At 38.9% G+C, this 126986-nt stretch overlaps 2 protein-coding genes and 1 long non-coding RNA gene across 4 annotated transcripts; 1 reads left to right on the forward strand and 2 right to left on the reverse strand.

Annotated features, from left to right (window-relative positions):
• Positions 1-477: 477 nt before the first annotated feature.
• On the reverse strand, positions 478-16857 carry ISOC1 (isochorismatase domain containing 1). Its single transcript, XM_054002626.1, has 5 exons — positions 16506-16857; positions 6205-6324; positions 5832-6035; positions 5333-5449; positions 478-1934 (listed from the first exon to the last, which is right to left on the reverse strand). The coding sequence occupies exons 1-5, from the start codon at positions 16779-16781 to the stop codon at positions 1788-1790; spliced, it is 864 nt and encodes a 287-aa protein (XP_053858601.1). The 5' UTR covers positions 16782-16857; the 3' UTR covers positions 478-1787.
• Positions 16858-16962: 105 nt separating this feature from the next.
• Positions 16963-97452, forward strand: LOC128821504 (uncharacterized). Of its 2 annotated transcripts, XR_008441139.1 has the most exons (6): positions 17233-17474; positions 46453-46552; positions 82373-82456; positions 84735-84837; positions 94460-96087; positions 96993-97452. It is a non-coding gene; the product is annotated as an uncharacterized LOC128821504 (long non-coding RNA). The 2 variants fall into 2 exon arrangements; XR_008441138.1 differs by having other exon boundaries at positions 16963-17474; positions 94460-97452.
• On the reverse strand, positions 37985-75378 carry SLC27A6 (solute carrier family 27 member 6). Its single transcript, XM_054002625.1, has 10 exons — positions 74465-75378; positions 66317-66523; positions 64055-64213; positions 62893-63017; positions 52488-52682; positions 45901-45991; positions 43983-44181; positions 43300-43397; positions 41124-41254; positions 37985-39060 (listed from the first exon to the last, which is right to left on the reverse strand). The coding sequence occupies exons 1-10, from the start codon at positions 74976-74978 to the stop codon at positions 38884-38886; spliced, it is 1896 nt and encodes a 631-aa protein (XP_053858600.1). The 5' UTR covers positions 74979-75378; the 3' UTR covers positions 37985-38883.
• Positions 97453-126986: the final 29534 nt, after the last annotated feature.

Genomic DNA, 126986 nt, shown 5'->3' on the forward strand with positions numbered 1-126986 from the left:
ATTGTTCGAAAAATAAATGTGGGGAAAAAATACTGCAGTTTTTCCTTCAATTACTGTCTCTTGGTACCATCAACACATAAAGGTAAGAAGGCAATAAACCCATTACTTCATAAGAAATTTATAGTATTTTTGTGCACAGCTGTTGATTTATATGAGTGAACTTTGTACTGCTAATAAACACAATATACCAGGAAAGAAGGTTAAAAGTAGGTCAGTGATATAGCAAGTGTTCTTAACACAACTTGCATCCCAGTCTCCAGCTTATGCATAATGTTAATTCCTCATATTCTAGAGTGTTAAATAACACTGTAACTGGATGCTGAAGGCAAGAATAATTCAACATTATCCACCCTTGATCTTTACAAAAAATTCCCATGGCATCCATATAACTTCCACAGCTGTACAAACTAGAATAAGGTCCATGGCAAACACAACCTTCAGGATTTGCTCTACAATAAATATCACAAGCAAAAGAGAGACAGCAAATGTTAACTCTTTATTTCTTTTGAACATATAAAGGTTATATGAAACAATTGAAACTATTTATTTATTAAACAATTCTTTTAGAGCCATCTTGTGGGGAAAATAAACAATTTAAAACAATACATGTGCTTTAATAGCTTTTCTACCAAATAGATCAGTGGTTACTATGACATCTTCTAGCACTCTTTTAAAAAAATAGATGTCTCAGGCACACTGTAAACTTTATACAACATTGTTTAATCCCCTAGAACATGAAGGAAGTGCCTTTATGAATAATCACATGTTAAAAGATTAGTTCTAGATAGGAAAAATATATGTTACAGATGCTATTTTTCTGAAGAATCTTTTTAGCCCAGATTCTATTCAAACTCCACCCAACTATAGACCGCAAAAAAAGCACAAAAACCCAGAGAAGGTAAACCTTCTTCCAGAGCTCTCTTGAACAAGTTGGATAGAATTATTCAATCTAACTAAACTGGAGGTAAAAAAAAGCAAAATAAATCTAAACATATTAGTAGACTTAGCACTCGAACCTGAAAAGTTTTATTATTAAACATCCTTAGCATTTCCAATTTAAAGCTTTGATAATATTCACAAGTTCTGAAGGAGTTTACATCAGTTGTTTATAAGGTGTCTTCTGTTTGTATACACTTAAGGAAAGTACAGCCTTGGGCATTCAATTTCAGTATAATCAAAAGTCATGATGCAGACTTCAGCTACCTAGAGCAATCAAACATCAGCTCTGCTTGATTTATGTGTCTTGTCTACGAAGCAAAGGGCTTAAATTTTATCCTAGAGAACAAAAGCGCACATACAGGTCATATATCTTACTCAGTTTTAATTTATGACCTAATAAAATGCTTCATTTATATAGAACATTAAAGCGTATCACATCACATTTATCCAATAAGTAATTATCTTCTACTAGTACAAAAGTAAAATAGGACATCACAGAACAATTGCAAAGCACACAATCAAGGGGTGTCACAGAAATATGCATTTTTTTGAGCTGTTACAATCAGTGTATAGTATGGACTAGCAGGCACCTCTGTTAATTTATTTTTTTAAATAAAGAAATTTGACAATAAAAGGGTCCTATGATAACCGAAACTTCTGACAGCTGTAACTAAACAGAACACACTGGCACCCAGACATATAACCAGACAATTTTGCTAAGCACAAGTATGTCAATTTTTATTTTTACACTCCTACGAAACTTTGAGTGAAAGAATGTGTAGATGTGCGCTTATCGCTTTCCTTCCTCTGTAAAGAAGATGGCGAGATCTGCTTCTTCCATGCCTGCTTTAAACTTTGGAAAGAAGCCCAGACTCAGGAGCACTTGCCTTAATGAGATTTTGAATTTCTTTGAATTTCGGATGTTCTTTATCAGCTACCAGCTGCAGCAATATCGCTTCACTAGTAGTAACTATAATTCCAGTACGTGCAAGACGCTGAAAAATAAAAGAACAGGGAGGAAATCATGTAAGATATTTGAAAATATGAATGAGTGAATTTTGCAAGAAAAGACAGATAGCATTTTAAAAAACATCTCCTATTAACAAAAATACTGCCAATTTAATTCCAGCATTTCTTAGTGGCATAATTTATAAAGCTAGGACAAAAAACTGACAGGGTTTAGACTTTCCTATGGCAAAAGGCTGCCCTGGATTACAAATAAGGCTTTCTACTTGAACTAGATTATTTCCCCAAGTCAGATTTAATAGGCAGCAGCCCCACACATCTTAATAACAATCCTTTTCCCTTGCATAACCCAGAGGTCAGCTTTCTTCACTCTCATGCAGATGAAAGGCCTGGGACAAAAAATAAAATAGCAAGGTCCAACCTAACAGCATTAAGCAAGAAATTATAACAATTTCTCTTTCAGTCCTTGTTATATATGACTACTTCAGCTTTTGGACGACAGAGTGGACTAGTAGCAGTAATCTCTGGAGAAAGAGGGAAAATCTCTTCTACAGACATTATAAATCATATTGGCACAACAGCAGCTCTTTTTAAATGATGTTTCATTACAGACAGTAACTCCAGTGTCAGTGCTTGCAGGCTACAGGATAAAATGTAGAGCTGCAGAGAAAGCAAAACCAAAAGAGGTCTGCTAGATTTTGCAAGTGTGGAACTCAACAGGGCTTGGGCTTCACATAGCCCAAGGCACAGGACTTATTATAAAGTTATTGGACTTTCAAAACTGTGGTTGTTGCTTACATAACAAAGTTACCTTTAGCAAAGGCTGACCAACCCACGTCCCCCATCATCTTCCCAGCCATCATACAGATGCTTTGGCAGTAAAACTCTTCATAGAGTCAGCTTTCCCTCCCTCATCCTCTACTCAGCTGCATGCTTCACCAATCTAATGGGATCCTGAATGAGCTAAGGGAGGGCAAGCAGCAGAGAACAGAGATACGTACATACAGGTTTCAGTTGTAATCATTAAAGCAAAGAGAAGCTCCGAACTTTCTAGCTCTTCAATTTCAAAGCAACTGGTGGGTGGAAGTTACTAGCTTTAAGGGACCAACCAGTAAAGTATATGCAACTACAGTCTACATAACAACAAACTAACAACACTGGATTTACTGAATACTTCCTGCTTGCCATTACAGCAACAAGCCTCACAATATTCTTACGCTGAAACAAAGGAACTACATTCCTCAGCTTTCCTACTCTGTACAACCATATTTGTTAAATTTCACACACATACAAAAAAGAAGAAAAATAGAAAAATTAATATTAAATATTATGGCAATGTTTTCAACATGAGCCTCTCCAAGAATACAAAGATTTTGGTTTTAACTAGTATGGATGAGAAAAAAATATCTATACACTTAAAAAATAATTTCTCTCTGTGAAATGTTGATTGAAAAGAGAGAACATCTTCTCTTTAAAAAGCAAAACATACCACAACATGTCAAAAGAGGCTGGCATTGCCTTATACCCTTTCTAGGACTAGATATAATTTTTATAGATTTCAGATTAGCAGAAAATAAGAGGTGCATTTGCTAAGTATATTGGATCATTTCCAAGGAAATCACAAGTTCTCTTAGAATGCTGTCTTTGAGGAGAAGGTAAGTATTGACAGTATGTTGCATCCACACTGCTGGAATAAGTAGAAAAGAGAAAGAACACAAAAGAAATCCAGCAGGAGCAGACTAAGCTGTCTCAATCTGAGACCAAGCACTGGCATAAGACTTGTTCATCAAACGGGGCAGAGATTCAGAATAGTCACAATCTTGAACTTTTGTGCTGAGTTATTTCATCAGTGAAAATTTCGAGATTTTTTTGTTTCTGAGAGTTTTTTTTAACTAGAAGTTGTTGCCTGCTGTCATTTTGAAGCACACAACAGAAGTGTATGCTGAAGAGACAACCTGTTATCCAAGCAGGCATGAAAGCTTTCATTATCAATTAAGACAAATTGTTCTTCCTAGTACACCCACTCAAATATTTGTATATTCATTACCAGCACAATCAAAACACATGCTACGTGATGGGAAATGTGAACTGAAGGGGCCGGTGGGGCCAGGTGGGAGTTATTTGGGGCTGCTAAGGAAGCTAGTTGTTATCACTGTAATGACTGACAACATAAGGGACCACAGAAAAACACTTTCTTTTGCTTATTGAGAAAGCATTGCAAAGGTGTACCAAAAAGTTATCTAAAACTGAAACATTTACAGCTTTTGCAAGCAATCACACTTCTAAGATCAATACCTTTTCGCCTAGAAAGTAAAGCAAAGCTAGCTAGTCACTGTTTTAACCTTTAATACATTGGCCCAACTTCTATGCTTACAGACACATTGTAAGTAATAAATGTACAAAACCATACACAATACGGCCAACAGATTTCAGGTTTTCTATATTTGTTTTGTCTCCTACTGCTGCTGCACCACAATTATTTGGGAAGTCCATTACTTCAGTCACTCCTGTACTCTATATGTGTATGTAGAGTATAGACTCTATGTGACAGCTGACATTAGGTTTCCACTTAATTGAAGTCACGAGTTTCATCAATCACTGTATGCTGGGGATTTCTCTTTAGCCTTTAAGAAATTAAGTCTTCTCAAAATACATAAAAAAGTATAACATGCTGTGGTTATCATCAGTTTCTACTTCAAATACTTGTTAGGACCCGAGGCAAAAAATTGCAATACTTAATGTATGTATCAGGTTTTGACTTTCAACAGTTATGCCTGTAGGCAAGTTAGGAGTACACCATCAAAAAATCATTTGCATGAATTTGCTACCACATAGTTGTATGTGCTTTTAAATCTTCTTGATACATTTATCTCCACTTTCTCAACATTTCATTTGACTAAGCTCCTAAAACAGGGGGGAGGGGAATCTTTACTATAATCAGGTTCTTGTGATTTAAGCTTTAATTTGCACTGATGAGGAAAAGCAGAAGGAGGGACAGAGGTACAAGGAGATTTGAACAGTATCACATACTGTACTTCATTGCAGTTCAAGAATTTCAACACCTGAATAAATACTCTTTGGAACAACAAAGCCAAAAGCTCTATAGCACTTTTACTGTGCTGTAGAGACAACACTGCATAAAGGGATATGCTAAAATACTACTGTTTATACAGAGTAATCTATATTGTATGGAGCAATCAGTTTTAAATTCCAAACATCCCAAACTGGGTTATGCACATTAAATCATAATTTAAGGAGATAAAAAAAACCCCAGTACTTCTTCTCCATTTTCAATGCTATTTTAAGAATCAGAGTTCTCAAATCTACTTTTATCCACTGCTTTGCCCATAGAAATTCCTTCTTAGCTTACAATAAGCAGAGAACTTAACATACCAACCCAAGGTGAAAAAAGCCTTAAGAAACTTACTTCAAGAGCAAACATTCTGTCCATCATACTTCTTGACGAGGTGGCATCAGCTACAATATGAACTTCCAGACCTCTGCCAATTAATTCCAGTGCTGTTTGCTGGATACAGACATGAGTCTACGGGGGAGAAATCAAAGGCAGAAAAGCCACCAACAAACCATTATTATGAAATGAAAGTAACACAACCACAAATTAGAGCTCATAATTAATTAGAGTTCAAATACGTATTTTTCTACACCAGGCACTACAAGGGAACTCAATATGCATTTTAAATGCCAGTTAAGATTGAGACAAGTGCCTGTAGTTTACAAGTATCTCATCTCAAATTCTTTTATGAGATTATATTAAAGACAACACAAAAATAATTTATTCTGTAGAGGATATCTAAGCTCTAAGTAATATAAATTGAGTTGGTTTTTTTTCATTACAGAAAGTGATGCCCCCTTTGAGGGTCAATAGACATTGCCATAAACCAGTATTAGAATGGCAAAGCACCTACTTCTACTCCAAAGAGGACAATACTCCGGACACCAGGGATCTCTGCTAATGCTGCTTCAACTTCTGGCAACACCATTGAAAATTTTGTCTTGGGAAGCACAAGTTTAGCTCCTGTTAAATCAATTTCTTGCACAGTGCTGCCAAGACCTTTGGGATACTGTTCAGTGACAATAACTGGAATACCCAAGAGCCGTGCACCTTGGAGCTGTAAGGGGAAAAAGGAAAACATTTTAAAATAAAAGAAAAAAAGAAAAAAAAAAAAAAACAAAGACATTGTTATTACCTAAAATGAAGTAATTGTTAGACTGTGTGTAAAATAATAGTTTACAATGAGCAATCAAAACTCACTACAGGAAAAAAAAAAGCAAACATACCAGTCGTTGGCCCACACTGATGATATCGCCAAAGTATTTGATGGCAGGCCGGAATCGTTCTTGCATGTCACAACAGAAAAAGACAGTGCTTGAGGGTGTCAGGTTGCCCAAAGCAGTAATCTAAAAAAATGAAATAAAGGCAATGTTTTCCATGGCAGTGGACATCCTTTCAGAAATGCAGCAAAATGAGGAAGAGTTTGCAATACCTCTGCTAGATTATGGATTTACGTTACTTTGAGTCAAAAGAGAAGAAAAGTTTTTCAAGCCTTATTTTGGTATGTTTCTGAATTCAAATGAATAGCTGATACTGAATGGTACAGTATAGTCATCACTATGTAATCAAGATTTTATTGGGTGGGAAGCACCAGTCAACATAAAAGTACATGGATATTTCTGAACTCTGAAGGGGGCAGAGGAACATACTGCCTAAACCATAAAAAAAAAAAAACAACCAAACAAACAAAAAAAAAACAAAAACAAAAAAAAAAAAAAAAAAAAAACAAAAAACCAAAAAACAAAAGCAAAATTACCTTCTTCAAATTCATTTTTAAATCCACAATTCTTGGAATTGATATAGACTCAGGATAAATTAAAGTTAAAAAAAATTCAGACTTCCACTTGCTTTCAAATACTGTAAGTACATATATTTTCAATACTTCCATTGTGTAGGCAATTTGATTTGTCTATGACATCTTTTAGCACAAGTCCAAAGGTTAGAATGAAAGTAGAGAAGACTGTAAATATTAGAAACCAAACTTAACACATTTTAATGACAAAAGTAATCTCCTAGAGTTTCCCTCATACAAGGTACCAAGTAGGGTAGAAGGACGGGGATAAGAAAAATAAACCAAATACCTAATTTTCTTACATTTAGAAAGGGTGCTTTGTATTTGCATAAACAAATTACTTGCACTGCCTGTCAAACCAATGTATAGAGCTTCAGATGGAAGCTACAGGGAAAGAAAAGAGTTACATACTATCATTTAGTTGAAAGGCAACTCAAGAGAAATTACATCCATTCAGGAGCTTTTCACCAGACAGATAAATCAAATGGAATAAAGAGCTTATGGGAAGTACCCATTAACTATATACACTTCATACACTGCAATCTGAGGCTGTAATGTTTTAAACTGAAACAAAATTACAAAATTTGTAAAAGAATGTATTTTGGAAGAGTGCAGATGTATTGAGTTAATGTGACAAGGTTTTGGTAATGAGGGGAGGCTGTAGGGGTGGCTTTTGTGAGATGCCAGAAACAGCCTCCTGTCAAGAGAGCGCTAATGCCTGCTGAATCCAAGACAGATCTGTTACATCAGTGATGCTGGTGACAACTCTATGCTAACATATTTAAGCAAGGGTAAAAAAACCACACTGTCCAACAGCAGCTGTGAAAAGAGGGTGAGAATATGTGGGAGAAATAGCCCTGCAGCCACCAAGGTCAGTGCAGAAGGAGGGGCAAGAGTTACCCCAAGTGCTGGAGCAGAGATTCCCCTGCAGCCACTGGTGCAGACCAGGGTGAGGCAGCTGTGCCCCTGCAGCCCATGGGCTTCCACAGCGGAACAGAAATCCACCTGCAGTCCATGGAGGACCCCACAGCAGAACCTTGAAGAAGGCCTGCAATATGCCTTAAAGAAGGCTGTGACTCTGAAGGGCCACACTGATGCAGGCTCCTAGGACCTGTGACGCTCTAGAGAGGAGCTCATGCTGGAGAATGTTTGGGAAGCAATGCAGCCTGTGGGAAGGATGCACATTTACTCATGACATACTATCTCCCAGAGGAGGGACCCCACTCTGGAGCAGGGGAAGAGTGTGAGAAGAATGAATGGGAGAGGTGAAGTTTTATGCACTGACCACAAACCCCACTCCCCATCCCTCTGTGCTGCTTGAAGGGAGGAGGCAGAGAAGTTGGAAGTAGAGCTAAACATGGGAAGAAGAGAGGGATAGGGAAGAGATGTTTCTACATTTGCTCTTATTTCCAATTATTCTAATTGGTTACTGATTAGCACTATATCAAACTGATTTCCCCAAGTCTGTTTTGTCCATGATGGTAACTGGCAAGTGATTCCTCTCTGTCCTTATCTTGATGCACAAGCTTCTTTGTCGTATTTTCTCCCCTCTGTCCTACTGAGGACAAGTGATGGAGTAGTTTGATGAACAGCTGGTGGCCAGCCAAGGTCAACTCAACACAAAGGAATTGGGAATCGATAAATATTAGTTTCAAAACTTTCATTGATTCACCACATGTCTCCAGAGTAAAATGCTGCTGATCTCAATTCCCAAGGCCATGCTTAATAATGGCCATGCTTAAACATATGCAATGGCCTGGTAAAATTGTTGGGAAAATTACTTGTGTGCTAGCAATTGTAAATGCTAAATTCCCTCAATTTTCAGATTCATTACACCACTACTGCCAAAGCAGCAACCATTCATAAACATGGTTCCTCCAGTCCTTGTGAGCCAAACAGCGACACTATTCGTACAAGCAGTTACAGAGGCAAATGCAGTAAAAACCACAGTGCAGATGATGTAATACTGAGCTCACTGATACCACAGGAAGACAAAAGAGCATCACAACAGGTTTTAGAGAAATCTTTTTCACCAGAATTTTTTTCAGCTGCACTGAAAAAATTTACCACAGATGTAAGATCTTCAATCCTAGGAGATTTTCAGTATTCAGCACTGCAGCAGCTGATTTATCAAGGGGTTAGGGAAGGCACCCTCTAGATATTTTTTCCAAGTAACACTTCTGCAACTCTACACCAGGTAATGAATGAGGCCTGAGACCAAGAAAGACTGGACACAAAATTAAATAATCACCTTATTTTTGAATACTATCCATCATACCATACCATTTGCTTGAACAATGAAAAAAGCAGTTGGCAGGCAGTATTAATGTACAATTCAACACCACAGGGAGCACCTACTCTGACACATTCCAAGTCTGGCACTTACTACCATCACAGAAGTCAATTATGACATTTAACTTTCCCACTGCTCAGCAATAAAAATAGAATAATTGGAATAAAAAATATTTATAAATGTGGTTCCTATTCATAAATGTGTCATTTTGTCTTAGCATTTTATATGACAAGCGAAGACTATTATTTTCTCATTTAAATCTTTCCATCACTTTAACAGCTGCACCAGAGGAGGTTTAGGTTGGACATTAGGAAGGATTTCTTCACAGAAAGGGTGATTAGATATTAGAATGGGCTGCCCAGGGAGGTGGTGGAGTCACTGTCGGCATTGAAGGAAAGACTGGAGGTAGCACTTGGTGCCATGATCTAACTGACATGGCAGGGTTCAGCCACAGGATTGACTCGATCTCAGAGGTCTTTTACAGTCTGATTCTGTAATTTTTTGAGATCTGTCTGAACCACAAACCATCATGGACTAGAGAATGACCAATGTGATGTTAATCTACTGCTTTGATATGCACCTTCTTCTGCCAGTGCAGCAGATGGTCTTACCACCCCTAGCAGAGGAATAAATGTGAATAGAGTTGGAAAGTTGTCAAGTAGCTGCATAGTCTGAAGGATGTTCAGGATGTTTCATCCTACATAAGGATGAAACAAACACAAATATTCTTCATAGAAAACCACATGGTCTGACCCATCAGAGACAGAACTCCTATAAAACCTATCCCACAGCTCTGTTACCTTTACCTTTCAGTGTTTTCTCATCCATAGTTCCTTTGGTCACGTTTATGAGTGTTACTTCCAGCTAGGTCCACAGTGAATTTGAAACACAAGAGTATTACCATCCTCCATCACGTGGATAACCATGCAATTACCAGACCTCAAGAATCAGACCTTTAGGTCTCCCTTCAGGCCTTCCTCTCCCCCTGCTTATTCTAAAATGTATCTAATGCTTTTAGTATTTCTTACTACAACTCAAACGGTTTTCATGGTCCTCCCTGGGGTGGTTTTCAAATTGCAGTCTGGAATGAGGCACTCAATACGACTGTCACAACAGTGTTTCTCTGCCCATACTACTTCACTGCTCTAGCAGGGCCTCAAATATCAGCCAATTCACAGCCCTTCCAGGCCCTGTTTATTTTGTGCTTTCCAGTACATAATTTGCTGTCTTCATAATGGATAATACTTAGACTCCTGAGGTGCATTTTAGGCTTATAAATCATCCCCTGAACTCTCCCTCATCTTCTGTTTGTGGAGCTGATTATTTCTACATTGCTACTTCCATTTTGAAGTGCATCTTATTGCACCCTGTTTCTCCAGCTTGTCTTGAAATACCCGAAATCTGCATTTTCAGATGCTTGTAGCTCCTTCCAGCCTGGTATCTTCTGCAAAAACAGTATTTGCCCTAAGTTTCGTCAAGGATAAGGACAATGGAATAATTAAAAACAGTGGATTTGGAAGCCATTTTATAGAACACAATTCAATTTAATTCTGATTTGATAGTGAAGTGCAGAAGAAAACTGTCTTTCCAGCCAGAGAGTATCCTTATTATAGACTTCCACTGAAACTCATATGTTTATGTCAAAAAGCACAGGGAGCTGGAGCAAAAGCACTATATCTGCTTTTCTTTATTGTCAAGTTGGTTTCATATGATTTAATTTATGCCTTCAGATTCATGCCAGCAGCTCTCTAAAATAAAGTGTCAACTGTATATTTGCTAAATAAAAGCTTTTACATAGTCTAACACAAATAATTCATATATTGATTTTCTAATTTATTTCTGATTAACTTGCAGTTTGAATTGTGGCAGAACAAGAGGAAACTGGAAGAAAGAGATGCTAAGATCAAAGAGTCAATACTTGCTGGTGGTATGTGGAAGACCAGATGTGGGAAGGGCAGAGTGTAGCAGAAAGCAGTTTTAAATTGAGTTTCATAAATAGTAGCTAACACAGTCCATAAATAAATTCATGTAAGTATTTGCTATGTATAAAGGAAAGGTTTAGTTTACTAGTTCTGTTTTGTGCCATGTAAATCCTACTACTCATTTGCGTCTGGCTCGCAAAACCATGGGATGGAGGCTTGCCGGCTAGCTGTCCCGCTGGTGGCCGGAGGGCAGACACGCGAGTGGCCACCCCCGAGTCTCTGCCGAGACTGTTGCAGGTGGCAGTGATTGCTGCGGCGTGAGTAGCACAGCAGAGGCACAGAGCACGAGGAAACCGAGGCAGAGGAATAAGGGAAGGACACTTGTCTGAGTCTCCAATATTTAATCTCCAAGGGGGGCAGAGCAAGTGACAAATCTGAACCTGAAGGGGCTACTTTTAAAGGGTAGGGGGAACATGGGGAGGACACAACCTTTGACCAATAGGAAGGCATTCGGGGAGGGGTGCAGGGTAAGGGCTCCCCAACAGAAGCCAACATGGGGAGGGAGCAAACCTTACAATCCAATTCTGCTTCGAGGAAGGGATGAAGACAGGGAACACTCCAGAACCAAAGGAGTGTGCTATCTTTGACAGACAGGGGTAAGACAAGGGAAAAAGGGAGGTATACAGGTGGATTGACATGTAGATTGACATATATTTTGGCGTGGAAAACTGTGGTAAACAGCTCAGTACTGAACCATTAGGGAAGCCAAATGGGGTACAGAGAATGAACCACTACAAACTTATAACAAGGAATATTAAAACATACTACAGAAGAACAAACTGTAAAATAACAGACTACCACAGCTCACTTGCTTTCAATGCCATCCTCCCCTTCTACAAGAATGCTGTGGCACCTCCACTTCACATCTCCTGGCAGTGAAAATCACCCAGACCTCCCCAGTGCAACATCCCAAAGAGCTGGGGGAGGGCAGAACTACACCTAAACATCAAACCTGGGCTGGCACATCAACACCTGTTTGATTTCACTGCAGAAAGAGGCAGGCTGGGCAAGGATTGTGAGCCACTGCAGCCACACAGTATCTAAATCCACCCTGCATATAACATCTACTCAGCCACAATAATGTTAAACACCTTGAACTCAAAATAAAAGAAAAAAAAAAAATACCCTTTCAAAACCCAAATGACCTGAAGTTCCTCTCAACAGTACATAAGCATTTCCATTTGTTGCACTTCATTTCTCTTAGTTAGGATTTTCTGTCCTCCAGCTGAAGGTTACCCACAGCACAACCAGAATAGGTACATCAAATGGTCAAGTAACCTCATGCAGCTCTTTTACCCAGCTAAAGAAGTCATCTCTAGGACCTCGTCCAGACCAGGACTTAAAGGTATGCTGCCACGAGTTACATACAGCTTTAAATCCTACTCTAGAAAAGACCTAGGTGAGAAAGGAGAGGTGATTTTTCACATCTATATCATCTCTGCTCCTTATTGTTATTAATCAGAGAAAATGTGATTACGATGAAGTCCTATAATTACAGGTTCAGCTTTACAAAAATATTCACATATACTGGCTTTTTATCTGTCCTTTACCTGTTCAAAGTCCAGGAAATCATAATACATACAAAATGAAATTTCCTTATAGTATTTGTAATGAACAAGAAACTGGAAGCAAAGGAATAACCCTATTTGACATCACTAGTGACTTCATAAATCTCACATCAAGGTTACGTACTAAAAAGGCAGACTGGGGGATGTTACAACCATGGTATTTCAAGAATGGCATAAAAGAGACAACAACAAAATGAAGCTACCACCTTTTTTCTGTATTTCTTAAAGGAAATTAGTAAGATTCAGTTGTACTTTGCTGCCTATCTTTCAAATGTAAAAAAATTGAATAAATTCAGTTTGATGTACTTCAAGAGAAAAATAGATTACAAGTGTTTCAATTTAGAAACATAAATATTTATCTTATGCTAAGCCAATGTTTAGCCTTTTACATGTAAGTCAGCATTTAAAAAGGACAGATTTAGTTAAAAAAACCATGATGTACATATAACTAATGTAGTACAAAAGTCTTCAGCAAAATTTAAAATTACTAAAATGCTTGTTGCAGAGTAAAGATAAACAAACAAGGAGTCTGGATTTGAGGAAAAAAATCCTTTTTCAGTGTTTTCAGCCCTTTTCCTCCCCTTCTTGAAGGCCCCACATGCTGCTTTCCAAAAAAAATTTATTTATTTAGAAATGTCCTAATTTATCAAAATTTATAATTTCACCCTAAAACCCCCAAATAACATCCCTGCAATTTATGCTTTGGCTTTTCCTGGCTTCAGAAAATGGACTTGGGTTCCTGAGTTAATTAGTTAGTTCTAGTTCCAGACTATCAGAGCAATATCAGGTATTTCCAATAAGAATGAAAATCTGTGTATTAATTGTTATATTTTATTTACCTTATCATTCAGCAGAAGTTGGATGTCATTTTGCAAGCAGTTTTATTTAAGACAGATACGCCCAAGAACACTAACCTGTCTCAAAAAACCATCCTGGAATAGACGTGCTTTATGCAATGGTTTCAGCAATAATTTTACCCTTTTAGCTTCAGTAACTTAAGGTTTACCAGTTTGTAAATACAGAGCGCAAGTCCTCCTGAGGAGAAGCCACCTTGAAGTTATGACAGTTACTGTGAAATATTCTCTCTTGGTTATGTATTTGAAAGCTCCTCTATTACACAGCTGTAATGTGCATATAGCTGTCTTTTCTTTGGATATCACCAAAGTCTTTTTCCTTACTTCTCTCCTCCAAAGGCAGCTACAACACTACAGGAAAATACAAAAACTTTTGTAGCACTATTTAACTGTATGTAGAGACGATTAAAGTGATCCTGCATTCCCTCATCCAAACTACAAATATTAGAAAATTTTATAAGGCTTAAAATTTATGAAAAGCAGATGCAGTCCCTCCATTTGAGAGAGGCCTGAGGAAACGTCCCTCTTCACTGCATGTCTGGAGTTGAAGAGATTCAAGTTGAGGAGTGGCAGCTGAGCAGAACATCATGGTGTAGTGCACCCCACCAGCCTGCCTAACACTGCATGGCCATCAAAAGCTTAAGTGACTGTTTTGTGTCAGGACACCCAGACCAAACATATATGAGGATAGTACAAAGGCATAAAACAATGAAAGAGCAAATGTCCCTGTACAGATCAAGCTTTGAACTGAGTTCAAGAAGTGGCTTTCCAAGGGCAGCATATGGTAATTTCTCCATGAGATTACTGCCCCCCTCAGTTGCAGGGACAAGAAATTGAAACAGCCCAGTCAAACATCATTTGATGCTGACATTTTGTGAGCTATTATACCAAAAGGCATCCTTCTATGACAGGCCTGCACAGGAATCAAAATGGAAGGATAACATACCAGAGATTACGGGCACTAGCTGCCTTAAAGGTTAAAATCCTACTTTCCAACTAAATGCATACATATTCCTCATAAAACATGCATATAAAAACACTGAAATTATTGTCTAGTGATACAGCTGCTAGCATCTCTGAATTTTAATTTTAAACCAGAAATATCTTTCTAAATATGAAAGTCTAATCACATCAGCGAGTAAAAGTTGTCCCTCTTGAAACATACATCCAAAACAGTGATTCAAGTGACTATGCCACACACAGAGTTGACAAATCAATGTTGTGTGTAACTGCAGATAAAGTATCAGGGAGGGAGGGAGGGAAGGAAAGCAGGAGGGAAGGAAAAAAGAGCATATAATAGTGGCAATGCCTGAATGAATATACAGAAAGTATAATATTCCTATCACTAAGTCCTAAAAGTCTTAAAAAGCTCAGCTTGTGTCTGTATCATACCAAATGTTTCTCAAACAAGTGATCTCTGAGCACCTGTCTCTGGCTTAAGGCAAGCTGACTGACATCATTGTGATGTCTCATTTGAGACATCTTCAGCTCATTCACAGCTGCTGAAACATATCAAGGAAAAACCCACAATTACCATTGTTTTTCGTATCAACAGGTGCAACAAAACTGCAACAGTATTGGTGTAAGCAGACAATCAAAGAGGCAATAATGCATACAACGTTTCATCCAGAATACCTGCAGCCAAAGCTGTCTAGCGCATTTGCACCCTGGGAACGATGTATCCTTGTCTCGATACTGACCTTTATTCCAAGAAGTATGTCCTGCTACAAATGCTTGAGCTGCATTTACAGTTTCAGTGCAGAAGGCATCTGCAAGGGAATCTTTGCAGAGTAGTGATCTGCATGCACAAATGAGAACCAAATTTTAACCTGAAACACTGTTATATGCCCAGAATACTCAAATTCTGTTTTTTAAATCCTTGCTTTAATTAACACATATACCAACTATTTTTGCAAGCTGGAAAGACTGTTTCTTTCCAGTTTTTCTATTGGGCCCCCATAAATTCTGTTTACAACACTGAAACAGAAAAGTTTTAAACGGAATATGATGAGTGTTAATAATTTATTCAACTAGTTTGCTCTTCTTAACCATTCTTTCCATACATAAAGTTAAAAATAAAACAAAATATGCCATAGGCATCCTTAATATACACTGTAAGCAAACAGACCACCTTTAGAGTTTATGCATACAAGACACTATGATTAAGCAGAGTTTACAAACAGGATTAATCAGCCATTCCTTAAGACATTAAGAGAAGACAAGCAATGTTTCAGCTCTTATGATAATGCTTTTCTAACTTCTGAGAAATGTCGGCTAGGCAAACTAAAATTTGCTAATTATAAATTAAAAAAAAAATGTTCTGAATGCAAACAGCAATGATGTGGGGTTTAATCCTGAGGTTTGTTTTGGTTTGTGTGGTTTTTTTTTTAATTTGAATGGAGAAAGGAAGAAGCAATGTTTTTTGAGTGGAAGTATTACTTGCACCAATCTCTAGTGGGCATAAAAGTATCTTCATAGGAAAGCACCCATAACTGCATCTGTCTGGCAGTCTGGCTTTCTAGTTTGTGGCTACAGAACTACCAAACTATAAACCTGCATATCAGAAAGAGCTTTTTGAGGCAAAGAGGGATACAGAGGTCCTGATGAACTAGAAGCCAAGATACCGAGCTCTGGCGGAGTCCACTTTATCTGCACTCTTTGAGTTTCCACCTCGCAGCATTACCTCCGGCTAAGGCCGGGTAGCACCAGCCGCCTGATTTAACGGAGAGCCATGATTACTTCAGCGACCTGTCTTCCCATTCATGACGCCAAGTAAGTCCTGGCTAGGCGAAGGCAAAGGCCGGCTTCCACACACGTGTGGCGCAAAGCGCACCTGCCTCCCCGGCTTAGAAAACTAAAAGTTTCCACGGAGAGACAAGTGAGCGCGGGCTGTGGGAGCTGCGCCCACGGTCCCAGCCGGCTCCAGGATTCCTCACTCCTCCCGGAAGGGGCCGGGGCTTGCCGCGGCAGGACAGGACGGGCTGCCCGCCCTCACATGCACCTGTGGCGGCCGGCACTGTCGCGCCACCGGCTCTTACCTGGATCTGCAGCGGGACCAGGCGCACCTTGCAGCGCTCGTTGACCAGGAAGCCCTTCGGCAGGTCGATGTACTGGCTCCACTCCTCGGCGAAGAGCTGCACCACGAACTTACGGTGCATGTCTATCTGATCCCCATACAGGCTGAGGAACTTCTGGATCAGCAGCTCATAGCCGGCGCCGTGGGGCACGCTGGAGGGCCGCGCGAAAACCGAGAAACAGAAAAGGACGGGCACGGAGCCGCCGCCCGGAGCAGCGAACGGCTCCGCCGCCGCCATCTTCAGGGACCGTCGCGCCGAGCCCCGCCAGCTCGCTGCGGTCCGCGCCGCCGCTCCTCCTCCCGCCGCCTCCTCCCTCCCGGCCGGCCGGGCGGTGCCGGCGGGCCCCAATCCCAGCTGCGGCTGCTCCTGCTCCTCCTCCCCGCCATGGGGCTCAGCCCTGCCCCGCAACCCCACGAGGCTGAGAGTGGCAGTGGGGAGCCTTCGTCGGGCGGACACGGGGTGTCTTGGGCGGGGGCATGGTGACTTCCCTGCCTAGGCGGACGGTGAGAAGAGCAGCCCCACACGGGCGCGCTCGCCCTCGTCCGGGTGGAGAGGGGCCGTGTCTCCTGGAGAGGGGCAAAGGGACACCGCCGCTGTAGCGGCCCCGGCGGTGCCCTCGCAGAGTCGGACCCCGGGGTAGAGCCCACCGCGGGGTGCGCAGTGCAAGGCGGGCTCGGAGCGCGGGCGGACACCGGGCCCAGCCGCGGCGGGGATGGGCGCGGCCGCGTCCCGTGGAACCTGAGAAGGAAACCTGTTGGTAGAGCCTGAAACATGGCCGATTGCTTTGGAGGGTGATCCAGCCCAGATCTGTATCGGGGACTGATAGCTGAGTTCTCTACGAGGCTTCATTCGGAATTGCCCGTTTCTGAGGAGCGGGCGGTGCCCGAGCCGCGGCTTCGAGCTTCCAGCTCCATCCATGGATGAGGGGAAGTGAGTAGGATAGAACGCGTATTTTTTTCTTCGCAGTTTCATGCTCTCTACCATATTCTATTTTTTCTCCAGGCATGACTGACAGCTGAAATTATTGCCCATATTTTTGCCATAATTACCAAAGTTTCTGTTATATTAAAGTGGGCTTGAGGGAAAGATCTGAATAGTGTGATACCTGCATAGAAAGAAAATATTCTCTGTTAAAAACAAGTGGATATTTTCATGCACTGTGCCAATGTAGTGGCAGCACCATTAAGGTTAATTCATGTTTGTGTGGCACAGAGTTGATTAGGAGGATGGAGCACCTCTCCTATGAGGAAAGGTGAAGAGATTTGGGATTGTTCAGCCTGGAGTAGAGAAGACTTTAGGGTGATCTAATTGCAGCCCTCCAGTACCTGAAGGAAGCCTATAAGAAAGGTGGAGAGGGACTTTTTTACAAGGGCGTGTTGTAACAGGGCAAAGGGGAGTGACTTCAAACTGAAAGACAGTAGGTTTAGATTAGGTATGAGGAAGCAATTCTTTACTGTGAGGGTGGTGAGGCACTGGAACAGGTTGCCCAGAGATACTGTGGATGCCCAGTCCCTGGAAGCATTCAAGGCCAGGCTGGATGGAGCTCTGAGCAACCTGGTCTGGTGAAAGGTGTCCCCCTGTTCAAAGCAGGGGGATTGGAGCTAGGTGATCTTTAAGGTCCCTTCCAACACAGGACATTCTATGATTCTATGCAAATTGTTCTCAGGCTTTACTGATATCAGAAATTTGGAACTGTCATGTTAAATAACAGTATTATGTTTTCACTAGTTTGTTGGTTTGTTGGGTTTTTTTCCACTGGAAAATACACTGTTGATATGATTTGATTTAAAAATTGCAAGGATAAGTAATCTTTTGCAGTTATTAATTTACTCACTCATGTACTCACTAGGCACTGAAGCAGCATGAAGTGATTATTTCCACTACCCAAGAAACAAATGTGCAATGGCACCTGCACATTACAGGAAAAACATTGAAGTTATACTGTGTTGAGGCAGAAATTACACATATTAAGGTTTAAAAAGGATTCAATCAGAAGGCTAAAATACTCTCTTTTTTTTTTTTTTTTTTTTTTTGCTGTCTCTAATTTCCAATGAATTCAGTAGTTTCATACATATTTTCCACCTCCTTTCCACAGTAGATAGTGTCAAACTTATGTATTCAGTCTAGCTGAACACATCTGTGTGGTTAAGATATACTTTCAGAAGAATGGAGAGCCTGTCCGTCTGGGTTCATTTTAAACACTGGATTGTGTCCTGCACAGAACAATATGTAGCTGGGGAAAAAAAGAAATTTTCACTTCTAAAAATGAGGTGAATACTTGGGAGTGTTTGCTGAATTATATACAACTCTATTCCACCTGCCAGCTATAAAAAAATATCCAGTAATCTGGGTTCAGGGCTTATTTTAATTATTTGTCCATGCTTGCTGTTATGCTGATTTGATTTATTGATACAGACAGTCATTAATGCTGTTACAGTAGAGGAATACAGGGTGAACAATTTTATTGCCTAGTCATTAGCTGACTTGAATTGGTTCCAGTTTTCCAAAAGAAAAGGTGACAAATTGAACACCCATTGAATTCTGTTTATTTTTTTGTGACTTAAACTGGTTCCTGTTTCTTAATTTGTACTTTATTTTAATTGAGTGCAGTTCTTAAATTAAATATACTTCTAAAACATAGCATGGGTAGTGATTTTGTGCATTAATGGTGCCTTTTAAATAGATTTCCTTTTTCCATTACAGAAAAACAGATACATCTGTATTAACAAAACAAGCCATAGCAGGTTATTACCTTGCTAAACTGCTGTCTATAATGAATACATTTGAATAAAAATCAGTCAACTATGCAGAACAACATAACGTATTTTAGTACATTCACCAGATTCAAGCTCACTTAAATAACAGAAAGAGTTTTGCTATCAGGATTTAATGTGTGCAATGACAAGGAATTGTGAAGGCATTATCCACATTCATCCAAAATCTGGATGATGAGGGGCTTTTCTACTGCAGCTGACCATTGCTCTCCCTGTTGCCTCTCAGGTCAAGGACCCAGAGCAGGGGCTGGTCCTCCCTGCACGGGAGGTCTTACAGGCAGAGGAGCACAGCTACCAGGCCCCCTGCACACACATAAAGACAACACCATAGCTGCTTTATTTACCACACAACCAATCTGTCTTTACCAAGTGACAGCTAATCTTGGCCTGTGTCTTATTTCTGCTGGTATCATATTGTGCAGCATTGGATCTTTCACGTTTCAAATTGTGTCTCTTACACTGCACCTTCACAGTCAGTCTTTTCACAGGTAGTTTAATCTTCTTTCTTTCTTTCTTTCTTTCTTTCTTTCTTTCTTTCTTTCTTTCTTTCTTTCTTTCTTTCTTTCTTTCTTTCTTTCTTTCTTTCTTTCTTTCTTTCTTTCTTTCTTTCTCTCTTTCTCTCTTTCTCTCTTTCTCTCTTTCTCTCTTTCTCTCTTTCTCTCTTTCTCTCTTTCTCTCTTTCTCTCTTTCTCTCTTTCTCTCTTTCTTTCTTTCTTTCTTTCTTTCTTTCTTTCTTTCTTTCTTTCTTCTTTCTTTGTAGCTGTCTGTGCTTGGAGAGTATTGTCCCATAGAAGAAATCACTTCTGGTGCAAGCATATCTCAGACTATGTATTTTGCCATGCCAGCTTTGGTCATCTTCAGTTGTCAAGGGATCACCCTGAGATCCAGACTTGAGAAGGGACACTTTACAAGCATCACCAACTGAATGTTGGATTAAATTACCTTTAGTGTGTCTCTTAATCATACAGCTCCTGTGGCAGTTGCAGAGGTATCACACTGTGGCAGCAGCTCTCTGGCCACAGAGAGAAACAGACAACTTTCCCAGGCATTGTTCTGGGAAAAGTCTGTGAGAAGATCAGAGAAAAGACGGAGAAACATTTCTTATCTTAACTTGCTGCACCTGGTATTGTGAACATGTGGAATGTGTTATGGAGATTTGTTTACCAAAGGGTGGTTTCTTAATTAGCCAATGGTGATGGTGTTTGGATTGAAGGACCAATTAGGTCTACCTGTAGTGAACTAGGGTAGAAAAAAGCAATGGGTTTCTTAATAAAGAACATGATCAGCCTTCTGTAAATGCATGGAGTCAATGTAACTTGTTGCCCAATCCTGGCCCGCTGCGCTGACATCACACCATTACAAATATGAGGCTTAGCTGACCTATAAATCCAGCAAACATTTTTTGCTTCACAGAAAGAGAAGAGTATGATGCACTATGCAGGAAAAGTACCCAATGATCCCCATTAAACTGGTTTTAAACAGACATGGTACTTGAAACTCAATAATTCAATAGTTTGAATAACACAAGTGTGTAACAGTGTTGTATGCTGGGTTGGTTCAGCTAGAGATTTTAATAAATGTTAGTTAGTTCATTTCTCTGTACCCCTATTTCCCCTCAAAATGGTTTGCTCCAAGTTACTTACCACAGGAGCTTTTACATGTCAATCTTGTAGCCACTCCCTGGTTCTTCTTGAAAGTTCTGTATCAGTCACCCCCACCTTTGCAATCCTATTTGTCCCAGAATGCTGTACCCACCTCTGTTATGTTCCCATAGGTTGCTGTGATCCACATCACTCCCCCTGTTGTCTGTCCCTATTGAGCGAGAGGGATTTCCGCCCCTGTCCACCCGCCCCCTATTTAACCCAATGCTTTCATTGTCCATTCGCCATTTTGCCTCGTGCCGACCTGGGGAGGGTCGCTCCAGCCATCACTGCGACCACGCGGGAAATAAAAAGTTCTCAGGCCCACAGAGCAAAGTGTGCCTTCTCTCGTCCCTTTGCTTCCTCTCAGTGTAAGGCTACGAAAGCTGTATACCCACGCCAGAGCGCTCAGCACTAGCAGGGAGGCGAATGCCTTAGCCCCGGAGCATCCGTGCACGCAGCAGCTGTGGTCTCACAAAGGGCAGTGCTAGCCGGGCTTCCCAGCCGCCTGAGGCCACAGTGAACAAAAGCCACATAACAGCATTTGTAACACATTTCTCTGGCATTTCACATTGCAAGTAGTATGTCATCACTTCTGGTACACAATTAAGAAAAATGTTGCTTTTGCTAGAAATTTAGTGTTAGCCACATCATGTCATGTAGGCTGTATTTTGATATCTTAAATTCCCTTCCTATATAACAGCACTCGGAACAGGATAGCAGAATGGGAAAATGGTAACCACAGAATCAAAGAGTCATAGAATTGTTTAGGTCTGAATAGACCTGTATGATCACTGGGTCCAACTGTAATACAGTGCCATGAGGCAGAGCCAAAACATAGACAAGACCCTACTTCTATATTACTAGTACAAAAAAAGTGAAAATTCAAGTTCTCATGGAAAAAAAGATAACGCTGTCAAAGCACTCTGCTGAGTTTTTTTCTTTCTTTTGCTAAAGCAAATTTTATAAAAATGATGATGCCACAATATAAGCTAAATTACAAAACTCAGCTGTTTTTTCCTGTAGGAATTTAAAGGATTGAAGTTGGGTGTTGCATTGTTCTGGGGAATGGTTCCCCCCCCACTCCGCACAAAGACACCTGTAGCTGTAACCATGTTAGTTTGACCCTTCATTCCTTTCTGGACCCAATTGGCTGTGAGCCAATTGTCCCTTCCTGAGCAGGAGGTTAGAAGAGGCCCTGCTCTTCCAATGTTCGCTCTCTTCCCCTCTTCCTCTCATGGAATAAATGTCTTGGACCACATCAGGGGTTAGAGCCTCTTTTGGAATCTTTTGCCTTAACCCTGAAATATTTCCCCAAAAGCTCTCTCAGATCTGGGCTAGCCTTGTAACTCCAGGGGGCTGCGGGAGTAAGTATGTCAGCTGGGAACAATTACACTATTATGAGGCAGCCACATATTAAGAGCTTACTCTTTGGCTAGTCATATAACTGTTTTCACAGTGATATGTTACAATAAAATTTCTTAGACCTATTTTCAGATATGGTAGCCCCATATTTCTATGAATATAAATAATTACATATCTTCATTACTTGCATTAAATATGATAATTCTATTAAAGCACAGTCTTAATGAGTATGTTTTGCCATTAAATCACAAAGCACAGCAGACAAAGTTGTCCAAATTTGGCAATTATTTCTTCATGATTAAGTATTCCAACTATATATTTTCAGGGCACAGAATAACTTGGAATTACACCAGATGTTGGTCAAAAAATTAAATTTATTTTTAAGAGTAAATTTACTTTTGAGATTTATTAAATTTACTTTTGAGATTTAAATTTACTTAATTTAAATTTACTTTTGAGATTTATTACAAAAAGATTTCCAACATTGTTGATGTAAATGTAAAAAAATGCTTTGTCAGGCAGGCAGAGACCAAATAGAAGAGGGCTTTTCTCATCTCCTTTTGTCAAGCTGGCTAATGACAGTGGCAGAGATCTTAGGTTGATAAGCCTGAAAACTTACAGCACTTCTGTCCTAGTTTAGGGCAAAATTTGGGAGAAGAGCTCTGGAAGAAGCCCCCAGAAAGCAAACCCCCCACGGCCCCTCCCCTACCTGGTTCGGGAAGGATTTCCTCAGAGAGAAATGGAAAAAAAACCTGTTTATTTAACAAGCAAAAACACTCCCCAATACAAAAAAACAATACCAGATGACAAAACCCTTTCACCGTTCTGAAGAGATGACAAATTCAGAAAGTCTCTCCTGGGAGTGGTTGCCCAGCTATCAGTCTCTGGCGCTGGGGATGGCTGCTGCAGGTCACAAAATGCAGACTCTTGGTGTTTCTTGATGTTTCCCAGGTCCAGGTCCAGAGCAGGTTCAGATGATATTCAGGAAAGGGAAAGGGAAGGGAAAAAGAAACAGTCCAGGGTAAAAATTGGACTGCCTAGCTAAAGTAACTAATAAGCAAAAGCAAAAGCAAAAGCAAAAGCAAGCAAGCAAGCAAGCCAAACCAGCCAAGCCTCTCCTAGACACAGACCATGGCGGGAGGTGAGCAACAAAACGAAACAAAACAATCCTTCACTTTCAGAGTCAGTCCTGAAGGCACAGAACATAATACCAGGCATAAACAGAACACACGTATTTGGGATACAAGCACCATACCGTCACCCTAGGACAACTTCTTTTATGATATAATTGATTTGCATCTCTTGCAGTCACTCTTCCACTCTTTATATACATTAGGTTTTGGAGGTTATTTAGTTTCTGCTTAATTTTAACTTTGAATCAATAATGTTTGGTCACGTGGGACACCAGTGTCCATAGTGAAGAGTGTTTTGAGTGTTGCCTGTACTGTGCCTGTTGCTTGATCCATCGTTTATTTTTATGTCTTTGATGACTTGTACATGTTTAGATTAAATAAGCTTTAGTCACAAGCCACTCTTGAAAGACTTTTCTATGCAATTCCTTCTTTGGGTTGTGTTCTTCGTCTCTAGTTCAACATAACTCTTCTAGACCTGTAATCCTGTTAAATACTCAGATGCCACTTTGTTTTATTGTTGTTGTTGTGATTCCTTTTTATTATTTTGTTTATAACCTGGAAATGTTCAATTTGGGGCATTTGTAGAGTTTCCACAATCTCAACAAATCTTTTGCATTGCTACTTGGAAGAATTTGTGTACTACCCATGAGGCAGTATCTTTTCATCTAGTCACATCTTAGCAGTTATGGACCTTTCCAGTTTTTCTAGTTGATTGGACAAAGATCTAGGAAGCTATAAGACAAGTTCCCCAAGGTCCAGTTTGTCAAACTTTGAAGATTTTCTCCTGCAAATTAGGTGTTTCTTCATGAATGAGTGGCTGCCAGGTCAGCTTCCTTTCCAGTTTTGTTGCCACCTCTGCTGTTATCTTCATGCTTTGGCATCTGGTTTCTGTACCCAGCTGTCATGGCTTTTGCTTTTTTGAACAATAGCTGTAATAAGTATATACATATGTGTTCATGTAATTAGTACCTAATAGTACAAACCTGATGTAGTTTTATATATGTGTAGCCTTTTCCACACTGGAAAGTATACACTGTGCTCAAGGACATTTGTATAATGGAACACTTCTTACACAAATGGGAATAGTTAAATTTATTGAATTGTACTGTCTTTGTAAGTGTTGTACATGGAATTCACAAATGCTATTAATTTTCTCAAACTATCACTATTTTATTAATTTAACACCTACTTTGCTTCTAATTGTAAACTGTGTGACCTTTTTGTAATAATTAAAACAGTTTACTGATTAGAGAAAGGAAGTAATTTGATACATTTTAATAATCAGAATATTTGAACTCTTCTTCAGCTATCAAAGATGAGTTGAAATCATTCCTGTTGCCACACTCTGAGGGCAGAACCAAGTTTGAAATAACTGGCCTTTTCCTTTCTGGTTTTACTTAGTTCTTAGTAAGCTCCTCGAAGACATTAAATTCAGCCAATGGCAGTATTTAAATTAAAAAAAGTCACTAGGAATAGTTACTAATGGCATTTTTCATAATTTACCTCTTCTTATGGGCTGCAAAACCTTCTGAACTGTCTGGTTTTGGATTCTAGAAATAGCTAATTTTATGTGAAGGGTTTGGTCTGTACACGTAGGCTGTTCCACCAGGAAAATATTGCTCGAGCACTGGGGATCAGAGCAATCCAGTTTGAGGCAATGCTTTGACCATCAAGGACACAGTCTGGCAGCAGACAGAATGAAAAAGCAAAACAATTTAAGAACAGCTCAGTCTCTAGCAATGAGGCAGATCCCAGATCAAGCCAAGAAAGTCAGAAGAGCAGGTCAGGGTTAGAATCACAGAATCACAGAATCATAGAATGGTTTGCGTTGGAATGGACCTTAAAGGCTTTCTAGCCCCATACTGTCGTAGCCTGAATTGCTGCTAGTGCACCCTAAGCAAACTGGCAGATGACACCAAGCTGAGTGATGCAGCTGAGACACTAGAAGGAAGGGTAAAGAAGCAGAAAGGGCCTTTGCATGGTATCCACAGATGTTTAATTCAGCCGCGCGGTGAGATATTCAGAGTCCCAGGCGTACACACCTGGAGGGTCCAGGTTTCTCTCTCTCAAAGGTCCTGGGGTGACCCCGGTCATAGGGCAGTACAAAGATAAGGGCCAATCAGGGAATAGGGAGGAAGTGGCTCAGGGACATAGGAACAGACATAGGAAGTAGGGAAGGAGCCAATGGGGTGTTAACAGCTTTTTGAGGGAAGCTTCTTGTGTCTCCCTAAACCAGGGAATGCCCCCCAGGGTCTCCACACCATACCCTCCACTTTGGTCAGGGATGCCTTTCACTAGACCACGTTGCCTCATCCAACCTGGCCTTGAACCCCTTGTGGGTGGGACACCTGCAACTTCTTGGGCAACCTGTTCCAGTGCCTCATGACCCTCACAGCAAGGAATTTCTTCCTAATATTGCTGCAATCTGGTCTGGGCCTGGATAGCTTTGGACTGGTGGCAGCTACGTCGGGAATCTGACTAGGAAACTTTGGGGAGAGAGACACACGTCCAGACTAGTGGCTCGGGAACTAAACACTTCAATAACTGGTAAATAACAAACTGGAAGGTGAACAAGCTACACCGGAGCACACTAGAAGAGATAGCTGAAGCTTGGGATCCAGGGTAAAGCAGGGGTAGATACAAATTAGGATTTAGGGTGGAATCAGGGCAACTGACTCCAGGAAAGGATAGGATATGAAAAACAATGCAGGGGTATATTGTCCAATCAAGGGTAATGAGGTAACCAGGAACAAATCAACTGGGTGAGAACAGAGAACTTTCTAGAACAAATCTGCATATAATAACTGGGGAAATTCTGGGACTGGACTTTTTGACTCGCTGTGAGTCTGAAGGGTTTTCCCACGGCCATATTCCCAGCTCATCCTTCACCATGCTGGGACCCCAGAGCTGGATGCAGGGTTCCAGGTGGCTCTCATCAGAGCAGAGCAGAGGGGCAGAATCCCCTCCCTCCCCCACTGCCCACGCTGCTTTAGATGCAGCCCAGGACACGTTTGGCTTTCTGGGCTGGGAGTGCCCATGGCTGGGTCATGTCCAGCCTCTCACAAGTCCTTCTCCCCAGGGCTGCTTTTGATTTGTTCATCCCCTAGCCTGTGTTAATACCAGGGATTGCCATATACCAGGTGCAACACTTTGCACTTGGTCGTCTTAAAAATCTTGAGATTCCCATAGGCAAAGGGAATTCTGTCTTGCCCAGGTCTCTCTGGATGACATTCCATCCTTCTAGTGTCTCAGCTGCATCACTCAGCTTGGTGTCATCTGCCAGTTTGCTTAGGGTGCACTTGATCCTTTTGTCTGTGTCATTAATGAAGATATTAAATAGCACTGGTCCCTGTACAGACCCCTGAGGGGCATGTCACCAGTGTCTGTCAGGACTCTCCGCTGTTGACCACCACCCTCTGGATGTGATTGTCCAAGCAATTATTTATCCACTGAACAGTCCACCAGTCAAATCCATCTCTGCAATTTAGAGATAGGGAAGTGGTGGGAGACCATGTCAAAAAGGCTTTACAGAAATTCAGGTAAATGACATCTCAACTCTTCCCTTGTCCACTAACATGGTCACTCCATCATTCAAGGCCACTGGGCTGGTCAGGCAGGACTTGCCCTTGGTGAAGCTGTGCTGGCTGTCTTGAATCACCTCCCTGTTCTCCATGTGCTGGAGCACAGCTTCTAGGAGGATCTGCTCCATTATTCCCAGGCACAGAAATGAGGCTGGGAGGTCCCTGGTTGCCAGGGTTTTCCTTTCTACCCCTTTAAAAGATGGGCACAATGTTTTCCCTTTTCCAGTCACTAGGGACTTCCCCTGACTGCCAGGACCTTAAAAATACCATGGAGAGTAGCTTGACAACTACATCAGCCAATACCCTCAGGACTCTGGGATGCACCTCTTTGGGTTCCACAGATTTATGTACATTCAGATTCCTCAGGGGGTCATGAACCAGATCTTTACTTACTGTGGGAGAAACTTTGCTTTGCTGTGGGGACTACTTTTGCAGTCCCCATCCTGCTGTCCATCTGCTCAAGATAGGTGAAAATAGAGGTTGCCATTGAAAACTGAGGCAAAAAAATGTTGAGTACCTCATTCTTCCATTGTTATCAGTTTGTTTATCAGGGGATGTGAAGGTTCTTTGACCTTCCTTTTCTGATTAATGCACTTACATAGGCCCCCCTCCTATGATTCTTTGTATTCCTTGCTAGGTTCAGTTCCAGCTTTGCCTTGGTCTTCCTCACCTTCCGTACCCAATCCTGCAGAACCAAACTTCATGCCTATACTTTTCCCAGGTTACCTGTCCTTGTTTCTACTATGTATGTGTTTCCTTCTTTGCCTTTATTTTGACCAGCTTCCCATGTTCAGGCAGGTGTTCAGCTGTTTCCAAGAGAGCACGGCCCCATTACACATGATGGTTACTTGGGAAAGCAAATGCCATAACTCCATACCTTCACTTCCTTCTTCTACCCTCCACTTTACATGCTGAGCATAATGCTGTATGATGTATACTCATGGGAAATTATATTAAATACTCCTTTGGGTCAGTTGTGGTCACCTGTCCTGGCTGTGTCTCCTTTTAGCCTCCCATGCACCCCCAAATTCCTTGCCATAGTGGTAGTACAGAAAGCAAAAAAAGCCTGTGTGTAAGCCCTGCCTAATAATAACAAAAACATCTCTATATTATCAACCCTGTGCTCAGCACAAATCAAAAACACAGCCCCATACTTACACTGTGAGGACAATAAATTATATCCCAGCCAAAATCAGCATAATTACTTACAGCTAAGCTCTGTGATGTGAATTTTTATCTAACAGAATTCTTGCCCTGTGCTCCTTTCTTGGAGTGAATAGCTACCCAAATCAACAAGGTGCTTCTATCACATTGTGCCTTTGTGTTTTCTTTTGGCATGCTTTTCTCTTCAGCAGGCTTTGACCTATGTTGGAAAGTCTAGTTCCACTCATCTAAGGTATATCAGCCAATTGTAAGACAGAGGAAGCTATCAGAGATTTTTAAGGAGAAAAGAAATTTTTTTTTGTCTGTTCTTTTAGTGTCGGCATTTATCTTCGTTTTATCTATTTTTAAATCCGTCACTCCAGTCCTTAGTTTCCCAGTTCTAAATATTTTATTTTGAGGATGTAATTTACTAACTCAAGAGCTCTTTGAAAAGCTTTCTATCTTAATTACTTTCATTGGGAACATCTGCCTAACAAACTTCTGTATTAGCAGAATGTGGTTTTCATTTCTCAGGAGATTCATAGGTTTAATTCCAGGACTCCTTAATCCATGAGTGATTTTGGATTAACAAAAAATTATCCTTTTCCTCCTGTTTCCTTAAAAGTTACATTCTTTAAAAACATGGAATAACAGAACATAGAAGAAAGAAGAGGTCCAGAGCACAGATATTTTTAGCTAGCATCTATTGTAAGTATCTCTGAGAGATCAGGATGAATGGCCTCATCGTCATTCCAGGTCTGCTGCCACCTGCACAATTAATAGATCATATTCATACGAGCGAAGCTGCCTGACAGTTGACCCATTTTGCAACACATACATAAATGTGCATGAGACCTTTATTTGTTGCAACACTGTTTCTGGAGTCAGGCCTTATTGCTGTAGCACCCAAATAAAAGCTGAAGCAATAATTTTTTAAAAAGTGCTTCATTGCAGTTCGTGTTTATTTTATTAAGTTTTATTAAGTTGATTGTTAAATGGTTTGTTCTATTATCCCCCATATTTCCCCCAAGTTGGTTTCTTCCTAAATTGTGCCCTCTCTTCCATCTGTCCCTCAAGGTATCCCCTCCTATATTCCAGACCCTTCCCTGCCTGTCAAGGCAACCCTACCCCTTCTTCCAGAACATTCCCCACCACTCATCATTTGGACCAATCCCCTACCAAGACTTTTCTCCTCCCCATATCCCTGTTGGTTTCTGCCCCTAAACTCCACCTCAAGTATTACCCCATTGGCTGTCATTTGGTGTCCACCCCCTGTTTTGCTGTGCCTTAAAACCCCAGGCATAGAGGTACACGAGGCTGTCCTGGTTCTGATCCCTGGTTCCAAAGTTTGTTGGAACTTCACAACTGGAGAGTCTCCTCTTCCTTCTCTGTTTGGTCCTTGGCCTGCTGCTTAGGAACACCGTCCCTCTTCAGAGGGTGTTGCTGGCTCTAAGGTTCTGCCTTTGGCTTCACCCCAGCCAAGGCAGTTCCCCACACTTGCCGCTCCACTGGAGTAAAGCAGAGTTAGCTTGGGTTCCAGTGCGCAGTGGCAGTGCCTTTTGTTTTTCTTAAAGCTCTTTGGCTTTGCAGAGATTTCTACTACTGGGAATAGGATTTCTGCATCTCTTTGTTCAATGATGGGCTCTAAAATGAGTATTTGTTGAAAGTTAAGACTAAAAGTCATTAATTTGGGCAGGGTCTTATTAACAAAGAATGAGGTAATGGAATATGCAGGGGAAATATTCCTATGTGTGTTTCAGTGGATTCCACTGAACGGCATCCTCAGTGTTACTTAGAATTTCAATAGCTGAAATCCTTTCAATTTTTCTTAATAGTCTTTTGGGGGTTTATGTCAAAATGGAACGATGGGTGGTTTGGGGTTCAGAAAAAGAAAAGAAAGCAGAACTCCAGTGCCAAATGCAATGCTATGGCTTTGAGCTGTCTGTGTTGCTTGGTGTAATGTGAGAATTTGCAGTGACAGCCTCTGCAATGACCACCACCTGCCAGATATGTGAATCACCAGTTATAACCCAAATTCTATCCTTTTCAAACAAGTTTTGTCTGAAAAACTTGTAGTAAGGTTTCTAAAACCTACAGTTTCAGAAATGACAGTATGTTTTCAAGTAAGTGCTTTTTAGTGACTCCAATCCTCATGTCACAGCAAATACCTAATTCTCTTGCAGGTTAAGAAACATGTATGTAGAACTGTTTTTACAATAGATTATCATCAAAATGAGTCATACATTTTTGTTTTAATATATTTTTGAATGCAACAGGCCTTTTATTAAACGCAACAATGCTATCTAATGTATTGGATTTCACTGTGCAGTTTTAATGTACTGCTGGCTCCTATACTTAGAATATTTATTTTTTAAACAGAGACCGAATGGTGGTGATAGGAAGCAAGATACTGTGATTTATGGGTTGCAGAAAGAATGATTTCCACTTAAATTGTGAATATGCCTGAATATACAGATTCTGACCGTGACTGTGGAAATTGCCAACAAAACATGTACAGTGCAGCTACCATGAGGGTAATTGTCATCCACTGGCTGTGTAAATAAAAAGCAATTGGTAATTCCCTGTCCTCAATCAGTCCTGGAAACTATTTTTTAGGATGTGTTTTTCTGACACTATTTTTTATGTACCAAAGCAAGGCAGAGATTATCTCAACTAGGTCAAAAATTGTCTAGGAGGAACTTGTACTGAACATCACAGAGAGAGGTTCAAGAAAAATACAGACTATAGGATCAAAATTTTAGTTAGGTAGTGTTTAATATTATGAACTAGATAAACAAAGTGAATTATCTCCAAAATATTTCGCAAAAATTTGCTTTCTGTATACGTCATTTCTCTAAAAAAATGTAGTTTTAATATAGCAAAAGAGGAGAGTCTTTAAAATAGTCTGTACCTCTGGAGAAAACTTACTACCTCAAGCTAGTTCCAAATATACCTGGAAAATGGTACTTGTTGTAGCAGAGATTCGCCAAAACCAGACTGAGACAATGATGAAACATACTTCTTATTGCTTTGATCTGTGAATTTCCCAACAAAACGACTTTGTTAATGGCAGATTACAGGCATTTGAGTAGATGTAAGTTTCTCTTCACGAAAATTGGATTTTTGTGACTAGCAAAATGAAAATGGAGTTATATTTTTTTATACTCCAAAAGAGGTTCTCCTTATCCTGTGACAGAATATGGCTTTGTTACTGCAGAGATATACTGATTGCAGTGTTTTCACATTACCAATAAATAATTTTCTCTCTTTAATGTATTATTCTAATTAAATACTTGGATAGAATCTGAGCTGAATGTATATAGCTGCATTTTTCATCATGATCTGTAGAATTTTTTAGTATTTGCAAAACAAATTGGTTTTGTGTAATTCTAGGTGAGAGCTCAATTATCTCTGTGCTCCCAGCAAATGAGAATTAGATACCTACGTGCTGACAGGAGATGGATTTAAGACATAATCTTCTCACTGTTCTCTGCTAATCACTTTAGGCATTTCTTTGAACTGACTTCTGTGGATCTTATTTGCAGGTGCATAACTCTTCCCTCACATTTTTTAAGGCTCTCTCATGGTGTCCTGTGAATTTCACTCAGCATTTGAGCTCTTGAGCTAGACACTGAAACAATGCCTGCAACAACTACATTTCCTGCAGCTGCTCAGCTGTGAAATGAGCAACTCTGCCCCTGAAGCATGATAGCTGCAAATAAAGCAGGAACTTAGATCTCTCTTGTTTAGTATCACAGAATCACTGAATGGTTTCTATTGGAAGGAACCTTAAACACCATCTTGTTCAAGCCCCTGCCCTGGGCAGGGACATCTTTCACTAGACCAGGCTGCTCAGAGCTTCATCCAATCTGGGCATAAACACTTCCAGGCATGGGGTAGCCACAGTTTCTCTGGGCAGCATGTTCCAGTGTCTCACCACCCTCACAGTAAAAAATTTCTTCCTAATAGCCAATTTAAATCTATGCTTCTGCAGTTTAAAGCCATTCTCCCCTGTCCTATCAGTCCATGCCCTTGTACAAAGTCCCTCTCCACACTTTCCTGTAGCCTCGTTCAGCTACTGGAAGGCTTCTATAACATCTTCCCAGAGGCTGTTCTTCTCCAATCTAATATAGATCGATCTATCTATCTATCTATCTATCTATCTATCTATCTATCGGAAGAGCTCTTAGTATTAGGACTTCAAAATGTCCCATATCTTTGGAATTTTATTCCAGACTTTTCCAAAATGATACTCTCTGAGTCTCTTTGTATGTAAGATTTTCATTTAGATTATTACAGAAATAAGGATCTACTCACAAATCTGGACTCCACATTTTCATAGCTAGTGTTTTGTTTCTTGCTTAAAAAAAAAAAATTCTCAGGATTTAATCCCACTTTGTTATGAAAATTTACATAGCCAAGGAAAATGACATGTCTCTACCAGAAGATCGTAAGGTGTTTGAAACCTGATCTTTTCTCCCTGTATCTCACTCTATCTGATTGGATTAATCAGCTCCAAATCCCTAAATTGCAGTGTCTCATTTGGGATATACAGTGTTTACTGCCAATTTAGAATTTCTTTAAAACCTTTATTTTTAAAAACTCAGGAAAAATTTTCCAGAGTTTGCACCATGAAATGCAGCTGATCGAGATATTTAAGAGATGTCTTTTTCAACCACACACATGCTATTCATTTAATTCCAGAATAGAATTGTACTCTAGAAGTATTGAATTTCATAGTAACGTTAGTGAAGTGAAAGGCAAACTACATGCTGGTTTTAAAAGCTGACAAATAAATAAATGCCTTTCATTTTGATAGGTGAATGACACCATTAGCTCTTTATGCACCCACTAAAGCTAATAGCTGGTAGTTTTCCTGGATAACAAAAGTTAAATATCAGAAGACAATTTTGATGTTCATGTCCATTTTTCTATGAATTTTCTTAAGTTCTTGAGAAGTCTTATCATTGAAATGTAACTAGAGCAAGATCTGAGGTAGCATTCTGTTCCCACATATCTTCAGGACAAGAAGCTATCAGAGTGAGGTAATGCTTAGGCATATCTCCCCAGAGATCCATCTTTGTGCTTTTCCATACCAAAAAGTTGAATCCGTATACATGGGGAGTACAGTCTGGTACACTCTGGCACAAATTAATCTGTCTTCACAGATTCTTATGACCTAGGACTGGTATAGCACAGGTGTTTCTGCCTAAACCGCAAAAGCTGTGGAAAAAGCATGTCTGGTAAAAAGGGAAAAAAAAAAAAAAAGTACTGTAAGCTGCCTACTAGAAATTACTTTGGAAAAAGAAGTTTGGAAATTATTGGATAGCTAGACAAGTGTTTAATGATCTCATAGTTAGCTAGATTTTAAAATTACTTTGATTATATCCCTTGTTTGGAGAGTGGTTTAAGTAATTTCCCAGATTTTCAAAGCTTGCTGCCTGGTAAAGCCTCCACATTTAATTTCTACGCTTTCAAAGACACCAAGAACATAACAAGTCCAATGTTGTTTTAAATCCCCCTGAGTAAAATTTCACATACACAGTGTAAAACTGTGCTGAGATTACTAAAGTACGTATGTGTTGTTGATTCAGCAGAATTTTAATGTGACATGACTAGTTTCAGCATCACTGATTTCCTCACTTACTATTACCAATTTTAAAAAATTAGGAATGCAAGTGTGTTTTGTTATTAGCAAAGAGAAAATAATCAAAAAAAGGCAGAATAAATAGAAAAATGTAACATGTTTTTTCTTGAATCACAGCTAACTCTTTTGTTGTCATTATTCTGAAAGCCATCAGTTAGTTTTTCTGTCATCTACCATCCCATAGGAGCACCTGTTACTACATATTTTGGCCACATATAGTTAACAATGATGCATGAAAGCCTGGCAAAAACAGATTAATAGCGAATTCTGTCAGGCAAATAACTATATACTGAAATAAGTTGTGTGGGTTTGGATCAAATCCACAAGTTTACGAAGTATTTTAAAACCAAATATATGCCCTTCCATAGCATAAGCACCATAAGAGACTGACAGTTCTGTTTATCTGCTCTTAGCCGTTTGCACTGAATGAGCAGGACTCTTTTCATATTAGAATTCCCATCACAGGATTGACTCCCTTCTTGCAAGATGTATTTCAAATAATTGAATACTCTACTATATTTGCTATAATGTGGATTTTGGGTTTTATTTGGTTTTATTTGGTTGGTTGGCTGCTTGATTTGTTGGTTTTTAAATGAACAGAGATACTTAGCTGAATTTTAAACACAGAACCACCACAAAAATCATCTTACCAGACTTGGACTGTCCTATATGGGTAACACTGTCCATACATACTTGTAAGAAACATTATTTTTGTCAGCATAGCAGAATCAGTTACACGAAGTAAAGGAGACACAATAACAAGTGGTTTTCTGCCAGTCTAAGTGGCCTTTTTATTTATAAATATGTGTGTGTGATCCAGCTGATGTAATGCAAAACCTCCCACTTGTCATGCAGGACTATGGAATAACAGGAAGTATGCAAACCTCATGGTGCCAGAACAGCTCCAAATGGGAATAGGTCAGTGTACCACCTACTGCAAGGCAGAAATAAGGAATGCTTTGTTGTATTGCAAAAGCAATTCCTCACCTTTTGATTTGGGCTGTGCTTATTGCAGGCTTTGGAGAAACTCAATGAAGTCTACTTTGGTAATAGAGTCTCAGAATTGTGGATTTGTTAGTGGCATAGGAATTGCATTTCACTCTGCTAATGACCCAGTTTGTTTAAAATTATCACGGCACAAATAATATAATCTATTTTTCTAAGGGTATAATGTGTAAAGTATTAATTCCTGAGTATCAGGACACAATCAGATGATTTTCTGATGTTACCTTTACGGCCAAATTAATTGCCACATTATGCTGTCAGTTATTAACAGTACTGCTAATAATACACATCACACTAAAATTATATCTAAAATTGCTGCTATTCACATGCAAGTTTTCTTTGGCTGTCTGCTGAATCTTTCCATCTAATTGTTGTGATAGCAGATATTAAATTGAAAGACATTATTTGCTTGAAATTAGTCTTGACTAAATAAGTTTCATGCATACTGGTATGTGTCATTATTTCTGCTGTGATAATGCACATCAAATTACTACTTGAATTGTTAGCTAGGGACAGGCTACTGAAAATGAGCTTTAATTTTTTTAAGAAGAGTGACTTTTCTGTCTTTTCTCCCATAGCCATCCAGTACTTTTAAATTTAAAAAATGCAGGAAAGAGTGCTCCTCCTGCCTTTACCTCTTTTTTTTCCTTAAAAAAAAAAATCAATAGTAGGAGTTTTCTGTATGTCATCTGCAGGAAATGTGTATGCCAATTGAAATATATTCTTTATGGTGGCTCTTATGGGTATGTGAATTCTCTTTAAAAGCTCTATTTATCTCACTTGGGTAAGGAGATTAAGATTCAGGCCATGATCTGCTTGTGGTTTTTTACTGTTTTCTGGGGATCCTGAGATTTATTTAAATTAATACACTGTAACTCTACTAACTGTGCCAGATTCATGAAGACAAGGGAGTGAATATGTGTTTACCCTTCCAGAATTTTACCATTTCTAAAGGGTAACTCGAACCTCTTTTTTCTTATTTTATTAATAAATATTTCTTGCATCATTGACCTTCCTTAAATGCAGAGGGAAACAATATATACATTAAATCTCAAAAAGAATTACCTTCATTTATTTTAATCTTTCTCTTCCTTCTATTTTTAATATATGAGGTTAGTAGTGCAACTCTCCATCCACACCCCAACCACCCCTCATCTGCTTATTTACCACCTACTACATGAAATTAAGTTTCCCAGACAAATACTGAGACATCATTTTGCAGCAACCCTCAAACTCTCATACCTCAGCCAGTCCAAATATTGATCTGTGTAAAGGCAGGAAATTAACAGGTTAGTCCCAGTATTTTCTCATTCTGAAAGAAAGACACTTTGTGGTGTCTGACATGAGCACCATCATTATTCAGCCTAACTGCAGTGCTCGTTCAAGAAGTCAGGTATTCATGAGGAATGAAAATTCATTTTGCTGGAACATGCTTCAGTGCATCTGCTGGCACCCAACTTATTGGCTAAAAGAAGGAAAACTACTGGACTGAGAGTAATAGACTGTTTGCCCCTTAGGAAATACAGAGCCTGTATGTTGATTTCTTGATGTCATGTACATCTTATTTCTTGGGGTAGTGCATGGAACAGTATGTTTTACTCACCTTTGAAAATAGGCAGATTGCCCAGGCTTTTAGTTACTTACTATGGAAAACACAGGAGAAGCTGGAACTCTGTATTTCACTAGTGCTCACAGCTGGGAAACAAACACTTCTTTAAGCTCCCAAGGTTGTTGTGTTAGAAGAGTCCCACTGCTGCTGAAAATGTACCCAAGAGTTTGGAAACACCAGGTGGCCGATCCTGTAGTGGACAGAGCATGAAAGGTAGCACACAGACATTGTTCTTCCTCTGGTGCTTTCTCTGACCCAACCACTGTTCACAGAAACAATCTGCTTCATCTTAGATACACTACAAAAGAAGTGACCAAATGCTGACACTCATGAACAAGCCTTTGGGTTTTGTTTCTCCTTTTTTTTTTTTTTTTAATGGAAAAGAGTTATCTTCTTTTTAAAATTCTTTTTTCTCCTCTAATTTCTTGCATTTGTTGCATTTAAGTGATTAAACCTTTTCACTAGTCATATATAGGATCAAGTATTATAAAGCTAAATGAATTTTAGAAGTGCTATGTTACCAAAGCTAAGCAATTGATATCACTAAATTCTTTAGTATTCTACTACAAGATTAAACATGATACTGTGGATGTCAGGGTGCCATATTTAAAAAAAAAAATCAGAAAATAATTATTTTCCATAGAAAGGATGTAATTTTTACTGTTGTAATAAAAGGACTCCTGAAGTATATTCAGCACATGCCTGTGTAAGAGTTAAAGTAGTTTTGATTTCAACAACCAATCCTTTGCTAAAAATTTCAGCCTAACATGCAAAGTTGGGTTTAACTTTATAATAAATACCTCATTCTTAAATTTGCAGTTCTTGACTAGGTAACGCCACTTCCATTTGTCTCAGTAAGTGGCAAACATCCCCTGCCCCAGCTTTCAGCTACAGACAGCCATTTGGGCACTGCTTAAAGAAACAGAAAAAAATGGGACTGCTCAGGAAATGCTAGATCATAGTGACCCCCTTCCATCCTTATGGAAGTTCTCTTCATTCCCCAATATGTACTTTACATTAACATCTACCATAAGGAATGATGTTGGTTACTGTAAGTATTTGTTAGCTCTCACTCGTTTGTAAATTGCAAAATTGTAAACTTCCTTATTTATACTGACAGTCCTATAAGGAATATTGTGTTCAAAAATACAAGTAAGTTATGATCCTTATATATTTTTCACTGCATCCTTGGTTTGGGTTTTTAAAGAAAATCAGTAAAAGTAATAATGAAGGTTCAAAAATTAACACAGGTTCTAATATCTTATTAGATGAAAAAGGTAGAAAGACACAAGAAGATTATTTTTAAAGTGTGTTACATCCTACTCTTTCATGAGAACCTAGTTTCATACCACTGTGACGATGGAAAAGAGACTTAAAATGCCCACTGTTGGAGAGGCACCCTTTCAGTATTCTGTGATTCTGCTCCTGGCTGATCAAAGTGGGTATCATGCTGCATTAGAAGAAGGCATTGTGCAAATAAAGTATCAAAAGAGGCTAGAAAACAGACTTTGTGCAATCAGACTTAAACTGAGATAGAATGGTATTTGGTTTAAATAATTTTATACTTTATTTTAAAACTTAGAAAAAGCAATTATTAGAACATAAAATCTAGTGTTTTAAAAATTCAGCTATATTCTAAATTCATAAAATAATAATCTCTAGCAGTCATTACTAGGAGTATGGAAGCTATTTGGTACTCAATATGCATGACATACAAGTGATGCAATAATTCTTTTTATGCTATATAAATGATTTTCACCATTAAGCATGCAGATTTTGTCTGGCTATTGTTGATTTGCTGCTACACATTTCGATAAGGTTTGCTTTGTTTTCAGAATTTGACACTCTGAACAGCCAGTTTAACAAATGAAAGAGCACAGACTATGACAGGAAAAAAATTTCAGCAGTGATGTTAGTAGTTGGGTTTGTTTGGAGGACTTTGTTCTGCTTCAGTTTCTTTTATCTTATATTCCATCCAAAAAGTCCCCTGCAGAAAATATTTTCTCCTTCAACCAGTGTCAAGCTTTTACTTCTTAAAATGCATATTCAGAAGTATGTAAACTACAGAAAAAAATATGTTGGTGGCATATATTCTTCCTTTAGACACAACATGTGACACAATATCTTTATATGCTGATTCTTTTTCTACCATGTATCATTTATGTTCATTTAGTACTAAAAAAAGTATCAGATACAGCATTTATATTCCAAAGTTAATATAAAATAGATTTCAGTTATGTTTTATAGGTTATTTACTTAGAAGTTTGTCTCAAGAGGTAAAAAATGATAAGTGATAATGATCAAGTAAGTAAAGACATACCTGAATGTAAATATCAAATATAAAAAACCATTATTCTGGATAATTATGTATAAATGGTAATTAATTGCATTGTTTTCTCATACAATAGCTTGTACAGAATAGCCTATTACATGGTCAATTAATTAAAGCTTAATTTTCCCAGATAAGATCATGTCATGTAATTCTTTGGTTAACAAGACATATGCTTTCTTTGAATTGTCTAAAAAATAAAGAGGATCAGTAATTGTAGATGGATTAAAACCTTCATCCACAAGTCGAAATTTTTGTTGTTTGAATGTTCCTGTCATTTCCATTTTTTCCTGCAGTAGAGAAAAGGTACATTATTCAAAAACAATACTTTTCTTTTTCTCACATTAACATTTGTTTTTCAAAGTCTTACTTGATGTAAGTCAGTTTATTCTCATTGTGCTGAAAAACTGGAGCTTGTGCTGCTGCAGACCCAGACCAGACACATGGCTGACAAAAGCTAGAGCCCATTTCTATGTGCATCCCTGTGCAGTGTCTCTTTAGTCTCACATGTGATGTATGGAGCCCCAGCATGCCAAAGACAATCAATGTTCTTCATTGGGCACATCATTAAAGGAAATTACACACCGTGAGGCTTCTGAAAGTAAGACCTGTTATTGCCAAGAACTCCTTAATGATAAAACTCAAGAAATTTACTGTATTTTTGACTATTGTCACCTCACAGAAGGGGTTGAAAGAATCACGTACTAAATCAGCTACAATCATATTCAGGTCCAAGGGAAGATGGATCTTGACCCTACATCTTGTTTTCAGACTGCTCCAGTGCTATGGTATCCCTTGGAAAAGTGGTGTGAGGCATCTGTAATAAGACTGTCTTCTCTATTCTAACTACCTCTACTCCATCATCTTTATGACCTCTCTCCATCATCTTCTCTTCTGTTTTTATATTTTTTAATATATGCAAACAATCTCGGAATTAAAAAAAAATAAAGTATTATGTTAAAAAAAATGTCAAAGAGCCCCTTTATCTACTCCAGGCATACCTACAGATTCTATCTACCTGCTCTGGTTGGTCTAGGAAATGGTCTGACATCTAAAATATATGTCAGATCAAGCTTAATATGTTTTTTTTTCCCTTGAAGTTCCACGCTCTACCTTCTTCCTTGGTTGATGACAGCTGTACCAACAACAATGCATCTGTAATTGGAGGGATTTAAATTTTAATTTAAATTCAAATTCCAGATATTTAATATCAATGTAATACCCAAGATTCAAATTCTTTCTGTCCAGTGTAAAGGCTTTTTTGTACAGCTGTACAGGAGTGAATCTAGACTAGGTTCTCATAATTCATAAACTGACTACTGCAACATTCTCAAGTCTAATCTTGCTTGCTCACATCAGAATGCTGCTGCAAGATATCTTCCTGGACTTATGAGATAGATTGATAGATAAATACACACATATTTCATTTTCAAGGTCTTTCACAGATGTTTTTGTTTCCCCTCTTTATTCTGAACCAATATTCAATCTCTGGGTGGTTTAAGATACCAACTTCCCTAACTTCTCTCTTTAAACAATAACTATTTTTTTCATCTGCTCCTTTAACTTAGGGGAGTCCTCCATAAACATCTTCAGAAACATTTTTCTGTTTGTCTTTATCATGATGTTTGCAAAACACTTACCGGAAATGCAAGTGCTCATCAGACTTCATTTATCATGATTATCAATATTGTGTGCTTTTGATACTCACACATTTCTTCCTAGCTCTATGTAGTCCACTCCATTATATTTACATTTTTACAATCTCTGAGAGGGACTATTTTTCCCCAAACTGGACAGTTACTAGAGCAAAGTAGTGCACAAATAAGGATGACTTTGGTGATTACCATGGTGGCAACAATAACACACATTTTTCATTCACCTTTTCAATTTACCTAGTATCTTTTGAAATGCTTTAATGTTTGTCATTGTTACACAGAAAATAACATTCCTTTTATTGTGCACAGCCCACTATCTCCTGCTTTAGCCCTACTTCTCTCTCATTTTCACTGAGTGAAATGGATTTTAGATTCCTTTCTCCAGATGCAATTGTTCATGTTTTTAAACCTGGATCTTTTTCTTTCACCATGATTATGCTTCTAATCTCCCCAAATCCTTTTGTATGATTTCCGTCGTTGCTCATTTGTACAGTTTCTCTCATTTAAACATTATCTGCAAATTCATTGACTTTTTGTGTAATCCCTTTTCCTGGACTCCATTAATGAAGAAAGCAAATAGGACCTGGTCTAAAACGAATCTAGTGATACATTAATAAGCACTTTTTGTTATTCACTTAGCTATCTCTGTGCTTAAATTATGTAGATGTTTGTATACGCAGGGCAATAACGCAGCTTACCTGGACTCTTAAGAAAAGGGGACAAGCATAACTTGGTAGATAGGTCACTACTTGCTTATACATTTGCTCCAAGTCTAATGATGCATTGTGCTTTAAAATAAGAGAAGCCATTCCTGCTTTTCCTTCATGATCTGCATGAAAGGAAGTGAGATGATAATTTTGTAACATGAATAAAGTTGACATTGTAATGATAAACTGTACAGAAAGTACCGCAGTGCATTAACAAACCAACAGTCATATATTCTGACTTTCAGTAAAGCTGCAAGATCTCATTCATATTTTATGTGGTATTACATGTACTTGGAGATCACTCAAGTGATCTCCATTTACAGCAATAATGCTGTAAATGAGTGTGGTGGGTAAAACTAAATGGAGTCCTATGGTTGATATAATCAATAAATGTGGATAAACATCAACAACATTCCTCTCTTGAAAACAAGAGTGAAGAGCATCTTTCCTGGAGTAGCCAATTATGTCTTCTTCTGTTTTGCCTGTATCTTTTCTCAAAACTGTGGATCTGAATTAATAGAGCAATTGGAAGTTCTTATTGTTTAGTCTGGAAAAGGAGAGCACTGTGGGTCTTTGGTAAAGAACAAAGTAGGTAAAAGCAATGAACTTCAGCTATCAAAATTAACTAAACACTTCAACTGTCTAAGTAACTAAACACTTTAAGCTAGTAGTAACAGCAGAGATGTTCTGCCAACCTTATAGTTGTTTCAATTTGTTTTTATGCTTTGCTAAAGCTACAAAATCTGTAAGGAATTTGATTTTTTTTATCCTTAAGTGCAATTATCAAGACAGTCAGATAAACTGAGTAGGTAAACAGGTAAGTGTTGTACAGGAAATTACTCTCATACTTTTGAATCTGATTTTCAGACAGTCTTCCATTATGTTTCATGTTCTATGGCTATAAAATACTGTTCAAGTGAGTGTTCATGCTTCACATGAGAGAAAGTGACACTTTCTCTCATTTTAAACTCCTTTATCATTTTGTGGTGAGTTTATTCTTGCCAGCAACCAAACATCCAGCCAGCTTTGTGCTCAATCCCTTCTGCCATGGGATGGGAAGTGAAGGAAAGCAAGGCTCAAGTGTTAAGGTAATTGCAGTTTCATAGGGAAAGCAAAAGATACATGTACAAGCAAAGCAAAACCAGGACATCGTTCAATATTCCTCATCATCAGATAGATGTCCCAGCTAATTCCTGCAGAGCAGGGCCTTACTTGGAGCATACAGTGTTTTTCTAGGGAGACAAGCATCACACCCACAAACCTCTCATCTGCTTCTTTTCCTCAAGCTTTAATAACTAAGCATAGCTATCATATGATACAGAATATTATTTTGGTCAGTTTCAGACCACTACATCTGCTCCCAAGCTTTGGGATGTACCAGCTACATCTGCTCCCAAGCTTTTGCTGTCCCCAGCATTCTCATGCATGGAGAAAGCCCTGTACTGTGCAAGCTCTGGTCAGTGGTAGCCAAGCACTATCAACTTATCAACACTGTTTTAGCCACTGTTTTAGTTTGGTCAAAGCAGAGCACCAAAGAGTCTCCTATATAGAAAATAATTTTTATCCCAGTGAGACCAAACATGTGTTTAAAAAAAAGATTTAGCATGAATGAGAAGCAAGCCCATACAATCTCATGAAAAATAACAAAAAACTCTGTTAAAAGAAATAAGTGTATTTTCTTCATTAAAAAAAAAATATTTTTCTCTTTATATTCTTTTTCATTTTCTTATTGGTTTTATAACTTAACTGTTTACAGTTATTTCATGAGGCAAAGTGAAATAAGACAGCAAAATGTCTTGACATATTTTCATTTAGAGTTACTTCAGAATTACCTTGTTTACATTTTATTTTGGCACATATGTCTGGATTTTACACAGATGTGAATTTAATAAATCTTTATATTTTAATTTAGCTTATGTAGCTATCACAAATGCTTGCACAGTAGACTTTCAGAAATACTCCTCATTGCATACAGATAAAAAATGCATAATTCACTGGCTCATTCACAATCAGGTCGTATTTTCATTACCCGCATCTACATTTTAGCTGGATATTAAAGAGATGACTCAATCAAATATGATTCATAGGTTTGAAACATGAAATAGAAAGAGTTATGAGGGTTAACAATGAACCTGGGAGAAGCAAAATGTATAACTCAAACTTTTACCTGGCACAGACACACCATACACATTTGCTTCTTGTATGAAGTCCAACATTACAATGACATCAGAAACTTCTGTAGTGGCAACGTTCTCCCCTTTCCACCTAAAATGTGTGAAAAAATAATTAAATCCCATGACATCTGTCCTTTTAAAAAAGCTTTAGTAGAAACTCCATTCATTTCAGACCCTACCTCACATTTTTTCACACTTGTCACATTACAATTTGATCACCAGAAGACAATGTTGCAACTCATTTCCCCTACTGGGCATTTTAACACCGTAAGGGCCACTGAAGATCAATACAATTTTTTCCAAGTTTTTTACATGTATATAAATGTATCAAAACTGACCAATCTCTGCTATTTGATAAATTTTTCTCCATATCAGTATCTGACTTCCTCATTTGCTCATAGCAAATCCATAACTAGTTATATCCTTATGAAAAGCATGATCAAAGAACTGGAATTCCTACGAAGTATTCTGAAAATGAATCATGCAATTCCACAGGAATATTACTCATAGAACACTTGTGACAAAATTAAACCTGCATCATCCACTTCAGAATCATTATAAACTACATCACAGTAGCAATAAATCGAACAGTTCCAGTTGAAAACAAATCCAACCACATTATTCCATTCTATATATCTTCTTAATTAAGAAATATGAAAAGAAACAATAACTGTACCTGAAGGTATCTCCAATCCTGTCCCAAAAATACAGAAAATTGTCATGGTCTTGAACCATGAGATCTCCAGTATTAAAATAAAGATCTCCCTTCTTAAATACCTCAGAGAGTAATTTCTTTTCTGTGTGTCTTTTATTGCCAGCATAACCAAAGAAGGGGTTCTTCGCATTGACTTTGGAAATCAGAAGACCAGCCTCACCTATACAGAGAAGTTGAAAGATTATAAACCTAAAATATCATTAGACATTTCTGTACCTGACATTAATATTACTTATAATATTGTCCATGCAAAATCACAGTCACTTATATTTCTTCCTGGTGACTCACCAGTTTTCTCACAGAATGGTCATCTATCAATTGTAAACTCACTAGTAGTTTATTATCCTCTGGAAGTGCACAATTCAAGTTAATATTGAATTGACTCCCCACATATTACTGAATTTCCATGACGAGTACAAGCTTTATCAGCTTCCTAATGAAAAACTAGTGTTGTAGGTGCTCAGCCCAGGCACTATGTTCCTATTTAGTCTCTTTTCAGAAGTTCTGAGAACGCTGAAATTACCTTGGTTGGAGCTTGGTGTTAATAACATCAAGCTTGTGGGTTTAAAACCTGTGGGGACCATTCACTTAAAGAGTTTGGCTTGGTCCTTGTGCGTCCCTTCCAACTCAGAATGTTTGGAGATTCTGTGGCTTCTTAAGAATATTCATTAAAGTGATATAGAATCATCAATTTACTTTTTGGTGCAAAATGTAGAAATTTAACATAATTTTTTTCCTCAAGGTAGGAAGAGTAAGGGAAAGGATTATCCGCTTATACATGTAACACCAGGGTGTTAGTTTGCAGGGCATGGAATAATTGTATGAAATAACCTTTTTGGGACCAGGTTCTCAACAATATTGCTTTGGAGTTCCATTACTTTGTAGTAGAGACAAGAATTATATATATCAAAATGCTTCCAAAAGTAGGCACAATTTTTAATTTAATACTGCCTCCTTAAAAAAAGAGCTGTGCCTTTTTTTCCCATAAACTGGTAATGTTTAAAATAGAAGTATTTAGTTCACTGGTACTATCACTGCAGCCATAATGCTCTGAAGAAATAAGACATGGGTAAGACAAAGATTATAGACAGAGATAATACTTTTCATTAAACTGAGTGGTGCAGTTGGAAAAAAATTAGACCAAGTGCCTAATTAGAGCATGTGCTCCCTTCACAGGTCAGTGTGACATCCCTAGAGATAAAAATTTCACCTTTTGGTGACATATCATCTTCAAAGTGCCCATTAGAGAATCTCATAACTCCTTTGAAAAATCTGTTTCAGCTCCCTATTAAAGCTGTCTGCCTGACCTTTAAAATGAGTTTTTCTTGCTTCAGTTTCAATTGTTACCTTCCTACAGTTCAATGTATGCTCCAGTATGTGGTAACACTTTGAAAAATATTTTAGGACAGCAATAATCAAGCAGTTTTGGTTTTTTGTTGTTTTGTTTTTTTTTTTTTTAATTATTAAGCTAAATCACATCACCTGGTTGGAAACACTTAATCTCTTATCAAAAAGCACTTGCTCTAATCCACCAGTCTTTCCTGTAGATATCTTAGGCAACCATTTCCTTATGTAAACCTCCTTTAAAAAACACAGATGTCACTGAGTGTAAATTCAAAGATAACGCCATAGCATCACTTTTGAACACTATTCTTCTGTGAATTCATCCAAAGATCCTGAGTGCTTCTGATATCAGCACTGGTATGTTTAATGCTGTTTTATCTGAGATCAAAAATAATATTGCTTTGTTTCAGAGCAAAGAGTAATAGTTAATTTGGTAAAATGCAATAACACAATAGCAAGACTCCTTAAAACAACTCTCTGAAGTATTTTTATTAAATTCAATAGTGTGTAATAGCCTATTAAAATACATACTTACCTTTCTTAACTTTTTCACACCAACCATGCTTATTTCTAATTGGTTCATCTTTTTGGAAATCATACTTGATTAAATCAAATGGGAAAAAAAGCTAAAAAGGGGAAGAAGTGATCAGTTACTCATCTACACAGTGACATCTGGTGGCAGCAAATACACATAAGGAAACCTGTACTTCAGTCTTCCTCATCTGAAAGGAGAATGCAGTTTCATTTAAAACTGAAAATACTCTGTATGTTAAATTTATGCCATTTCCTGGAGGTAAGCAACATCAAAACAGTTTTCTAAATGAAGACACAGAACTGTCCTTTTGTTAATTTTCTTACAAGCAAGTTATGGGATCTGCATCATCAGTGAAAGAGCAATGTGAGTGAGCATAATGGAAGCCTTAGCTCTAGTGTTTAAGTGACATTTAATGGTGGTGGCTGATATGATGTGTTCTTGGGGTCTTCTGGCACTGAAAACAGCTGGCAAGGGAAAGGCCTCACAAAGGGAAATTTGCTTCCTGTTGGGCTTAACTTAACTAGCCTCAGTTCTTCCCTCTTGCTTTCTCAGGCTGTTGATGGTGATTTTCTCAGGTATGGTGATGGGACATGAGCACCAGCAGAAGAGTACATCCTTCCATGGCTCCATGCAAATTGAAGGAGAGGACAAGGTACTCCTAGCAAAACTAGCAACTCTCTTCCTTCTTCTGTCATTTTTTTTTTTTCTTGAATATACAGCATGTGATTACTATTTTGCTTTATTTTCCTGCTGTGATATGAATCCAAACTGGACCTTTAAGAGACACTTCCTGACACTATTTGGACAACTGTGTTTGAAGTGGTCCAAATTGTTTCTTTATTGTTCAAAAGAGACAATTTGCCCTGCTTGGGATTCCATGTTGCCTTCTCAAAAAGAAATGTATCAGCAATTAGTAGTGAAACCAAGGTAATTATCTTCTCCTGAGAATTCTCAGCAACAGGGGAACAGTTTTATAAAACATTACTATACACCTGCACTCTTCACAATAAAGAAATGCAGTATAACTTGAGGCGGATTACATGGAAGTGACTGAAGTAAAGGGCAGGATGTTAAAACCTAAACCTTTCCTCTTCTGCCACTAACTTGGATGAAGAGTTGCATCATTATCCTAATTTGAAATGTTGTAAATAAATATTTTTTTCTCTAAGAAATCTAAATAAAGAGCAACATGAATCCCACCATTTCAGTCCCATATGGACAAAACTAGTTCATTGAGTCCTTTCAGTGTTCAGCACTGTTTTTCTTCTACCCTAAGTCTGAAACAAAAAGATATTTTTAACAGTTAACCAAAGGAAAAAGGTCATAGCCTGCAAAATAAAGTAATGATTCACAAATGGGATACTATTTTATTTAACTGAAGAGTAATTATTTTTATTAACCTCAGATTAAACCATTTACCAAAGTCAAGAATCTGAGGGCCAGAAAGTTTGCCTCAATTAGAAAACAACTCATTATTCTTGAGGAACAAAGTGGGAGTGGGTATTTTTTTTTTTAGCTGTGTACATTTAAATGCTACTCTTTCTCACTTCCTTTCTTTTTACATTGATATTTATTACTTTAATAGGTTTTATATGACCAAATGCAATGAGTAATATAAATAATAAGAATGAAATGGTCTAAAAAATTAAATGTTAATTCTGTTTTTGTGTCTGATTAGAATAGCTTAAAATAATGCATCATACGGAGTAGTATTTTGACAAGATGCAGTTTTTGAGTGCTGAAAGAATGAAGAATTATTTTGTTATAAACACTCAGCAACTGTAATTCAGTATATCTGAGATTATCTAAAAACTATTGAGACTATTATTATATGTAACTATACTATATTGTATACTTCTTTTGCCTACAACTTCAGAGTATTAATGAGGTATATTCCAATCAGGTTTCTGAAATAATAATAATGAAAATACATAATTAAAAGAAAGAACCACATCTTGTATTAAATATGCATAATGAAAATATACATAGTCTGCCCAAAAGTCTTTTCCAAGCTAAATCATTCTGTGATTCTAAGCAGCTCGCTTTTCGTATTAAATACTAGAAAATGAAAGCCCCACAGCAAAGTATTTAGTCTGGGCACAGACTAACATTTGGTTCACCTCATTATTTACATTCTAATGGGACAAGGACCTGAGTTGTTGAGACATTACCATATTATTTTCACAGAATACTGCATGCAACATTCATCATTTTAATGTACATCTTATTCTCTGAAGCACAACATAAATGTAGCAAACAAAAAGCACTATTTAGTGAGCTGAAAGTGTGTTAATGTGCAATATTGTCTACTACTATGCTGCCTAGATGTTATCTAATAACAGCTTCCCTCACATTGTTTATTTTTTAATTGATTGGAAATTATGTGAATTTAAATACTGTTTTGAAAGTAGTTTTGACATTCCTAATGTTTCAACTTACAGAGAATGCTCAGAGAACCTTTACCAGAAAATAGAGATCACAAGCTTTTTACTACTGGTTTTAGAGATGGAGTATTTTTGAATTCTCTTGAAGAATATCAGTTTCGAAAACAAAGCATTACATGTACTAGATTTAGTTTCAAGCATCTTTAAAAACTGAAATGTAAGAAAAAAAAATTTGGAGCATAGTGTCATCACATTTTAGAGACAGTTTTAAAAACATACTTGAAATGCCTTATTTATGCTGTAAAGGGCAGATGCATAGGTACTCCACACAACTTTGTGAGACAAAGTAAACAAAACCAAGAAACAAATCTTTTAAGCTATGTTTGATATTAACTGGATCATGACATATAAGAATACAATACCTTAGAAAACACTTGTAGTACTTTAGATTATTTTAGCTCAAAATTAGTCAAAGGAGAAGAAACAACATCAATTTTCATTAGCCAATGAACTTAGGAGCTTCCATTCATTTGATTTACACATCAGTATTCTTTCTTTCAACCCAGTTTTCCAGGATTTAAAAATTTGCTTTAAACTAACTTTGTTTATTTTTAAACTAAATAATTTGTCTTCTGCTACAAGTTCTATGACTGCATGAAGAAGTTCATAATACTAATTCTGAATGGCTGTGTGAAAGCAATTTTATATGCTGAAATTATTTTTGTTATAAGATTTAAATGTTTCCCAGCTCAAAGCCGATTTTTATCTATATAGTTTTGCGTAAGAGATATTGATTCCTGTGATAATTTGAGTATCTTTGCTTAAAATAATGGCAAATTACATTTATAAATAAAGTTTGCAATTTTTTTTTTTTTTAACATAATGCTTTTCAGGTGAACATGCTCTGGGTTATTTTTAGCCCTTATTATAAGCTTCCTTGGATCTAATTAATCCCAAGCTCCCTTGTTGTCTGTCATCACTCAGAATTTATTTCAGTATAAGAAAGAGATTTATATATTGAAAGACACAATTGAGGGTCTTCAAGATTTTTCCCATATGATATCCATATAAATACACACATAATGTATGTCCTATATAATTGATTATTAACATTACCTAGACACATATGTATGTCAGATGTGAAGATTAAACAGTAATTTATTATATTACTGTGACAAGACATTGTATTACATTATCAAGACATTGTATTTTTTGTAAAACATTTTAAGTTTCACCAGCTGAAAAGCTATTCAGAGGCTTCTACTTTTCTGTTCATTGACTCTGTGTAAACATCTTTATTGAAAGATTTATTCATATTCTACAGGGAGGTTTTCAAGCACATGAACCAATCCCTTTTATAAAAAGAACACAGTATGAAAAGAAAGAAGTGAAAACAAGAGCACTGCTTTTAGTTAACATCTTAAATACAGTGACTTCTGCCAACTTCTGTAACATTCATCTGTTTCTTCCTATTACCTTATGTTTTCCAATATTTTTATGAAAATAAATGTGTTCTGTATAACCTTAATATTTATCACAAGCATTTATCCCCAGCCCTTAGCAGTTACTGGTAGAAAAGTAACTTTGGTCACTCTGAGAGCTCAGGTTGCCTCTTAAAGCTGTAATTTTTATCTGTATTTCACCTTTACAAACTGTGCCATTGTCACTACCTACAATAGAATGCACTCATATTTTTTTCCCTTCCTCCCTTATACCCCCCACTAAAAATGTTATACTTTGAAACTTTCTGCTATTAGTCCCTCTATACTCCCAATACCTTGATCTACAGGGCTTTGTACTGCATTTACTTTGTTGCAAGCTCTGCCTTTATGCTGTAGGAAGAGAGCAAGTTTCTTCCTTAGTACATCACATGTATAACACACAAACCTTTTTCCCATTTTCTCAGTTCTGTTTCTTTCTATTCTAGAAATAGGTGTTTAGGAAATCCCTAGAAAGCATGTTAAAGGGTATCTCATGTTGTCCTGCCTGTCAAGAGAATGTTTCAAAAGATGATGTAGCGTGTTTTTGAAGAAACAACAAATGTTAGGAATTGGGTGGCTGGGCCTTGTCTGTGCCATTGTCTACTTTACAGCAGGAGACAGATTTTCTTTCCAGTCTCAGGTCATTCACAAGTCAACAAATCAGAAATAATGCTGCTCTCCTTTACCTATCACTAGTTGTCTAGTGGATGTCATTTAGACTGAAGTAAAACAAACAGCAGCTAGACTTCAGAAGGCATTGTTTAGTAATCTGCAAGCTCCAAAATGTATTTGAAAACCCCCCAGAACAAATGCCTGAAATAAGGAAAAATGAAGTTATCTATGGCATTAAAATATGTATTTAGTGTGGCACACAAAATCCCCATACTACTTGATTGAAAAGACAGATGATTAAATAAATATAAAGGTAGTTTCAAGTTTAATCTTTATCTGCTGTAGACTTCACATGGTATTTCCAACAGGTTAATGACTTACGACAAAAAACTGCTGACAAGTTCTGCAATACCGAAAACAAGTTTACACAAGTTTGGAACACATGCAAAATCTTGTAAGAATATAAGGCATCTGGCTGCGGGAAGTCTAAAACAAAAACTAACATCAACTGTAAGGTTCCTGGTTCACCTACTACTCCCTAAATTCTAAATCTCTGATTTCCTGTAGCAGTTCTGGACACTTCTGGAGATATCCAACAGCACTGGGCAGTCACTGCCTGCTACAGAGCATCAGACATGTAGGACAGAGAATCAGTGGAATGATCTGCTTAAATTCCTGAGCTCTCAGTGGTTTCTGATCAACACAATAGCTCTTGTGGTATTTTCTGAGTAGTTCCAGAATCCTCACTGAGTTCCTGTACAAGAAGTGAAGAATTCCTCTGACCCCCTAGTGATTGTACTGGGTGGGTGATAGGAATATTGAAGTTGAGGACTCTGGAACATATGCTGCCTAGAAACCTATTTACATCAGAAGATAGCTCTGTTGTATTTCCAAACAATGGTTTTACATTACTCCTTAAAAAAGTTTTGTCGGGACATTTTGCTATCAGTTCTCCTACAGAGCACAAATGTCATTTAAGTCAACAGGACTTGTATGTAGATAGCTATCATTCAATTTAAAATTCTAGGCAATGCATGAAGTACTATTTATTTCAAGAAGAGTAAAAACTGGCATAAACAGCAACATAATGATAAATATGCAGTCTCCTTGCAAAAAGGCTAGACATCTTTCATATTATTAGCTAAAGCTTGGGACATATATTACTTTGGTTGGGACTTTCAAATCACTTAAAATATTGTCCTTACAGGATCAAAAAGAAAAAATCCATCTGTGAATTTCAAGCAGAAATTAATTCTTCATTTACTCAGAAGGATGGAGGAAAGTCATAATGTGTGATATAAATAAACATGTGATATAAATAATATGTAATCCTCCTCCCCAAAATATGACTGCCATTTTCAAAGCTATGAAATACAGAACGGGTTTTTTTTTTTTCTAGTTTCAGTAACCTAGAACACAGCAAACACCTGCAGTAGACTGTAGACAAAGGGGTATAGAGTTTTAAAATTAATAATCTTGCCAAGTATTCTCTGTGACAATACCTCAAGAGTGATTATATATGTATTGTGTTATCTTTAACATTTCTGAATACTGATACAGACTAGATGTAGTTTGAGTTAATTATGTTTATTTGCACCTAGGTATAAAATATCTATTAAATTTGTATCTGTCCATATGCTACTGTATGTAATTATTAGAATATATTAATTATTATTAATTTCCATTTATACCAAATATTTACATAGCAGTATGCTAAACACATCTCTAACTATAATTTGTAGAATAGTAAATCAGAATAGGAAATTTGTATCCTTATTTCAGTTATGAGGAGTTCTTAGGTGTTAAAATAAATCCAACTTTTTATTTTGTCCTCTAATGTAGTAGAGACCTGAAACTATACTTGGCAACTGTCAGATTACTCAAAACTGTCAGAAGAGACCCAAAGCCTTTTCGACTCTTGTGAACTCTATAAAAAAATCTCAGTGTTACTGCTGAGTGTACAAGTGGGTTGGGTGCCAAGATTCTACAGAGGGTCAACTAACTTGCAATACCCGAGTTAGAAAATCTGTCTTGGACTTATGACTGTACTCGAACTAAGAAACACAATTTTTCAGCACTCCTACAAAGCAGAATGCAAATAAATAGTCACCTTATAGAAGAAATTGGTGCGCCCAACAGATCCAATTTTTCCTGTGTGGTTCATGAAACAAATGTTTCCTTCAGTAGCACCATAGAACTCACAGATCTTAACAGCACCAAATCTCTCCAAAAATTCCCTCCATACATCATTTCTTACTCCATTTCCAACTGCTAGTCGGACTTTGTGATTTTTTTCTCCTTCCTTCTGTTAAAAAAAGAAAAAAAATTAAAATACAGTATACTGATAACAGCATTTGATTGGTGCATATATTGTGGGAAAAACATCCCTTCTTTGGAATACACCCAGAAAAAAAAAACAAAAAAAAAGAAAAAATAATGCTCAGGAAGTTAAAGAAAGCTGGCATAGCTGGTGGACAGCTGCAAAGCAGTAAGCTGCAATCTAAAACCTATTATTTTGTTGAACAAACAAATTGCTTCCTGAAAAATTACTACAATGATTTATATAAACAATGCCATAATTTAAATGTTGTATTGTCTCAGTCTATTTCTCTCCAGATGAATTAAAAAATTGGGAAGAACAGAGAAAGACGGGAATGATTTATGTCATGGGATTAAAGTCAGAAGAGATGAATAGTTACTTTCTTCTGTCTTCAGACTGATTATAAGGAAACAGTTCCTTCCCACATATTGTGTATGAGTCATCTTCTGTACCTTTTTCAATATTAAGACTCGCAAGGTTTTGTTCAATGTTACCGGAATACATTATCTCTCAGTGATCTTGAATCTTTACATTTGTCAGGTCCCATGTTTACCATAACAAACACAATAGTATGCATCCAGTTCAGTAAGATGTTTTAATTTTACTTATACATTCCCAAACATTGGGATTGCATGGACCACCTTTAAATCACAATCATATTTAAGTTGAAGTACCAGAAAGCAAAATATCTATACTGTTTGGATTTATTTTATTTTAATTTCATCTACTCTAAAATACAACTCCCTTTTCAATTATTTCAAGCTGCAATATAGAATGCTCTAGAAGTGAGAGAGCTCAAAATAAATGTAGGTACAATTTGGTACCACATACTTTCAGAACTGCATAGCACTCTGCCACTGCAACTGTCTCTATACACCTCTATCTATCTACACTCCTATATGTATGTATGCAAACACCTCTCTATATACAAATGCACACATCTGCTCATGTTCACATTCTTTTCATACATTCAGATATGTACACATTCACATACATAGGCTATAGAAAACAGAGAGTTCCTATTTTCTACTTTTCTATTATGCCATTCCCCACCCCCAACCAAACAAGTATGAATTAGTTATGGCTTTATAGTAAAAACCCATCTGAACACCTCTAGTCTCACATAAAATCACAGCAAATTATTTTTGTGAAGAGATCTGGTCAGCTGAGAGAAACAGGAATTTTTTGAACAATTTGGATATCAAAAACAGAAAAGCATCAACTGAGTACACAACAGTGTTCCTCCAAGGCTTATGTCTTGGACAAATTAGATTTTTCATGAGAATGTGAATTCTTCCTACTGTAACAAAAAATTGCAAACATAACGGAATTTTAAGCTCCTCTAAATCACAAAGACCACTATGTTTTTTTCTTCCTTCTTCAAAAACAGTAACTCACAGAAAGATAAAAATGTATTCATTCATTTTTAGAGTCTTCTGCAAAGTAAGTCCGTTTGCTGAAATGATTCAGCAAGGAAAGTACCTATTTCACCAGATACATATAAGTGTTGGCAGATTACAATCTGAAGCGTTATCCCACAATTTTACTTCAAAACTACATCACTCACCAGCCTCCCCTGGGCACTAACAACTCTCTTTCTACAAGAACCCAACTCCTGCTTTTTCCCTTCTGTCTTCAGATGAAAGTAATTTCTAAACACATAGGTGCATACTCCACTGAATTCATGCTAAATCATTATTAACAAATGCTGCATTACACAATACTACAAATCTGACATGGACATAGCCTGGAACAACGTATCTAAAAATTGCCCACAGATGTCATTTTTACAGTGGTTTGTTTTTTCAACTTCAGACACAATATCACAATATCACAAGAGTGTAGGTTTTTACATACTTGAAATAATAACATCTGTTATATTATATATTCAAATTCATTATACTGTCAATGAACAACAATAATATTCTTATTTTTTTAAGCTAAAATGCTTCAGTGATACTTTGAACTTAATTTGGAAAGCTTTTAATTTTTTTTTCCTTCCTCCACAAAATTGTTCACCATTTTTAGAATATTCCTGTCAGCTCAACATAAAAATCAAAGTGGAGTATTTTCCTTGCAATTTCAATGCTAAACTGAAATGAAATGTGAAACTGAAATATGTCCATAGCCAAACTGCAGTTATCTCTTGCTGATGCCACTGAATTATTTAAATCTACTGCACCTCTGCTAAGATACAAAAATAGCTTTCAAGGAAATTCTTTGTTCCACAATGAACAGAAAAGACAAACATATGCATATATATACACACAGTAATTGAGTCTAGGAACATTCAAAACCTCTAGAGACCAAGGTATTAAAAAGACTTTGCTTCTACTATTTTTACTTTAAGAAAAATAAAAGCATTGATAGCTGTTTGCTGAAAAGACAGTTTTTTTTCTAGTCTAGTTCATCTTCTATGATGAACTAGAAGACAGTGGCCTATATGGATTGTAGTGTTTGGGGTTTTTTCCCAAAAGAACAAATACCATATCATTTAAAAATGCAGTAAATTCAGTTCCTCACATTGCTTTGGCTGGTTTATATTAATACAGCACAAAGTTGTTTCTCTAGTGGAAAAGATGCAGAGTAGTCCTAAGAGGTCTACATCATCCCACTTTGCTTGCAATGTTAACACCTATCATCAACATCAACAATACAATGTAAAACAATTTCACTTTAGGAAGGGATGCTGTCACAGCACTCAGGCTTTTTGCAAAAATACAAAGGTGTATGATGTTATCAAGAACTGATCACAGAAAGCAGATTTCTTAAAAGGTGGAGGAGTAATTCACTTCTTCACAACCAAGGTAGATCCACTGTTAGATTGCATTGCTGCAACTGCTGTATTTGTGATTTAGTCAGCCCCACCATAGTTGTGCCTGTCTGTCAATACAAGATTCCCTGAAGAATACTGCAGGGCTTTCTGGTGAAGACATTAAAACTGACATAATGAATTTAGCAGTCTTTCAACTGCAAGAATAAAAATTATATGTAATTTCATCTCCCAATAGTTTTAATAACTATGAAAAAAATTATTAAAATTAGGGAAACTTGAAGCAGTGAGTTTTACTCACATTAGTTTTACATGTGAGTAAATTAATATAGCAATATTTTATCTATTTTTATCTTTTTTGTAACTAATATGTGACATTAGTTCATATTAGCTTTATGTGTAATTAACTTTCAATGTAAAGTGACACAGAGTAAATAAAACAGAGTTAGCCATTCTAACATCTGTCATCTGTTTTTAACATCAAACCTGGTCATATATATTATTGTCCAGATTACTGCCGAAGTCCAACTCTTTAGAACAAGCACATTGGTATCCATGGGCATTGTGGCTGAATAGTTGTGCAGTAAATCAAATGCTGCAAGTAAGAGAAGGGAAGGAAAAGAGATGATAATTCAATCAAATTACAAAAACATGGTTCAGTGATGAACACTTAGGGAGTCCTGATGAAAAAAGAAATAAAATAAATATGCAGAAATTTATGCTTTAAACTGACTAGACCAAACCGGCTTTGAACTTCTGCCATTTTCAGATGGCATTTCATCAACTGGCTTACCTTTGGTACAATAAATAAAGTTACAGGAGTAGAAGGAATTCCAAGGAGTTAAAGGAGTAGAAGGAATTCCTAATACGTCTCTCTTCCAGCAGAAAAGCTCTGTTATCCCTGTGCCATTCTTGGCACCTGATCAAGCTGTGGCATGTCAGCCAGCTGCCCTGCAACAGTTGGTAGGCAGCAATTGTGTGCTTGTATATTATTTACCCACTGCAAAAACACTGTACCAAATTAACACTTCCTAAAGTAAAAGCCGTATTTCATCACTAAATCTCATTTACAAAGGATTCAGTGCCTTACCCTGGCCACCTACCACAAATAAGTTCAAATTGCATGTCCTCTGATAATTCAATTATGATTTGTGTTTCTGAATTTACTAATAGCTCTCCACAAATCTCTTATCTCATAGGATAAGAGATTTTACACAAACAGAATGTTCTAACATCTTTCCAAGGTTTCCAAAAATGTCTATATATTTTCCTGCACTTTGATTTTATTTTCTTAATTCAGAGTGATTCTCAAATAAAATGGGGGTTCAGTTTACATCCATTTATTTCTAACAGTAAAGGTGAAGCATTTTTTCAATACCCTTTTCATTGACATCAATGCATTAATAAGCAAGAACAATTCTTACCACACACCTGGAAATTTTTTCCATTCATTCTGCCAAGATCTTTGAACTGTGTACCAAACATCTGCACACATCATAAATCAGTTTGACACAATGTGTCTCCATCTTGCATGCTTGTTTCTTTCGTATATTAACTAACTGACAAGTCAAGATCTGCCTTACTACATTAAACACCACATACCTGGGATTTTTCATCTGGCAGTCTTTTCTCATTAAGTGTTCTCAATAAACTACTTGGACTATCTATGTGATTAAGCTGTTGGTAAATACCTCTTAGAGTGCTATCAGCAGTATAGGAACTGGTGCAGGAAGGATTCATGATTGCAGCTACATAAAAATGTGCTGCATTTAAAGCAGCCACTTCAATCAAACACAAGAAAACAAGTTCATTGCCCTTTTATTATTTCTGTACAAGGAATATCCAAATGGAGAGAAGCAAAGATAATTCAAAGGAGGCATGAATTGTTCTCTGTATCATGGCCTTGATGAAATGGAAAGCAATCTCAGGGCCTGAGAATGCAAACATCAGTTAAATATAAATTATGATACCACAGAAGACACAGGATTTCCATTCAAGTATTTACAGGGTGTGTATGTAACAACACATTCACCAATTCCTTTATTGATACACTAGCCCTGAAAAAGGAGCATCAGGTAGTTGTGACAATCCAACAGACTGTATTAGACTGTAAGATGGGAGATACCCTACTATTATAGATATATTTTTCAGGATGCACATCCATGTTCATTATTTAGTAATGCCTAATTATAAACTGCAACTAGATCTTTTGAGCAAAACACATACCCAAATTTGAAAATACAAATAAAAGAGAACAGGAAGGGTGTGAAGAGATGCACCACAAGAAAGGACAGGAGAAGGAGGAAAAAGACATCTTTTTAGTTCAGAACTGGTTGCTTGCTATTTAATATAGCTCATTCTCACCCCATTTTTAATCATCAATCTCCTGATAATCTATTAGAATTATATTCTAAAAGAAGCTTTCTTTAATTAGCTCTTCTAACAAGAAATGTTTTGTTTAGCTGTACTCCCATCTCCTCAGCAAATATCTACCAACAAACAAAAAGTCACTTTTGTCTGTGTTCCACCCAGTAATATGAAGTAGATAACTGTATTTTTGGTGATTGTCCCAGGAGCACACTAGTCAAAACAAATCACAAAAAACTTTTCAAAGGTCAGTTCAGAGAATTGAAGCACATACAGGTTATTTCTTGTGGTGCATGTTATACACAGTATTCTGTGAGCAATATGAAGCTTCCCTCTGTGAAAGTATGATTGTGATTTCCAGGCTTTAATATAAAAACATTTTCTGCATGACTCCACTTGTTTAACCCAAAAGACAAGTCTAGGAAAAACTGAATGCTGGAAGGAGATGAATTGGTCAAGTTCTATGACCTCATAAGTCACGATCCACCATGCTAGAATCAGTAGTTGACATTGTAAGTAGCCTTCAGTGCTGTTTGTATATGAAAAACAAATGTTTCTTAAGCCATCACAGAAGATATTTTCCACAAAGAACATCTGAAAACCTTTTACCATTATTAGTGGGGAGAATGAGGAAACAGACACAGGATCATCTGTGGGTACCAAGAGAGGTATGCCAGCATCTAGAAGTATCAGAAGGCAGTAAGAAAAATAGGTGGGTATATAATCTGTTTTAAAGCCACTTTTCAAAAATAGTGTTGTAGTTGTATGCTGTATGCTGTAGCTGTTGTTGTAGTTATGGCAGTTGAAAGGAAAATGTTTGCTGTGACATACAGTCTGTTTTTTGTAAGGTCAAATGATACAGTCTAGAGAGAAAAAAATACAAGCTTCCAAATCTCATGGCCTTTTCTAAGCTTTAATTTGTGCTGGATATGTTCTTAGTCTAAAAGTTCAATTTTCTCTAACATTATGTCCAAACAGTTTTCAATTTTATTTTAGGCACTGTTGATACTGCAGTAAGAAGTACTTGGATTAAGAATGACGTCTTCTTCTGACACATGCAAATGGTTTCCGATTTTTTTTTGTTTAAGGATAGGTCACTAGAAGAATAAACAAATTGCAAAATTCCCTCCTGTAAATTAAATTTTAATGACTTGTAGAGATTCTTAGAAGCATTCCCTTGGAAGGCACAGATGTGGTTGGTTGTAACTGTGTCAAATTACTGGTTTAAGGTATTCAACAAAATATTTATGCCAAAAACCTGCAAGGGGCTAGACAAATTTCCACTCCACCTTTTAAAGATACTAGAAAGAACAATTTCCAGTACTGAGCATAAACTGAGCTAAACTTTAATGGGAAATAAAATGTGATTACAAGTAAAATCTGCATTGTAGAAAAGTGCCTACTGACTAATTTCTCCTTGCTTATGTGACCATTAAATTCCCTTCCTTTAAGTAAAACTGCTTCTTGGTGATAGATGGTGCTATGCAATGACATAAACCCTATCCTTATATCACTTTCCACAACACTTTGGTCAACTGCAGGGAAATAAATATTCATTCTGTTTCCTTATCCCAGTAGCACTGAATTTCTTGTTTTTGCCTTCTAAACTACTGTTGTTCTAACACAGAAGAGTTTTAGTACAATAAATCCCTACGCATCTTCTCTGAAGTAATTTCAGAGAGCTTAATCCATAGGAAAGAGACTGTCTTGCCTCAGCTTAACAAAACAATGTCTGAAAGCTGATAAGCATGGTCTTATACACTTAGGTGACCCCAAGGAAATAAGAAATATTACCTGTGCCAGAGGATAACACTGTCTCAATACCAAGTGGACATAAAAAAGGACACATATTAAATGGGAAATTGTAAGCAGTGATACAAATATTTGTGACACAGACTTTGAATAGAAGCAGAAGTGAACTCTGGTTTTAATAGAGAGCTTACCTATTTCATGCAAGGTTTCATAAATCATACAAATACTGTCATCATACTGCATCACAGCTTACAAAAATAGAAAACATGACATAATGGTTCAGGACACTGATTTCTACCCTCTGTTTGTAGCACTTTTCAGAATGCAGGTCTTCTATACAGAAAAGCAGGAAAGAGATGCTGCATTACCATTTCCATCTTTCCAAAAGCTTCAGGATGCAATGCATTATCAAATTTAATAAATGTAATATTAAATTATTACGTCAAATTTGAAATAAATCTGCAACTGCCTTCGGAATGTTTAGTTAACAGTTCATATGCTAAAATTTAAATTAGTTACAAGTGTCTTAGAAAAATATATCCACAGACTAGTAGAGAAGTATTTCCGAAGCTTTTGCTAAGAGGCAAGACAGGCAGATCTGCTATGCCATACGCCATACTCTTGTAGTTTTTCAGATCATTGTTAATAGAAACTTTGAGCAATGACTAATTTATCCAGCAAGACTAATTTATCAATTTTCTGAATATTCTTCTTCACTGGAGTAGTCATGCTAGTATCTTACAGGTGGACCCATTTTGTAGCTACTGATGGCTATTAGACATCCATGCTGGTCATTGTATTTTCAATACAATCAAAATGCTGCAGAAAAAGTGTTTGGAAGAGGGCAGGCATAAGGATTACTCACTTGGAAACCCAGCAAAATCTATGAATGTCACATAAAGCCATGTACCTAAGGAAAAAAGACAACTTCCTTTTCTAACAAATCTTCTTTCCAAACAAATTACTAAACCAAACTGGATACAGAGTAACCTCAGAAAAATTTGCTGCAAGAGTCTTCAAGAGCTTTTGCAGATGTGAGTGGGAGGCAGAACGATCAAACTAGACAAAACCAATAGGGAAAGCTCAGCCAAGAGCCTATGTGCTACCACAGAGACTTGCCCAAAGTTCAATTCAGAATTTATGAAATACGAGGCCACAGCATGGACTCCAACTGTAAACAATATACCATTTATTTCAAGTTTAGTGTTAAAGAAACAAATTAAGAAAATAAGATAATTGCTATGGATTTAATCTGGGTTGATTAGAAGGGCTTTGTAGCACTCTAATCTCATGAACACTGCCCACATAATATCCTGACAGAACTTCAAAATGTGCCACATCTTTCTCATGCTGCTAGCATACACAGTAATTCTACATTAACAAAACTTAAATAGTGAATCCAATTTAGGAAATTATTTTACTTACTTGAAAACTAAGAGTAAATTGCATAAAATATTTTTAAACCTTCCACTTATTTGTACAAGCATGTTTCTCTTCCAGTTTAAATATGACAGATACTTAATATTTTTCGTCAAGTACCTAGCTGTCAAACTGATTTGTTTTATAATTTGTATTTTTCTTGAGGAGGCTTAGCAAGCAAGCAAAAACAAAACAAAAAAATACCTTATAGCCTCACAGAAGAAAGAGTTTAGATATGCCAGCTCCTAGAAACTATGCACATAAATTAACAAATAGAATAGTTATACAGTTAATGAATAGTTAATGATTGCATAACCACTGTATGGAGTATATAAATAGTTAAGGATGGTATAAATTACTTTATTTGCACAATTTAAAATTGCTTTAACTTCATGATGCTTTGGTAAAGATTTAAAAATAGAAGAGTTTGTTTCAGAAATTAAGTATATTAATCTATAATTTGTGCTTTAAGATAAAAAGAGTAAGAGAATAGAAAAAGAAAATAGAAAAAGAGTACAGTAAGAGAATAGAAAAAGTGAATAATTAATAACTCAGACTGCAAACACAGCAAAAGTTGTGAAGTTTTGGAGAGAAGGGCAATGACTTTGTGGAAATCAAGTTAGCCTACAATGAAGAAAAAAAAAAAAATCACAATTTATAAAAACTATGCCTCCCCAATGCCTTGCCTTTTCTTACGATCTATAACTTGATTTTTTGTTAACGAGTAATTTTTTGTTTATTTTACTAGAAAGTTAAAATCCCCCCAACAAATAAAAATTAAAACCAAACAAAATCCCAAGACATAGCCCCCCCCCAAAAAAAACCCACAAAAAACTATCAGAGAAGGCATCACTATTCTGGTTTCTCATCAGCACCAGTGGTCTTCACCATGCTCCCTTTAATTCAAGAACCTCTACTTTACCAAGGCACACATGGATAGAGCAGTTAGATCCATGACCCACCATTGCTTAAACATACTTTTTAAAATTTTCCTAAGGGAAAAGCAATCCAATGACCTTTTCCATTCTTTGGTCAGCAACTCAAGATATTAACGTGAATTATTATTCTGCTGGAAACCAAGACTGATTTGCATTCTCTTATTTTAGAATACTGCTTAAGGATGATATTAATAATTTTCCAATTAAATACTTTGAGTAACTGGTACCTTTTCCTAAGAGATGATTTAAATAAAATTCCCTGAAAAGGAAATAAACCACTGATTATTTTTTTGAAATAACAAAATGAAATTATGATTGTGGCATAAGGAGGCTTTTCAAAGAGGTAACAGTTGCATTGAATCCAACTTCTGTATATTTTCACAAGATTATTTCTGTTCTCTTAAATATTTGTTGTCTAGAATAGTTCTGTCATTGGAAAAAAAAAAGCAAATGTTTCACTTTGAACAAAAAGCTGCTAATCTAGAACAAGCCCCTTCCAAGTTTAAAAATATTATTTAGATGGTGTCAGAATATACACATTTCACAAAACAAAACAGTGCTAATACATAGTATACAAAACGTGAGACCTCTGACACACACAAATGCCAAGAAATAAAGTTCTGAAAATTCAGAAAAGGCATTGAAAAGTACTCCTGGTTTTTTGAACTTACCTTGCAAAATGCTGTGAAATAGCACTTTTTCACCAAATGATACTGAATCAGCCTTTAGTCTCAAAATTGTTCCTTACAATACTTTTAGTATATCTTCATGATTCAAGCCATTATTTTTGTTAAGCATCTACATGTCACCAAATATTGCAGAACCTCACATAAAAGGAATGGCAGAAGGACATGCCCAATGCAGTTTAATTTCCCTTTTACCATACTCACATGAAGAAAAATAAATGTACTGACAGACAAATAGGCATCACTTTGATTCCACTTACCACTGGCTGATTGCAAAGGTAACGGCAAAGTTCTCCAATGTACTGGATGACAGTCACATTGTACCTTCTGCAGTCACTCCAAAACTGACTAGCTGAGAACTTCTTTTTTAACACACAGGTTGCACCTTTATGGAAACAGCAGGGAAAATGAAATTAGGCAATTGCTCTGTGTGACAGCTTACCTATAAACCAGAACATATGAGGAACTAAGGCAGCCTCACACAGAGAACTATGTGGTATTTAAGCTGTTTTATTTGAAGACGTGTTCAAACACACATTTGGTAGACAAAGAAGGCAGAGGAAATCAGCCTCCTGGCTGAGACAGCAATGCAATAGATCAGAGCTTAAAAACAAAAAGTCAGCTTCTCTTCTTACAACACTGTTGGTGTTGTAACATAAGAGTTTAAGAGTTTAACCTGAACTCTTGTGTTCAAGCTTTTAGCTGAAAACACCCAAAAGATTCAGGCTGATTAGTAAATCATGTGGGTATCACTGAAGCCTTATTTCTCAAGAAAGTATTAATTAATGCAGATTCAGACAGAATTAACCCATAATACAAGGATCTTTCCCTTGTTCTGACTTGAACTTGATGCATAAGGAAACAAAGTATTTGCCATGGAGTTCCAAATAAATCTTTTATAAAAGAGTCATTGAGGACACCTATATTGTCTCAGTAATACATTTGATTTATTGCCAGTGTCAAAACACTATACAAATCAAATGCACAAAAAGTTATATGGGATTTAAAAATGTATGAAAAAGCTTGTACAATCTGTAGTAGTCAATGTATTTGTCAATATTTTAAGTTCACCAAATACATTTTAATTCTATACAATGCTTAGTCATACATTCAGTAATGCACCATACACGCTGCCAAAATACTGCATATGTCCTTAACTTCCTGTTGACCTAAATATAAAGAAGTCAAAAAATTTGTGATGCAAATTACAATAACTAATTCTTCTCCACAGAGAGAGCTTGTAAAGATCCCTTGTTAGTACAAAACATCCCCTCTCCCCAAAATACACAACTATTCCAAAAAAGACTACTCACTGAATTTGAGCAAAGCATTAGCTTCCCTAGGGATAGTGAATCTAAGCATGTTTTATACATTTTTATAATAATTAATTCTCTATTAACAACAAAAGCAAACAAGCCTTACCCAGCTGAATGCATCCACCAATGCCAAGAAGAGAAGCTGCACTGTGATAAAGAGGCAGAGTAATATAAATGATGTCTTCTGAAGAAACACCAAAAGCCCACAGTCCAGCAGCTCCTTTAAGAATCTGTAAATGACTAATGACTGCTGCCTTTGGAAGACCTGTAATAAAATCAAAATAATGCATTAAAGCATTTCTTAAAGGGAATCTATGTATAAAGTCTCTAAAATTATAAGGGTCAATTCTTACTTCTGTAACCAAATTGTCAACCATCTTTTTAGAAGGCCATAAATAGACAATTGTCTGTTTAATACAATATTGCACATTTATATACACATAAAGATTAGCCAGTTTATAACCTCGTCTCTTTGCTATTTAGTTTGATGTCACGTCCATTCAAATAAGTGGAAACATGAAGAAACTCATGGGTTTGCTGCTAGGAAATTATATAAAGCAAGAAGGGACAAAATATTTACTGTAGATATGAATTTCTTTTAACATAAAGAGGTATCACACCAGATCTTAAGGCAAGAGTCACAGTGATTGTAAGGTAAATAAGAAAGGTATGGGATCTACATGGAGTAGGCCACACAGTAGGAGATTAAGAATCATATATCAATTTGTTTTAGAACTCTACACAGTCTATGACAAATTTAAAAAAAAGAAAAAATTAGTGAGAAGACCACATCAGTTAGGTTCCTTTGAATGAGCTCCTTCAAGTTCAGCACAGCACTTTTCTTCAGCAACATGCAGACTCACAGGCAAGGGCTTCTTGTGCTACTACTCTTGTACCTATTAATCCAAGTAGGGGATGTGATCTTGCATAATACATATGTTCTCAAACACACACACAAATTTCAGTCTGAGTCAGGGTGATGATGAACAGTGAGAACAGTTCAATACTTCAAAAAATGTAATGATTCATAAAGTTTTCTCACCTATTCTTGTAAAGCTATTGTTCATTTGAAGACTTAGCTAGAGCTGCCAGTATAATCTGTGGAGTCAAGCTACCCTCCAGGCTATTCCACTTTTCTACACTAAAGTGAAAAGGGAATATGCCTAGGTTGCCAGTAAATTGCTTATAGCAAGAAATTTTCTACAGTCTTGAGTTTTTACTTCTGCCTTTACAGAGAGATTACTACAGACTGTGCAAAATACTCCTTTCTTTTAACTAAGATTATCAGTCAAAACATGTGAAAATGTTCAGTAAGTCAAAATTAGTTATTCCATACTCTTCAGACTAAACAAACCTTATGATTTTAGTTACATAGTACATAATAGAAATTCAATGTATATTTATGTATTTCAGATAAAATTTCAAAGAGATTTTAAATTATAGATAACTGAAACTTGAGACTTCACACAGATACTCTGACTCTAACTGTAAGAACAAAATCATCCTACTTGGATAATTCTGTAAATTTTTTTTAGCTAATTTAACTCCCAACTCTTAACAAGCAAGTTTAAGCATATTTCTATTAGTAGTATTACAGATAAAATCTCACCTCTTGACAATATTTATAACTTCCTAACCTTTTTATTGGAGATTGATGTTCTCATTTCCTAATTTTTCCTGAGAACCTGAAGCAAATGAATTAAATTATTATTTGTATGAAGGAACAAAGCCTCAAACCACATAAGCATTTTCAATCTTCATGTGGCTAAAACTGTTGTGCTGAATTGAATGAGAATGCCAATCCACTCCTCTTAAAAACAATGCTGCCTTTCATGTCAGCGATCAGTTTTTTTTAAGTCTTAGCTTCTTAGCTGCTGGAGCACAATTCAGACATCTGTTTCTAAACTAAAAGGCTAGTAACTTAATCCTATTTTCTGTCTCTACAGTGACCTGCATAAAACATGACTTAATGAAAGAAAAACAAATGTCTATTTGTGTGTTTCAAGATTCTTTTTTAAAGTTCTAGGTAAAAATCTTAATTACTTTAACTAGGCAGTGTTATGTGGTCACAAAATACTATCTACTATGATTGTAAACTGACCAAAAAAGCAATGTTTCATAAACACCTTAGCTGTGAAGTAATAAGAGGTAAAGTCTCTCATGGTATTTGTACAATGTGGCAGTAAAAAATAAAGAAGAGAAACCAGTAAACCACCGAATAGACACACAAGAAATATGGGCAGTTTTCTATAGTAATACTTCCAGATGAGAAACATGACATTTTGCTATTGAGATACTAGAGTTTCAGAAAAATCAAGTTTCTAGATGAAAGCTGAAGGAAAATATGGACTCTTTAGAAGATCTGTACCTGTTGTTCCCGAAGTAAATATATATAAAACAGCTGACTTGAGGTTGTTGGCAGAGCATCGATTAACTGGAACAGGGTCTTCAGATGCAGCTTCTATTTTATCTAAAAGGGTATGCACATTTGGAAACGTGGAGTCCTTGGCCATTATCCAAACACTAACATCCTTCTGAAGTTTAGGAAGAATTTCTTCCAATGTCCCAAGCAAATCTTAAAAATTAACATGGTATAATGTTAATTCGATTATGCCTTCTTAAAAACTAGAGAATAAAGTATTTTTCCTCTTAAAGTTTTACTTTTTATAATAGAAAGAGAAATGCAAGTCACCTCAATGGATACAGATTCAATAAAATAACAATGAACTAGAATGAAAATCCACTGAAAACAAGCTATAATATGCTAAAAATACTGCTGATCCCACATAATTGAATGGTCAACTAGCTCTCAAGGCAAACTTGTGTGCCTTGATTCCTAGCTCCTACTGTCCACATGATTTTAGGTAACCATTAGTCATTGTTAAGACCAGAATGAAATGTGGTTAAGTTTCAATTTCAAATAAATCTTGAAGAAATTCATGGAGCCAGATATATAAATAACTAATAATTACAGTACATGTTTCCTCAGATACCCTCAACAGCAATCTCCTATGGAGAACTATTTTTTTTTCAAAAGTAACTAATTTTTTTTCAGAAGTAACTAATTTAAAAAGAAACAGCAGTTTAACTAAGTTTTATTCTGCTTACTTATCAGGAAAGAAACAATGAGAGAAGAGTAAATAAAAAAGTATTTCTCAGAATAAATAAAAAAGAAAATATGTAGAGATGCCAATCCTCTAATAATCTATTTGGTATTTATATTTTGAAGCATTTTTACAATGTCACTTTCTCAGAAGACTGCACAGTCATTAAAGTCCTATTCTAGGAAACATACCAAGAGCAGGAACAATACTGTTTCCAATAGAACTCATTTACAACTAAGGGCTTTGATGCATCTCAGTCTAAGTAATTAATCTTACAAATATACCTGTGGGTATAAATTTATTTTATTATCTCAGTTTTTATAATAAATAAAGTTGAGCAAACTTTGAATAAACAAAGTTGAATAACTTGAATAAACAAAGTTGACATGACTCACCCAGAGCCTCACAATGAGGCATTGCCAGAGCCAGCATTTGAAACCCTGATGTCAACTCCAAACTCACTTCACAAATATAAAATATGGATACCATATGCATAAATTTTATGCCAAAACAACTGAAGATTTTTAATATTTTAGAAAGCTGCTTTAATAATGACAGACTGATGTAGTTATTTTAATTAATAACATACAATTGCTATTACAGATATACAACCTACTATAATCAACTAAACATGTTTTACAAACCTAAAGCTTACAGAGTACAAGTTTTATATATTTTATGAACATTTAGCAAATAGATCTGACATCGTGCAATGTTAAAAATTTTGTTTTCTAACCTTGTAGTACTGCAGAATAATTCAGGAAGCAATCACACAAATAATTTTAAAAATCTGAAAGACTGATAGCATCCTGTTTGAATCATTGGAGTACAGTCCCACTATAGACAGCAACAGTGAAAAATTTTGAATAGAAAATAATGTCAAGAACAGTAGTATTAACTGCAGGAAACCTGATGCCATGAATGCCAAGGTTCATTGGCATATTAATTCTGTCTAGCTGTGGTATTATGGAATTATTGCATATTTTTGAGCAATAATGTACAATTTCTAACACGTATTAATAAACCCAGTGTGATGGAATAACTATATGTAATAATACATATTATTTTCTTAAACTGATTTTTGTCTTCCTATTATACATGTATGTCTCTCAAATATACTAAGGATAACTTGTGTAGAACCTAGCAGAAGAAATAGAGGTGTTGGAAGTAGCTGGAGTTCTATTTCTGTTTTCAAATATAGTAAGAGAATATAGCATTCTCTGCCATTCTTTATTAATGCACTGGCTTAATCTACAATGCAAGTCTGTCAAAAAGAAGAGGATTTGCTTCTTTTTCTTTTTTCCCTTTTTCATGCATCAAAGGAAGAAAGATGGGAACTATTAATTTCAACCCTGCAGACACACTCATTTAAGAGTCAAGAATGACATGAGGACACATTTCCCTTTTAACAGACTGAAACATATTTACCCAAAACATTAAGATTAATCATCATATTAAGCATACACACTCTCAATTTTTTGTCCAAACACTTACTCTTAAAACCAATGGCTCTGGAGCTTTTTACTACTATTCAACAATTAAATGATTAGACACCATAATTTTTCTTCTGTGCTCAGAAATCTAGTACTTGGAACAATACGTGAACAGCTTGTAATCAAAAGTTATCATTAAAAAAATGCCTCAGTAGATAGCACAGAACAGTAGAAACAATCAATTATTTCCTGAGTAAAAAAAGGTAAGTTAAAACAGCTGTATTCAAAGTGCCAGAAACTGAAAATTACTTTTGGAACATACATGAGATGGGATGTTTGGAGATGACTCTAGTTGTACTAACATATTTCCAAATAATAATTCTAATGATGGTCAACTAACATTTTGTTCCCCAAACAGAAAATTTCTGTACCAGACATTGTGTAGGGCTGTCTAGTCTTTACATATCATCTTTTCCACCTGTCAGGAAGACACAGCCCACTTGTAAAGCTATAATCTGTATATTTCTAGAGGTACCTTCTGTGTGCACTTCATATAGAAAAGCAATTACAGTAAAGCAATTCTGCTATTTAAACTTGGAGTTTTACTCAAATAATTCTTATTTATTTTTTATGCTATGGAAGTATATTCAGATTTTGGGTTACTTGTTTTGGGAGAATGTCTCCTCATACAAAATTTGGCAATTTCCATCTGTGCCATTTACATTGCTTGTATACAAACGTTTGCCATTTGCAAATTATTTGGCTCCTACCAGGAAAAAAAATATCTGGAATTGATCAGGATGGATATGTTTTTCTGCTTTTGTTTGCTTTTTTTCTCCTCTTACTTTTAAAGCATTATTCAGTAAAAGTTTGTGAAACTGTTACTTTATATTCGCATGAATACATAACTCAGTTACATCTTTTGAGAAAGCAAGGAAAATATGTTTTGAACTACTGTCCTAGGCTTCTAGTTGCACAAAGGTTTTTTGTTATTTTCTAGAAGAGAGATCACGCAAGCTGTTGGCAAGGACACAGTCCCACGCTGATGAAAGGAATACATTAGATTATGAGATCAGTTTGTACTGAACAGAAAGTTACTCAGAAAGAAAACGCCATGAAATGGTTCTTACATAACTTTGATGTGTACCCTGGCTGATACACTCAGGAAGTTATATCAAGTCTGGACTCTTCCCCACACTGTCTGGCCTCAGAAAGTAATTGTTACTTGTACTTGATCCCCCAAGTGACTCAGCTTTTCACAAAGTAGTAATAGTAGCAAAGTCAGCTGTGGCTCAGGATCAGTGCTGGTATCTTGAATTGCCACTGAAGGCAGTAAAAGGTAACAAAATATAAATCACCTTGCAAATAACACTCAGCTCTTTTTTCCCCCTCAAAGACCATCTGGGACAAGACGCACTAGAGTAAGAGGAAGTGATCAAAGAGATATGGTGTCTAACAGAGCAGGTGTCTTCCACAGGTTTTCTACGGTCCTCTTGTACTAAATGTTTAGGTCTAAATTGCTTTTTATTCCAAATGTATAAGAAAAGGTTGTTTCAATAGAATCCATTATTTTTTTCATCCAGAGACTAACATGATGGATGAGACTTCTGCTTGTATGTAACATCAAATGACCTTAATTTACAAATACAAAAAATACATTGCTTACTCTCTTTCTCCAGGATATAGACATACTTCTGTCTAGCTCAGAATACACTCAACAGCAGCAGAAAGCACTGCTAGTGCCCCAAGAGCAAAAACTTCTGTCCAGAAAAATGCAATACACCTCGGAGATGTACCTCTGTACAGAACTGCAAAATCACAAGATGGCTGTGAATAGAAGGGGCCTCTGGAGGTCACCTCAATCCGATCACCCTGCTCAAGCAGAGCCATGCAGAGCAGGCTGCCCACACGTGTCCATGCAGCATGTACACTCCCTTAATAGCCTTTGTTATCAGGACTGATGTAAATCAATCTCATGGAGTTTAGAAAGCAATCCTTTAACAGCTGAATCCTTGCATCAGAAGCCATGATGGCAAACTGGGATGTCCTGCTCTGGGCTGAACTCTTCCCAATAGGAACAGACTAGAGATGCCCTGGCAAATAAATTCTATTTGTGCATTTCTGGTGGGTCACTAAACTGTATGTGTTGTTTAGTAGTATTGCTATACAGATACTGCTATAGATACAATAATAGAACACATACAATATAATCCCTTCTTCAAGCAAGTCTTCAATCAATAGGAATATTCGCCAAAAAGGACATAGTGCCTTAAAACTTGTCTTCATTTTAAGCAGTGCCTTACTTCCTCTGTTTAACCAGCAGCTTTTAATCAATTAAGGGTGGCATAGTCTGGTAACATTTAGTAAGAATGAACAGCTTTTGAAAGAGAAGAGCATACAGTTTCTTTCTTTCTCTTTTACAAGTTCCTCATTGACTTACAAATTAGTTAACTACTGTTTTATTTAAAATGCAGTTTAAAACTCTAGCTTTTGAATCTTTTTCAAGAAACATTCCCCAAAATGGGAGTGGTGGGAGAAAATGTTTCTGGGCATGGAAGTGTGAAAAGGTGAAGCAACAAATTAAAGCAAGAGCTAAGTACTCTGGGAACATAGCAGACAAATGACAGTAGTTAAAGTAAAAAACTCTCTCTCTGACACCACGGCAAATGGAATTACTGGAAAGGAACAGAAAGACTAAATACTGGCAAGTAATAGAATCTATATTTGCCTTTTAGCCAGAGCCTGGATGAGAAGACAAAAAATTTACTTGATTGCACTAAATTAATTAAAAGAGCATCAGTGTCATAGAAAAAAAACCCCACACTTTTAGAGATAGCCATTTCATATAAGAAACCAACAAGAGGAAAAAACCTTTAAGTTTTTATATCATATTTGGGGCTTAAGAATAAAACATTCAGTTGCTGAGTTCATAGAATACATTAAGGCAAAATCAAACCCACAAAAATTAGATACTACTGAAACACTCTGAACTAAATTTAGAAAAAGCAATCCAAGTATGAGAGAGAGAATGTCAGAACAGAAGAAAGTCTGATTCCAAGTGCTGAAGCAAAGACAAGATACTAATTGGATGGGTTTACCAAACCACAATGCCTGACAAATATGCAGGCACACAACAAAAGTCAGGAGTAAAAAATGGCATATGAAAGTGATCTTATAAGAGGCACCCTGAAAAATGGAACAAGGTATGAAAGACAATGCAACCATAAATAGTATTAAGCCTAATTGTATGGAAGTATCACATTTGTAAAAAATACAAGTGTTTTTGAAAATGAGGTACAAAAAAGCTTCAAGATGCAATAATCTCACACAAAAGGAGGCTACATACCATTCTGAGCAGGGAAGATTTTGCCACAAACAATCATCAGTGGGAATTGTTTCAGACAGCAGCTGAAGGTTCCCTTCAGCATAAAAGAAATCTTAATATTAACTAGATTTATAATAAGATATAACAGTAGAACCTGTACACAGGTTCCTGTTCTAATGTGCTATTACAGACAATAATTTCAAGAGCAAATTTGGTCTTGCTGAACACAGGCAGTCAAATTGTTAAGGGGATAATTTCTCCCGTGCTGCAGTCTATGAATAAGACCAAAGGTAATCCAAAACACGGAAGATATAGTTTGTAACTATTGCAAGAAATAGAAATGCTAAGTCAACTTGCATTCCTTTGTGGAGGGTGTAAAATCTATAAATTTTTAAAAAGAATTTCACTATCCAAAAATACTGCCATTACATACTATTCTCTGATTTAAAAAAAAAAAAGGTCTTAATTGCCAGACACAATGCTTGTCTATGGCAATGATAAATATTAGACCACAAGTGGATTGGTTTTAGTGTAAATACTTAGAAAAAAAAATATACCATGTTCAAACTATCCACACTTCTGTGAAAATGGTGCCACAGGAGGAAAATTAACAACTCATGTCTATTGATGAAGAAGAATCCCTTGATACTAACAATAACACTGTATGAAAAGATGTTTAATAGACCTCTAAGAATTATGTAACTGACTGTGCAACCCCAGTGTTAAACACTGCTCTGCAATTTTTATAAACATTAGGGGGAAACTATTACCTATAATAATTAGATTCAATACATTTCTTTCAAGAGTGGTATGAGTTAGGCCTCACAGTCACTGGTCTGTGTATAAACTTTCAGTTGCCAAATCTGGACTCCTTTTTAAGAGGCTCCTGTATGATGTGGTCAGTAGGTGAGGACCTAGCAGCTTTAACTTCTTTCATAGATAAAAATAAAAAAGAGCCTGTAAGTCTCAAAGATAAATACTGAGAAGGCTCACGGGACTGGCAGACTTACAGCAGAGACTAAAAACCATTAATAAAATAAGAAGCCCAAAATGTAAAATACCAGCTGAGAAACTAATTTGTTGGTATTTCTGTTGTATCAGCTGTCTGCACACAGCTCTTCCCTTGTGAGCAGAGGCAGATTCCCAGAAGAACCTAGTTCAACACAGTTGCTCTTACTATCAGCTGCTGGTAGCAAATGAAGAGCAGAGAAACACAATTCCTAACCCTGCTCGGCAAATGCTTTTTTCATCCATTAGTTACCCCTAACTTAAATAAAAACATCTCTCAGATAGAAGCTTTGATCCAAAGTTTCTCCCTTTTTGCAGTCAATAAGCACGAAGTTCCTGAACATTAATTCCCTTCCTCAATCCATACGCTCAAAAGTACATATTCATAAAAAGGAGCTAAACTTTTTAAAAATTAAGAAAGCATAATGAGAAGCTGTCAGTTCAGAAGCCTTGTTATCATGTATTTGGATTATATTTAAATTGGCTTTAGTTTCATTGGCTTCATTTAATTACCAGACATCTTAAACTAGCAAACCATATAGAATCAGAATGAGAAGATTCATAATTTAAAAATATGTAAGGGAAAAATCTTAAATGCATTTTTGAAAACACAACTTCATAGCAGCAGAGAACAGATGGAAGAAAATTGTATCATTTAGGTGTCATGGGTGTAAAACCCCACAACTTGTGTAGCAGCAGTAAAGCAAGAAGGTGTGCAACAGAAAAAAGGCAAAGGAGACTTGAAACAATATTTTTAAAGAGCTGGGACAACATTAATATGCAATATTTAGATATATTTTCTTCCAAACAAGTGTCAAGCTTCTGTGTAGTCTTTGAGCCTTGCAGGTTCACTTTCACTTCATTATAAATGAGTTTTTGGCAAGTTTATGTTTTGGATCTGTCTTCAGTTTATACATCTATCTAATTAAGCCCAATTTGAATGTACAATGCCTAGTATGCCTATAACAAGATTTTAAATTCTTTTGAATCATTCAATAAAAATGTAATACTCCAGAAAGCTGCACCACACACACCATACCATACCTATTCAAACACAGCAATCTCTTCTACAATCCAATACCAAGAGTAAGATTGTTATTATGAATCAACCTCCTACGTACTCTACTCCTGAAACTTTATTCTTGGAAAACTGTCATACCTCTGCAAACAGTTGAACAGCAGAGTCTCTGCAGTCCAAATTTAGACCTTCCAGTTTTGCAGTGTGTTTGATCAGTAGAAGGATGGGCAGATAATACAAGAGAATAAATTACATTACTTAAGTAAGATTAAATTTGACTATTTGAGAAGTAATGGAAAATTATTCTTAACAGGAATAATTTTAATGCTTTCAGAGACACTTTTACTGACACAAACACTTGGAACAGGCTGTACTTAGATCTCGAAAACTCTCCTGCAATACACATTTTTTAAGAAAAGCTTAAATGGATGTTCACAAAGCAGGGATATAATTGATTCTGCCTGAGAGGCTGAAGCTTTATGACATCTTGAAGCCCCCACCAGCTCCGTGTTTCTTTCATTTTGTGAACATTTCTAAATCAGGTTTCCAACAAACGATCAGGAGGGCCAGGTATGTGGGAGATATGACATTAAAAGCTTTGGAGGTAGGAATGGGTAGTATACCCTACCTGCTCCCACAACCAATATCTTGGGTTCACAGCTACTGACACAGTGCAGGAGAGATCTGAAGCGGACATTGAAGTTGAGGAACGCCACCACACAGCCCAATTTGCCCAGTCCGAACCACACGTGGATGAAGTCTGGCTCGTTCCCCATCAGCAAGGCCACCGTGTCTCCCTTCTTCAGAGCCTCATGCTGCAGGAAGACCTGTGCTATCCTGTTACTCCTCCGGTCCACATCTCTGTAGGTGTGAACAGTGCCTTCATAGATGAGGAATGGTTTGTGGGGCTGCTTCTCTGCCAGCTTCACAAACTTGTCCAGGATGGTGACAACCCTCCCCTGCAGCCGGTACATCTCCATTCTCAGCCCATAGGTCAACACTTTGAGCAGGTATCTCAGGTCGGCCCAGAAGTAGGGGAAGAGGAGTTTCTGGATGAAGTGCAAGGAAAGAATCCCGACAGCAACCCCCGGTACCCAGGAGGACGGCACTGGGAGCGGGTAAAGGTCGTCCCAGCCACGCATCTCCCCGCAGCCGGGCCGCCAGGCACACGGCCGGGCAGGGTGCGGAGGCGAAGGACAGCACGGGCTGAGGCTCTTCCCGCCCTCACCTCCTCCGCAGCGGGATGCCCGGACCAACACCGCTCGGGAGCAAGGGAGACAGGGAGCTCCGACGGCACGGCACGGCACGGCACGGCACGGCCGGAGCCCCCGCCCGCCTCAGCCTCGCCTCACCTGCGGGACGGCCCGGCGGGAGAGGGGCGGGAGTGCCTGCACCGCCCGCGCACGGCTGAGGCCGGACACCTTCTCCCCCCTCGGCCCCGGGACTCACGCACAGCGCCGGGCTGCTCCTGCCGGCGAGGCGGCGGCCGCTCCCTGAGCCGGTTGCATAAGGTGCGAGCTCTCGCTCACCCCCGCCGGGCGGCCGCAGCCCGAGGTTGGCTCCCGGAGAAGGCGGCGGCGGCTGAGCGAGCTCTGGGCGCGGTCCCGGGGGAGAGCGGTGGGAGGTGCTGGGGGCAGGTGGCTCCTGCCGGCCGCTCCCGCCCCGCCCCGCGGAGTCGGGGACTCGTTGATCCCCGAAGCTCAGGCCCGCCCTCAGGCTTGGCCCCGAAGGACTGGAGGAGAGACGACACCTGAAGAGCTGAGTTGTATTTCCAGCTCTTTCTAGTTCTGTTTTTTCCTGTTTTACCACTGAGATCGAGGCCTCATTACATTAAGAATGTACAGACACAGGTCTGTTATATGAACGCTGACTGGACATGCATTGAAAACAAATTCAAGCAAATTAAATAGTGCAAAACTAGATTATTAGTAGATTTCATGCCTCTTTAAAGGCGCTACTGTCAGTAGGCTGACAGGTTTTTATCGATACTCTAGTGTTCCTTACTTGCAAAGTGCAGTAAGTGTGTATGTTCTGTCCTAGCTAGCTGTAAATTTACAGGAAGAAAGAAATACTTAGGTTTTCAGGTGATTTCAGAATCCCTTCTTCCAGAAGGACATGTGAGAATAGAGAGTTCTAGCTTAATTTTCTTAGGTGGAGATAACTTAAAGGGCCAGTATTTAAAATTTCTTCAAAGTAACTAATAGGCAGACTAAATGCTGCATTTACCTGTGCTTAACATACAAAAACTCACAGTAGTTATTTGACTGACTGGAGTTTGGCTGTTGTTAACTGCTATAGAAATGTGCATAAATAATGAATAAAGGGAAACGCCGTGACTCATAAAGAAGATGCATACTTATGATTTGAAGGAAGATAGAAGTTGACAGATACTCTTGTTTGCAAAGATTGCTTTGAAGAAGCCGGAAAGAAAGCAGGAGATACGGCAGCTCAGGTCAAAGAAAAGCTCTTGGCATATGGATAAGAGTGAGAGGAGAAGCAATAGGTAATTGATAGAGCACAAAAGTAAACTAAATACAGAATGGGCTGTGGATAAGAGAGATGTATTTTAAATATACTGTGCTGTGAGCTAAAAATCAGCCAGGCAACACTGCATTTACTAAAGTGACTAATGATTAGTATGTTGCCACATGTCACCTGAACAGAGAGGAAGAATTTTGTGTCTTGGATGTTATCAGTGCTGCTAATTCCCCAAGAGCTGAAATGATGAGCAAGACCTTAACATAAAGACTCTGGTATTCTGTAATACGCAGTTTCTAATAAAAGTTGTAGGTTTGTGGTCTCTGAATTGTCCCTTTTCCTGTTAATTCTATATAGAAATTATATTGATCCTCTTTACTCAGTATCCAAGGTTCTTGCAAACGTGAGCAATAGCTTACTTCTTATATCCTCCTGAAGGGAGACAGGAAAATTCTCTAATGCATAAGTTATTTTCCAGTAATTTTCTGGTCTGTTACAAACAGGTAAGACACACCAGGAAATATCAATAGGCAATGGAAAAGTCACATAACTCAGGTGAAGCCATGCTGGAATTGGATTCAAACCTGCCTGTGCCAGAATAGGGATATTGGATTAATCTCTTACAATGTCCCTAAACTAGGTTATTTAGTCAAGCCACATGCCTAACTTTACAGCTTAAGCCCCTTTTAGTCGCTTGATTTGATGGTTACACAAACAGTTACAGATTAAAACATAATGTCGCAGCACGTGCTGTCGTAGCATGCTAGGCAGCGATGGCAGGGGCATGACCTTCCCCCTGTGATCTCTGCTATTCCCAGTTATCACTTGGTCTGGTGCAGGAATAGATAACAACGACACGGGTCTTGGGAGATAACTGGATGGATTTATTAGGTGGATGACATGAGGATCCGAGACCCCCCAAGACCTGGGACCCCAAGACAAGACTTAGAGGGTATGCAGAGGTTTTTATACAACAATTTATGGGGCATAGGGCAACCAACCAATGAGGGCATGGCAGGGGAGGAGTCTAGGGCAGTACTAACATTCTATAAACCTATCAGAGAGAGCAGGGGAGGGGAATAATACAAAGTAACAAATGGGGTATTGAACACTACAAGATAGACAGGAACACTCTGGAAAAAAGGATAGGGACAGGGAGGATTGACCAGGAACATTCTGGAGAAAGGGGTAGGGATAGGGAGGATTGACAACTTTGGAGGGAGGGAATTAGGGAAGGGCTTGGGGAGATTGGCAATTCGAGAGGGGAGGAGGTTAGGGAGGAGAATAGTGGGCAAACGCGAACTTAAAGCAAAAACACACCACAACAACATAAGGATCTACAGTTTCTACTCTATGCTAAGTGAAATGGTAGCTGGTCCAGCACCTAAAGTTAGGAGATGGGTTAGAAATCAGTTAAATTCACCTTCAATATTTTTGCTCTCTATAGTTTTGGTTCTTAATCCAGTAGAAATACAAGCACATTTGGTTTTTTGGGTTTTTGGGTTTTTTTTTTAAGTAAACAGTGTAGAATTTGAATGGCTCAGATTATTTTTTTCTTGTTAACTACTTCATATCAGCACTTCATATCTTGTTAATTAGTTCATATCAACTACTTCATATCATATCATGCATGCAATTATCTGCATGCATGGGTTGTTGAATGTAACATATGAACAGTTAAGAGAACATGAGTTACCATATACATTGAATAAGTTATTGGGAAAAACAGTTGTCTGGGAAAAAAATGTATCTTACTATGAGAATAAAATTGCTAACATAGCATGTACTTACAAGTCTACATCCATATTGTGAAGAAACCTTAAGTAAAACTATTCCAAAGCTTAACTCAAAAAAAAAACCCTAGAAAGTTCTCATATTTTAAATGTAATGACATTTGTTTTAAAGTAAACAAAACCGCAAAAATATAGTGAGAAATTACCTGTTCATCAGGTTATTGTTAAATGTCATGAGCTGGAATCTAATTTACTTTTGACATTATGTAGGATGCATAAACTTGTACCACAGACAAACCACTGAGCCCTGAATTATTTAGTACACTGTAATTATTCTGCTCAATTTCACTTCAACAGAAAACATTTTGATGCCTGAGAGTATGCTATGACCCAATAGTGAAATCTAAAGGAGTTTAATTTTTTACTGGTGGAACTCATATGTGGAAGTATTTTTTTTAATGTGGTTAGATAAAGCATTTCCCTGTACCAAAATCTCAATATTGCAAGAAAATACAGATTACAGAAATGCTTCTTTAGCATAAAAACCTGTAGTTTTGATGTTACCATTTTGACACTTTGTACCTTTTAATATCCAAATAACTCAATATGGCGCTGTACATACATTTTATTAACTCTGAACCTGGCTAATATCCTCATGGGAATTTGCTTGGACTATTTTAGTGACATAAGTATCAATTTAGGGGGCAGGGGGGAAAGCTATTTTAAATAAGGTTTTTTTGATATATGGAGTTTTTGGGTCCCCTTGGGGGAAATAATAGCATAAATTCTGAAGTGTCAGCTATTTTCTAATTTCTTACTAAAGTAATTTTAAAGTAGTGATTTTTTTTTTCATGTGAAATAGATTTTTGAAATCTACAACAGAAAGAGATTAAATAGAAATTCCTTCAAGATAAAAAGTCTATGACTTAGATTCCTGGCTTTTCAGATTGTCAGAATGCTGTAATATGGAAGAGGAAGAAAATAGCATCATATTCTGAATATTGTCTTGCAGATTGTCCACCACAATTGAATTCTTCCTTTTTTATATTTCAAAATAAATATATTTCAAAATACATATTGCATTTAAAATATATATTCTATTTTAAAATATAATCCAGACTATTAAATAAAAAATAAAAATATCTTGAAAATGCAATTTTCAGATTTTCACATCTCACTCTTCGATTCCATTACCATGAAAGTAAAACAATAATATCCAAGTAATTGTATCTATTAATTTCTACAGGTTAGCTGTGAAATATATGTCTAGCAAAGTCTAAAATCTTAAATCTAAAATTAAACAAGTAATAAACAAACTATAATTTGATGTCTGAGTGGCCAGTAAGCAAGTCATAATGCTGAAACAGCCTAGTAACACAGAACTAACTCTTGACTAACAATGTCCCATGGGAATTTGGAGAATGAATGGTGTAGTCATACTACAGTTATTACAGAGACCTGAGGAGGTAAAGTTTGTCATGGCACAGACCAGACATTATGGAAGCTTTTCATCAGAGGAAAACATTTAGGATTCAAATCCGTAGGAAAGTAAAAATAATTTTTATAATATTTTGGAATACTTGTTTATTCTGTAGTTGTGTGAGGACATTAATTTGAAATATTTACATTACATAAAGTGCCTTGTCTCAAGTAATTCACTACAGCATGTCAGCACTACAGACTTGTGGCAACCTTTCAAAGATGTAAGAAATATCATCTCTGGTAGATGAAATTTTATTAACAGAAAGCTTTACTATTAATGTGATAGATAATTTTAAGACCCCCATGTTTTATTTTTTATTTTATTTAGCTTTGAATAGGCTCTACAGGTAAATTTGTAGTTTTGCCTGAATTCATGAAAATGTGTTATTACTAGGAGCCATATACATTAGCAACTGTAAATTTAGCCACACGCTTCCAAAGAAGCATACTGAAATATTCAAATTTTCTCACTCTTAGAACAATTCTGTGGACTGCTGATGGAGTTAATTCACAACAGTGAGTCTCTGAAAAGATAGAGTTGGGGTTCAGTCCCACTGTCATCCAGAAGTGATGTGAATTGAGCAAGCTTATACATTTGAAATAAAATAATTATATAGAAGGATTTCACATTGTAGTCTGATCATCGCAAACCAGTGGTTTTGATTTTACTCATTCCGCAGCTCCTGCTTATCAGGTATAAAACACGGCACTGACCTGTCAAAGGGATGCATACTTTACATGGCTCTAAAGAATAGGTCATTGTTCATACAGAAAGATGAAATAAGAGACAGATGAAAAGTAGAATCTGAGTATAAATCCTTTATAAACAATATTCTGGTGTCTTCTAAGGTGTAAGGTAAACAAGAAGATTTGAAAGCGTGGGGAAACCCCAGACAGGACATGAAATGAAATAGAGAAGGAAACAGACCTCTCCTAAGTACAAAGTGCTATCATTTTCACATTCTTTAAATAGATACTTTGTTGACCACTAGTTTAACTTGACTCATGTTATGGGTGATTTGAAAATACCTTTATTTTTTGAAAGTTCTACACCTTAATTTTTTTGTTATTCTTAAATTTTTCTAGACTACCAGTGCAGAGCATTGTATCCCAATTCCTTTTTCTTTTCATGTCAAATGACAAAAGCATTCTTTTATACAATCTTAGCTGGCTTGGAATAGGATGACATAAGAGTCTAGAAGAAATCTTCCAGTGATTGTCAGGGAAAGATTCTGGCATGTTGGCCAGTGTCAAAATAGCATGGATCAGATATAGCATGAAAATCATGAGCAAAACTTAAAAAATATGTAACTCTCTAAGAAATCACATATGAGCTAGATGCCTACCATAACCATTGTTTGCTTCTGCTTTGTGTGTATGTGCTAGGGAGACAAATTTTAATTTAAAAGATTTTTTTTTTTAAAGAAGTATCTTTCAGATCAGGTTTTTTTTTTTAGTAAGCACCAGTTGGAAGTATTCAGTGTTTTCATTATCATGCTGAATTTCTAGGTGAAAGGGCTGCTGTATTCATCTTTCACAGGGTGTCTGCTTTCTGTGCCTTCAGGCACACAAAAGATAGTTTTCAACTTGCCTCTGCTTTCTGGGCTTTCATGTTTGCAATGCAGTTAAACAGTATGCCAGAAAACATCTGCCCCTTATTTGTGCTTTCATTGTTTTGTGCTTTGGTTGCATTTGAAATTTTATCTGATGACCGTGGCAATAATATTATCAATGTTAGCTGGAATAATAGTTCATTCCTGTGACCTCTTCTTGCTAGAAGCACTTCCCTGTACTTGTACTACCAGTTATGATACTGTCTCTTGTGTTTTAAGAACTTAGGTCCTCTATATGGAACAACATTTTCAGAAATACTTTGCCATCTGATATGATTCAGCTATATGCAAAAATACTGACTTCTCTAAATTCAGTAGCAAAAACTTCGACTCATTTTCTTAGCTTTCTTCTCACATGTTCCTTTTCTATGGTGTGGAAGTGAAAAGAGGATAATTACTCTTTTGAAAGTCCAAGAAACAACTTAAAACAGAAGAGGGAGAAAAGAATTTAAAGTACTTAAGAGTTACAGGTACTTGTACTTCTCTGAACGTTTCAGCATTACTGAATCCTGAAACCACAGTCATTTGGTGGCACAAGAGACTCATTCCTCAAGCATCTTCTTTGTAGATCCTGTTCAATGTGATTTTAAATCAAAGTGATCTTGTATTAAGCTTGCTGGATTGATTTGGTGCATTGTTGTGTTAATAACATAGCTAATAACTCTTTCCGGCACGTACAAATTTTGATGCTTGAGGCAATGTTTGACATGCTTTTATGCTTCCCTTTTTTTCTGGTATTCCCCTTTCCCCCTTCACAGGGCAGCTTAGTTTGAGAGATGATAGAGAGAACCCCTTTTCCTATTCCTGTGGCTCCATTATACATAGTCAGAGTCACCAAGCAGCAGCAGGAGAGCTACTCAACAGCCTGAGGAGCAAAACAGGTGCTGAGGATGCCCCTAACATAGGCAAAAGAACCCTCCCTGACCAGAACGCAGTCTGGCTACACCTGAACATGCTGGGGACACTTCAGTATAGGAGCTGCCAGCAGTCCCAGATATGGTAGTGGATCAGGTCCAGGGTAGGAGATGAGGCCAGACGTAGCACCAGAGACAACAATACGACAATGTCCATCCACAGGGCAGGACAGCTCAGTTCAGATAAGTGTGGCTGCCCAACCTTGAACTTAGACCCTTTGGAGCTTTTGGGTGGAGGAGAACATCCCAAGTGATTGCTGGAGATCAGGGCCATTAGGGCAAATTTATGTCACTACCTGTTACTTGATTCTTGCAGGTTCTAAGAAGCTGGCGGAGCCTGATATCTTCAGCAGTTTTCTGAGAAGCGTTTCTGAAAAAAAAAACTTTCATGTTCATTCAGGTAACTTGTCATATGAACTGCAGATGAAATCTGTCATATTCAATCAGCTTGACTGATAAACCTCATGAGGATAATGGGGAACAAATGTAGGAAGAAAGCTAATGAGGAGCAAACAAGGTGACTCAATCACATACTTTACTATTATTAACTTTACTTTTTACTTATGTGATACAGTCTCTACTACATGCAAAGAAAATATCTTTTGTGTGTGTCATTTTATGGTGTTTATAAGATTTAAGCCATGAACATTTCAGACAAATTGACCATTTTCTTACTTTCTAACTGCCTGGGGTTTGTCTGTGTTATTAAGTGGTTATCTTAAAAATGAGGAGGTAAGTATGTAGGTATCTTCAAATACTAGTCCGGTAATAAAAGAAAAAGAACATGGTAACCACAAGGCAAGTAAAGGCACTTTTAAATTCAGCATTATCTGAGTAAATAGCTGTGTTTTTATTTCTGGAAGACACTTTCTTGCTAACAGCTTAATCTGGATGGAGCTGAATAACTTCTTACATCTATATGAGTGATCTTGTTGCAAAATGATTTCATGCCAAGAAAAAGAAATTGTGTTGAAATAGAAATTGTTGACGATATGTCTGTGTGCAGGGGCCATTTTTATAAATGACTTGCTGAAATATACATTAGTAGCCTGTGTTGTAAGCCAGTCCCTTAGCCACCTAATAACAATTGGCCTATTGGCTATTTGCACACTCGTAGTCTTGTCTCAATGGTGTTAACAGACCACTTGCTCCATAAGTGTTAGTGGTCAGTGAGATACTAATAAGTGTCAAGATAATCTCATTTTGTCTTCTCTCCCCTAGAATACTGTTCACTCAGGTACCACTGTGTTAACACCATTGAAAATGGCTTTAACATAAGGTAGTGACCTCTACTTTCTACTGAAAGCAAAAGGAAATCTGTGAGCTTTTTCAAGGTCAGCTGATTGTGGAACAATGTACAAAAATGACCAGCCAAAATGGTACCACTGGAATAATTTTTTGTTGATATGTTTTCCTACATTTCCATCTGTCTGCAAATCATGATAACTGAAAACTAACAGCCTGGGGAAATCACCTTACAAGTTGCTTTTGCAATTGCAACATTATGCCAAGGCAGGAAAGCTTTTGCCTGACTAGCTTGTGTAATAATGAAAGCAGACAATTGCCTAGCTGGAGCAAGAAAAAACACAAACTGCAGAAGAGTTTCACTTTTGTGATGGCAGTGACTACAGCTTTCTGCCTAGACAGCACAGGTACAGGCATAGCAATACCTCTCTTCTGTCATGCGTTCTTTTCTGTAAGTAGCTCAGACCTCTCACCTGATAAAACAGCAAGAGCTGGAGGGGGGGTTAACCTTTTTCTTTTTTTCTTTCTTTCTTTTTTCTTTTTCAGACCTTTTCTGACAATGGGGACAAGAAAAAACAAAGATAAACAAAGGGAAAGGTGCAGTAGGAAGGCCAGAGAGGCCAGTGATATGCTGCACATCCTATCCCCTTTCCTGTGCCCTGTCCCTCTGCATTACATTGCTTTCTAAATGTGTGATATAGGGTCTTTGCATTGTGAGAACTCAGGGAAGGGCAGTGGTGATAAGGAAACAACATATCATAGTTACACCATGAGTAGTTAGGCCTGAGAGTTATTCCAACTTTCATACTGACTATTTGTTTGCCTGAAATTAAAGTTCAGAAGTCTTTACTATGCCCATATACTTCAGGAATAAAGTATTTCTTTGCATCAGTTTTTCTGAAGGGCTTTAGTGCCTTATTATTAATTTTGGGCTCTTGCCTTGCAATGTGAAAAACGTTGTGTCTGAAAGTTGCTAAAAATCCTTTTCTAAAGGAGTTTTGAGTGTACTCACAATTTGGTTGCTCCATCTTTGTTTGTGTTTATTTAATAACAAAATTATTTCATTTGTGTGTTTTGCATATACCGTATTCATAAACTAGTGGTTAGTGAAGTATTTTGAAAAAGGTTTCCGTAGTAATTTTTAGTAAAAATTCCAGAATCATCTCCTTGATGTTTCAAAACCAGAAAAATTATGTGTGAGGTATGTCTAAATATAATCTAGGTAAAGGATCAGCCATTTAATATGCTTCTCTTTTAAGGGTTCCACAATAAACAGTTCAGTTATTTTTAAACAGTTTTTCTACATGGAGCATATTGTCAGTTGAAATTGCTAAATACTGCTGAGGGTGTAGAAGAGCCATTTGACAGGTCTGGCAGAATATAATACAGACTTATTGCTAAATAAAAAGATTTTCCTTTCCTCCTCCCAACAGGCAGACTCCTAATGTTAATTAACTGTCTCTAAAACTCAGAAGCAGAATAAGCCACTTATCATCAACTCTATCATGTTGCTCACGGACCCCACTGTAAGGCTGTGTAAGTATCTTTGTCTCTGAAAGCCATTAACCTCTTTGACGTAATGTTGTTTCTCTTCTTTCTGAAAAATATCTCAGGCTTCAAGTCAAACTATAAAATGATTAGGGAGTTTTGTAATGGAAGTGATACTTGCATTAAGATTATCTAACTCTGTTCATTTTTATTATGTTCTTGTCAATACCGTATATTTAAAATTCTTGGCTCAATGTGGCGAGAATCTTGGTTTCTAGATATTGATATTGGTGGTTTTTCTCATTAGTTTTTTTCTTGTTCTCCTGATTTCCTATTCAGGTAAGTAGAACAATGCTACTGTTTTGGCTCTCTTTTTCTTTATGTCCAGAGGTAAAAGCACTGAAGTGTTTTGATCTGTAGTCTACATAAAATGCATAGGTATTGTTCATATCTATGTGGCAATGCAGCTGTCCAACTAACAGGAAGTAAAAAGTATATAGAAAATAAGCTTCTACACAGAGCAAGAGTTTTATATAACCTGTTTTGTAGAAGTAAATAATAGTAGTTTTTGTCAATGTGGGAAGCTTTGTACTGCTAATCCTTGCAATTCTGTTTATAATTTAAAGTCAGGACTGTAGGATATTATGTGTCTTAAAGGAAGAAGCAGCGTATGCTGGAGATTGCTTTAGAACATAATCTACATTTCTTCAGCACTTTTATTTCAAGAGCTACAACTGTCACGATATGTGAGCTCTAAGACGCAGACAATATTGAAGACAAAATCAGTATCTGTTATGAAATGGGCCCAAGACTTCATATGGCAATTGTTATTTTCATAATGGTCAAGAAAAAAAAGAAAAATTTTTTTTTTTGAAGGCTTTCTAAACTTGATAACAGTATTGCTTTCAGAAAATGTTTTGTGGAAATTTTTTAATTCCTACGTGGAGGATAAATGAATCTGACAATATACCCGTATGGTAAAAAAGTAACAAAAGCCATGTTGCTATCAGATTTCTGGTATTTAGAAGGCTATGAATGACTTTATAAACAACTTGCTTTACTCATTACTCCACATTCCAGGGTGATCTAGTTTAAAAATAACTGTGTATGTAGTTATTTGCAATACAGAATGCCAACATGGTTTAATTTAAATATATTCTTTCAAGGCTTTTGAAAGAAATCTTTGGTGAATTGCACTGAATTTGATAAAATCCAAGTAAATGCTCCAAGCAAAAATGAAATTCAAGGAAAAACAATGAAAAATTTGTTAAAACAAACACTAAACCAAGCATTATCTAGCATTAAACACATTTCAGTATTTAAAATATCCCCATATTTTTATATTTTTGAAGTGTTAAGTCTGCATACTGAGAAATATGGATCAGTTTAAAACTCACATTAATCTTTCTCTTTGACTTGAGGAGTTTCAAAAATTTTATGTATCTGTAGGACCTGTAAGGATAGTATAAATATGATTCTTGAATAGAGGCTTTAGTAAAGTAAAGAAATATCAAACACTTTACTTTGAAAATTGTTTCTTTATGTCTGTTTGGGATTAGCCCATCTGCAATTAAGGGAAGATCCCTCATCTTAAAAGTTTTAAATCTTTTATTTGTACTATTTCGGTATATTTAAGTACCAACAGGTCAGAATACTTGGACTGAAATTTGCTCACCCCTATTCCTCTCTGCTGTGTATGAAGGACATAAATATATTCCCAGCAGCTTCCTTTGACTGTCAAAGTTTAATCATCATGATGCACGTGGTAAAATGTGCCTTATTGGTACTCTCAAAACAGTATATAATTTTTTTAATGAGCTGCAAAGGAACTTTTAGGTTTTTTCTTCACAATAGAAATATATTTTGTTGCTTCTAAGATACAATTTTTCTTTAATTAATAGCTTTTAAAACCACATGTATTTCTGTTGCTTTTGACTTAAAATAGCACATTCTGTATAATATGCTAACAGTAAGAGAATTCTCATTTGATTTCTGTAACTGTTCTATTAATTAAAACCCTACTTGTAAAAAGCTTTGGTGTTGCATCCCAGGTTGCGTTCAGATTAGTTTTATGATGTTAGTTAGCTGGTTCTGTGTACCCCTTTGCACACCCCTGTTCCCCCCGCAATGCTTCGCTCCAGGCAGCCCACATCACTTCTGTGACCACCCCCTGTTTATTCCTGAAACTTCCCTGTCAGTTACCCCATCCCCGTGTCCCCATTCATCCCGGAGCCCTGTATCCATCCCGGTCGCATCCCCGTTGGTCGCCATGGTCCACGTCATCGCCACGTTGCCTGTCCCCATTGGGCAAGAGGGCTTCCATCCTCGTCTGCCCACCTCCTATAAAATCCCGTGCACTCCCAGTCCCAGTGCCATTTTGTCCATGTGGTGCTAGGGAGCAGCCATGGTTCTCCATTGCAGCTCCACGCGACAATAAAAGCTCTCTAGCCAACTGTGCAGACAGACTGGGCATTCCTTTGCCTCTTTGTCTTGTCCTAGCACCGGCCACAGAGTGCGGTCAACCCTAACGCCGGTGCACTGAACGCAACAGAGCCCGGCATGTGTGGCAGTCCTGATCCCACCAAGAAACAGCGCCCTAGCCGGGCTCTCCGGAGCTGCCCGGGAACAGGGAAAACAATGCAATGCTGCACTTTGGAAGAAGACAAACTTTTTTGACGTGTGTAAAGATTTCATAGTTCATCTATTCCAAGCAAAGGAAACAGAATAACAATTGTTTTTAGGCCTGAGGGAACAATGGCAATGTCAGATAAAATTAGCAGTGACACATAAAATGATTAGAATGTTTTGAAATCATCAGATAAAATGGGGATTAGAATACTATGCAACCCTCCAGCTGTCCCTGAATAAAACCAGCCTGAAAAAGACTTTTTTAATATTAGCCTGTTTTCTGGCAGTTTGTTTACTTGCTTGAGGCTTGGAGCTTCTGCTCTGCCTAGTATCTCCACAGGTTAAAAACATCTCAGGTTTCTGGGTATGCAAGGTTTTCAGGTGCCTGTGCTGCTTAGCTGTCAAGACTCCAGATATTTGTGACTGGATATTAAGAAACTTCTTCAGTATCTTCTAGAGGAATAAGTGGGAGGGCTGGTTTTTCTTTTAATGCCTTCCCTCCCTTATGTAATATTCTCTCTTTGAGTTTATCTCCCAGAGAACATTTTGAATATTTAACTTGCTTTTCAACTCAAAAAAGAACAGATTTAGTCATAGGCTGTGATGGTTCATGTGCAAGTTAAATCATGTACTGGGAAAAGTAGAATAATTAATTTGTGGTGATGCACATCAGCCCAAATACAAGGATTCTCTGGAGGCTGCAGGACTGTTCTGTGCATGACACCAGCTTGGGCAGGAACACTGAGGGTAGGAAATTTATTCAGCTGCTAAGTGGGACAGACTGCAGAACTTGACCAGCACTGATGTGTCATAGAGGTAGGTAAAAGTGACCAGTGGCAAAAACAAGCTCTAAATCTTAGAAGTATAAATCTTAGAAGATTCTTGAGAAAAATGGCAAAGCGTATCTTTGCCAAATAATTTGCTTACATTCAAATTGTGGCTATTTCTTTCTGTCCTTCTGGTGCATAAGCTTAACACAAGGCAGCATTAAGCTGATAGACTGAATCACTTGTGGTATGTATAGACACTTATTTAAATATTGCTGTAGTTCATATATTCAGATATTAACAAAATTACTTCCAAACTTCTTTGGTGATTTTTTTTGTGCTCCTGGCATGGTGAAAGCATGTAAGTATCACCTTCATTCTTTAGATCTCAAAAAAAGACTCAGCGTTATTAGCAGATTGAAGTCCTTGCACCTAAAAGCCATCCAGGCTTTGAATAGAGAAATTAGTATCCTCCCTATTTACTATTAAAATTAATAATGTGCAAAGGATTTTTTTTTTACCTTTTATAGGATTATTGTTCCTATCGCTAGAAATATTGTGGTCTGCATATTAAATATTCAGTCCCTCAATTTATTTAAGGGTCTTCTTGTTTGATAGGTTACTATTGTTTCACACCCATCTGTGGCAAGGGGTACTAAATTTTAAATATTTATTATTTATATATTTAAAATATTTTAAAGCTTTTCATTACTAAAAATTCTTATTATATTTGGCATTAATTTCTGTAATGGTGATTTGACTCCAGCTTAAACACTAAGTTTCAACTACTGTAATTTGTTTAAGGCTTTTTAGAGTTCATTAGATAATTCCTTTATGAAAATAAGTTTAAGTAATATCGTTTTCAAAATTGAATGCATGTCTTGCTGCAAAACAAAAGCAAAGTCATCAAATTTGAAGTAACAAATGAAGAGATATTACTGATACTGTTTTGAACTGGGTGTTTGCTGATACAAGAAAGAAAAAATGCAAAAAAAACCAGAAAAGATGCCAAAGTCAGATACCATTATGGAAAGTACTGAAGGAGAAAGAAAAGACATGAAAGAAAGATCAACACTGGGAGGTGACTGAAGGCTTTGAACAGTGAAGCAAATGAAAGTGTATGGAAAAATACTCTGCAATCTCTTTCTATTCTTACCACAATAACCCTACATATCTTGAGTTTTGGCAGGTCACCTAGACCTTATTGATGCATACAGAGGAGATTACTTTTAGTCCTGAGATAAAATTCCTCCTGTTTTTGAACAAAAATACAAAACATAGAGTAGGGAGAGGCCAAAAAGAGTCATCTGATATGTCTTCACTTTAAAATAAATTCAACAGTAAATATAGTATATACCTGATATTTATTTCACCAACACATACAGCTTGTGAGAACAACACAGGCAACCAATCCCTGTACCATGTGAAATGTGGTTTCCTATGAATGCTGACCATGGCTGGATGATTGCTTTCTTTGAAATACAGTAAAATGTTTTCAAGTAATTCCACAATAAGCTATACAGTGACTAGAAGCTTAGGGCACATCTGAGATAATTTTTTTTGAAACAACTTTGTACAACATTTATTTCTCAGCCTCCTCAGCAGTCTAAGAGAACCTACTGATGTATGAAAGTGTTGCACAATGCCCAGCTCTCCTGACCTTGAAAGTATAGTTTGGTTCACTGTTTGGGCATTGAGAGCTCTTCATCCAGAGATAATTCTATGCTGAAGCAGGCTCTGCTGCTCACAAAAGTTCATTCTCTGCCTTTGCAGGCCCAGGGGAGAGTGAAGGGAGACCCATGTGCAAATGAAATGCTTTTTGAGGACTTTTACTTCACTGTTGTCTGTACATCTGATAAAGGTGCAATTCAAAACATTCAGTTTTGAAAACTTTACCATTAGGAGGAAGAGACTGGCACTTTCAGAGCCAGCTGCTGTCCTTAATTATGTGGGTGGTATGCACTGTTGCTGCTAGAGGTAATTAAAATTACCTGTCAGCATTTTGGTTGTACCTTCATGGAGAAATGCGAACATAGCTGAATTCCTCTCTGTGCTCTACACTATTCTAGAAATTCTTAGACTTGCAGAAAGAACCAAGTTTTCTGCAGGTCAAATCATCTTGGCCATTGTGCTTCATACCCAGGGTAACCTCAGTGGGAGCTTGCTTTATGCAGCCTGCTGGAGAATAAACACTCTTGGTTTGTATGTGCTGACTTTGGAAGTCATGTCTTTGGATTTGATCACTCTACCCAGTACAGCTTTCTATTCACAAAGTTGCTGATTAATTATTTTCTTCTTGTGTAGATATAATTCCTTCCTTATTGCATTTAGTTCCTTACATGTTTTGCATCTTACTGCTTCCTTAGTTTATCAAGACATTTGTACAGGTAGCAAAAAAAGTACTGGTTCCAAAAAAAAACATACTGGGTAGTCCCATCATTGATGGAGAGGAATTTGTTAGCATATCTTTTGTTCCTTAAACTAGAAATTAAAATACAATTTGAACTTAACTGTAAACAAAATAGATATAATTTCTAAGGCATTTTGAAAACATTAAGGATAAACACTTTCAGGTGGAGAGAAGTGGGACATAATTTGTTCTTCACATATGCAGATGAATAAACCACTGGCTTTTAATTGTGAAGCCAGGAGCAGAATTGTTGTCTTTTGCTCTTCTTTAACTTTTTCTGAAGACTAAATGTTGGTAAAGAATTGAATATGGAGGAAAAGGGTGAGGAAGAATGGCGACAGCAATGGGTAGACAGCATACTGTAATATATCTTCATAGTAAGAATAAAGCCAGATGAGTGACCAGACTTTTCTCTGGGCTTCCTGGAGCTCTCTAATATTATCCTTATTATTAGAAAATAATTATGTCCTGGGCTGCATTAGGGGAAGTCTTGCCAGCAGGCCAAGAGAGTTTCTCTTTCCCCTTTCCTCAGCACTGCTAATGCCACACCTGTAATGCTGCATCTAGTTGTGGGCACATGGAGAGTATTTTGGGTACTGGGGAGAGTTCACACCAGCATGAAGATCTTTACAGATCTTTATTTCCTACGAGAAAAAGCTGAACAAGCTGGGCTGTTTAGTCTGGAGAAGAAAAAGCTCAAGAGGAATCACCTCACTGTGCACAAATACCTGGACGCAGTGTGTACAGAAGGTATTCTACTATATTATACAGAAGTATAATATCACTGCTGTGAAATTATCAGCAGTGCCCAGTGACAACATAAGAGGCAATGGGCACATACTGAAACATAGGAGGTTATTCTGAACATTAAGATGTTAATATTAGCAATAACAACATCAGGAAAATGTTGGCAGTTTTTTTTTTATCTGAGGGTGACCAAACACTTGTGGACATTGCTCAGACTGCTGTTGAGTCTTCCTCTTTGGAGAGGAGATTCAAAATCCATCTGGGTAGCTGGCTCTAGGTGTTTCTGCTGGATTTGAGGGATTGGACCAGAAGACATCCAGAGCCTTCCAACCTCAACCATTCTGTGATTAAAAATCAGGCTACTGCTGTTTTATAGAAATCTGTGCATGGAAGTACTAGAGAAGGCAGCCAGCATGAGTAATGTTCAGAAATGCTACCACCTTGTGGTGGCTGAAATGACTGAATATACTAACAGTGCTCTGAAACTCATCTCCTTACCCGCATGGTCCGTGATTACAGGTAGTGTCCACACACCTTCTGAAACAAGATTTCAGAGTGCTTTTGTTGTTCCTCTGCACTATTGAAGTAATTTCTTTCAGTAGATTAGGTTGTTTTAGTTTAACATTATCTTCTTATTCATATGGTTTAGATAGGCCTGCAATGAACAGGGAGTTGGACTCAATGATTCTGAAGATTAGTAAATTTACATGGATTATGTAGCAATTAGTGTTCTTTTATAACCTCACCCCAAATTCAGAAGCATCATATCCCATGGGAGACATCAGTGTACCCTAGGTGAAGGTAGTTTAGCTGCTATTATTATTATTATTATTATTATTATTATTATTATTATTAATGGTGTTTCAGTGCATTATGACAGTAGTGGCAGTATTAGTGACAGCACAGACTGAAAACCAAGAGAAAGTAAGTGTCATCCTTGGGAAATATCTAACCAAATACCTCTGCAAAATGGGATCCAAATGGGGCAAGAACTAGGTTAATTCAATAACTATTTTATCCATCTGTACAAAAGATCATGCAAATTCAGGGAAATACACAGTAGAATATACAGCAGACCAGTTTTCCCTCATGTAAATGTGGAGTTGTTTAATTTTTAAATGCAATCAGCTATGTGCAGTGAAGGAAAGTAAATCCTGCAGATGTGCTAATGTTATATTCCCCGATCGACTTCTTCCTGCAAGACTTTATAGCACCTTTTAACAGGGCGTAGGTGTCCAATTCCAGAAAAAGCTGGAACTTGCAGTCATTTCAGGACAGTTTTCATGAGAACTCTATTTCAGCAATATATCAACTGATAAGTAAAGGAAGAAATTTTGTGCCAGAATTGATTAGTTTTTGCAAATAGTTTGTCTGTGTTAATTCTGGTGTAAGTTGTGGAAAATAATGACCACTGAATGCTTCAACTGTATTTTGACATTGAAAGTTTTTTACACAAAAAATCTGATACTGAGCATAACATAAAATATTGTAATTAAATATTACATCATATATTAACAAACATTGAACTATAGTCTATATGCAGTGCTTGTGCAGGATTTTGGTTATGTTTCCAACTGCATGTTTTGTATTTTATTAATGCCTAGGACATTATTAATCTAATAATTTATGCACTTTAAGAGCAGAATCAGTATTATGAGCTAAAAGAGTAAAATATTCAACTAACTTAAGATACTGGTGGCCTAGACAAAAATAATTAATATCAGTGATAAATGTAAAATAATGCTGTGCAAGCAATTGCTGCACAGCAGATTTTCAAGTGCCAGTTTATGAGCAGGTTGTTATGCACTCAATAGTCAGTGTCTGGGAGCAGAAATGGATATAAAATAATCTCATTTAAATGTGGCTTACCTTAAAGGAAAAGTTCAAAGCAGAATGTGCTCAGGCATTGTTACCACTTTTACAATGTTTTTAATGAAGCAAACACTGTATTTTATTCTCAAGCTGAAACTAGCTATGGTTTAGCTGTTTTCTCTCTTGATCTGTAACATGCCTGACTTCCTCTTCATACTGCTACTCCCATTTCCCCAATTCCCAGATCATTTTGGTTTTGGCTCCTGAGCTCAGTCAGTCCGCTATTAAGTTTGCCAGTTCATACTCTCATTTGGCAACACGTGTGATACAAAGCACACTTGGACAACCCAGTCATTTCACACTGATGCTGAGTAGCTGCCAGGTGGCAATAGCGTACCACCATTACCAAGCAAGACTGTTTCAAACTGAACAGCTAGCACGAATTTTTCTTGGTAACTACCTAAAAACTTGCAATAATTGTATTAGAAGTTTAGTAAAAAGCTATTAGTTATTTTAAATGTATTATGAATACAGGTTCCTGAGATTTTCCATTTAAATGATTCCTTGATGTTACTTCAATAAAGCCAGGCTTTTCCATGCAGTTTTCTATACAAGTCTGGGGGAAAAACAAAACAAAACAAAACAAAACAAAACAAAACAAAACAAAACAAAACAATATACCCAAACCAAATACAAGGACTTCTCAACATAACAGAGTGCAAGTAATGCAAAAATTAAATAACTCCCTGTTATTTAATTACTCCCTAACTCTTAAAAGCCTCTTCCTAATGTCTTTCTGCAAACAAGAAATTGAGTCCAGCAAAATCAAGTGAAAAATACTGTCTTGGAGCCACAAGGAATGCCAGTTCTTTGTGTCATTGTCACTGGGCCTCTTCATTTCTTCTAGAGTCATGTCAGAGGTTAAGAAGAATGACTTTCAGTGTGTCTGTTTTTCACAAACCCAATTAACCATGGCTGGAAGTCATATTAGAAAGAGCCTACATGTGGTCTGCTGGAAACCTTCAAGACCGCTTTCCAACAACCACCCCCCACCCCCAAAAGGGACTATATTTTTTTTAAGTTTTGGGTTTGGTGTTTTTGTTTTTGTTTTTTTTTTTTTTTTTTTTTTTTTTAAAGAAAAGGTGGTTTTTTTTTTTTTTTTATTTTGAAGTTTTATTTTTATTTTTTAAAATTGATTTTACCTTCTTTGGAAGGAATTTACACATGTCCAAATATTAATTGATTAGTACTAACAGATTTTATGGTAGTAAGCTCTCTTGAGTTATCCCTTGGCGCTGTCTTTCAGATGCACGGATAAACCCTGGGAGACAGGAATCGCCTGGCACTCATTGCCGCAGGAAAGGGAATCAGTGTGATCGCTGGTTCCCATGAATGGCATAGCTCCGCCAAGCCCCAAGTGAGAGCGGCCGATCCTCCCACACCTGGCATAACGCTGAGACACCGGACAGAAAACACTTCCCTCTTTCTACCTGCGCCTTCCAAGGGGCTTCAACCAAAAACACGTACACACACACACTGCCCGCAGGAATGCCACCAAATCTGAACAAATGCTGCTCCAACAGGTAGGGGCTTGGGTCCACCCTTAGGACTGATACTGGATCTACTCAAGAAATTGCAACCACGCTTTGGCTCCTCCCTGCTTCAAAGATCCCAGGTGAAACCAGGGACTGTCGCAGCTGCACACCCCACACTCCCCTGGTCAGACCAATTGCTCTCACCAGCTCGGCCGCAGGTTTTCCACAGCACATTCCCAGACCTCTCGTGTTTTGGAGTGTTTTTTATCGTGCTGCAGCGACACGAGCACAGCTCGAGCTGTTGTGTGCATTCCAGTCCTGGTGTTTAGTCTGGGGTCTCTTTGTGTCCATTGGCTCCTGCAGAGTCTCGGGATGATTTCCCCCTCATCCCCTACCCCGCAGGGCCCGTGCCCTTCCTTAGACGCAGAGTCCTCCCCTATTCCCGGCTGGCTTCCTACCATCCAGGCCACAGCCTGCAGCTAGCACCTTGCACACCGAGCTACCTGCACCAAAGGTGTTTGTTGAAAACTCCAGCACGGAGACTCTGCTTTCATACCAACACATGCAGAGCAAAAAGGGGATTTGTTCAGCATCACGATGTAACCAGCTGTTTACTACAACAATAGTAAACAAAGACTTGTAATGGAACCACAGCCGGTGTAATTCCCATCCGTGTTGGCAGGCCGGGGCTACATTTCTGAATATATATTAGAAATAAATCACAACAAGCTCCATTCAAATGAAGCAAAGCAGTGTAATTATGAATTAATCAAGTATGAAGGGCCAAAAAAAGGCTGCCCTGAAGTCTCCACTTGTCCTCATGTGAAGAAGAGCTACCTTCTTCCACAATTACACTTAAAACTATGTGAATTGCTTTTGCTTGGAGATATATGAGGAATTTTTTACTGAAAGCAGCTGAAATTAGTCAGGAGAAGGGGAAGAAAACAGCCCTGCAGTCTGCACAAAGTGTGCCCACAAGTGTGGGCACAACCAGCCTCAGCTTGCTGTGTGTCTTTAAAGGATTTCGATGGTAAGGGTGGTCTGTGCTACCCGGGCGCGGGGGTGGGTCAGTCAGCACGGTTGGTCACCGCTTCCTCGAGTACTATTTTAGGGACCCTGGGGTGCTGTGCCCCAGTGATGGAGCCGGGTGATGCTTGTCAGCCCCGCCGGGGAGCGAGGGCTGCGCGCGCAGCGCTCTGATATTGGCGTCCCTGTCGGGCAGCCCCGCGGCAGTCTGGATATCCTGCTGGGAAACAGCAGAGGGCAGCCCTGCCTGCGCCGCAGCGCGCCTCCGGGAACAGCGCGTCGCTGCCGCCACGGCCAGTCTCGGGCGGCGGGGACGACCGGGCCCAAACGCACTGCACTGGGATCTGTTCTCGTCGGGCACGGGAAAAGAAAGGTAGTGTAGAACTCAACAATCCTGTGTTTTGCTTAGGGACTGCAGTCCGTTGGTAGACGGGCGGTTATTTTTATTTGTTTTAATTGATCCTTGCTTTTTGAAGGTTTAGCCTTGTCTTCCCTGGGGGGTACGCAGGACAAATGATAGGGACTTTATAGATTCAACTTCTTATGAGTTGTACAGCTCTATTGTGTGCATATGTTTCTCGGGTTTTTATTGCAAGGATTGACGTTGCTTGCTATGTCTGCTTACACAGTTTATCTACTATATGTATTTATATATAAACTACATTTATTTCTGTAATTCTTTATTACGTGAGCAGTAGATGGTGTTTGTGATGAGCTAGTCATAAAATGACATGTCATTTTACTCTTCCCACAGGACAGATTTTTTTTTTTTTTTTTTTTTTTTATGTTGTGATGTTTTTTTCCTGTCTGTTTTGAAGAGATTCAGATTTCAGTCAAAAAGTGAGTTGGGCAAGATACTCCCAAAAGAAAGGTTTAGGATCATGACCCCAATGTTGGCTATAGCTAAGAAATAACCATGTGAGGCTGCAGGACCAGGTTGTACGTTAATCCGAATGTACAATTACAGATCCACTGCAACAGCTACAGTCCTTGTGCCATCACTGCCTGATATACTTGCCTATACAATGCAATGGGAAGTTGGATGTAAAACTCTAAAACCAAAAATAACAGAAATTTTAAAAGGAACAAATCTTGGTGAATCCTTTTGTATGAAAAAAAGTATGCTTATATTTATATACATCCATTAAAAATACTTAACCTACAGAAATCTTTATCTTTTGCATTAATTGAACATGCAGAACTGTTGATTGTTACCATTCTCCATCTCCAAAATACAGTTACACCCTGACTGAGGTTTTTGTTATATTATTCCATTAGGAGGGATATCTGGCCAGCTGCACTGCTCAGGAGAGATGCCACGGGACTGCCTGGAAACAAGTAATTGAAAGTGAGAAATAAAGAGCAGTGATGCCATCAACTCCTGGAACATGTGCTGCCCTTGGGTCTTTGGAAGGAGATAGGCTTATTCAGATTTTTTTAAAGGCAGTGAAAAGTCTTGTCACAGATAACCTTCACTGCCAAGTACAACACCTCTGAAGATGCTTTGCAACTACTTTAAATGAGACACATTTCTGGTTTTGAAAATTTCCTTCCCACCTAAAATCAAAATTCCATACTGTAGAGCAGTAGTCCCTAGTCCCTCAACTGATCTCTCAGAGAACCAGGGGACTGAATCCATCCTCAGTAGAAGCCACATTGGCTAACCAGGCTATTTCTGCAGTTACCAGGTATCTCTCCGTCATCTGAACAAAAACCCCACAAAACCAGTGCCAGCAGTAAGCATCACACTCATTGACACAGACTTCTTCCACAACAAGTCCAGAGGAGTGCCACAAAACTAGTGAGAGGGATGAAAAAGCTCTCCTATGAAGAATGAGAGAACTGAGGTTCTTCAGCATGGAAAAGAGAAGGCTCCAGGGAGACCTTAAAGCAGCTTTCCAGTACCTAAAGGATACCTACAAGAAAGGTGGAGAAGAAATTTTTACATGGGCATGTAGGGACAGAACACAGGGAATGGCTTCACACTGACAGAAGACAAGGTTAGATCAGATATATAGGACATTTATGACTCTTAAAGTTCTAAAAGAATCCTAGGGTATCCTGAGTTGGAAGGGGACTGCAATGATTGAGTTCAGCTCCTGGCCCTGCACAAGACACCCCAAGAATCACACCAGGTACCTGAGAGCATTGTCCAAATGCTTCTTGAGTTATGTCAGGCTGGTGCTGTGATCAGCTCCCTGGGGAGCCTGTTCCAGTGCCCAGCCACCCTCTGGGTGAAGAACCTTTTCCCTGTATTATGAACCTAAACCTCCCCTGACACAACTTCAGGTCATTCCCTCAGGTCGTGTCACTGGTCACCACAGAGAAGAGATCAGTGCCTGCTCCTCCTCTTCTCAAGAGGAAGTTGCATTCTGCTGTGTCCTCTTCTCTTGGCTGATGTAAGCAGAGAACCTCAGCTGCTCTGGAAGGGCTTCCCATCTAGACCCTTCTTAATCTTCATAGGTCTCCTTTGGACACTCTTCACCAGCTTTACATCTTTTTTCACACTGTGTAACCCAAAACTGCCCCCAGCACTCGAGGTGAGGCTACGACAGTGCAGAGGAGAGTGTGATAATCCCCTCCCTTGCCCAGCTGGTGATGCTGTGCCTGATGCACCCCAGGACAGAGCTGGCCCTCCTTGCTGCCAGGGCACTGCTGACTTATGCTCAACTTGCTTTCGACAAGGATTCCCTGGTCCCTTTCCACGGCACTGCTCTCCAGCAGCTCATTTACCAGTCTGTAAACATACCCAGGGTTGCCCCATCCCAGGTGCAAAATCCAGGACTTTCCCTTGTTAAACTTCACACAGTTGGTGATTACCCAAACCTCTGATTTGTCAAGGTCTCCCTGCAGGACCTCTCTGCCTTCCAGGGAGTCAATGGCTCCTTCCATTTTAATATTATTAACAAACTTACTCAGTATCTCTTCAAACGTCCCCATCATTAATGACGATGTTGAAGAGCACAGGGCTAAGGATGGAGCCCTGTGGAACCCCACTAGTGACAGGTCACACCAGTATGATGCCACCCCATTCACTGAAACCCTTCGTGCCTGACCCTTGAGCCGGCTGCTCACCCACCACATGATGTGTTTATCCAGCTGTGAGCTGAACATTTTCTCCAGAAGGGTCCTGTGAGAGACAGTATTGAAAGCTTTGCTGAAATTCAAAAAGATCACATCAACTGGCTTCTCTTGATCAACTAGATGGTTAATGACAACCTTTGCATTACCCTGGGAATCCCAGGATCCATGTCTGTGTAGGATGGGCTGTCCCATTACTTGTTCTTGCCTCTGGATTTCAGAACCATTTAGAGCCATTATTTCAAACATTTATCTTTTATTTTAGAACTGTATTATTTGTTAGTTTAAAGTCTGACTGCAAGATAGTGGCAGGTGCCCTGACTTACACAATGGTCTGCCCTTTAAAATTTTGTGAGGTGACAGCCCACATTTGCTATTCACAATGCTTCTTGTTTACCTCACTGGTAAAATCCAAATGCATCCAGACATATCAGGCCAGTCTCTGCACCATTTTTTTTCCTGTTTGGTTTTACAGCCCGAGTTTTTCCTCTCTACAGCCCCACTAGATGGGGGAGATGGGCACAAGGACATTTTGCATTTGCAGGGCCCAGTAAAGTGTCCCCTTGGTCCTGCCTAGCAGTAGGAGAACATTAAACCCAGAGGGAGTTCTCTTTGCACTTTTGCTTTGCCAATGGTTGTTTCATCTGCGTGTTTAAAAGGATTGGCCTCCATACTGAGAAAAAAAAATAACAAGGCATCATGGTTTAACCACAGCCAGCAGCTGAGCACCACACAGCTGCTCACTCACTTCACCCTCCCACTACCCTGGTGGGAGGGCAAGGAGAATCGGGGAAAAAAAACAGTAAATCTCATGGGTTAAGATAAGATACAGATCATGTCCCTGGGGTCCCAAGAACACTGTACCCAGTGGCGCACTGACAGGGCCAGCAGAACATCTCCTTTCTAAGCAGAAGGCTATGGTGTGATACTGGGATCAGGGGCCTTTTGGATGAGATGATTACAAGCATCCCAGATTTTTTTTTTTTTCTGGGGAAATTTTCAGCAGTAAATTTGGGGGAAAAGCCTTGCACTGGTTAGGACATCCAACATGGGTTGTCCTCTTACCGCTTGTCTTCTATGAGTGGGTTTTCCATAATTTGCCTATAAAGCCAAGAACCAGACTAACCTTGTGGCTGGCATTGATAAGTCATGGTTGCAAGAGAGTGGAATCCACCAAGTGAATTGAGCCCTTAAAAAACAGCCTTCTTAGATGCATGCTGTGCTGGAGGGAGGCGTGACGGGGACACGCAGGATGACAGTCAAAATTCACAAGGTTGCAGTTTAACAGAGTCACCTACTCAGAGCAGAAGCAAAACAAGCCAGTTGTTATGAATACATATCTCTATCTTCCTACCATTTTAACAGGAAAAAATGTAAATGCCCGGAGCTTTCAATAACTGTGCTTTTCATAGCGAGATGGGGAAACACAACAATCCTGATTTGGAGCAGATGAGAAGGTGTTGTGTTTGTGGTTTTTCCTATGCGTACTTCTAAAATCTGAGAATGCACTTCCCCTTCTCACTCTCCAGCCGCGAGAACGATCTCCACAAAACCGGATTTCTCTCCACAAGCCCAGTAATTACACACTCAAGAGAAGTATTGGTTGTTTATTCCAGAGCTGCGCAAGCCTGGTGGTATTCCAGAGATGGAGCGCGCCCTGCCGGACTTTCCCCTATATTATTTACACGGACAAGCTCAGAGTCAGTGACTTTCCAAGTATAGCCCCGCTATCTCGATTAGTTCGGAAATTTCCATACACTGCATACCCCAGATAACTTCTACGCATGCTCAAAAGGAGGGTGCTCAACTGGTCAGAGCTTTTTTGCTCTACAAAAAAAAAAAAAAAAAAAAGGCGTAACTTTAAGTATTATAATGCACATAGTTAAGCTATAGGACACATAGACCTTGAGCGTATTGCCAAGTTATCAATGTATACAACAGACATACATTAACATCCTGATATACTACATCCTCAAATCTCGTCAGTTCCCAGATGTCCTGAACTAGACTATGCTAGCCGCTCCCTGTTCTACTGATTAGGTCTCCTTCCTTGCTGATTAGCCTTGAAAGTATACAAAGATCTTACACCAAAGCACATCCTGACTTAAGGCGGTCTTGATATATTCCACATTGTGCGACAGGAGGGCAGGTCCGCCCTTCCTCCGGAGCGGCGCAGGGATGCAGGCTCCCGCAGCCGGCACAAGACGTCCTTCGCTCGGGATGCCCGCTGGGAATGAGCAGTCGGAGCCGGCAGCCGGCAGCGGGGGCGGGCTGCTGCCCTTGTGCCGCTGGTTCGAATTCGGGGTGTCCCGGAGCGGGGAGCCCGTGCCCACACCCTGGGTGTCATGTGGGATCGCAACAGCTGCAGTCACATGTGAGGCTCGGCTGTCCTGCCATGGGTTCTTTGAGGTCCCTTCCAACCCCAGGCATTCTATCTCTAAGTATTGTGTATACATGTTTACTTTGCTTAATCACAGAGTTCATTAATCCAAGTTCTAAAAAGAAAGTATGAAAACTTAAAAAAAAAAAAAATCCAACACCGCAGTGTTGAAAGGAAACTGTAATTTCATAATGATGGTGTTTGACACAGACATAGCCGCAGAACAGCCACTGGTGTGGAGTGCTATGGTGTTACAGCAGCTTTGAACATGGTGCTGGTATTAAAATGCATCACCACGCTTGTGCCATCTTTGGGACACTGCCCTGCTTGTTTCTGTTGGGTAAGTTTGAAAAGGACCCAGCTGATTAGAATTTGGCCTTTCATTTCACTTAACTACTATGAATTTAATTCTCTGCCTCACCCATGCAACTTCTGCTTCTTCCCCATCTTTGACAGAGGGAATTCTTCAGTGCCCAGGATATATTGATATAGGTAGGATAAATCCCTATGCACCACTCAAATAAAACAGAGTCAAGGGAGTTCATGAGAGCTGTTGGAAAAAAATAGAAGATCTATTATGTGGAAAAAAAAGTATATTGCTCAGGAGTCATCCCCCTCTGAAGAAGAAGGCTGAGTTCTTTGAACCACATAATTTTGTCATTTTCTGAAGTTGCTCCTTTCATGCCAAAGTGTCTATTGGAATAACCTTTGACCATGTCAAAAAGCAGTGAATAAGTACATTTTCTCAGCCACTGCCTATGAAAGCTTGGCCCAGAGCCACACAGTCCAAAAGTCACTTCATATTTTAAAACCAGATTTTGAGAAGCCCTGCAGCCAGCCAGGACCGGAAAGAAGACAGGCAGAGTTAGGAGATAAACTGAGAGGTAGCAGCAAGAGAAAGAGCAAAAAGGGGGAGGTTTTTCACCTGTGAAAAGGCTCTGCTGCTGCCTGGTTTTTTTTTTTGGGTTTTTTTTTTTTTTTTTTTTTTTGGTTTTTTTTTTGTTTTTGTTTTTTTTGTTTTTTGTTTTTTTGGGGTTTTTTTTTGTGGTTTTTTTGTGGGGACTCAGGGAGCAGGAGTTAAGTGGGGAGGAAGAAATATGAGCTCTCACCTCCAGGGAGAGATGTGCTGGCACACTCCACTAGAAAGACCAGTTACAGTGTGGAAGAGAAGGAGCATAATTACTGAGGCTTCCAGGGCTGTATGCACTTTGCTGGGCTGTACAGTCAGTTGTAGACCCCTAGCTGTTAAAGCTTAAGGATTATTGTTCATCCAGCCTGCTGCCTGCACCTCCCCTTTCATTATAAAAGGTTCCCAAATCAAATTGCAGGCAAAAGCTTTTGTCCCCATAACACACTGCTGCTGGTGCCAGGGTCACTGCTGCTGCCATGCCTCTGCCTTCATGTAGCAAATAAGTGCTGGTGGATGGCAAGGTGCAGAATGGAGAACAAAAGGCTCCCTAAAGCTGCTTCTTAGAAAGAATTAGCTGCTGCCCTCTTAAGGGACTCAATATGTTCTAATCCTGCTTTTGCACCGCAGACTGGCTTGCCCTCCTCACCTATGACAGGCATACACACTGCATGCACTGCTCTCTGCCACTAAAAGCTCGTAGTCACCAAAAGGTGTGGTTTTATGGAACCCCTGCCTTTTGGCAGGGAGGTGGCCCGAACTCTGGACAGGTGGCTGCAAATGCCCAGCTGATGGCACTGTGTCTTCATCAGTCTGCCTGTCTGGGGGAGAGCGGTGGGTTACCTGCCTGTGATCAGTGCCTAAAAAGATTGCTGCAGCATCAAACATAGTCCATGACCTGCTGGTTTACCCTCTAGTTGAACAGTGAACTGACATCTGAAAACTTGGCAGAGAAAGATGCTCTTGTGCATGCAGAGACCCTAGCCTAGGCACAGTGGAGCTGGAGGCTGTAGCAAGGACAGTGTAGGGAAAAATTCATGTCACCAAAAAGGAAACAGAAGAGGAGACAAAAAGGAAACAAAAGGCGAGGCCATGGGCATTTCCCCATGGGGTGTATCAAATTGTTGGAGGATGCAGCCTCCTTTTTTTCCTAATTTTCTGGCTGCATCACCCTCTTCCTTTTCCCATTGGCTGAGGTACATGCAAGCTACAGACTTCCAGATTCGCCTAATGTATGTCTCTCTTAATATGCAACCCCTTTTCGTACATTAAATTATATTCATACTCTATTAAGTCTTCTTTTTCTCTCACTTACAGGAATTCTCTCAGGAATTTAGCATGACATTGGCTGAGCAGCAGACCATGTCAATTAGTCAATTTTCTGAAACTGATCGTTTCTCCCATTACTTCCTTATCTAAAAGTCCGTGGCCCTATCTACAAGGGACAGTCTGTTTGTAAAGACACAATCATCTTATTCCTTTCAACAGCAATCCTGGCTCTCCTTTTGGGAGATGTGGGTGGTATGAAAGCCTGAGAAGCAGCTGGTGACAGCCCCACACTCTTCTCTCCAGGACAGCCAGCTACAACTACAGCAGAACACCATCAGCACATTCTAGGAAATAAGGAGATGCAGCCATTCCTGATCCACTTCTCCATGGCATCTGCCTGCTTTCTGGGGGGGAATGAACCATGCTGCACCTAGCTGGAGACTTCCCATAGCCATGGTGGCCACCCTGATCAGAGAAGAAGCTCCACAGTGTGCTCCTCTAGAAAGTGTAGCTGTTGTCAGAGCCTTGAGAGAAAGATCAAAACCAAACACACCCATAAGAGAAATCCATAAACCCTCAAAACTTGAGATCCCCTCTTGGTCTGAAGTTGAGTTCTTCAAAAACTCCTGTCGAGTTTGAGGATATCCTATTGCGTGGCTCCACGGACTGGGCTGGGCCCAAGCAGTGACCTGAGTATTTGGGGGACTGGGAACAACCTTCCTCCCTCTCCTCCAAACAAAACCCAAAGTGAACACTAAATATGCAACAAGTCTATTAGTTGTGTTTGCTACATATATTAGGCCATGAAATCCATGTTGTTCCTTTCCTGGGGTAGGCAAACCATAGCTCTGCTCTCAGATGAGCTGGGACCTTGTACTAGAATCTCAAGTTGTTTTGCCCTGGGGTCAAACTCCTCTTTATTGCTGGGGGATGTTAACTGCCTATGATTTCCAAAGTTGTACAAAGCTGTTTTACTCTGAGGGGTGGAGAGACAAAGTGGGGTCCATGTCCACTTTGTGGATGGCAGATGATGCCTGGGCAGACTCAAATCTTACTTCTGTAGTTATTTTAGCAGAGAGCTGATTCTGTAAGTACACTGATTCACGGATGGTAGCCAATGCTCTGTGGGGATGGCTGGAGAGGTGGAAAGAGGCTAATTGGCAGCATAGAGGAAAACCAATTTGGGCTGCTGAAGAGTGGAAAGACATTGCTACCAGGGTAGGGAGGCTACCTGTGAAAGTCTGCCACGTGGATGCCCATGTCCCCAAGAGCAGAGCCAATGAGGAGCACCAAGACAATCAGCAGGTATACCAGGCTGCAAAGATAGGGGTGTCAAAGATAGGCCTAGATTGGGAACACAAGGGAGAGTTACTGGGTCCATGATGCCTCAGGCCATCAGGGTAGAGATACCACCTATAAGTGGGCATGAGACCGAGGTGTGGATTTAACCATGGACAGCATTTCTCAGGTTATCCATGACTGTGAGACGTGTGCTGCCATCAAAGAGGCCAAGCGAGTGAAGCCCCTGTGGTATGGTGGACAGTGGTCCAAGTACAAGTATGGGGAGGCCTGGCAGATTGACTACATCACACTGCCCCAGACACACCAAGGCAAGCGCTACGTGCTCACAATGGTAGAAGCCACCACAGGATGGTTGGAAACCTACCCTGTGCCTCATGCTACGGCCTGTAACACCATCCTGGGCCTTGAAAAGCAGGTCCTTTGGAGGCATGGTACCCCTGAGAGGATTGAGTCAGACAATGGGACTCATTTTAAGAACAGCCTTATCAACTCCTGGGCTAGGGAACATGGCATTGAGTGGTTGTACCATATTCCCTACCATGCACCAGCTGCAGGCAAAGTGGAGAGTTACAATGGACTGTTAAAAACCACTCTGAAAGCATTGGGTGGGGGATCTTTTAAAAACTGGGAGCAGCATCTGACAAAAGCCACCTGGTTAGTTAACACCCGAGGTTCCACCAACTGAGCAGGTCCTGCCCAGTCTGAGTCCCTGAATATAGTAGACAAAGTCCCAGTGGTACATGTCAGAGGTTTGTCAGGGAAGTCAGTATGGATCAATTTTGCCTCGAGTACAGACAAACCCATTTGTGGGGTTGTCTTTGGTCAGGGACCAGGGTGCACATGGTGGATAATGCAGAGAGATGGAACAACACGATGTGTACCTCAGGGAGATCTGACTGTGGGGTGAGACTCGTATGCAAATATCACTGTTTGCTGGATGTTGTTACTGACATTGTCTGTACATTAAACCACACAGACATGAAATAGAAGGAAATGTCTGTGTCGAAGGTCTGAGCAAGTGAAAGATGGAGTTTTGAGTGAGTAAAATGAAAGTGGGGAATCTGCAGCTCTATAGTTGGGGGCCTGGATTCAGTGGTTCTGTGTGGGGACGCTACAGGGGCATGATAGGTATTGCTTGTAAATTTTGGGGGGAACAAATGGAAGTTTTTAAAATGCATGATGTTTGGTAGTAAGTTGATGATATGGGGATAAGGGGTGGAATGTCCCAGGGTGATGTTATGATGCTCATATCCCCCAGTTGTGTGTTCTGTTTATGCTGGATATTCTATTCTGTGCCTTCAAGATGGGCTCTAAGAGCGAAGGTGGGGAGAAGAAGAAGCACAGAGTTTGTTATCAGCCTGCACTAACTTCTCCACAGTCTGCTGGACACGGAACACCACTGTGTTGTCTGGGCACAGATGGGACAGGACACCGCGTTCCTTTGCTTTTTAGTTCGTTTAGCTAGCTGAGGCAGTCCAAGTTTTCCTGGACTGGTTTTCTTTCCCTTTTCTTGGATCCATTCAAACCTGCTCCGGACTGGGGCCTGGGGAAACACCGAGAGCTCGCACTTTGTGGCCCACCAGGGCCTACTGTGGGCAGCAGCAGCCTTTCCCAGCACCGGAGGGACTGATAACAGAGTGACCACCCCCAAGAGAGATTTTTTTGAATCTGTCATCTCTTCAGAGTGACAAATGAGTTTTGTCATCTGGTATTGTTCATTTTTTGTGCTGGGGAGTGCTTTGCCTGTTAAATAAACACTTTTCCCACTTCTCTCTGAGGAAATTCTTCCTGAACCAATTGGAGGGAGGGGCTGTGTGGGTTTGCTTTCTGTGGGGGGCCTTTTTGGAGGTGTTCTCCTAAATTTGCCATAAAAATTCGCCCTAAACCAGGACAAATAAGTGGTGCTCAATATAGGGCCCAAACCCATGACCCTGAGATTAAGGGTCCCATGCTCTACTGACTGACCTAGCCAAGCCATGCAAATCAGACAGTCATAGGGCTCAAGAAAGCATCTGTGCACTGTGTACACCTTCCTTCACAGGAACAGTTGACTACTACTACTGTGATTTGGACATACCTGGCTTGAAAAGCCTGCCATTGCTGGCCAGCTGGTCAAATGGGTGGCTTTCTGATCACTGACAAGCATTTATAATTAATAGCATTTTTACTGAACCCTCCTGTGGGTTCAGTAGCATGTCTTCTTTTGAAGTAGTTGCAGTTTTGCTCAGGCAAGTAGAATTTTACTAAAGTAGCTGGGGACATTTGAAATACTTTGTAAAAGGTTCAAAGAGTGGAGAGAAGGCAGAGTGATGGAGGTAGCAAATTTGCAAGCATTTTTGCTGGTTTTGCTGTGACCTCTGTTGTCTCAGGGCTTCTGCCATATCCCCACAAATATCCCAGAACTGGGTACCAGGAGCACTCATTGCTGCACTTCCTGCCCCCATCATGCCCCAGTGTCCCTCAGTACCTGCCCCTGCAGGCATCTCTCTGGCCCTGAACTCCACAGCCCTCACCCACCTGGGGATGCTGAGGGTCTGTGCAGAAAAGGACACCATGAGATGACTGCAGAGACACACGTGCCATTAGAAGAGCCTGCACGTATGTTGGTCTGTGTGCCCAGGGTCATGGGGGTGTGACATCTGCCTCTTGGAGCACAAGCGGGTAACAACACATGGCACTATATTCTGCTAATGTCACTAACTGAAGGAAATTTTAATTTAAAAATGTCATGTACTGAAAGCACTAGTCACTTTAGGGCATTCTTGATTTTAATTTGAAAAGTGCAATGAAATCCTGCAGAAACCAATGTCAGTCTCCCTGTGTTACTGGAGCCAGTGTGGAGTGCCTAACTCCTCATGTCTTCTCAAAGTAAGCATGCCAAATAAATCACAGTGTTTCAGTTATAAGTGGGCCCAAGACAAAGCACATTCTAAAGCAAAGTTTTAGGTTTTTAGATCTGAATCCATCTATCTATTCTATCTCTGAGTGCAACGTAGACATTGCACATTGTAGACATTTTGGGTTTGTTGTTTGTGCCAACAAGGGACCCTGCAACTAGCAAATCCATTTAAATGCTTCATGAAGAATCAACTAAAACACACCATGCATAAGTCCTTTGGGTCCTTGTTCAACTCATTTTAGGGTGACATGGTCAAAAATACTTGATTGTGCATATCTGCTCTCCACTCTGCTTGTAGTGCAAATAAGTAGGGGGGCAGAGCCAAGTGCAGTTGAAATTCCACCATAACATTTTATATTGGAGTCAAACCCCTGGTTTACCAAGCACTACACCTACAAAGACAGAGGAACTGCAGGATGCACATGCAAGCAGGTAGCAACACATCTGTGTCTTGTTGCTAGCATTAGGGACAAAGCAAGGGGATCATAGTTTAAAATAGCAGCAGAACTACGTGGCCATCGATTGATCCTATAAAAGGCAGTACAGAGATTGGAAGCTGTTGTCCATTTGCCTATCTTCACTGAAGTTACTGGGGCAAGCCAGAGCTGCAGAATGCACACAGCTTCTATTTTCTGTCCTTGAGGATGTTTAAACTGTGAGACACTCAAATTTGTTGTCCAGCTTGGAAAAACAAACAAACAAACAAACAAACAAAATAAAAAAAAACTGAGACAGAGAGAGAGGGAAAGATGGGTATGTTTGTCCCAGATGGCAGCACAACTATGACAGTGGGACACCTTAGGTTCCAGGAGATCTGGAAGAGGAGAGAAGTATTATGGAGGCAAGGTCTGGGTCAGGGAGAAGTGTAGATTATGCACACAACTCGAGGCTCGGGGCAAGGGCTTGGTTTTGGATAATCACAGAGAACAGCAGAGAACTGAATGCAGACACAGCTGGGCAATGTTTGGATGAGTGAAGAGAAGGGTTTAAGGTAAACAGGTAGAAGGGAAGTGGCTGAACATGTGGACAGCAGAAGCACAGGGTGAGTTTTTTGTATGACATGAAGATCAGTGGTCTTTTCAAAGAAGAGAAGAAAATAGGACCACAGTGATTGATTGAGGTGAGGTAAAAAAGGTGGTTCAGGGATGTCATCCTCAAGGAAAAAAAGAGTTATAAAAGGATTGAAAGCCACATTTCTGCACTTCTGTGAAGGCAATGTTGCATATATTTGTTGACCATTTCAGGGAGCAGTAATGGATGAAGATCTGACCCTTTAACTTCTCAGATCTTGCAGTGAATTCTGGCTGCACAACAAAACAAGATTCACAGCAGGAAAAAAAAAAATACCCACAGCACTTTTTGGGCTTGATGAGCCGTAACTCTCCTTAAGCTCAAGAAGCTGGGGAGCATGAAAGGGTGTTCCAATCCTGTCCTACACTTACTGTAACTGAAACTCAGAGGCAGCAGATCACCTTTGCCCCAAATGCCTATTTTCTGCTACCTCCTGGAGAGCAATAACCTCTGGTGTATCACCTTTGGTTGCAGTCTGATAAGCCAGCAGGAGGAGGCAAGGACAAGAGCTGGGAGAGGTCAGGTACTGTCAATGCCAGTGCTTTGTGCACCATCTCCTGACTCTGGGCTGGGCCAGTCAGGAGGTGAGCTTCTGATCTGTTCATGCTTCTGGCAGCACTCATAGGCTGGCTGTGTCCAGTACAGAAATGATGTGAGGTGTGTGCACCATGGGCTGTGGGAGGGGACAAATGCTGACACAAGTCAACCCTGCCTTGGAAGAGGAGGGAGGAGGGGCACAAAGGGTTGACATCTGTCAGAAGGTCATCAAGCTGGAAATAACCCTTTAAGGCAGGAGGCTGGCAAAGCTCACAGCAATGCTGGCTCATCATGAGCCCACCCTCAGGACAGGCTCAGAAGGCAGAGGGGGGACTGAGAGAACACGTCTCAGGAAGGGTCACTGGAAATCACACCACCCAACTGTAGCACTACATCTCATCTCAGAACAAGGCTCTCCAGAGCTGGAGCTGGCCCAAGACGTGCCTTTGAAGACTGGAGACTTCATTGCACTGGGATTATTTTAGTGGTGAAAGACTTCATGTTGTGTACTCTAAGGAGATGAACTGCCCTTTGCTGGTTTGTTAAAAACCTAGACTAGATAGAAAAGAGAGCAGTTTGTTCTTACAAGAGAAACTAGAGGAGAAAAAATGCTGCCTTTTCCTTTCAGAGAGCTGCTCTCAGTCTCCAGCTGGGACCATGAGAGAGAGCACCATTGCTGGGGAGCTTCCAAACCCAGAGAGTGCTGTGCATCCATGTATGCACTGGGAAGCAGTTGTACATTGTCAGGGCATTAAAGGACATTAAATTACATTCCCTAATAAGCTCTGAGCTGCTGGTGAGATCCAGCAGCCCAAGCTACCTTCATTTTCTAGGAGCTCACTCAGTTGAGCATGACCCATTTGGTCTCCTGATCTTCATGAATAGGGGTAAAAACAGGCCCAGTGCCCCACAGTTCAACACACACTGAGTTGAGCTGAGCTGAGTTATATATGGAGGATATGGCAGAGTGAGTGTGCTGCTGAACAGCTGTGGTGTTTCTTCCAGCTGAGGTCTGTGAGGGAAGCTGAGGGCAGCCTAAAACCTTCACAACTGGCATGTGTAACCATGCCCTTCTGGCTCTGCTTAAGGGAAGGGGACATGGAAAATTTTCTCGTCAGCATGGGTCTGAGCAGAGAAATTGCTCCTGCTGACAGCCCTCAGTGAAAATCTGGCTTCTTTGTAGTGTTGTAGTGTTGCTTAATAAAAGGGACAATGAGTTGCAGTGAATATGCATTTCCTGTGATGCTATTTTGGTGTAAAAATTACTTTATCAGCAGCCTATTTAAAATGGGGTTATGATGGAGCACCAATCTTATTAGCTAATTGTGCTTGCTAGTCTGTAGCTCTGTATTTCACAACCACATTACAATGGTTGGCTGATGGGCTCTGCAGCCAGGATACTTTTAATTCCCCCTGGAGTTCATTATTGTGACTGCAAATGAAGGAACAGAATAGCAGATGAAGCTATTGCTGTTTAGGCTTATAATGCTGCCTATGCCTTCTACTGAGCTGTGCCCTTAGGCTGAATGAGTTGGCAGGATTCATCTGGAAGAATGAAAACAAAGATTTTGTATTTGTCTAGGTTTTGTGATACAAAAAAAAATTTAACCCTTTGACTCAGGAGCAGTTGCTCTTTCTTTTCCAAAGAGTAGACTACTTCAGTGTAAAGTGCTAATCATTTTTAATAGCTTTCACCTGCACAAGCACATCATAGGTGTCCTGGTTTAGGACAAATTAGGGGAAAACACTTTTAAAGGAGCCCCTTATAGGAAACTAAACTTTCTGCAACTTCCCCCTCACCACCGGGTTCGGGAGGAATTTTTTTAGAGGGGAAGTGGAAAAAACTTGTTTATTAAGGCACAACAAAAAAACACTCCCCAGCACAAGAGAAAATAGTCTAAGATGACTACAGATGTTTTTATTAGTCTAAGGGGTTGAGCTGTATCTCTCTTTGCTGCAGAGGGTACGGAGCTTCTTTTGCAGACTCCGGGGGAGCTCCTGCCCGGAGTAGGTCTGATGTCTTCGGGGGGGGGGGGGAGGGGGGAAGGGAACAACGGAAACTGGGGAAAAGGAAAAAAAAATGGCAAAAAAGCAAGCTAGCGAAAAGCAGAGAAAAAAAGAGAGGAAAATAGAGTCAGCAAAGCATGCAGCCAGCAGCAAGCAAGAGCAGCAAGCAAGCTAAGCAGCAAGCCAGCAGCCAGCCGGGGGGGGGAAGGAAGACAAAACAAACTGAGAACAGGGAGCAGAAACCACGATTGGGATAATAAGCATGAAAATGTCTTGTCCCTATGACATTCTACCTCTTATCCTATATCGTGAACATGTTACTGAACTTCTTTCTTACCTGCTCAAACTTTCTACACTTACACATTCTCTTTTATTTTCACTTGCTCTGACTTTCGACATTTACACATTTCCTTTTGTCTCATGTTTGTGTGGTTTAATGTAGAAACAATGGCAGTAACATTTAGCAAATTGAGATGTTTGCATATGAGTCTCACCTTACAATTAGGTTTTCTTGAGGTACACATCGTGTTCTTTTATCTTTTTGCATTATCTACCATGTACAACTTGGTCCTTGAGCAAAGACAATCTCACGAATGGGTTTGTCTGTACTTGAGGCAGAATTGATTCACACTGTCTTCTCTAACAAACCTTTGATATGTGCTACTGGGACTTTATTTCTGTTTACTATATTCAGGGACTCAGACTGGGCAGGACTTGTTTGATTGGTGGAACTTTGGGTGTTAACTAACTAGGTGGCTTGTGTTAAATGTTGCTTTTAGTTTTTGAAAGATCTTCTACTCAATGCTTTTAAGGTGGTTTTTAATAGTTTATTGTACTTCTTTACTTTGCCTGCAGCCGGTGCATGGTAGGGGATATGGTACACTTACTTAATGCTATGTTCTTTAGTTTAGGAGTTGATAAGGCTGTTCTTAAAATGAGTCTCATTGTCTGACTCAATCTTTTTAGGGGTACTATGCTTTTAAAGGACTTGTTTTTTAAGGCTTAAGATGGTGTTACAGGTAGTAGTATGAGACATAGGGTAGGTTTCTAACTATCTTGTGGTGGCTTCTATTATTGTGAGCACGTAGTGCTTGCTTTGGTGGGTTTGAGGTAGTGTGATGTAGTCAATCTGCTAGGCTTCTTTATACTTGTACTTGGACTACCGTCTCTCATACTATAGGGGCTTTACTTGCTTGGCTTGTTTGATGGCAGCACGTTTTACAGTTATGGATAACTTGAGAAATACTGTCTATGGTTAAATTTACTCTTCGGTTTCGTGCCTACTTATAGGTGGCATCTCTACTCTGATGGTCTGAGGCATTATGGGCTTATCGCGTTAGGAACAACTTTTCTTTGTGTTGCTAATTTAAATCTATTTTTGATACTCCTATTTTTGTAGCCTGATTTACTTGCTGATTGTTTTGCTGTTCTTTATTAGCTCTACTCTTGGGGACATGAGCATTTACATGGTGAACTTTTATAGGCAGTTTCTCTACTTGGGTAGTAATGTCTTTTTATTCTTTAGCAGCTTAAATTGGTTTTTTTTTGACGCTGCTAGTTAGTCCTTTTCTATTTCTCCAGCCATCCCCACAGAGCATTGGCTACTATTTATGAATCAGTATAGAGGTAGAGCTTTGGCTACTTCTCTTTTTCTGCAATGTTTAGGGTTAGTTGAACGGCTTTGAGTTTAGTAAGTTGACTTGATCTACTTTTTCTTTTAGTGGCTTTTGTGACCTGTCGTGTGGGGCTCTATACAGCTGCTTTTTACTTCTGATTTATTTTTACGACGTGACAGGAACCGTCAGTGAAAAGAGCATAGCATGTTTTTTCTGCTGGCAATTGGTTGTAGGGTGGAGCCTCTTCAGCCCGTGTCACTGGTTCTTGTTCTTTGTCTGTGACACTAAAGTTTTTACTTTCAGGCTAATTTGTAATTACTTCTAAAATTTTAGGGTGATTCAGTTTACTAATACGGGCGCGCTGTGTGATGAGGGCAATCTACTTGCTCCATGTAGCACTGGTGGCATGGTGGGTAGTAGGAACTTTTTTTCTGAACATTTACTTTAGCACTGGTAGTCGGGGTGCCAGGAGGAGTTGTGTTTCTGTACTAATTACTTTTGAGGCAGCTTGGACTCTTTTGTAGGCAGCTAAAATTTCCTTTTCTGTTGGGGTGTAGTTGGCTTTAGACTTTTTGTAGCTTTGACTTCAAAATTTTAGCGGTCGGCTTTGAGTCTTATTAGGCACTTTCTGCCAAAGGCTCTAGGACAGACTATGGTTCTCGGCTGTAGAGTAGAGCACATTCTTGACCTCTGGTCCCGTCCTGATTGGGTTAAGGGTTACTGTATGAGTAATTTCTTGTTTAATCTGGGTAAAAGCTTGTTGCTGTTTAGGGCTCCAATGGAAATTGTTCTTCTTGCGGGTGACCAGGTAAAGAGGGCTTACGATCTGACTGTATTCAGGAATGTGCATTCTCTAAAAACTTACGGTGCTTAAGAAAGCTTGCGTCTCTTTTTTGTTGGTTGGTGGGGACATTTTGTTGTGATTTTGTTGATGACATCTGTAGGAATCTGATGCTGTCTATCTTGTTACTTCACTCCCAGGAACTGGATCTTTTGAGCAGGTCCCTTGACTTTGCTCCTCTTGATGGCAAAACCGGCTTTCAGGAGAATCTGGATTATTTTCTTTCTTTTCTCAAACACTTCTGTTGCCGTTTTCCCCCACACAATAATATTATCGATATACTGTAAATGTTCTGGAGCCTCACTTTTTTTTAGTGCAACCTGGATCAGTCCATGGCAGATGGTAGGACTGTGCTTCCACCCCTGGGGTAGTCGATTTTAGGTGTATTGCACTCTCTTTTACGTAAAGGTAAATTGAGGCCTGTATTCTGTTGTTAGAGGAATGGAGAAAAACGCATGAGCAATGTTAATAGTGGCGTACTACTGTGCTGCCTTGGACTCCAGCTCGTACTGGTGTTCCAGCATGTCTGGCACAGCAGCGCTCAGTGGTGGAGTCACTTCATTTAATGCTTGGTAGTTTACAGTCAATCTCCATTCTCCTTCAGATTTACGCACAGGCCAGATAGGGCTGTTGAAGGGTGAGTGGGTCTTGCTAACTACTTCTTGGCTCTCTAGCTCACGAATCAGTTTGTGGATGGGGATTACGGCATCTTGATTCGTTTTATACTGCCGGCGATGCACTGTTGAGGTCGCAATTGGCACTCGTTGCTCTTCTACCCTTAGGAGCCCTACTGCAGATGGGTTTTTTGTCAGTTCAGGTAAGGTGTTTAATTGCTTAATGCTCTCTGCTTCTACAGCGGCAATGCTAAAGGCCTACTTGAGTCCTTTCGGGTTTTTGTAATAGCCGCTCCGGAGGAAGTCTATGCTTAGAATACATGGAGCCCCTGGGCCGGTTATAATGGGATGTTTCTTCCATTCCTTTTCAGTCAGGCTTACTTCAGTTTCTACCAGGGTCAGTTGTTGTGATCTTCTTGTCACACCGGTAATGAAAACAGGCTCTGCCCCCACATATCCCGATGGTATTAGCGTACACTGTGCACTAGTATCTACTAAAGCGTCATATTTTTGTGGCTCTGATGCGCCAGGCCATTGGATCTACACTGTCCAGAAAACACGGTTTTCTCATGCCTCTACCTGGCTAGAGGCAGGGCCCCTCTATGCCTGGTTATCCTTCTTTCTTTGGGTATATGTCTTGGAGGTTCTCTTAAGGGGATTAGACATGTCATCATCATACCTGGCTGTTCGGCTACGGGCAACTGGGGCTGCTTTCCTTTTCTTACTTTCTTTTAATTCACGCACCCGTTGTGCTAGAACAGCAGTAGGCTTCCTATCTTATTTCTTTATGTTTTCTCTAGACTCACGCAAGAAGAACCACAACTCAGCTCGTGGGGTGTACCTTCTCTCCCCAATAAAGGAATGTCTGCGTTGGGTGCCAGGGCCTCTAATTTGCACAGCTGAGATTTGGAGGAGGTCTTCTTTAATCTCTTTCCTGAGTTTCTTGTGGCTTTCTTCTATTTTTCCTTCTAATTCTTGCAGTCGTGTCTTTACAGCTGCAATTCTGGCATGGGTTGGGCCATGTACGGCATCTGCATATGCTTGAAGCTTTTTTGCCATATTAAGCACAGTTTCATATACCTCTTCTCGTTTCATTATTGCTAGAGCAGAAGCGTATTCAGGTGGCCTAAGTCGCACCAGTTTCCTCCACATTACAGGTGTGCATGGTACAAGGTCCGGATTCTTAATTGTTACGTCTTCTGAAAAAATGATCTCTACTACTGCCATCTCCTTCAGGCGTTGGATTCCTTGTTTTATGGTCTTCTACCGTGTCTGCTGGACATAGAGGTTATCGGCACACAGATATTTTTGTGCTACGCTGTCTAGGATTCGTTCCCAGAGGCTGTGAGGGCTAGCCTCCCTCATCATGCCTTGGTCGATGACAGGATCATGTGACAGGGACCTCAAATGCCTTGCTTTAGTGCCATCTAGAATGGTAGCCTCCCCTGCCGCATCTCAAAGGCGGACTAGCTAACTAATTATAGATTCGTCGGGCTGTTGCCGATAATCCTTCCTTAGGCCTCGGAGGTCCTTCAGGGAGAAGGAATCAATATTAGTCTCTGATCTTGTGCCAGTTGCTTTGACTCCTGATTTTATGTCAGGAGGTGTTGAGGGTCTTTTTCTTGCATCATACTCATTATTGTCATCTACGGGTCGATTAGTCTTTTCTGTGCACTTTCTACTTCGTGTGCTAGTAGCTACGGCTATTGGTTGAGGCTTACAGTCTGGTTTAACTACTGGGTTCGAACCTGGGCTGTTGGCTGCAGCTTGAGTGACTGGGATTGCTGCTGGTTTATCTCCCTGCTCCCCTTCTTCTGTCTGCTGCCTTACAGTATCGAGTAGAGTACGATAAGCATATGCCAGGGCCCAGCTCACTGTAATGATCCTTTTCTCCTTGGGGTTATTCTGGCATTTCCCTTTCAAATACTTCGCCACCTCAGCTGGGTTCTGGATGTGTTCGGATGGAAAGTCTCAAATTACAGGATCAGAAAACTCTTTTAAAATTTTGCCCATATCTTCCCATTTTCCGCACCACTCAGGATTTTTCACCCTTGGTTGTACTCTTAAATCAGAGGTCTCACCAGCCCCTCTAGAAATTTTAGCCTTCATCTTATATAAACTGCAGACAGTATAGAGAAAGGTTATTAAATTAAATAACAGCAAGATGGTATCTTTGGCAGTCAGGGAGGACAGGACATTTCTTAATAGAGATGTAAACAATTCGGAGGAGGAAAAGGAAAGCAAAGGCTGAAAAACTTCCTCCCCCATAACAAATTTAGTACACAGCTACAACCACGAGTTATATATTCTTGGAGCCGATAACAACATTTTTATAAGCCCTTTGCAAAGTATTACAGCCAAGCCCAGCCCGATAAATATTTTCGTTAGTGCCCCTCTGCTACAAAAGCTACGTATTAGGGACAATACTGGAGCTACTTCTGGATAAGAAAATAACTCCAGGGACTATAAAGCGATCAAAACTTTGAAGAACCCTAATGACCACAAATAGAGGCAGGCTTTCACTACAAATGACATCATAACTTTAAAAAGAGACATACTAATATTTCTGCAGAACAGTTAAAGCTAAAAATATTATTAGAATAAAGTTTTTTCTACTTTGTCTGGGCCTCCCCGTACGGGCCACCAAATTATTTGTCCTGGTTTAGGACAAATTAGGGGAAAACACTTTTAAAGGAGCCCCTTATAGGAAACTAAACTTTCTGCAACTTCCCCCTCACCACCGGGTTCGGGAGGAATTTTTTCAGAGGGGAAGTGGAAAAAACTTGTTTATTAAGGCACAACAAAAAAACACTCCCCAGCACAAGAGAAAATAGTCTAAGATGACTACAGATGTTTTTACTAGTCTAAGGGGTTGAGCTGTATCTCTCTTTGCTGCAGAGGGTATGGAGCTTCTTTTGCAGACTCCGGGGGAGCTCCTGCCCGGAGTAGGTCTGATGTCTTCGGAGGGGGGGGGGGAAGGGAACAACGGAAACTGGGGAAAAGGAAAAAAAAATGGCAAAAAAGCAAGCTAGCGAAAAGCAGAGAAAAAAAGAGAGGAAAATAGAGTCAGCAAAGCATGCAGCCAGCAGCAAGCAAGAGCAGCAAGCAAGCTAAGCAGCAAGCCAGCAGCCAGCCGGGGGGGGGAAGGAAGACAAAACAAACTGAGAACAGGGAGCAGAAACCACGATTGGGATAATAAGCATGAAAATGTCCTGTCCCCACGACAATAGGTATATCAGGACATATGTGACATACTCAGTACCCCATGCCTGATGTGTTACTATTATCACACCAAAGTGCTCTGTGTCCTGGCCTGCAGCACCGCATCATTTCTTACCATGCCTTCTTAATGTTTTTAATACCAGAACAGGCAGCAAGGACAGTCTTGCCCCTTGAAAAAAGTAAGACACTCAAGGGATGGTCTCTCCAAAAGCTTCTTCTGCTCCAAATCCAGTGATGCTCAGACAGCAAGGGCTCATTTGTCTTCATGTGACTTTTCAAAACACCTCCATGTAAATGCTTATTTCTAGCCAAAGCAACTTTTTTTTTTTTTTATTTCCAGTAACAGTTCATTACAGCAGTTATAATTGGTAAATGCAAGCACAAATACCCTGCAAAGAAACACTCCCTTCTCCATTGCCCTCCCTCTAGTAAGCATGGCACAGATAATGCTCTTGGATCCCCTCTGAGCTTTCTAGAAGCCCACTTCTGAGAAGGGTCTCTGAGTTCTTGCACCTCATTTACTACTTATTGCCCCTTCCATATTAGCTTTTTCCATTGCATTTTCCCTACCTACTGATTTTCTAGCCTGATCCCTCCAGAAAAGTTAGCTGGAAAACATCTGCAGGACCACAGTGGGGGTGGCAGAGCTACAAGGTGCAAATACAAGGCTGCTCCACAGCAGCCTGGACAGCAAGCAAGGTTTTGCCATTGCTGAGACTTACCCCAATTGATGTCATGCCTCTGGCTTGGCAGGTCATCAGTCCATTCCCTCCTTCCTCCTACTTCCTTCACTGTGTCATGGCTGGAGCCTTTCTGGAGCCCAACTCCAGCTTGTGGCCACATATACAAATGTTTAGCTTATTTCAAACAAGAGTTTGTTTTGCCTCCATGGCTCAAAACCTTAATTTGTGCTTTTTACTTGCCTTGTTATGTGCTATTCTTAAAGTAAGCCCAGATAGTGATTATGGAAAGGTGGGGGGCCCTGGCCTATGAACACAACAAAGTGAACAGAAATTCAGGTTTGTGTATAGTTCTCCTACACTCTTCATTCAAGCTTTGATTACTTATTATTTCTTTAAGAAGCTTAATAGCTTTTCAAGCTGTTCATCTTCTGGGAAATTCAGACCTGCAAGTGCTTATGCTGTTTTTTTGGGGGGGAGCAAATTACATTTTTATAAAGCTGTCAAGCTTCATCTTCATCATAAACAACATGAACCTCACATGCTCTTCTGGCAGGCTGGTCTCCTGCTGCAATGAAATACAGACTGTTCTAGGTTTTCTTGTCCTTGTGTTATCCATAATGCAGAGATACAACACCACAGCTTTCAAAAGCAAGCCATGATACTCCTTGCCCGGAGGCAGTAGGGCTTCTGGGCCCATAAGAAGGAAGAATTCCTCTGCAGACCTCCTACCCAACCTTTCAGAACAGGCAGAAATCCCTTTACTTCATTCAGCAATGTTCAACATTAGGTACTAAAGTTAGGTTTGTTGTTACTAGGGGCAGTGCAATTTTAAGAGATTTGAAAGGCACTCAGCACGCCTTCCAACAAGTGCATTTTTCTTCTTGCAAAAAGCAGGCACAGTGAAGTACTAAGACCCACTAAAAGACTGGAGGGGATTTTCTAGTGGAGGATTAAGTTTTCAGATATTTTAACTATCAGAAGAGCAATGAGTGTGAGGTGTTCATGTCTATATCATTTCTCTTGCTTAGGATGCAGATTCTACCCAATTCATTGCCTTTTGCAACTGCAGAGGCATTTTTACATCCCAATTTCACACACAGCCCCTTACCTGCCCCTATTTCATTAATCCATCCTCCTGCATTATCTGTGTACTAACTGATCTTTAATGTACTCAGCCTTCACTGCATCCCCATCTTTGAGGAAAGGGAGGCACAGACACAGAAAGTGAGAAGTCCCAGATGACACAGGAGGTCTTTGGTGGATAAGTAGTGTGTTGGCCCCGGGCAGGTCTCCAAATCTTTGAGCCAACCCTCTCCTACCTGAAAGCAAAGATGGGGGGACATGGAAGGTGCTGCAATCAGAAGTGGCCAGACCACTGTGTCCTATCTGGCATTGCCAACGCCTAGCAAATATTTTTTGTCCAAGGTTTGTATTCAGGACTTAATATTTAAAACTAGAATACAAGTAAGAGCTATCAGAAGAACAATTAAAAACAGGAGACATCACTATTTCTGGGACTATGACAGACTTTTTTTTCCTAGGGCACAGGGTTCAGGTCTGTGATTTCTTCTTCAGAGGACTGCAGTGTGAAATACCTGCTCACCCATTGATCTCCCACTTGATTACTGTCAGCTGAGGTAGTGAGATACAGCAATTCAATAGCTTCTATCATAGGCTTTATTTGTAGCTTTGACTGTTCTGGTAAGGGTCTCAGAAAATCTGCTCTGGTGCTGGATTTTCTTCCACTTTATTTTTAGTGTATTTAAGGTAAACAGGAATAAGCACTAGAATAGGATGATGGCAGTAGTTGTCAGAAAAACAGTTTTTTTATGTTTTCTGTGTGCAGGAGTGCAAAGTCCATCCATTTCACACATTCATAATTTAATAGTAATTAGAAATTCTAAATAATTACTCCCTGGACACTAGCTAATCTTCATTAAACATCTAAATACCAGTGACTAAAACTGGGTCAGTGGCCCACAGTGGAGGGAAGGAGCCATGCCAGACCCCAGCAGCACAGGATTTGGGCTCCCTGGCTTGGAGAAGGAGCCCATTTGCTGCACATTAAGTGCTGCATGCAGAGGGTCCCGTCCTCTACAGCAGGAGAACAGGGTTTTCCTCCACAATCCATCACAGTAATCTGATATTTTCCTTCTAAGTCCCATGTCCCATTCTGTTCTCCCTGCATATGCTTCTCTCACTAGCCTTCTGCAGCCCACCTTTAGGTGCTTGCTTTTTTTTTTTTTTTTTTCTCATGGAAGTCATGAAACTTGTTTCAGAGCATTGATCTCTGCAGACAGTGCTTCAGTCCCTCACTGCTAGAGAGGGTAAATAAAGCTAAAGAGCTCCTGTTCTGCAGCTCTGACAGAGGCAAAATACAGTGGAAACTAGACAGGGTTTATACAACCTATATGTTTTATGCCTCCTGCCCCTAACACATCTACTGATGAAGGATATCTCTGGAGCCTCTTTTGCTCTGTGCAACTAAACCCATCTAGCCATGCAGCTTCACTGTTAATAAACCATGAAATAGACACTCTGAGCCAAGGAGACGTACCTTCAGTGGAACTGCAGAACACTGACATGCAGCAGAACACTCTGGGTCCACATTATGGACCCTGCCTGTGTGCAGAGGTCCTGCCTAATGGGCTGTCTGGTCCTTTTCCTCCTGATGGACTGATGATGATGACTGATTAGCCACAACAGCATCAGTCTCTGTTTCAGAAGCAGCAGTAGTCCAGATAAAGTAAACCATCTCATGCAAATACAGTGCTGAAGTGGTTTGCAGTAAAGAGCAATAGAAACAGAAGACATGGTTCAGCTTGGCTTACTTGTGCATTAGTGTATTAGTGTAAGAAAAAAGTCAGCAAGAAGTAGAAATATGCTGCGCTATGGGAGAGAGAGGCGAGGGGAAGAAATCTTTGTGACTGTATATGCCTCTGTTATTGCATCTACTCACCATCCATCTTTAGATATCCAAGCTGGTAGAACAGCTGTGCAGAGTGGGGAGTGTGTACAGGTCTTTGAAGAAAAAGGTAATGGTGCTACAAGAGGTACTGTGCTGGGATATGCAGCTTGCATGGCTTAAAATGCATAGCAAGATCTCTTTCATGCCTCCCTACTGTTCATTGCCCCACAGCTGTCCTGGTAAGGCAAAGCATCTTATGAGCCAGTATGCTCCAGATAGCTTTATGAGCCCTGACAGTCCTGCTTCCTAGGTATGAGCAAGGACCCTTCTACATGTATGACCACAACCTCCCCTTTCACAGTGAAGAACTTTCCAACTGTATGTGACTGACCTTCAGCACACCCTGCAGCCTATCAGAGAGGCTGAGGAATGTGGTGATGGGTGTAACTGTTAGCCTAAAGGGGCAGTTTCCAAGACACTGGAGAGAATCTGAGGAGCAGATGTGAGAGGATCAGTGAGAAAAAAGATAGCAAAAAATATCCTGTGTTTCCTCTCCCAAACTCCATTAACACGCTCATGTCAGAAAACATTACCATCAGAATGCTTTTTTTGGCACCGGAACAGTATGTCCAGTGTTACTGTGGCCACTCAGCTAAAGAGCAGGCACAGAACAAAGTAAAACTTCAGCAAAAATTTTACTTGCTTCTCAGGAACATGAGATTGAATTGTATTGAGTAAGAGCATGCCTTACACACACCACATGGAAGATACAGAAATTTCTTTCTTACTTAAAAGGAAAACTTTATTTTGGTACATTAAAAAATCTATACATTTCTTAGACTAAAATACAGTTTTGCATCAGTATCCTGGCACAATGTCAGTTTACACAGAAAATCTAAGATTAGATCAGCACTGTTAATTTCTTTTCTCTTCCTGCATTCACAGCTTGCAGTATAAAATAGTTTAAGTTCTCAAGACAACAATGAACAGTGTCACATTTACTTTCCCCATTCTCAAAGGAGGTGGCATTGCACTGGAAAAAGGAGCACTTGTTAGTTGATCTCGATTCAATGTAAATCACTAAGCCAGTCCAGGGGTTTGATTGCCCTGTTAGAAGTATGAGTAAAGGAGGATGAAAAATTCATTTCCAGATGAAGCTTTGATGAACTATGACAATGCAAGTACTGTCAAGCCTTTAAAATCTGTTCAGAAGATTTTCCTTTTTCCTTAGAGTAGTTTCTGTAATCAGCAACATCATTCATTATATAGAAATAATTATTTTCTATAGGTATTGTATTCCACCTTCATTTTGCTCTGAAGAGCTCCAGAGTAAAATTAAAGTGGGACATGGGAGATGTTGCTGTGAGATGTCTGAATTGGAATGTGAACTTTCTTAACTATTGTGAAGATCCTATGGAATATTTTTTATCTGGTCTCCATGGCTCCAACTAACTTCTGGTAGCTGCTTTCTGTTCCTACATTAGAAATAAAAGTACCTTTCTGTTGTCTCTTCCCTCACTCCCCTGGGAAACATTATGAAATTGTCTGTGGTGCTGTTTTTCAAATGAGAGGTATTCTCCTGTTTCAGCCTGAGCAGCAGGGAGGGACCTAACTAATACTAACATGGAGGGCACATGGTATTGGAGAGTTAAAAAACATGTTTATAGCAGGAACTCCAGTCAGTGCACAATGTCTGCTGGGTTTCATAACCAGTCAGCCTCCTAATTTCACCAAACCTTTGTGAAATAAGCTGCCCTTGTTCCCACTAACCCAGCTGAGGAATGGTATCCACCTATGCTGCTAGCATAAAACAGGAATGCTGTTAGGTATCTACTTATAAATCACATACTTAGAGAGGCCATAGGTGTCTTTAACATTACTGAAATTAGGCTAGTTCTGTTAAAGTCAGCTGGTACTTTTACTCTGAATTTTTGGAACTTTGGTTCTAAGGGGAGTTCCTGTAGAGAAGTACCAAATGCTTATAACACCAAAGTCTGCTCATCATATTCAAATATGATGACTTGACCTCAGTGAGACAGGGGAATACAATCTGATGGGCATTTGCTAGTTTTCTGCTCATTCCATTTTAACAGATATCAAATGAATGCCAGATAGCTTAGCCTCCAAATAGGTATTTTCAGATCAATTAATGCTATCAGTTCTCCTTAGAAATATTTTCATAATCCTGGTCTCTGAGGAGCTTTGGCTTGATTGTATCAGATTGCAAGACTCATCACAGCTCCATCCCAGACCAGAAATTTTGCCTTTTATACATGACCCACATCACAGGAGATGAGTTTCATCTTTTCTCTCATATCTTTAAACATAAAAGAAAAAAATACCTTGAGAACAGTATTTGCTACAGAACACAAAAAATATAGATTTACTAGTCTCCATAATCTTGTTACATGGTTGACATAACAGCAGAGATGAAATAGTTGGAAGAGCATTTGAAAATGAAATATTTAGAGTAAACTTTCATCATCCTAACAAAGAAGCTGAGGGCAAGAAATGCTTCAAATAAGCCTGTTGGGTTTTGTGTTGGGAAACACAAGTGTTGTTTTGTTGTCTTTTTTGTTTTTTTCTCAAAGATGCAATAGAATTTCTATGTTCATAATGTGACACAAGCTGTTCAAGAAACAATGAGCTAGTGATATTTAGATTTAGTAAACGGTATCTGCACAGGTCAAGCCATGATTTAAAAAACAGGAATGCTGTAAGTTATCTACTTATAAATCTTAAGACTGTTTCTTTAAACGACTGTGCCATATTCAATACAGCATGTAATATGCACTCTGAACTATATGCTCACTAGATGGTGATGAGTATATGTCTGCTACATGCATTTTATTCTGACTCTATAACATACAATCATAGAATACATCATAACCACTCAGAGCAAACCACTGAAGTGCATGCCCTGAGGGCACATAAAGTATATTGTTTCCAACACTGGCTGCTCAATTGCCAGAACACTGACACAGAAAGGGCTCATTTTTGCTTTATATCCCCATTATGTGCTGAAAGTGTAAGAGCTAACATCCCCTGCTCCCTCCATGAAAGGGAGCACTGTGGAGCAGGCTAATTGCCTGCTGCAAAAAAAGCCCTTTCAGAAAGAAGTAACCACCCTGAGAAGATGCTGTACAGAAATGCAGGGAGCAAGTATTGGATTAATTATTGGGTAGGTGGGCCGGTGTACGGGGTTAGGCTGGACAGAGTAAATTTTCTTTTCAGCAACCTGCAAGATGCTGTGTTTTAGATCTGAAACCAAAACAGTGCTGTTGACACAAAGTTTTACCTGCTACTGAGCAGTGCTTGCACAGGGTCAAGGCCTTCTCTATTTTCTACTCTACGACCCCCGCGGTCGTTTGGGGTTGGGCAAAAGGGCACACAGCCAGGACAGCTGACCTGAACAGACTGAAGTAATATTCCACACCATATAATGTAACACTCAGCAATCAAACTGGGGTGGTTCCCAAGCAGGTAAATGATTGCCTTTGCTGCTCTTCTTTTTTTTTTTTTTTTTTTTTTTTTTTTCTTTATTTGCTTAGTGAACTGTACTTATATCAATGTTTTTGTCCCTTCACTGCTCTCTCCCACCGTGCTGCAGGGACTGAGCAAGGAACAGAGTAACAGTGTATGTGACAGCCATGGCCAACCCACCACAACATTTTACTGCATTTTACCATTGTAAGGTCTCCCTTCTAGAAAACACTTTCCCAATGCAAAAAGTCCTTCATTTACTATGCCAATGTAAAGCCACATTTAGAAGCCCATCCTAGTTCTGGCACTGGGAGCTACTGGAAAGCTGAAGATGCAAATCTAAGCGGGCCATCTTATGTGTTAAATCTACCTGTGGAGCAGCAATGCAACTTTAGAAGTGATTGGTTGCACTTCTAACCACAGTGATGGAGTAATACCAGACAAAAAAAGAAAAAAATTCTACCTCAGAACTTTAGCTTAGCACATACTCTCCCTCTCATTCAGTACAGGTAATATCCTGAATAATTTCCTAGGGAAGGTAAAAAAGAATTTGGTGAGATCAAGGGATAAAAGGGAGCTGACACTGCCACTTACCACTCTTTTACTCAGAGAGCAATATGGAAATGAGACCCCAAAGAACAACAACAAAAAACATTCTCTAGGGCCAGAAGAAGCAGTAAAGATGACATGGTGCTGTTCAGCTTCCAAACAGAAAAAATAATGTGAGAAAACATTTAACAATTTAAGGAATGGTATGCTTTTTCTGTTGAAACTTAGCTGGTCAGAGGCTATGGTGCAGAAACCAAATGCTGGGAAGCAGTAATCCCAATGATTTTTTTCTAAATCCAAATTGTCCAGCCTAAATCTCCTGTCTTTTAGCACTACTTAATTCAATGGACTTTCTGAGGAGATGATTTCTCTGGTTTAGCTGTCTCATTTGGTCCTCCTGCATTGTTATTCTCAGTGCAGCATCACTCTCTACTTAGTCTAGACTGCTTCCCACAAAGCAGACTGGCTTTAATAACCAACAGTAAAAAAAGAAGTATTTAATCCCTCACAGCTGGCAGACTACTGCCAAAATTTATGTACGGGATTTACATGCCAAAATGTCCTGACACTCCACTATCCCCACTAGGAAAAGAAAGCAGTCTAAATTTGTCCTGAAAAGTTGTCTTTTCAGAATTCTGTCTTCTGCTTTTCTCTGTGCACAAGACAGAGCTGGAAGATGGCAGCTTGTAGTTTGGTTGCAAATGAACTTCAATGGACATTCAAAGCTTTAAAGGGCCACTGGAAAGCCTATGTGTGGATGGAATGCCTTTTTGGCAAGACTGAAAAGCTCTGCATGCTGGATATACACTCAAGAATGGTGCACACGTTTTTATTAAGAACTTTGTAATGATATAGGTTTCTCACTTAAACATTACAACTTCCCATAGAAAAGTGTTGCCTGTATCTTTTAAACACCATGTAAATAAACAAATTTATTTTTAAGACAGGATAAACTGCTATAAAAATGATGCACAGCCAAGTCATACAAAAATACAAAATTTGTTACCAATTGCAGTCCTAGTTGCAATTACAGAGAACAGTTCCCACTCAGGGCTTCCAGTGAGTGGAGAACGCAAACTTGCGGAACCAGTCATTGCAGAATTTTTTTATGAAAATGAGCAGAATACAACGCTTCTTTGATTAAGCACTTCCAATAAACTCCAAACAAGATGAAAACTAGATTCTCTAGAAGCAACTGGGTACTTGATAAGTCTTTTAGTCTTGAAAACCAGTTTCATCTAAGCTAGTTTTTAAAATTGTGTTGCTAAACCCCTCTGATCTACACAAATACTGGTGTTGAGTACAACTGCTATCTTAGACACTGGTACTGCAGGAATATCTCCTCTCCACAAAAGTGAGGCTGCTCCAGTATTTCTTCTGGGCAAGTCTGATCTCTAACTTGAAAAGAGAGGTGTCATGTGTGCTCCAGTTTGAATCCCTAGGCTGAAGCTCTAGTCCAGTCAGCACTTACACAGATGTGTGCATTACAATTTCCATACTTAGAGAGCCCTCCTGATACTAGTAGAGTTACAGATATGGTTCACTTAAAAGAGTAAGTGCTTCCAGGACTGGATAATTCTCTTTGTCTCCCCAACAGCTATCCTTTCTGAATGTATCTTTATTTTTGTACCATTCAAATAGTTTGGGTTCTGATATGAAAAGTGTAAATTGCTTTAACTGGCTTACAGGGAAAAAAAAGTAACAAATTTAAGTTATCAAATTACTTCTGGAAGCAAAAGTGAAATGTTTTACTATTGACAAAAAGATAAGAGCACTAGTTAGCTAAATAAGACTACATAATTATTTAAACCTTCAGCAGCAATTTAGAAGTCTGATAGTCTGAAAGGAAGCACAGTTAACTGCTTACCTTACTAAACCTTGATTACACAAGTTGTGCATGTCT

Source organism: Vidua macroura, chromosome Z, assembly GCF_024509145.1.
Source record: "Vidua macroura isolate BioBank_ID:100142 chromosome Z, ASM2450914v1, whole genome shotgun sequence".
Taxonomy (NCBI): Eukaryota; Metazoa; Chordata; class Aves; order Passeriformes; family Viduidae; genus Vidua; species Vidua macroura.

Excerpts from the sequence above, each read along its gene's own strand:
- ISOC1 (XM_054002626.1), bottom strand. The coding sequence starts at position 16,781 with ATGGCGGCGGCGGAGCCGTTCGCTGCTCCGGGCGGCGGCTCCGTGCCC. Across the intron at positions 6,036-6,204 it reads TCAGTGTGGGCCAACGACTG|CTCCAAGGTGCACGGCTCTT; the intron begins GTATGTTTGCTT and ends TTCCCCTTACAG. Across the intron at positions 1,935-5,332 it reads ACAGAATGTTTGCTCTTGAA|CGTCTTGCACGTACTGGAAT; the intron begins GTAAGTTTCTTA and ends TTTATTTTTCAG.
- SLC27A6 (XM_054002625.1), bottom strand. The coding sequence starts at position 74,978 with ATGCGTGGCTGGGACGACCTTTACCCGCTCCCAGTGCCGTCCTCCTGG. Across the intron at positions 66,524-74,464 it reads GATATTGGTTGTGGGAGCAG|ATTTGCTTGGGACATTGGAA; the intron begins GTAGGGTATACT and ends TTAATTTTTAAG. Across the intron at positions 39,061-41,123 it reads CCCTTTTCTTAAGAGTCCAG|GAAAAAATGGAAATGACAGG; the intron begins GTAAGCTGCGTT and ends TCTCTACTGCAG.